This window comes from Rattus norvegicus, chromosome 5 (assembly GCF_036323735.1).
Source record: "Rattus norvegicus strain BN/NHsdMcwi chromosome 5, GRCr8, whole genome shotgun sequence".
NCBI lineage: Eukaryota > Metazoa > Chordata > Mammalia > Rodentia > Muridae > Rattus > Rattus norvegicus.
In genome coordinates, this window is record NC_086023.1 from 151,153,459 (window position 1) to 151,296,781 (window position 143,323).

The window sequence follows — 143,323 nt, forward strand, 5'->3', positions numbered from 1 at the left end:
AACCACATGGTAGCTCACAACCATCTGAAGTGAGATCTGATGCCCTCTTCTGGTGTGTCTGAAGACATTGACAATGTACTCACATACATAAAATAAATAAATCTTAGGGGCTGGGGATTTAGCTCAGTGGTAGAGCGCTTACCTAGGAAGCACAAGGCCCTGGGTTCGGTCCCCAGCTCCGAAAAAAAAGAACCAAAAAATAAATAAATAAATCTTTAAAAAAAAAGATAGAACAAAGAAAGGAAGGAAGATGAAGGGTGGTTCTTTTGTTCATGCCCACTTATCTGAATTTCTTTCCATTGAGGTTACAATTACTTGCTCAATTCTCAGTCAATTAAAAAAAAATGGGGGTTGGGGATTTAGCTCATGGTAGAGCACTTGCCTAGCAAGCACAAGGCCCTGGGTTCGGTCCCCAGATCAAAAAAAAAAAAAAAATGGCGGGCTGGAGAGATGGCTCACTGGTTAAGAGCACTGACTGCTCTTCCAGAGGTCCTGAGTTCAAATCCCAGCAACCACATGGTAGCTCACAACCATCTGTAATGAGATCTGATGCCCTCTTCTGGTGTGTCTGAGGACAGTGACAGTGTGCTCACATACAATAAATAAATGAATCTTCTTTTTAAAAAAAGGCAGGGGTTGGGGATTTAGCTCAGTGGTAGAGCTCTTGCCTAGGAAGTGCAAGGCCCTGGGTTCAGTCCTCAGCTCGGGGGGGGGGGGGGGGGGGGAAGGCTACGGCGGGGGAGGGGGGAGGCACAAGCCTTTAATCCCAGCAATAGGGAGGCAGAGGCAGGAGGATCTCTGAGTTCAAGGCCAGCCTGGTCTACAGAGTGAGTTCCAGGACATCCAATGCTACACAGAGAGACTCTGTCTCAGAAAGCAAAAGACAAGCAAACTAACAAACAAACCATGAACATCCCACGTACAGAACAACAGGAGCAAGGGTATTTATTATGCACGCTCAGTGGTAAAATACAGACTTGACATACGTAAGGCCCTACGTTCAATGCCCAGCACCAAGATAAGAAAACCTAAAATCAAGCAACAACAAAACAAGGAAGGCCCAGCATCCATATCTATAGTGGCTCAGAACCATCTGGAACTCCAGGTCCTGGGGATCAGATACCTTATTTTGGCCTCCACAAGCCTTTAATCCCAGCACTGAGGAGACAGAGGCAGCAGGATCTCTGTGTATTGGAGGACAGCCTGGGCTATATGGTGACACCGTGTCTCGAAAAAAAAAAAAAAAAAAAAAAACAACGAACAACAAAAAGTTAATTTTCAACAAAAATTTGCAACGATATGAAGAGAAAATGACATGCATTATTTATGCGTTCTCAGCTATAGTTACAATTCTCTCACCATTAGTCTAATATTTATAAATTATCATTCCACGCACACACAGTAACAGACGAAGGAAGGACACGTTGCTTTCTCAGTGCTCCTCTCTGTGAGTGGTCGAAAGGCGACAGCTGATATTTATAGCTTTTTCCCCTGCTATTCATCCCGAATTCCCTTTGCTCTCTGCCAGAGCCTCCGCTGTAGAGTCCGTTCCCTGGTAGGGGAATCCAAATCTCTTTTCTGAGGGCTTTGAATCTTCAAGGGGAGCCCGCTGCTGTCTTTCAGTAGCACCTCGGGGTGGAACTGTCATGTGACAGCCGTCCTCTCTCACACGGTGGCAGCGTGTGGTGCAGAGCCATCTGTAACTGGGCTGTAGACAGAAGGAACTCATCAGGGGGCGGCAGTGCAGGGGGAACAGAGGTGAGGAACGATTACCAGCCCATCAGCTTACTCAAGCGCCCACCTTCCACACGTCCTGTTTCTTCCCACTCCATCCCTTAGCATCTGTGTGTACACTTGCTGTAGCACGTGGAGGTCAGAGGACAGCTCATGGGAGTCAGGGCTCTCCTCCCCACGGATGGGTGCCACAGGTGGAGCTCAGATCATCAGTGGTCGTGGCAAGCGCCTTTACGCACTGGGCTACTTCGTGGATCTCAGATCAGGCCACACGGCTACTTCCTAGTCCGTGGCCAGGCTTTCAGTCGCTCCAAAAGTACAGAAGAAGTATGGATGGAGAGAGACATCATCTTCAGAAAGGGCATGGGTGGGCTGGAGAGATGGCTCACTGGTTAAGAGCACTGACTGCTCTCCCAGAGGTCCTGAGTTCAAATTCCAGCAACCACATGGTGGCTCACAACCATCTGTAATGGGATCTGATGCCCTCTTCTGCTGTGTCTGAAGACAGCTACAGTGTACTCATATGTAATAAATAAATCTTAAAAAAAAAAAAAAAGAAAGAAACAAAAAGAAAGGGTAGGGGCTTCCTCCGAAATCTGAGAGTCCTGTGTGGTGATTCACCAGCTAGGGCTTGTAAGCGACTCCATACAGCGTCTCTGTTTGACTTGAATTTTCATCTCTTTTTTTTCTTTTTTTCTTTTTTTTTTTGGGGGGGGGGCTGGGGACGGAACCCAGGGCCTTGCGCTTCCTAGGCAAGCGCTCTACCACTGAGCCAAATCCCCAACCCCTCTGTTTGACTTGAAGATGTTAAATACCATTGAATTTGCTGTCTGCTTAGGTTCAAGAGCAACTTGGGATGCAGCCTGGATTTGGGGCCCCCAGATTCTTCTCTGAAGGAGACTCATCAGATTTTTTTTTTTTTTGGTGGCATTTATTTCTGACACTTTTATTTTGCATCTGAAGTACCCACTTCTTCCATTTTCGTCAGACTCAGCAAAAGGTCACCTGCATAGTGATATGTTAAGGTCTAGATCCAGATTTCTATGGGTTAGGGGTCAGAAGTAAAGCTCAGAGGTAAAGTGCTTGCCCAGCAAGCCCAGGGCCTAAAACAACCCCCCGACCCCCGCACTAAGGAAGACGGGAAAGAGAAGGGACAGGTGCAGCTGCCCAAGCCTATAATCACAGAATATGGGAGTCTGAGGCAGGGGCCCCTGTTCTGAGGCTAGCCTGGTCTACAAGAGTATTTGTCACATTAAGAAAGGAAAGGTGGGGGTTGGGGATTTAGCTCAGTGGTAGAGCGCTTGCCTACCAAGCGCAAGGCCCTGGGTTCGGTCCCCAGCCCCGAAAAATAGAAAAGAAAAAAAAATAAAAAAAAGAAAGGAAAGGTGGGGGCTGGAGAGATGGCTCAGCAGTTAAGAGCACCTACTGTCTTTAACCGGTTGTTTGGTCTGAGAATGAGGCGGCTGTAGGGAGGAAAGGACTGTGAACTACCAAGAATTTAATAAAGCAGTGACTCCAGCTACAGCTGCTGTTCTGGGTGCCGTGACTCCCCTGCTGTCTAAAGTCCAGACACTGACAGGCAAAGGACTGATTTTCTCCGTATAAATTATAAGCATTGGCAGGAGCTATTTGCTTTTTACCTTGAAGACCATGAACAGGACCCAAAGCTCACCTTTGCGCTCAGAGCTCCATCAAGTCCTTGGGTTTCTGTCTTGTTATGAGGCTGGAGAGATGGCTCAGCAGTTAAGAGTTCTTTCTGCTCTTATAGAGAACCGGGGTTTGATTTCCAGCACCCACAGAGTGACTCTGTAGTAATTCCAATCCCAAGGAATCTGGTGCCCTCTTCTGGCCTCCTTAAGCATCAGACACACATGGAGCACAGACATACATGTGGGCAAAACACTCACACACATACAACTAAAAAATAATAATAATCTGAGGGGCTGGAGAGATGGCTCAGTGGTTAAGAGCACTGACTGCTCTTCCAGAGATCCTGAGTTCAATTCCCAGCAACCACATGGTGGCTCACAACTATCTGTAATGAGATCAGATGCCCTCTTCTGGTGTGTTTGAAGACAGCGACAGTGTACTTATATATAATAAATAAATCTTAAAAAAAAAGTTTAAAAAACTGAAATGAGGCCTTCCTCTTTCTGCCATCTTGTCACCTTTGGAGGCCTGCTGGGAACAGGACTTCTAAAAAAAAGCAGGTTTGTCTGGAAGGCTGTGGTGCAAGGCCATTTTTGCTGGCTACAAGCCAGGCCCCCAGAACCAAAGAGAGCACACGGCTCTTCTTAAAATTGAAGGTGTTTATGCCGGAGATGAAACTGAGTTCTACTTAGGCAAGAGGTGTGCTTATGTGTACAAAGCAAAAAACAATGCAGTGACTCCTGGAGGCAAACCAAACAAAACCTGAGTGATCTGGGGAAAAGTAACTCCGGCCCATGGAAACAGTGGCATGGTTTGTGCCAAATTCCGAAGCAACCTTCCTGCAAAGGCCATTGGACACACAATCCCTGTGATGCTGTACCCATCCCGGATTTAAACTAATGGAGAGTAAATAAATAAAAGTAGATTTGTGCTCTTGTATTTTTTTTCCAAAAAAGAAAAAAAAGCTTAAGTGAGATAATTCAATACATGCTATAGTGGTTTGAATATGTTTGGCTCAGGGAGTGGCCCTATTTGGGGGTGTGGTGTTAGAGTAGGTGTGCCAGTGTGGGCACGGGCTTTTTTTTTTTTTCTTTTTTTTTTTTTAGGAGCTGGGGACCGAACCCAGGGCCTTGCACTTGCTAGGCAAGCGCTCTACCACTGAGCTAAATCCCCAGCCCCCTGGGCACGGGCTTTAAGACCCTTTTCCTAGCTGCCTGGAAGCCAGTCTTCTCCTGTTGGACCTTGGAAAAAGAGATGGAACTCTCAGCTCCTCCTGCACCATGCCTGCCTGGACACTGCCATGCTCCCGCCTTGATGATAATGGACTGAACCTCTGACCCTGTAAGCCAGGCCCAGTTAAATGCTGTCCTTATAAGAGTTGCCTTGGGGGTTGGGGATTTAGCTCAGTGGTAAAGCGCTTGCCTAGCAAGTACAAGGCCTTGGGTTTGGTCCCCAGCTCCGAAAAAAAAAAAAAAAAAAAAAAAAAGAGAAAAAGAAGAGTTGCCTTGGTCATGGCATCTGCTCACAGCAGTGAACCCTAAGCTACACTGCATAGCGTAGTGCTCCTAGGCCCCAACCCTCTCCAACTTGTCATTGTACTGTAACACTGCGACCAAATGTAACACAAAACTATTTGTGTATTTAGCATGACTAGATATAAAAAACATGTAGTAAGGGTATAAAGGCTCATGCCTACAATCTTTTATTTTTTATTTTATTTTTTTTTTTTGGTTCTTTTTTTTTCCGGAGCTGGGGACCGAACCCAGGGCCTTGCGCTTCCTAGGTAAGCGCTCTACCACTGAGCTAAATCCCCAGCCCCAATCTTTTATTTTTTAAGGCTTTATTTATTCATATGAGTACACTGTAGCTGCCTTCAGACACACCAGAAGAGGGCATCAGATCTCATTACAGATGGTTGTGAGCCACCATGTGGTTGCTGGGATTTGAACTCAGGACCTCTGGAAGAGGTCAGTGCTCTTAACCGCTGAGCCGTCTCTCCAGCCCCTCATGCCTGCAATCTTAGCAGAGGAACAGGATCTCAAGAGAAGCTTTGGCTACATAGCAGGTTTGGGACCAGTCTGAGTTAACGTGAGTCCATATCTTCTCTCTCTCTCTCTCTCTCTCTCTCTCTCTCTCTCTCTCTCTCTCTGTGTGTGTGTGTGTGTGTGTGTGTGTGTGTGTGTGTGTGTGTGTGTGTGTGGGTGGGTGTTTGAGACCAAGTTTCTCTGAATAGCCCTGGCCATCCTGGAACTCTCTCCGTAGACCAGACTGGTTCAAACTAGCAGAGATCCACTTGTCTCTACTTCTAGTGTGCAAACTAGCAGAGATCCACTTGTCTCTACTTCTAGTGTGCTGGGATCAAAGGCATGTGCCACCACCCAGGGAGACCATATCTTGAGAGGGCAGGAAGGCAGGGGTTGGGGGCAAGAGCAGGCTAGATGTAATAGTGTGTGTGTGCCTATAAACCCAGGACTTAGGCTAAGGCAGGATGGTAAGCCCAAGGCCAGATAGACTGCTGGCACCTACCACAAACAGTGCATGTCATAACAGACCCTATAGGACTGTCTTAGTTAGAGACTTACTGCTGTGAAGAGATGCCATGACCAAGGCAACTCTTTTTTTTTTTTTTTTTGGTTCTTCTTTTCGGAGCTGGGGACCGAACCCAGGGCCTTGTGCTTCCTAGGTAAGCGCTCTACCACTGAGCTAAATCCCCAGCCCCCCAAGGCAACTCTTATAAGGACAACATTTAATCGGGGCTGGCTTACAGGGTCAGAGGTTCAGTCCATTATCATCAAGGCGGGAACATGGCAGCATCCAGGCTGGCATGGTGCAGGCGAAACTGAGAGTTCTACATCTTGGTCAGCAGGCAAACCTTTAGCATAGGAGACCTCAAAGGCAGCCCCCAAACCCCCGACAAGGCCACACCTCCTAATAGTGCCATTCCTTCTGGGCCAAGCATTCAAACACATGACTCTATGGGGCCATACCTATCAAACCACCACGAGGACTGGGAGTCACTCTAGGTGAATGAGAGAATGACTAATGAGAGGTGTCAAGGCCAGGACCCTCCTACATAGCCCTGGAGGCTTCATGAACATTCTAGAGCAGTGGTTCTCAAACTTCCTAATGCTTCCTTTTTTTTTTGTTTGTTTCTTTTTTTTCGGAGCTGGAGACCGAACCCAGGGTGTGCTGCAGCCTTTTAATACGGGTCCTCATGTCGGGTGACCCCAACACAACATTATTTCACTGCTACTTCTTTTTTTTTTTTTTTTTTTTTCTTTTTTTCGGAGCTGGGGACCGAACCCAGGGTCTTGCACTCACTAGGCAAGTGCTCTACCGCTCACTAGGCAGGTGCTCTACCTCTGAGCTAAATCCCCAACCCCCCCCCCTTTTTTTTTTAAAGATTTTTATTTATTTTACATATATGAGTACACTGAAGCTCTCTTCAGACACACCAGAAGAGGGCATCAGATCTCATTACAGATGGCTGTGAGCCACCATGTGGTTGCTGGGAATTGAACTCAGGACCTCTGGAAGAGCAGTCGGAGCTCTCTCTCTTTTTTTTTTTTTTTTTTTTTTTTTTTGGTTCTTTTTTTTCTGGAGCTGGGGACCGAACCCAGGGCCTTGCGCTTCCTAGGCAAGCGCTCTACCACTGAGCTAAATCCCCAACCCCGCAGTCGGAGCTCTTAACCGCTGAGCCATCTCTCCAGCCCCCTCATTGCTACTTCATAGCTATAGTTTTGCTACTGTTATGAGTCATAATATAAATATCTGATATGCAGGATATCTAACATGCAACTCCTATAAAAGGGTCATGTGACCTCCAAAAGGGTCATGATCCAATCACAGGTTGAGAACTGCTGAACTATCCTTATTAACGAATATCAAACTTATTAAAAATGTTTTCCAGGCTGGAGAGATGGCTCATCAGTTAAGAACACGTACTGCTCTTCCAGAGGTCGTGAGTTCAATTCCCAGCAACCACATAGTGGCTCACAACCATCTGTAATGAGATTGGATGCCCTCTTCTGGTGTGTCTGAAGACAGCAACAGTGTACTTATATATAGTAAATGAATAAATCTTTAAAAAAAATATTTTCATCAGGGCCAGAGAGATAGCTTAGCAGGCAAAGGCATTTGAGGCCAAGATTGATGCCCAAGACCCATATGATAGCAGGGCTGCCTTTCACCCACCACATGTACCTTCAATGGCACACACACACACACACACACACACATACATGCACACACACTTGCGCACACACATGCACACACAGAGGCACACACACATACATGCACACACACTTGCGAACACACATGCACACACACTTGCGCACACACATGCACACATACATGCACACACACATACACACATACATACACATTTGTACACATACACACACATATGCACATACACACACATACACACACAAATAAATTACAATTCCTTCCATGCTTCTGTAGACAGTTTTAATATTGACTTTATGTGTGTGAGTGTTTTGTCTACATTTATGTATATGAGTCACATGTAGTCACATGTATCCCTAATGCCCACAGGGGTCAGAAGATCCCCTGGAACTGGAGTTACAAGTAAATTTAAGTCATCTGTGAATGCTGGAAACTGAACCGCAGGGGCTGGGGATTTAGCTCAGTGGTAGAGCGCTTACCTAGGAAGCGCAAGGCCCTGGGTTCGGTCCCCAGCTCCAGAAAAAAAAAAAGAAAAAAAGAAAAGAAAAAAAAAATTAAAAGGAAACTGAACCGCAGTTCTCTGCAAGAGCAACACGTACCCTTAACCATTGAGCCATCCCTCCAGCCCCTGCTGCAAGTCTGAAGCCAGGGAACGGTTGTAAGTTTGGTCTATCTGGCAAATCCCAGGCCTGCAAGAGACAAGAGACATATAGTGAGATCTCATCTTTTTTTTTTTTTCCGGAGCTGGGGACCAAACCCAGGGCCTTACGCTTGCTAGGCAAGCGCTCTACCACTGAGCTAAATCCCCAACCCCGTGAGATCTCATCTTAAAATAAAACAAAGTTGGGCTGGAGAGATGGCTCAGCGGTTAAGAGCACTGACTGCTCTTCCAGAGGTCCTGAGTTCAAATCCCAGCAACCACATGGTGGCTCACAACCATCTGTAATGGGATCTGATGCCCTCTTCTGCTGTGTCTGAAGACAGCGACAGTGTACTCACTCATATAGCTAAAATAAATACATCTTTAAAAATATTAAAAAAATAAAACAAAGTAACCAACCAAACAAACAAAAAAGAAACCCAAAAATCAAAAATAGAGGGAGGGGAGGAGGGAAAAAGATGCACGTGTGCCTCTAGTGGGAACTCTGCTGCTCTCTGACCATGGTTTGCATTGAAGGACCTGAGCTGCTTGTCTGTCTGTCTCTCTTTTTCTGTCTTTTTGAGCTATGCTCTGTGTAGTCCAGGTAGGCTTTGAATGCCAAGCTTACCGACAAGTGTTGTCACTGTTCCTGGCTTTTTTTTTTTTCCTGTAAGGATTCAGACGCCTCAGAGGCCTGTCCTCAGTGCTTACAGTTGTCATCACTGCCAAGGACAACACACAAGCTTCCGTTGGCACCTTGTCACAAATAAGCAGAGCTGACATTTGGTTACTTGTGCGGCAGGAACGGAGAGCACCGAACGCTGCGCTGGAACGGATCTTAGTGTGTTCAGAGTCCAGCCAGGCTGAACCTCATCTGTCTCCCCGAGACCCTTTCTAAAATCCATTTTCACAGCCACTGGGGTCTCAGTAGTTTACAGAGCCAATGTACTATAGCAACTGATTAAGTTCAAAATTGTTAACTATAAGCCAGGTATGGTGGCCCACACCTAAAGTCGCAACACTTTGGGAGGCAGAGGCATGTAGATCTCTGTGACTTTGAGGCCAGCCTGGTCTATACAGTGAGTTCCATGCTAGCCAAGGATACATAGTGAGATCCTGTCTAAAAGAATACTACTACTAATGGTAGTAATAACTGTACCTGAGAACTACAGAGTTGGGTAATGGTGGCGAACTCTTTAGGAGAGCCAAGAACACTGCTCAGTTGGTACAGTGCTTGCCTTGGTTCAGTTGTGATGGCACACACCTGCCGTCCCAGAATTTGGGAGGTGGAGGCCAGAGGGTCAGAATTTCAAGGTCGCTGGAAGGTGATGGCACTCTCCTTTAATGAAACTGGGTAGCCTCTCTTTAATTGTGACTATATCCTGGTGATTCCAAATAACGTTGGTTTTTTAAAAAAAATAGTTCTTTCTTCAACCCGGGCATAGTGACACACACCTTTAATCCCGGCACTGGGAGCCATAAACAGATGGATCTCCGAGTTTGAGTCCAGCTTGTTTTGTGTGTGTGTGTGTGTGTGTGTGTGTGTGTGTGTGTGTGCGCGCGCGCACACACACACACACACAAATAAATCCCCCCACAATTAAAAAGACACGAGCAAGCAGGAAGCATCTATACTGTTTAGACCAGAGAGTAAAGCCAAGAGTTTGGCGTTTAGACCAGAGAGTAAAGCCAAGAGTTTGGCGTTTCTAAACCCGGGACACCTGCCCGGGCTGGACAGAGCCCTTCGGACATTGGAAACATGTGGTGTGCTCTTGCTTCCTGCTTCTTGTCTCTGCACTTGCAGGGGACACAGACTAGCTAGTTGCTGGTATCTCCGGGTGGGATGCTACGGAGCTGCTTCTGCGACTGTCGCTGGGGAATCACACTTCCAAAAGTTCATGCTACAGCAAGGGCGGGAAGGACCTGCAGCTACAGGAGCCGAGTGTTTAGGACGCTGGCCCTCACGGGAACAGGAAGCCGGTTGAAGGAGCAAATTCCTCCCTTCTTCCTCTGGGCTCACTGTCGCCCTCTCGTGGCCTTTGTTGGCAGAGCCTAACACTGAGGCTCCCGGCAGCAGTTACAAGATTTTCTGCGCAGCGCACCACCAGTATCTGTCTCATATCTGGGAAAGAGAAAGAGGATGGGGAAAAGATTTTGGAGCATAGAGCTAAAAAAACAAAAACAAAACAACACAACAACAAAAAACCAGTAATTAGCAGCAGAGATGTATTTATAAGATGCATATGGAGGGGCTGGGGATTTAGCTCAGTGGTAGAGCGCTTACCTAGGAAGCGCAAGGCCCTGGGTTCGGTCCCCAGCTCCGAAAAAAAGAACCAAAAAAAAAAAAAAAAGATGCATATGGAGTTGGACAATTGGCTCTTCATGCGGGCAGAGGTTCAATTCCCAGCACCTACAAGGTGACTTACTACTGCTGTGTATAACTCCAGTCTCAGGGGATCAACGCCCTCGTCTGGCCTCTCTGGGCACTTGCATGCCTATGATGCACTGCAGGCAAAATACTCATATAATTAAAATGTAAAAGAATATATATGTTAATATATATTAATGCATATTAATATATATTTGCAAACAAAGATTACATTTAATGGGGCTGGAGAGATGGCTCAGCGGTTAAGAGCACTGACTGCTCTTCCAGAGGTCCTGAGTTCAATTCCCAGCAACCACATGGTGGCTCACAACCATCTGTAATGGGATCTGAGTCTGATGCCCTCTCTGGTGTGTCTGAAGACAGCGACAGTGTACTCATATGCATGAAATAAGCAATATTTTAAAAATTGTATTTGATTATTTATTGTGTACCTGCATCTGTGTCCTTTCCCATTTGTGCCTATGTGGCAGTTGGAGGACAGTTTACGGGACTTGGGTTTCTCCTTCCATCATGTGGGCTCTGGGGACCAAACTCAAGTCAGCAGGCTTGGCTGCAAGTGGCCACTGAGCCATCTTGCCGGCCCTAAAAAGCAAATTTTTTTTTTCTATTCTTCTTTTTGGAGCTGGGGACTGAACCCAGGGCCTTGCGCTTGCTAGGCAAGCGCTCTACCACTGAGCCAAATCCCCAACCCCAAAAAGCAAATTTTAACCTCGTTCCCCACACAGCCTCCAAGTGACTGAACCTTAAAATTAACAGTTGAGCCTCATATAGGACACCACTGGCAAAAGTTGGGCATTTCCCAAGGAGTCCCTACTCCTCAGTCCCATGTCCAAGGTGCTTATGAGGAGAGTTGTCAAGGAATAACTTCCAGAATCCTGTGTACAAGGAGGGGAGACCAAACAGACAGTGGCCAAGGACTCCTTCCAATAGGAAATCCAGGTCTGATCAATCTGGTCCCAGGAACAGTTTTTGCTCTGCCCTGGCAGTGAGGATTAAGGAGGTTTTGACCAGAAGCCCCACCTTTCCTTGCTTCCCTTTTCTGAATGGAAATCTGACCCAACTTCACCCTTTCTTGCTCCACCCACGGGCACTGGGTGTATTTGTGAAGGGTGGACAATTTGTTTAATGCGTCAATGCCACCAGTAACTGCCTCTGAAGAGGGACTTCGTGCTTAATACTATGTCGACACGGGACTCGGGGTGAATGTATTCTGTAAGGAAAAACAGGTATTTGGCTCAGAAAGACACTGACATACAAGGATCTGAGACTTCTTCCTGAGCGCTGGGCCAAGCTTTACTTCCTCATAGGGACTGCCAGGTTTAGCTAGTAAAAGTGCAGGATTTGAATTTCAGATAAACAACCGAGAATTTCTCAGTGTAAGTTATGTCCTGTGCAATATTTGGAACATGGTTAAAGGAAGAAATTACTTATGATTACCTCTTTCCCCTCCCTTGCTGCAAGTGTGGCCACATGACAGGCCTGCTCAACGGAATGTCCTCTGGGCTGACCTGACCCCTCCTTGTTCCTCAGCAAGTACAGGAGTCTGGGAAGCCAGGCAGGGCTAAGTCACTCAGGAAACAAGGTATGGCCTCCCCAGGTCTTGACAGGATAGGTCCCCGTTCTCAAACCTGCACTGTACCTACAATGGTAACGAGATAGAAACTTCTGGGTTGGAGAGATGGCTCAGTAGGGCAAGAGATCCTTTTTGCCGCTAACCTCATGACACGCTTTTGATCCCTGGGATCTAATGGTATTAGAAGAGAGCCAATTCCTAGAAACTCTCTCTCCCCCCTCTTTCTGTGTGTGTGTGTGTGTGTGTGTGTGTGTGTGTGTGTGTGTGTGTTTGCAGGTAGAGAGAGGAAGGGAGGGGGAGGGGAGAGGGAGAGGAGTGGAGGGGGAGGGGGAGGGGAGAGGGATAGAAGGGGAGGGGAGAGGGGAAGGGGGAGGAGGGGAGAGGGAGAGGGATGGAAGGGGAGGGGAGAGTGGAAGGGGGGAGAGGGGGAGGAGAGAGGGGGGAGGGGAGAGGGGGAGGGGAGAGAGGGGGAGGGGAGAGGGGGGGAGTGTGGTAGTTCAAGTGGCTCACTGCTATGATCCTAGCAGGGAGACAGAATAATCAAGAAGAGCTCTGTGAGTTCTGGGCCAGCCTGGTCTACATACTGAGTTCTAGGCCAGAGAGGGCTACAAAGTAGATCCTGTCTCAAAAAAGGCCTTGTTATAAATGAACCACTGAATTTTGGGAAGTTATATTATGGCGGAAGCTTACCTTCACCTTCATTCCCAACACCTGAGTTCAGTCTCCTTTACTCTCTTTTCTCTCCTTCTTCCTCCCACCCTCCTTTCTTCTTCTTGGGGATTGAACCCAAAACCCTTTTTAAAAAAATTACTGGGGGCTGGGGATTTAGCTCAGTGGTAGAGCGCTTACCTAGGAAGCGCAAGGCCCTGGGTTCGGTCCCCAGCTCCGAAAAAAAGAACAAAAAAAACAAAAAACAAAAAAACAAAAACCACAGTGGGCGGGAGGAGTCCTCATTGTGTAGCCCAGGTTAGCCCGCCACTCATCAGTCCACTTTAGCCTCCTGAGTGCTAGGATTGGAGGACACCAGTCTTGCTGTGAGCATGCGCGATACACACTTTCCTACTTGCGTTGCTCCATGCCTGCCAGCCTCCCCGCAGCTTTTCTTCCCCTTTGTGTCACTTGGGCTGTTCGATCACTTGTGTTTGTGTGTGCAAGCACTGAGCCACACACCTTCATGTGGAGGCCACAGGCCAACCTTATTTTATTTCAGGTGGGAGTGACCAGGCTGGCAAGGCTTCACCAGGCAGAGATGCTAACCACACAGGAGGAACAGAAAAGGATTAACCCACCCGAGGATATGAGGATGCCTTCTCTCCTTCCCTCCCTTTCCCTCTTCCCCAACCTCTTGTTTTTTAAGATAGGGTTTCTCTGTGCAGCCCTGACTATCCCAGAACTCTCTGTAGACCAGGCTGGCCTTGAACTCAGAGATCTGCCTGCCTCTGCTCCCAAGTGCTAAGACTAAAGGTGTGCAGCCTCCACTGCCTGGTTGGTTCTTTCTTTCTTTCTTTCTTTCTTTCTTTCTTTCTTTCTTTCTTTCTCTTTTCTTTTTTTTTTTTTTTTTTCTGGAGCTGGGGACTGAACCCAGGGCCTTGCGCTTGCTGGGCAAGCACTCTATCGCTGAGCTAAATCCCCAACCCCGGTACTTTCTTTCTTAAAGATTTATTTATTTTCATGAGCACATTTTAGCTGTCTTCAGACACACCAGAATAGGGCATCAGATTCCATTACAGATGGTTGTGAGCCACCATGAGTTTGCTGGGAATTGAACTCAGGACCTCTGGAAGAGCAGTCAGTGCTCTTAATCGCTGAGCCATCTCTCCAGCCCCGTGGCAAGTATTTTTATAGAATGAGTTATCTCCCCAGCTCTTCTTTCTTCTCTCCCTCCTTGGGAATGTTATTCCTATCTAGTCATTTTATGACAATGATGTCACTGTGTGCTCTCCACTGCACTCCTCCGCTCTCAGGATTACTCTGTGGAGACCAAGCTGCCACGTCCTCACAGCCTGTTACATTAGCTTTCCCTGGGGAGGTATGAGCATACGTCTGCCTACCTAAGTAACACAGGCACCAGCAGCAAACCAAAGATCCCAGCTTGGTGAACCAATGAGTTTAATTAGGTCAGCCAACAGGAGTGTGGGCAGGTCCCCTCGGCCTCCAGTAACCATTAATGGCTTAGATATCCCCAGGGAGAAAAGGACCTTGCACAGCTCCTCCTGAGAGGGCTTATGAGCACTCCTCCCCTCCCTGAGGGAGTGTGCGGAGCAGCTTTGCCTGGATGACAGAGCTTCACATGCAGATGAGAAGGCAGGTCTAGAGAGGTCCAGCCATTTACTCAGAGTCCCACCCCAGTGCCACTGCAGTAATCACAGTGCAGATGTCCTGGAGTCGTAGTCCGCTGTCCCAGTGCAGGAAGGCCAATGTTACAATACACTCCAGAATACAGGGACTCTTTTGCTGGCATTTTTCTTCTTTTTTCCTTAGATTCATTTTATTTATATGAATACACTGTCACTGTCTTCAGACACACCAGAAGAGGGCATCAGATCCCATTACAGATGGCTGTGAGCCACCACGTGGTTACTGGGATTTGAACTCAGGACCTCTGGAAGAGCAGTCAGTGCTCTTAACCGCTGAGCCATCTCCCCAGCCCATAAGCATCTTTCTAAAGGCTAGCCATGTGTCGGAATGTAATTTTTACCATAATTCTGTGGGACTATGTTATTCCTACCCATGTTCAATGCAGTCTTTCCTCAGTGACCCAGAGAACTGGTCCCAGGGTCTATGAAGGGAACCCCAGGCACAAAAATACAAATGACATAGGTCTTGTAAATAACCTATGTAAGTAACCATCTTATATCTTTCAAATACATTATACTGTGCAGGTGGCATATAAACAGTTGTACTGTGTATTTAGGAATAAATAATAAAAAGTAAATATACTCAGTACTGATCAGTTTTTTTTTAATTTATTTAATGTATATGAGCACACTGTAGCTGTCTTCAGACACACCAGAAGAGGGCATCAGCTCCCATTACAGATGGTTGTGAGCCACCATGTGGTTGCTGGGAATTGAACTCAGGACTCTGGAAGAGCAGCCAGTGCTCTTAACCACTGAGCCATCTCTCCAGCCCTAGCTTCTTTTTCAAAGTTTTGGTTTTTTTGTGGTTTTTGTTTTGAGACAGTCTGTTTAGGCCTGGCTATCCAGATACTTGCTATGTAGACCAGGCTGGCCTCAACTTCCTAGAAATCTGCCTCTATCTCCCAAGTTCTGAGAGTAAAATACCTGCCCCGTTCAGCTATCTCTGCTGTGCATGGTGGTGTACAATCTCAACCCGGGTCAGCCTGGGGATGTGGAGTTTAAGGTCAATCAGGAGATGTCGCAAAAACCCCAAAGTAACATTTACCCTACCACGAGGGGTGACTGAGTTCATGGGTTCCATAGCTAAGGGGACCGGTTATTTATAATGCACAGGTGAGAAAAGTCAGCTGAGTTCCGTGTGTCTCAAGTTCACACAGCTCTGGTACGCAGTGAGCTGGCTCTGAAGCCAGATCTTAGAGTTATTCCTTGGCTCCTGTCAAGCTGAGCGTTCTTCCTTGATTCACTTCCCATCTGCTGTAGTCACTCTCTGGCTGGGGATGTGGCTCACCCGTACAGTGCTTACCTAGCTGGAGTGACAGGTTTGCCCCCAGCACTGCCAACTCTACCAGGGGATGGGGTGGCGGAAATAATATACTCATTCACTGCTGTGAACTCTTTGAAGTTTTTATTCTTATGTGTTCAGGAATTCATGGAGGCTAAGAGAATGTCAGATCCCCTGCAGCTAGAGTTACCAGAGGTCTCGAGCGAGCTGTCCAACAGGGGTGTTAGAAACCCCACGCTGGACCTCTGGAAGAACAGTAAGCACTTTCACCCACTGAGCTATTTCTCTAAGGTTTGTTGGTTTGGTTTTTTTTAAATGTGTTTATGTGCGTTCCTATGTGGGAATGTGCAGAGCAGTATAGGTTGCCAAGGTTTCTGGGTGTTGGATCTGCCAGACTAAAGTTACAGTTTGTTGTACTTGGGGGGGGGGGTCTTCTGCAAAGAGGACTCAGGGATCTTAACCACTGAGACATCATCCCAGTCTCTCTTTTTTTCTTTTTTGAGACATGGTGATGTGTTTATAAAAAGATAAAGGGAGGAGGGGATATGTTTGGTGGAGGTGTGGTAAGGTCTGGGGAAGGGGATGCCTTAGCAGGCCCATGCAGAGGCATTCCTGCCCCTGAGGAACCAGCCACACACGACAGTATAGTATAGAATAGAATTTATTCAGGGCATGGGGAGGGGAGTTGAGTTGAGAGGGTAGTAGAGGCAGAGAAAGACGGGGGGGGGGGAAGAGGAGGAGGAGAAGGAGGAGAAGAAGAAGAGGAGGAGAAGGAAGAGGAGGAGGAGGAGGAGGAGGAGGAGGAGGAGGAGGAGGAGGAGGAAGAAGAAGAAGAAGAAGAAGAAGAAGAAGAAGAAGAAGAAGAAAAGGAGGAGGAAGAGGAGGAAGAGGAGGAGAGGAGGAGGAGGAGAGGAAGAGGAGGAGGAGGAAGAAAAGGAGGAGGAAGAGGAAGAAGAGGAGGAAGAGGAGGAAGAAGAAGAAAAGGAGGAGGAGGAAGAGGAAGAAGAGGAGGAAGAGGAGAGGAGGAGGAGGAGGAGGAGGAAGAAGAAGAAGAAGAAGAAGAAGAAGAAGAAAGAAGAAAGAAGAAGAAGAAAGAAGAAAGAAGAAAGAAGAAGAAGAAGAAGAAAAGGAGGAGGAGGAGAGGAGGAGGAAGAGAGGAGGAGGAAGAGGAGAGGAGGAGGAAGAGAGGAGGAGGAAGAGGAAGAGGAGAGGAGGAGGAGGAGGAGGAAGAGGAGGAGAGAAAAGAAGAGAGAAGTCAGGGGCTGGGGATTTAGCTCAGTGGTAGAGCGCTTACCTAGGAAGCGCAAGGCCCTGGGTTCGGTCCCCAGCTCCGAAAAAAAAAAGAACCAAAAAAAAAAAAAAAAAAAGAAGAGAGAAGTTAAGTCGAGGCCAGCCGTGAGCATGTGGAGAGAGAGTGGGGAGGGGAAGGCAAGAACATACAAAAGCAAGCAGCCCCTTTTATAGTGAGTCAGGCATACCTGGCTGTTGCCAAGTAACTGTGGGGTGGAGCTTAGACAGAATGCTAACACAGGGTCTCACTATGTAGCTCTGCCTGGAATCACTCTGTAGACCAGGATAGCCTCCAACTCATAGAGAGCCACCTACCTCTGCCTCCAAAGTGCTGGGATTGAAGGTGTGCATCGCACAGGCTGGTCTTGATTTCACAATCTTTCCGTCTCATAAGGGCAGGGACTGCACGAGTGCCACACATCATCTTCAAATTAAATCTTTAATTCATCCTTGTTATAAAAAAAATTTAAGTAGAGAGAGATACCAAAAAGTGTCCTTTATGATTCAGAATTTGCTACTTCTGGGCCAGAAAGAGGGTTAGGTGGGTGAAGGTACTTGTCCTCAAGCCTAACATGCCTAGTTTTATTCCCAGGACTCACATAATAAAAGAACTAATGCTCAACAAGAGGACTTCCACGTGTGCTATAGGGTGTTCGTGTTCACACACACACAGTAAACTGTTGCTTTTTAAAGAATTTACCACTTCCCTAATGAATGCTCCTGTGTACTGGGCCAGCAGCTTGATAAAGACACTTGAGGACAGGAGGCGTGGCTCGGCCTTCCTTAGTCCAAAATAGGCATTAATAAACAACTGGTGAAAAGAATCCATTTAAAATCTCTTAAGCCTCCACACTTTACATTTTTAGATCCAGACTTCCGCTCGCCCCACCCCAGTGGGACTACTAGAGACCCGCCAAAGCTTCCTCTTTTCCCACCTTCATTAAAGAACAAAAAGACATCCATTTCTTCGTCCTCACAGTGTCTGGTTTGTATTTTAGCAGGGTCTTAGAAGGAAATGACTTTTCTCTGAAACTGTGGCCGCCCAACCCAGCTGTGGCATTCTTAGACCTCGGGTAAACAGGAAGCTTCCCGCCTTGGGCCCTTCATGTTCCTCCCTCAGACTATTAAAGACTGTTAATAGGCCGGTAAGAGGACAGCTGCTGGCCATAAAGTCAGCCCACTCCTTAGATCCTCGGCGGCTAAGCCTCTCAGGCCAGAGGCCCGGCTCCTCCAGGTGTGCGCACCTAGCAGGGGTCCCCAGGTGTAGGGTATGTAGCGATGAGCTCGGGGGACAAAACCCGGGAGACCGCAGCAGCTCTGTGGGGGGTGAGTCACCCCTCCCAGGAGAGGAACAATCGCTTCTGGTTATCCCCCAAAAGGAGGCAAAGTGCAGTAAAGGGAGACCAAAGGGCTCCGGCTCCTCCCACACCCTTTGCGGGGGAGCGAGGGGGAGTCCTAGGATTTGCAGCTGCTAGTGAAGCAGCAGCAGTGTCTGCCAGCTGGAGGGACACTAGGGGAGAGGTGTTGTCTTTTGCCAAGAAGGGCACTTGGTGTCTTGGCAGAAGGCAGAGGGCTGCCCCAATCTGTGTGTACATTTTCAGTAGCATTTGACTCTGGACCAAATGCTTGGCTGTGCTAGTGCTGTGGTGATGGGTGGGAATGCTCGTTGGCCAGGCGGGCTGGAGGCTCCCACAGAGGGTGCTGGGCCTCGGCCAGGAGCTTCCCTTCAGCTGGCAAGTTGAGCTTTGTGTCACGGTTGGAGGGAGTGTGTCCAAATTCCAACTCTCAGCTTCCCAGAAGCCACTGCTGACTGCCATCTGTTTTGAAGGATGCTGCTTATTGGAATTTTTGGCCCAATGGGGAGTAAGAAGGATGACGACAGAGAGCCAAAATTTTTACCTGGCTCAAGAAATGCACAAACGCTGCACAGCAGGGATGCTTTTTTTTCCCCCCATTTATACAGGGTCATATTCTGTAGCTGCCCTCAAACTCACCTCCGGCCTCAGCATCCTGGAGTGTTGAGATAGGTGGGAGTCACCACATTCCTCAGGGTCAGTGACACTACTATTAGTAACCAAAGGGAGCCAGGAAGCAGCATATGCTACTAGACAACCTTGGGCTGACTTCGCTACAATGTTCCCCCACGAGTGCTGCGGTCTCTAGGCCTCTGACTCACGCCTACCAATCAAGCATCTTTGAGAATGGAAAACCCGCCATCCTGGGTTACCTTTCCCACCAGGTGTCAGGACTCGCCCACAGCTTCTATTCAGAGTGGTTCTCAGGGTTGGTGGGCAGGCTCTTTCCGATTGATCAAAGGAAATGGGTGAGCCTCCGGGTACTTAGACTGTGATCTCTTGTTTAAGGTAGCCTCAAGATTTAAGGCCTAAACCACACCCCAGGGAAGGAGTCTCCTCCTTAATTTCAGAGACGGGAAAGGCTCTGAAGGTAGCTTTAGATCATACAGCTGGAAAATGAGGAACCAGAGCCAGTGCTCTGATCCAGGTGACATTTATTACTGAAATTAGGGCCTCACACACTTTACTGCTGAGTTCTACCCCCTAACCCCTATGGTTTATAGAAACTAGTTCCGTAGAGCCTGTGGAGTACACTTTTACTCCCAGCCCTCAGGAGGCAGAGGCAGGAGAATCTGTGGTCAAGACCAGCCAGATCTACATAGCAAGTTCTAGGACAGCCAGATCTACACAGCAAGTTCCAGGACAGCCAGATCTACACAGCAAGTTCTAGGACAGCCAGAGGTACACAGAGGGACCTTGCCTAAATCCCATGACCACCCCTCCTCCAGAAAAAGGTAGTTCATTGCAAAAAGGAGTTTTTAGATTGTCTTAGTCTGTAACACACACACACACACACACACACACACACACACACACGTATCATAAAGAAAACTTCAGAAACCTCTCTTTTAGAGCAGGCAGTTCCTTTTTCCTTCAGTCATTACATTGCACTATCTCCATCGTCATGAATGGACTAGGCTGTTGCCTGTGATTTGAGCAAACATTTAAATTTACCCACCAGGCCAGGCAGTGGTGGCTCATGGCTTTAATCCTAGCACTCAGGAGGCAGAAGCAGGTGGATCTCTTGAGTTCCAGGTTAGCCTGGTCTGCACAAATCTGGTTTACAGAGTGAGTTCCAAGACGCCAGGGCTACGCAGAGAAACCCTCTATGGAAAAACAAAAAGATGAAGACTTACACATGGATCAGAGGTAGGTTCAAGATTGCCTCATACTTGTTGACCAGGAAGATTTGAGACAGATCTACTGAGCAGCGAAGTTACTCCCCTAAATTCACCCCGCCCAGGATGAGAGGCTCCCATTTTCCCTTCTTAACTGGCCTCCAGAGAGACATGGGGAAATCCCACTGGACAGTGCTCCAGGAGTGTCCAGGCAGTCCTAGTTGGGGTGTCTTACAGCTTTCAGACCCAGGCTTAAATTAGCTTCCAGCTTGCCCTGAGATTCCAGGTCAAGTCCAAGGCAGGAAGTTGCAATGCATAATTAGTCCCAGGAGCCAGTAGGTCAGGAAGTAGACTAGGATGCATTTTGTGACTGGAGAGCAGGTCTTCCAGTTGTATAAGAGTTTCATGACACAGTTTCTGGGGGCCTTTTGTCCTGGTGGGGAATTCTCAAGAAGCTTCTGAGGGGCTGTGTCTACACATCTTAACAGTGGTTCTCGATCCTGAAGCAGGTAAGCTGGAAACCAGTATGTGATGGGAGTGGAAGAGCCCAGAAGTCGCGTGAGAACCTGGAAAAGCCATGTTGGTTGGAGCATCAGTGATGTGGCTGGGTAATCATGGCCTGACAACTAAAAGTCACACTGGGATAGCAATTGCAGCAAAAGCTGCAGATCTGCCTAATGACGTATACATGTCAGCCAGACCAGCCTTGAGTTCCTGACAATCAGTCTAATTACCATGATAACCGCCAACCAATACAAAAAACTCCATGTGCTCTAATTTTACCCAAGGTCTCTACATGTTAGTCTGCGTTGGAGGTGGGAACCTGAAGAGGCTCCTTAACACAAGGGGCGAGAGCAGAGAGTCTCGTTCTTCTTCGTTCAACCTTTCCCATCTCACAGGAGTTCTGATTCAAGTCTCCAAGCGCTCTCACCTCCTTGCAAAGTCTGAGCTTGCCTGGCACTCCCTTCAAAGCTGATCCCTTTGCAGACACAAATTACAATTCTTTTATTTCCCCTAACTAAATGGCTCAAAGAACATCACAAATTGTCAGAACTGGTCAGTGTAGGAACTTCCTTGGAGACAGCCAAGAACTTCAAAATTGGAGATAAAATCAAACCTCTGAACCTGTACTGTCACCACCACCCCTATACCCTGGACAAGACGTCTACTGCCTGTGCTCAAGACACCCTAAAAGGCCAACATGGGCAGTCTGTATACTAGGGAAAGTTCCTCAAGAGAACTGATAGCGTATAAACACCAAAGATGAAATGAGCCAATTTAAGCCACATTAGATCACACTAAAGGCAGGCGTGTGCAGAGAAGGGGAGAAGAGGAAGAGAAACAGACACACACATCCAAAAGAGTCTGGATTATAGAGGGAGGAGCCTCTTGGGCAGGCAGGGTAAGCCAGATAGGGACTGAGGGATGCTGGGAGAACCAGGAAACCTGGTCTGTTTTGGTATGTAAAATATGCACCTCAGTCCCTTGTCCCCGGTGGAAACCAAACAAGAACCTCCTTTATCCCTACAGTCCCCTGAACTAAAGCCTCTCACAGTCTTCACACCTTTGCTCATGCCCCCTCCTTCCCAGCTTTTGTTTTGGAGACAGACTTTTATGTTGTGCAGGCTGACCTCAAATTATGTATATGAGAATGATATTGAACTGATTTTTTTGAGAGTTTTCCACTGAACCTGATTCATTGCTAAACCGGCTGCCCAGCACACCAGTGGTCCTCCTGTCTCCCCAGCACTAGCACAAGTGAGCACCATCACCCCTGACTTTTTATGTGGGTGCTAAGTTGAAGATGCAAAGTCCATGCTGTAAGCGCTTCATCAGTTTAGCCATCCCTCCATTCTACGCGCCTCTTATATGGGAGGTTGTTTTGGTTTTTCACTCTTTAGAATCTATTTTAGATGTAATACCTTCGTCCCTTAGTGAGTTAAGAACTTTTCCACATCCACAATAATTATTACACTGTGTGTGTGTGTGTGTTATTTCAGAGCTAGGGATTGAACTCAGGCTTCGAACATGCTAGGCAAATAATTATGTACCACTAAGGGATACTCTCAGCACAACTGTACCAGTCAATCTGAACTTTTGTTTCTTGAGCAGGATAGCAGTCTGCAGATTTTATTTTTTTATTTTTTTATTTTTTTCGGAGCTGGGGACCGAACCCAGGGCCTTGTACTTGCTAGGCAAGCGCTCTACCACTGAGCTAAACCCCCAACCCCCAGATTTTACTTTTTGAGAGAGGGTTTCACTGTGTAGTCCCAGCTTGCCTCAAACTCAGAGACCCACCCACTGGGATATTTTGTTTTTTGTTTTGTCTTATGAGAGGGGTTTTCTGTGTATCCCTGGCTGTCCTGGAACTCACTCTGTAGACCAAGCTGGGCTCGAACTCAAGAAATCTGGCTGCCTCTGAGTGCTGGGATGAAACCACCCAGATATATATATATCTAACAGCAGTACTATAATTTGAAACAAACAGGGTTTCACAAAGGCCCAGGCTGGCTTCAAACTCACTATGTAGTAAAGACTGAACTTAGTCTTTTCTGTCTTTTTGAGCGAGGCAGGTCTCATTATGTACCCTTGGCTGGCCTGCCTGTAACACAGAGCTCCCCTCCCAGGTACTGGGACTGCAGGCAGTCTCACGCAGTATTGGGAAGGACCTGAGGTCTTCATGCATCCTAGGCCAGCAGTCTACCAACTGAGTTTCCTCCCTAGCTTCTTTTTTTTTTTTTTTTTTTTTTTTTTGGTTCTTTTTTTCGGAGCTGGGGACCGAACCCAGGGCTCCTCCCTAGCTTCTATGTTAACTGTCTATTATGCCTGTCTCTGTGTTCATAGCATGAGGCTCACTAAGGAAATACTTGTGTCTTACTCAGGTTCTCATTTAGATTCTGGAACAAAGAAAGCCTCAGGTTCGTGTTCCTCTGGTTACTCAGCCAATGTGGGTCTGAGGATTGCTTTGTAGCCCAGGCTGACCTTCATTTAAACTCTTCGCCCATCCTCCTCAGTGGGGATTACAGTTGTATCTGATCTCATCTGTCTGCTCTAACACCTGTTGACTAAATGAAGCATGGGTCACTGAGTGAGAAAGTTACCCGTACAGCTTCTACCTGTACCCTCACAGCCACCGCAGGCAGAAACCCAGCTCACCTGGACATGCATGCACAGACCTCCAAAGGCCAGCAGCGCTGCCGCGTGGACCAGGTACACAAACACCTTTGCACTGAGGAAGCCAGGATGGGGCTTCTCCAGGCTCTCCCTGTCCTTGGTCCTTTGCAGCCCAAGGGTAAGGCAGAGCCAAGGGTGGGCGGTCACATACGTCCAGGTTGCCCACACAACCAGTACAGTCACTGGTGTAGCTAGGAGAAAATTCGGCACCTGTCTGAGCTCATAGTATCGCAGAAGACCAACGTTCCAGTAGACATCCTGAATATAGCTGTATATTAGTGGAGGAGCCCGGGAGCACCATGGGGGCTCATAGTCTCCTGCAAGCCGGTAGCCTCTGTCCGAAGCTAGCCGCAGCAAGGGCTCAGGGATGGCATGGGCTGAGCCTGGGAAACAGAACTGGGTGTAGGCATAATACTGAAAGAGGGCAAAAGGAAGGCTGACTGTGAGTACTGACAAGCACAGAGAGGCCATGAGCTTGACCAGCCCTTTCAAGGGGTCCAGCACCACCAGAGAAGAACAAAAGCCTCTGCACTGAGAATGCAGGAGGAAGCCAACGCTGACCAGCCCGTTGGAGCGCACCCCAGCGGCAAGAGCAAAGAGCAGCCCACTAGCCCAGCCTCGGCCCCTCTCCAGCTGCCCCATGGCACTGAATGTCAGGAAGGCAAACAAAGCTTCCGAGTAACCAGCTGCCAAGAAAACATTGGCAGGGCTGAGGCAGAAGAGCAGTGCCGCACAAAAGGCCTGGCGAGGACAGTGCAAAACCAGACAGCCCAAGTCATGAAGTGCAACTGCGGCCAGCACAGAGAACAGGGAGTTGAGAAGTGCTACTGAGACCAGCAGGCAACTGCGCTCGCTCAAGAGGCCCTGCAGGGGCCTCAGCAGTTCAGTTCCCATCAGCAGGGCCAAGGGGAAGCCAGGGAAGAAGGCAAAGTTGTGCTCATAAAGGTAGCCGTGCTCAGCAATAAACAGGAAGTGTTCAGCATCCCATCGAGACAGACCACCCAGAAGAGCTTCCACAAGCTGATCCACAGAGCCCGAGGGGGCGAGGCGGGGAGGAGAAAAGGCATCGGCATGGTGGTCTGGGATGATGATATTGAAGAGTGCCTGTGGGTGAAGAACCAGGATGTTGGTGAGTAACTGCAAGAAAAGAATTACCCTTACTAAATACAAAGAGCAGACTGTTGGCCTGTGCGTGTGCATGTAGGAAGGGGCTCAATGCTAACTTTAACCCTAAGTCTGACACGAGTGCAGAGGTCAACAAACAGGAGATGCCTGAGTCTACCATAGAAGCTGGGTCAGGATCCGTGCCAACTAGAGATGGACGCAGGAATAGTTCTCTCAGGGGTGAGACTGAAGGAGCCTGCCTGGGGAGGAAGTAAGGGCAGAGAAGAGCTCTGAGCATGGCGCCCGTCAGCGATGAAGGTGGAGTTCTCCTGGAAAGGACTGAAGGATCCAGTATGGAGAGGAAGCAGGAAGCCGGCCATGCTAGCATAAGCCTTGACTCTCTGAACTCAGGAGCCAGAGGCAGGCAGATATATCTGTGAGGTCCAGGCACACGAGCAGGAAGGGGGAGTGAGGAGTGAGGTGCAGGAAGCCCCGGGGAGAACAGTGTCTTAGAACCAAGTGAAGGCCATGACTGAGAAACTGTTGAGTGCGGCTCACAGGCCTGGTAAGAGGAAGTGAAGCTGACCACAGACTTCAACAACGTCTCTAAAGGTGACTGGTGACTGATTAAGAGCTATTTCTGCAGAATGGGGGTAAGTGAAGCCACCTAGCCTACAGAAAAGGGGAGATTGAGTTTTGCTGTAAGGATGAAGGGAAAAATGGGGTAGTAGGTCCACTGATGTACAGTAAAAAGGACAGTCTCATGTATGGGGGGAGGGAGTTCAACCTGCATGAGAGCAGAGTGTGACCTTGCCCTGCACACCCAGTGCTGGTTCTGGGTGGGTGTCACCAAGCCCGGCTGGGGTGTGGAGGGGCTCAGAGATACATTTTTGCACATCACTGGAATAAGGCAGTGTGAGCAGGCAGGAGGCAGGGAGGAACACGGGCAGGTGAGCTGAGAGAGGGTCATTCCGCTTCAGCAGTAAAGGCACATGGACACAAGTAGGTCAGGGATTTTCCTGAGTGTTAATTAGTACTTCAAAGTACTGGGAAAAGTTGTTACAGATTTGAAACTGCTTGGCAAGCCTGGAAGGTAAGGGGCCCTGCTTCTATGCAGAGGACCTGGGTTTGGTTCCTAGAACCTACAGGGCAGCTCACAGCCGTCCGGGACTCCAGCTCTAAAGAACCTACTGCCGGGGTTGGGGATTTAGCTCAGCGGAAGAGCGCTTGCCTAGCGAGCGCAAGGCCCTGGGTTCGGTCCCCAGCTCCGAAAAAAAGGAAAAAGAAAAAAAAAGAAAAAAAAAAAAAAAGAACCTGCTGCCCTCCTTTGGCACTGTGTACTGTATGCAACATGCACACAGACAAAATACTCATGCACATAATTAAATATTTTTTTTTAATTGTGGAAAGAGGAAACCATGAAACTTAAATGCTGGCTGTAAAGTCGAGCTGTGTACTAGAACTACCCAGAGTTTACACAACACCTACAGAGTCCAGGTCTCTCTCTTAGTGACTTAAATTAAGATTGGACAGAGCCTGGGCATTTGACTTAAAGAAGAAGTAGACTTTTGTTCATTGTGTGTGGTGTGTCCACATCGCACTGCAGGATGGCTGGTGCGAGTTGGTTTCTTCCTTGTACTACATGGATCACAGACCAAACTCGGATTTGGAGGCATGTGGCTATCTACTGAGCCATCCTGCCAGTACTGGATTTTAGAATTTTAAATTGCATAATACATTTTATATATTTATTTTTTTGTGCTAGAAAATAAAATCCAGAGCCTCATATGTTAAGCACAAATCTACCTTTGGGCTACATCCCCCTCCAGCACTGCATCTATAAAAAGTGCCCCAGGTAACTGATGTGCAAAAACCATTTGAGAGAACAGGAGGGTGAGTGGGATATGGAAATTCATCAGGACTTCCAGGTGGCGCTAAGGACTCGCTTTATCTTGTTTTTTTTTTTTTTCTTTAGAAAGGCGAGTTAATATAGTTGATACACTTGTGTTGTCCTTAGGGGAAGCTGTAGGCACGGAGGAGGCAGACACTCTATTTACCAAGACTAGACTTCTGTCTCATGAGTAAAACAGGAGTAGCGGGACAAGAGAGCTGCATGGATGCCTGGGAATGCTTACCACAACAGAGCAGACTCAGCTCTGTAACAGAGGAAGCTGGAGGCCAAGAAACATGGTGGGTTCCAGATTACAAAGCCAGAGAGAGTGAAAAACTCAGATCTGCAGGAAGAGGAGTGAGCTTCAGAGACAGGAGAATGGTCAAAGAAAGGTGCAGGACACAGATTCTCTGGGAGCAGTGAACCTAAGCTCTCTGAAGGGAGGCAGGACGGTGAGGCGAGGGATCAGGCACAGGGCATATCATCTTCTCACTGTTGATACCACAGACATCAACAGAAGCAGTGCCAGAAAGAAAGGGTGCCGGTGAGCGGGGAGTTAAGGCTTTGAGAGTAACTGTCATGGCTAGGGATGGCAGCAGCAATGGAGGGAGCTCGGGCTACAATGTGACAGCACTGGCTTTATAGCTGGAGGGTGAGAGAGAATGAGACCAATTTATTGTTATGTGTCTTTCTGCCTCATTAGCCTGTCAGCGACTTGAGGGAAAACATGACCTTTCCCTCACAATTTAGCGCAGTTTTGGGAATAAGTACTTACTATAATTTTGGTGGCTGAACTTCAGGGATTTGAGGAAATACAGTGTTTCCAAGCTCACACTGACTGCGAACCCAGCTGCCCTGGCTCCCCTTCCCAGATGCTGACTTGCTGTCCTGCTCCTTGGGTTCTGCCAGGAGCTCAGCTGACACTGATTCAGAGCCATCACTGAATCAGGCTCCCCAGCCAAGCAACCAGAGCACAGCTCACTCAAAGATCTTTCTCTTTTTGTCAGTTTCTTCATCAGGCCACTCCGGTGAAAAGACCAGGGGCCAGGTGACAATCACAGGTAACAGCACCGGCCACCCAGTTGAAGACCTTTTAATACCCAAGTTGGCAGAACCTGAAGTGGTTCATACAACAGGGGAGGAACGATCAGAGCCAGAAGCTCAGAGGGGTTAGAAGAGGGGAGACAGAAAGGGTTTCTACAAAGGAAGCTGCTAGGAGCCCCGGACACGAGATAGAAGCACACGCACGGCATTTCGTCAACTCAGCCAATCTAGGGTGGTGACCTCTGCTCATTCACAATCATAGACAGAGCAGGACGCTAGGCACCAAATCATTCATTTATGTGCGGTTTTATTAAAGTATGTATCAAGGCAGCCTGGGGGAAGGGCTTGGTAAAGGGGCAAACATACTGAGGACTGAGTGGCTGGGACAGCAAGGAGAGGGTGTCAGTACTGTGGATACGCATAGATGGTGTCTCCACTCAAGTCACTAAGAACTCCAACCCCAAGAGAGAGAGCCTGGGCCACACCTTGAGCTGTCACACACACCTTACAAGCATCTCTGTTGGTAAGACCAGCAGATGCCTATGGCTGCTGGGAAACCCTCAACTTTGGGTAGGGAGCTAGGGAGTATGCGGTCTTTAGCCTGGGCCTCTGCTGCTTCATGTGTAAGACAATGACCAATGCACTGTTTAAGGCTCTTGCTCACTTCTCCGCCACGGCCAGGTCTCATCTGCATGGGTTCAACCACACGCTGAGGCACACCGGGAAGCGGAGATGAGGACCACTTACTCTTCAGTCCCAGCTCAGGCATGGCAAGAGCACGCTTAGGGGAGGGCTCCAGACTGACCTGTAGCTCAGGCATGGCAAGAGCACGCTTAGGGGAGGGCTCCAGACTGACCTGTAGCCCAGGCATGGCAAGAGCACGCTTAGGGGAGGGCTCCAGACTGACCTGTAGCCCAGGCATGGCAAGAGCACGCTTAGGGGAGGGCTCCAGACTGACCTGTAGCCCAGGCATGGCAAGAGCACGCTTAGGGGAGGGCTCCAGACTGACTGACCTGTAGCTCAGGCATGGCAAGAGCACGCTTAGGGGAGGGCTCCAGACTGACCTGTAGCCCAGGCATGGCAAGAGCACGCTTAGGGGAGGGCTCCAGACTGACCTGTAGCACTAGAGTCAGGATGCGGCAGCTCACTGCAAATTTCAGCACCTCTTTCTGGGACGGGTCCAGGAGCCCCATCCTCACACCATCAGGACTGAGCTTCCTCTGGCTTCCAAATTCTGACACCCAAGGAAGAAAATGTCACACACAGGCCAAAAGCAAATCAACAGCATTTCCTCCAGAAGAGCCACCCACTTCAGCATCGCTATGGCAAACATAACCACCTGACTTCGGGTGGGAAGACTCTCTTGAAGGCAGATGGAGCACTGGTGTCACTCTGAGGCTGTGGTCTAGTCAGAGAAGTAACACACAGATAAGCACACAGCTGGAAAGCTAAGCCCACGGAACTTAAAAACCTATTCAACTGCTTTTATGTAGGACTCAAAAGACTGGGGTTCAAGGCCCAATTCTGTCATTTGCAGGTTCTCACTCAGTCCCTCTGAGCCTCAGCACCGTATGTGTAAACCCGCGCACTATCTGCAGCCCTCCAATCCCACCAACACGTCATCATGGTAAACTGAACTCAACTCCAAGGCACTGCGCAATCCATGCTGTGGCTTTTATTATTCCTATTATTTGGCTGTGCTGTTCCCTTTTGCCCAGAATAATAAACGAATTCCCAAACCAGAGTCCCCAAAGCGGGGCACTGAGCCGTCCTAGAAGTCTGTAACAACACATGCCAGCTTAGCTCTCTGATGTGTGTTCAGCTGGTCTGTTAAAATTAAGTGGAGAAGGAAAAGAAAAACCACTGCTCAGCAGGACTTCGGCCAGCTCCCACAGCTAAAACAAACTTAGGGGGAAGACAGCGTCTACCACTAGAGAGGGAATAAATAGCGATTTCCCATCTCTGTGGGCGTGGCAGCAAACTCATACAAAAACCCATGCCATTCTGAGCACAGAATGCACACCAAGGCATTTTTTAAAAAACACAATTTAAAAGCAGCCATGGCTCTTACTGTGTATAAGCCAGAGCCCCTCTTTCTTCTCTCACATGGCTAACCCCTCCAAACTTTTAGGCTTCACTGGCCTTCTGGAATCTTCTGATCCCACTAGACAGCCTTATGCTCTCACTGCCTCTTGCCTGCCATCTTTATCTCCGTATCGGTTACTTATGAGGACAGGAGTTTTGCGTCTTAATTGTTTTTCCGGGACCTAGCATGTAAAGGGATATCTGTTCTGGACAGCGTAGAGAATCACCAGTTCTCTGCCTCTAGAACTGAAATCACCGGGCCAAGCACTCCTCCCATCCTGTTTCCTGCAAAAGGCCCATTTGCCGCCACAGTGACCCACAAGGCTGAAGGAGAGAGGACACTCCCACAAAGTTGTTCTCTGTCCTCACTTAGGTGCGCCACGGCCCACCTGTAGCCACACACATATAAACATATGCACGCAAAATAGAATGAAAACAAATGTTAAAAATCACAGAAAGCATGGGAGAAAATAAAAAATTCTCCGCTAAGCGAATGGCTGGTTAACTGCGGCAGTACCCCTTCCTCGGCACAAGGGGGAGCCTGCTGCTTACTTCATCACCAGGGGACGCGGAGAAAAGGAGGCTCCTCTAACCTCCCAACTCCTTGTAGGCTTACTTGTGACAACTCCGTTTAAAGTTAAGCTTCTGCACACCGCCAGGAAACAGTATTTTCTGACTACACACGGGATCTCCAACACTGGACTCACTAAACCTAAATACATCACAGGAACACGCACACGCACACCCAATTCCTCTGCCCTAGGATGCCTTTTTTTTTTTTTATTTTTTAAACTTCCCTGGCCTCCCATCCGCATGTACAAGGGAGGCAGGGAAAGGAAAAGTACTGAATCCGCCTCTACATCTTGATTCTCACTCCCTCCTTCTTTCAAACTCCGGCATCAGTGGCCACAGGAGACGCAACCCACACTCAGTTTACAGTTAAACCAAGTAAAATCAAGACAGTTAATGATCTCTCTAGCTATTTTGCCAACACCCCTTTGAAAGAAGCCCCTTGCCAAATCAGACTCTTAACTGGCCGGATGCTTAGAACCAGCTAGTTTCATTCTTTTAATTTTCCTGTGAGTTAGGCTCCAGAGATCTCATTAGACACCAGTAAGACCGTGTAATTACCATCGCCATTTTATGGATGTGAAAACTGAGGCTCACTGGAACCAAGTGACACTCCCACCACTTAAAAGCGCCTCATGCACTGCTTTCTAAAACCTATGCCCACGGTCATGCGAGCCTTTTGCCATAAACACAAAGGGTCTGCATTCTTTTCCAGCTAGGACATCCAAGGCCTAGCCCTGTACTTTCCCTAACGATAGCGACTGTTGTTACTGGAAGCTTATGGTGATGGGCCCTATCTGGGAAAATCTGTTAACTCTCTGGCCAAGGCTAATATATCCTCAATGGGTGATGCGTTCTGACCCAGAGGCCTCGCGAAGCGAGCGGCCTCCTTCTCCTAAGTTCCGCGGTACTGGGAGCCCCTTCCAGCCTGCTCTTTTCGGACACAATTCCTACCCGGGAAGGGGTAGTGACCCTCACCCCAAGGGAGCCGCGGCCCAGGGCTTCGCCCCTAGGGAACGGCGGGGCCGGGCCAGGCAACAGGGCCGGAAGCAGACGAGGGCCGGAGGCCGCAAAGGAAGAGGCGGCGCCGGTGGCTGCTATGGCGGAGGGGCGGGGCTCCTCGCTTCTTTACAGCCTCCGCCTAATTTCACTCGGCCTCCGTTTGACAGTTTCCCTCCCCGGAGAACTCCAGAGTTCCAGAGCTGGCGCCGGATCCTCCGCGCCCGCGCGTCCAGACCACCCCCGCGGAGCTCCAACCTCAGCGCCTCCATCCGGGTCACGTTCATCCCGCGCCTGCGCGCTGGCCCCGCCGACGGCGGCCCCGCCCCGCTCCTGCCCGGACTCGGAGCACACCGCCCCCCTCCTTGGCGGCCATGTTGACCCCGGCTAGGGCGGGGGCCGAGGCTGAGCGTCGCACCTTCCCGGCGTGGTGACACCTGAGGAGTTTGCCTCTTCGCTCGCCATCAGTTTGTGCGCGGGCGCTGCGCTCCCAGTCGGGGCTCTCGCCCCAGTTCCCCCTTCCGTAAACAGCCTCTGACTTCTCGTTGTGGGCCGAGGCTGGACCGGGTACTGCCCCAGGCCTTTTCACTGCTGCCTGAGCCGCGTGTCCTCTCCTGTCCCGCCACACCAGCTCAGCACAGGACCTGGCACACAATAGACAATATGAATAGGCAAAAGAAAGCCTTCTTGGGGTTTTTGTGGCAAGCAGCGGTACCCAGCGCCTGGGTGAGAAGAAAGTAGGGGAATCCCCCTGACTTTCCCCTCCTCTGGCTATGAAGGACCTCTGCCCTGCTTCATTCAGTTCACAGTCCCACCTCAGGTGACTGTATGGGACGAGGAAGGAAACCTCAGAGAACACCCCCGAGGACTCCTCCCTCAAGCAGTTTCTGTCGCAGGAACTGGCGCCAAAAAAAAAAAAAAAAAAAAGGAAGCTAATTCAACTAAACCGTCTGTTGGGGAGGAGCGGCCAGTTGGTACCCCTCTAACGGAAACTGTTAGAACAACTTTGCACCCTCCTTAAAGGAAACAGATAATAAATCCTTCTCCGTTGGTGGATTTCTTGTTTCACAGGATTCCAAAGCCTTCTGTGGTTTCAGTTATCTGTCCTCTCAACGTAGCTTGGGTCTAGGTTAACCTCTGGCCACAGCCCGGGCTGAGGGAGGGGTTTATCTTCTGCAACAGCCACAAATGTGGGTGGGAACAAAGAGATGGTCGCTATCTCTCCAAGCAAAGAAAAGTAGCCCACATCAATTCGGTGGGGGCCAGTAGCTGTGTCTTTCTATCATTTCAGGCCCTGGGATATCAACTGCCCCTTGGTTGTGTGTAAGGTGGATAAATGTATAAGGCACATTTTAAAGACTGGTAAAGAGAAAATAGGAGTTTACAAAGTCATTCTTCTAGGTTTTGGTTTTTGTTTTTTGGTTTTGTTTTTTTAACGTGGAATCATCGCATTTGCTGCCAGTCTTGTGAGTCAAATGTCAGTGCCTCTCTGGGCACAATTGTGACAAGGGCTCAAGGTTGTGACTTGAGTCTCTTAAAGACAAAACGGAGACATTGCTTTGTGAATTCACAGGGGAAAATGGCATGCATGCTCAAGGTTCTGTCTGTCCGTATTGAATTCCCGCAGAGTCTGCTTGTAAAAAAAAAAAAAAGGCAGGGGTCCTTTTGTGAGAAGTGAGAGTGTTTGCTCAAACACCCTTCCTTAGGAGGTAGAACTTTGTCTAGATCTTCAGTTGCACTTGGCTGCAATTTCTCCTTCCTTCCCTTCCCAGCCACCCAACCCCCTTCTCTTCTGCTCTGTTTCCCGTTTCATTTTCTGGCTTCTGCTCCTACAGAAAAACAAGGAAGCTGAATCTTGTGCTCTCAAAGCCCTGACACTCTGGCTTTTTGGACTGGAAGGTGGCAGGATGGGATGGGAGGAGATTGCAGGGCTCCAACGCTGTGAGTGAGAGGTGAAAGTGACAGAGCACTAAGTAGTTTGCCTTTAGAGTCTACAGTTAAAAATGGAGCCTGCTGAGCCACTAGAACTGGAGAAGGCAAGGGAATCAGCCAGCCATGTCCCCGGGCTCCAGAAAGAGTACATCTCCCACCTGGCATAAAGAAGGAAGTACTCTACACCATAAGGCAACAGTTTCACTACACAGATCCCTAAACAATGTAAAGTTCAAGAGGATGATAGCATCTTAGTCCTTGGAACTTGCGTGCCTCTGCATTTTCTGATTTTCTTGCCTGAAACAGTATCACACCAGACTTACCCTATGGCTTCAGGGACAAACTATCCATCCACACCCACCACCCTGTTCTGTCTTTCCCTTGCCTGTTTTAACACCATCTATTTCTTCCTGTCCAACGTCTCCTACTGGTCTTCCTCTTTTGGGATATTAGCTTCTGTATATAATGGAACACCGGGGCAATCGTTCACCCAAGTGTTATAGAGTGCCTGAGAGCCATCTTGGGCAGGGAGTATGAAACAGAACATTTGTCCTAGACTTTATCCCAAGCACCACAGAAATAACAGCCACAAAACCCACCGTGCCTTGTCAGCTTTGTGTCTGCTGAATAAACCAGCTTAACTTGGTGGCATATTTTACAGACAAGGAAATTAAGGCTCACTAAGGGAAGTCCCCAAGGTCACAAATGTCTTGAAGTCGGGTCTCAGCCTTCCAAGTTGGTTCAATTGATATATTATTGAAGAGTCTTGCTATGTAGCTTAGGCTGGCCTCGAACTCATGATTCTGAGATTATTTACCTGTGTGAGGCACCATTCCCAGGTACTTCATGTTACTGTAATGTTTCCCAAGTTTACACTTTTATCTCTTCCTGACTAAGAGCCTTTAGGGACTATATTTTGTATCATATATAAGGCACAGCAAGTCCTAATAGCACCTACCTTCTTTTTCTTTCAATGGAACCGTACCATGCCACGGACAATGAGGAAATCCCCCTGAGGAAGACATGTTCAATCCTTGCCCTCATGGGATTTATGGTTAGGTAGCATACAGTACTCTTCAAAGACAAGCTGTCCTAACCCCATGTCTACCAGAGAAGTCAAGCTCACCTCAGAAGCAATCTGACAACTTGATTCCACCTTGTAGCTTCCCAACCTTGTTCCTGCCCCCAACCTGAGGTTACCTGGGCTCCAGACTGGGCAGAAACAGCCCAGTGTATGTTATCTGTTCTCTCTAGTCATTTCCCTGGTATTAAGCTTTTTAAAGCCCCCTAACTGTGGGGTTGCAGTGTCTGACTCTCATCTGAGGCAGGGCACTGGATTCAAAACCTTACTGATGAGAAGGACCACAGTTTGTGCTTTCTTTATTGGTTGTTCAAGATGGTTTCTCTGTGTAGCCCTGGCTGTCCTGAAACTTGCTCTGTAGATGAGACTGGCCTTGAACTCACAGAGATCTGCCTGCCTCTGCTTCCTGATTGCTGGGATTGAAGACTCATGCCAGCACTACGAGGCCACCCTCTGATTTCCTTACCATCTACAGTCAGTGGGCTAGTCTAAGGCTCATGATCAGAAGCCATACCTTTCCAGAACTTGATACTTCTTTTCGCTCAACATAAAAAGTCACCGACTAATGGTTTCCAAGGACGAATCAGAGATGACACCAGTTAGGTCTCGAACATTTACTAGAAGTATCCTGTTTGACCTCTGCCATGTTATTTGAAGGCGCTCACCCACCCCAGATGACTAAGACTCTCCCCTGTCTCCAGGTGCAGGGGATGCTTCAAAAACCACGGTCATGTTACTAAATACTTCTGTGAGCATTTGCCTTTCAATAGTAGGAACCTTGACTCTACTGAGGCATGGTGGGAAGGCCTTAGCCCCTTGGGGGTGGCAGTGGCTGCCAAGCGAAAGAGCCAATGAACTTCAGAGTATTGTTTAGGAAGTACTTGGCTGCGGTCCAACTCTGAAAGAAGGTTAAGGTCATTTGGGGGTGGGGGTTGGAGGGGAGGGAGGAGCCTGGGAAAAGAACTACTAGCCACACCCCGGGTTCTCTACTGGCCAGGTTCTATTTACTTCTCAATAGCTAATTACTCCCAGCTCGCTGGTCAGCAGTCCTCTCTGCCAGTGGTTCCAGTCAGGAGCTGGAGACTGGGCTAGGCTGCCCCCGGAATTGCAGGAGAGCCGCTGAAAGGAGCCCAGGAAACAGAACTCCTAGGTAATGCTCCACACACAGCCCAGAAATGCACTTTCTAGACTGGGAAGTGAGAGCTTCAGAGTTCCGTAACAAAAATAGCGACTGGTATTACTAAGTAAAATAAAGATATGAAAAGCCCCTCCCCCAACCCCTTCAAAAGGAGAAACCATCTTGGTTGTCAAAGGTTTCTTCCTCAGTCAGTACTCATTCCTCATTCTGGCCCCCTGACTCAAATATTAACAGCCACATCAAGTTAGACAAGCGTTTGACTAAAATTCTCGAGACACCTTTGCCTCCTGCCAAAGACAATAGAAAGCACCCACCCAGTGCAAGCTGTGGACCGAGCACGAGCACGGGGTGCCACTTGCTGGGAAGAACTTGGGCCTTGGTCAGAGGGCCTTGTTTTGCATATGAAAGGGAGCTCTTACACTTACCTCAGAGACACAGGGTGTTTGTGGGACTATTTGCAATATATTCTGTTCAGCAGAACAGACAGGTGTGCAACAGAAAACCATCTCAGGTCTCACTAAGTATTTACAATGATCTTTTGTTAGCATCTTTGATTGTTCCAGAAAAAAAAAATCTGAACCTTAATTTTCCCCACTTTCCTAAGGGAAGGAATGATAGAGATGAAGAAAAAGGGGATATTATAAGACTGGCCGGGAAGCAACTGCGTCTGCCGCTATGATGCCATTCAGTAGATACAGAATGCTAGGTGTACGTCGGAAAGGGATAGGGCGGTGAGCCTCACAGACTTCGTGGAAGATGGCAAGGAAGTATGAAACTGGGTAGAAAGGGAAGCAAGACGGAGGGAGAGAAGGGGGTAAAGGGAAACGTGTGAGTGTTTCACCTGCACTTGGGTGGCTGGTGCCCGTGGAGGCCAGAAAGGGGCAGAACCACCCCTCGGACTGTAGTAATAAACATTAGTAAGCCGCCTTGTCAGTGCTGGGAACTGAACCTGGCCTTCAGTCAGTGCTCTTTACTGGTTCTCAGCATCTGTGTTGGACAGCTCACAACTGCCCCTAACTCCAGGAAATCCAATAGTCCCTTTTGGATTTTTAACCCTTAGAGCACCTCAGACTGCAATGTAAAATAAAGTGGCTAATACCAGGCTACCTAGCCAGTTTGAGACCTGAGCTACATGAGCCCTTGTCTCAAATACGGCGATTGAGAATACAGGAATATGTATTCCTGTGTGTATTCAGGCACAAGTGCAAGTCAGAGGGGAAAAAATTGAGAAGTAGGGTTAGAGGGTTGTCTCCTAGCACGTGGGTCTTGGGGAACTGGGGTGTGAACTCACGTCATTAGGTCTGTCAGGAAGCACCTTAGGAAGTTGAGCTATTGTGCTAGTCCCCCCCCCCCCCTCTTTTTTGGAGGTCGAGCCCTAACTCAAAAGCCTTGGGCGAGTTAGGCAGCAGGCTCTACCACTGAGCATAGCAGACCTGTGACATATGAACAAAGGCAAGATGATAAAAAGCTATGTATGTATGCGATTCTCGGACGAGTGTTATCTGTGGTAAAGGAGTATAAAGGGCAACTCCAAGGTGGACACTCCTTGACAGTAGAGCACAAGAAGGTGGGAGCCAGGCACGATTGACACAAAAGCTTTAATAGCCACCCCAGCCCCCCTTTGGAGAAACTATGTATATCAAGGCAACTCTAGGCAGGTTGCCTCTGCCTGAGTTCTGGGACTTAATGTATGTCACTGTATCTACGAGTTCAGGAGTTTTTTCTGACTTCTAATGAGTTTCTGTGGTTATTATATGTTTGTACCCAAGCCAAGCACAGGAGGAGGGGAGGGCTATTTTAAGAACTTGAGGAAGATGTGAGTAATGAACTTGAGGTGGCAGTGGCTGGACTGAGAGACAGAGTCAAGGATCCGTTGTGATACTGCATGCCTTTAATCTCAGGAGGCAGAGGCAGGCAGACCCCACAGAACTCTTTAGAGGTTCAGGCCAGCCTATTCTACAGAGTGAGTTCTATAACAAACAGAACTGTAGTGAGACTTTGTCTCAAAAATCACAAAAACAACAATCAAGAAGAAATGAATTGGGTTGGGGATTTAGCTCAGTGGTAGAGCGCTTGCCTAGGAAGCGCAAGGCCCTGGGTTCGGTCCCCAGCTCCGAAAAAAAGAACAAAAAAAAAAAAAAAAAAAAAAAAAAAAAAAAAAAAAAAAAAAAGAAATGAATTAAGGGATTTTTTTCTGGTCAAACATCTAAGGTCGAACTTGCAATTAACTGCAAAACCTTTGAGAAAAAGTAGGCTTCCAGACCAGTTTCTCTCTCTCTGTCTCCATCTCTCTCCCTTCCTCCCTCCCTCTCTCTCTCACACACTCAAGCTTTCAGCAGTGATATACTGAAGTCCGGAGTCAAGAGAAGACCAGATTGCAGCAGCAGAACTACTTCTAGGTAAAGGTTATTTCTCTTTGTCAACCACAACTTAGAGCACATTAGGGGTGTTCAAGAAGACAGGACTCCTCATACCCTACAGAAGGCCAAGACAGAGACTGTGTAGCTGTCCTGGAACTCAACATGTAGACCAGGCTGGCCTCAAACTCCCTCTGCTTCTCAAGTGCTAGGATTAAAGGAGTGTGTTACTCTGCCCAGCTTCTCTTACTTTAAAGATTTATTATATATAGTTACATTGTAGCAGTCTTCAGACACACCAGAAGAGGGCATCAGATCCCATTACAGATGGTTGCAAGCTGCCATGTGGTTGTGAGATTTGAACTCGGGACCTGTGGAAGAGCAGCCAGTGCCTAACTACTGAGCCATCTCTCCAGCTCTTCTATTACTTTTAAAAAGGGGCTAGCCTGGCTAAAGATCTGGTTTAGTTTTATGAACATTCAAACTGTCTTGTGTACATGGGGCCCACAGAGGTCAGATCATGCTACATCTGTGGGTCCTGGACCACCCCTTGACCTAAGGTTGTAAGCTACAAAGCGAGTGCTGAGAATTGAGCCTATGTAAAAGCAAGTGTTCTTAATTACTAAGCCATCTCTTAAATCCTGGTTAAAGATTTATTAGTTTTGTGTGTGTGTGTGTGTGTGTGTGTGTGTGTGTGTGCGCGCGCGCGCTCGCGCGCTCGCACGCATCATTAGAGGGGTCAGATCCCATGGATTTGGACAGGAGGCTGTCATCCACCAAACATGGGTTTTCCTAAAACTGCCAAGCTAGCTATCTTTCCAGCCACAGGTAAAGCTTTTTAAAATAATTTGAAAAAAAAAAAAAAAAAAAAAAGCCTCACAAAAGTCTTACCAAGATTTAATGTACATTTATTCTTAACACGTGGAACATATAGTATAAAGATTTCATACTGAATAAATGATATTCATTAAGCCAAAAAAGGAAAAAAAGGAGGAATTTACATCAAGTTTTTAGCTACATTGTTGAAATACAAATATGCAGATTTTATCACTGAAAAATCTCAATTGTGTTTCTTCATCAGCAACTTCAACTGAACCTAGAACCTTTTCACACCTCGATTAGAAAGGAAACAAAACAAAACAAAAACCCAGAAAAAAAATAAACTGTAAGTTGATTGGCTGCCGAGACAGCAAGGACTTTTTACAGAGACCTGTAGAGCATCGCACCAAGAGGGCGACGTCTGGCAAGAGATTAAATAGCTGTGTCTCGCTTTGTGCAGGTCACCAACTTGTTAACTCGCCATACTATAAAGGGGTAGCTGGGAAGGGAACCAAACTGTGGAGATTCAAGGGTATGTGCAATGTACAACATCATATATATACACACGTGGCAGCGCGGCCGCTGCGGCTAAGGTTAAAACCAGGTCTAAGAGGTGATCTCAGGGTTATTCATACAATCAAGGAGGAGAGAAAGAGGTCAGGGTGTTGTAGGTTCACACATGATACTTTGGGGGAAAAGCCTTTTTTTTTCTCCTCAACATTTAACTAAAAACATTTTTAAAAACTACAGCTTGCTGCTGACCCAGCGTCTTCTCTCGTTTCCGTGTGAGACATTATTATTACAGTATGTTTACAGTATCAGGTGTCCAGTACAGTACATGGAAGGACCTACACTCTACTGCACGGGCCTCGCCAGTGAACAGGGCTGCTCACGACTGCCACCTTCGCGGCTCCTTGCGAGATCGTGAATGGACAGCAACAAAACCACACAGCTCAGCAGTCACCTTTGTCCTTCAGGGTTTTTTTGTATTTTTTTTTCCTTTTTTTTTTTTAACCATTAAAAACAGTTATGAAATGTGGCATCCCGTTGATGCAAGGACCGGGAAAGCCATTTTTTTTTTCCCCAAACTCACTGTAAACAACAGTAACTTTGGTTAAAATAAAAAAGTCTTCTATGTAGGCAGAGCTTTGTCTTTCAACAGGGTGGGTCCTGAGGGAAGCAGGTGAGGGTGAGGAACAGAAAGGTGTGAGGGAGTGAGGGTGGGGAGGAAGAGAAACAGGAGAGGCTTTCCCAAGGGAGAAGCTGGACAGCACAGGGTAAACTGGATTCTGAGGTGGTTTTGCATAAATAAAGGGCAACAGTCAGTTTCTAAGTTCTCCACACACTCACACACACACGGGGAGGGGAGGTGCCCCACGGCTGTCATGACTGGCCAATCAAAAACAGTACATCGCAAATGACTTGTGAAACCAGTGAGTTCATCAGTGGTGACACGGAGATGTCCAACAGCCGTGACTCGTACAGAGTGAACTCTGAGTGGTTCTCGTCCACCTTGGCCAGGGCGAGTAGCGCTCGGGCAGCCCGCCGCATCATGTCCACACTAGTTGGTTCAAAGGGTGGGCTCTGCATATGGAGGAGGCTGGCCTGGCTCTGCTGGAACTGGGTGGCAGCAAGGCTGTCCTCCAGAAAACCCAGGAGGTTGCCGATGCTGCCCTTCTGCACCGCAATGGCCCGGGCTGCCAGGCTGTCCCCCTGTGCCAGATTTGCCAGCAGTACCACGGCCATCTCCCGGCACACTGGGTTCTTTCGGTCACTGAGGAAGCGCACCATGGTACTATACAACTTCTCCAGGCGGCTAAAAGGGGGCGTGGCCAGTATCAGGTCCACATTGTTGTCCTGGATGCTGAGTTTGCTGAGGGTTTCCAAGACCAATCTCTGAGGAGAGAGGACGGCATTGGGGCCTAGGGTTGAGAAGGGGTCCTGGGCTTCAGCTGAAGGGCAAACTGCCCAGTGTAGGAGTCCATCCAGGACAGGCAGGCAGATGCTCTCAGGGTATGGGGATAGGTCCAATTGCCCCGAGATGTTGGCAAGGGTGACCAGAGTGTTTTCCCGGAGCATCTCCAAGCAGTCCCACCACCATTCCACTTTGTCACAGCTCACCCCTTGGTCCTGTTCCTCCTCCTTCTCATAAGTCAGTGGCGCCTGCTTCCGTTCTGGGTGCTTATGGTGCAGGAGGATCAGCTTGCCCAGGATAAGCAGCAGCCCTGGGTGTTTGGACATCTCAAAGTCGTTGCCTGGCACAAATGACAGGCTCCGGATGGCATTAGAGACACAGACACAGCGCTTAGCAAGGGAATCCTGCCAGTCCAGAAGGGTACACAGTGGGGTCTCATCCTTACTATGGGGTTCGTCCTCTAAAATCTTGATGTTCCGGTGGCTCTGTGCTGGGCTAATGCCAAATGGAAACTTGCTGCTTTCCTTGTTGGCCTCTGTACTCTTTGTTCCCTCGTCAGTCAATGTGCTAGACCGGGTGGACAGCATGTCATCCATAGTGGCTGTGATCCTTTTTTCTGGAAGGCCATCAGGCGGGGGACCCTCCTGCTCCGTTGTCCCTGGTGTACCCTCTACTGTTGTGACGTGTTTCCGAGGGGGCACTGGGGAGGGCACACAAGGCCGGGAAGGCAGCAGCTCTATCTTGCTCTCAAAGTGGGTCTGGATGTGCTCAGTGGTATCCCCACCACCAATCCGCCAGTGCAGCAGGCCACTGTCAAACTCCTGCACGCGCCCAAGCTTATCTGAGCAGTCCACCACAAACGGGTCATTCTTCTGCACGATCTTTACCGGGAGCTTGTCAAACTTACTGACTAGCTTCTCCTCACTCTTCTCTGAAGGTGGCTTGTCCTTGCCCAAAAAGGCCATTTCCTCATCATTTTCAACCCCTTCCTCCTCTTCCTCCTCCAGCTTGGGATCTACGTGTTCCTCTTCCTCTTCTTCCTCTGTGGGGGCCGGACTAGACACCTTGGTCAATCTCCCAGGGTCTAGCAGTGTTCTTTGTCCTGGGTCCCCTACCTCATACTCCTTTAAAATGCCAAAGATTTCAATCAGGCATCGACGGAAATATTCAACAAGGAGCTCTAGCAACCCTGGGAGCTGAAAGAGAGAAAAGGAAATAAAGAAAGGGAAGAATTCTTGACATGAGTCCCCAAGACCTTATCCAATTCCTTCCTTCCTTCCCTCCCAGTTTGACATAGTTTTCTCACGCAGGAGGCAATGAAGTTCCTATTCTAAAGGCATCTCCATCAATGAGTCTTAAAAAAAAAAAAAAAAAAAAGACATCTCCAGCACACTGCTTTCACTTCTCTCGAACCATTTCCTTCCCAAAGGAACGAAGTTTTCTTTGACCCAAACAACAGTTACATAAGTCTGCCTCCAGCGAGCGAGAGATGTGAGCTACATAGTCTATACCTCACCGATCAGTAACAACCAATGCTTCTAACACTTCTTCCTGAATGTACCCCCTTTCCCAGCATGACCTAGGAAAGGGAATGCACTGTCAACAGATGTTCATCTATTCTCCACTAGTTTCTAGTCACATTTCCTTTTGCCTGAATTCCATCCATCCACCTGATTATTAGAATTGTAAGGATCTTGTTTTTACTGCTGCCTTTCACAGAAATGACCTATATGAAATGGTGATAAAATCCTAAGCATTATAAAGTTGGTCCCGGCATATGGAAATGAACAATTTACCCCTTACTCTCTCGTGGACAAGACGTTATGGAACAGTAATAGTCCTGCTCTGAGCAGCTATGGTGAATCACAAGTGTAATCTGAGGGTTTTGGAGACCAAGGCAGGTCTGTTTGCCTTGACTTCAAGGCCAGTTCGAGATAATGAGTCCCAGACTAGCCTGAACTATAATGTGGCGCCCTTAATCAAAAAGCAGAAACTAAAGAAAGGTAAGCTTTATAATCAGAAAGATGCTGGTTGCTCTGTGAGTCTGGGCAAACATAAGGCTATGAGTGTGGCCGTGTTAGTGCACACCCTTGCTCCAGCACTTGGGACGAAGAGGCAGGTGGGCTCCTGTTAGGTTCAGGACACATACAAAGTAAGTTCTAAGCCAGCCAGGGATACAGTGAAATTGTTTCAGAAAACCAAAATGAATCCAAGCCCACTTATTTAACTCTCGTGTAAAAATGACAACCGAAACAAAATGGTGAGCAAAGCAAGAGCACACTAATCTAATGATGCGTCCTCCAGTCAGCTCCCCCATCAACAAGTGGGCATAGTCAAGATTCAAATATACAGTGGCACACGCAGTAGTAAGAGCTGGAGAGATGGCTCAGCAGTTAAGAGCACTGGCTGCTATTCCAGAAAACACAAGTTAGATTCTCAGCACCACAGATACACCACACCCATACAAGAAGACTAAATTCAGCAATTTCCTCTCTCAGTGTAGAAATAGAAGAGGGGAGGGAGGAGAGGAAGGGAACTGCTCTAATCACTGGTAATACTACACTATTTCTTCTGGTAGACTGGTATTAATGTCCTTAGTAGTCTATCTTCTTTACTTCTGCCACCACTGTCACCATCACCACTTTTTAATTAAAACATACAAGATCTCGTTAGTTCCAGGTTGGTCTCAAACTATCTAGGATAACCAAAGATGATTCTGAACTTCTGATCTCCTACCTATACCTCCCAAGTGCCGGGATTATGTGTACACCACCACACCTGATTTATGTGGTGCCGAAGTCCATCTCTGGGCCATGACCATGTTAGGGAAGCACTTTACCATGTAACTGACAATCAAAGTCTCCAGTCTTAAATTAAAGAAAAAAGAAGAAAAAGAAAGGAAAGAAGCACAGCAGTCCTGGTGCAGGCCTTTAACCCCAGCACGTGGGAGGCTGACCCAGCCTGGTCTACAGAACTTCCAGGATAGCCAGGGCTAAACACAGAAGCCCTGCCTTGAAAAAAAAATTAATAAATGAAGTAAAGGAAGTATTATGGGAAGAGGGGAGATGACTTCTGAGTCAGGTCTTTCTCTGGGAACTGAACCCAGGCTCCAGTGGCAAGGGCCTTTGCACATTGAGCCATCTTGCTGGATCCTTACCAGTGACAAAAAGTTTCTCCCAGCTATGCACAGTGCCTTTACTCCCAGCACTTAGGAGGCAGAAGCAGGTGGATCTTGGAGTTTTAGGCCAGTCTGATCTATAGAGTAAGTTCCACTATAGCCAAGGCTCCAGATAGATAGATAGATAGATAGATAGATAGATAGATAGATAGATAGATAGATAGATAGATAGATAGACAGACAGACAGACAGACAGACAGACAGACAGACGGATGGATGATACCTTGTCTCATAAAACAAAAGCAAAACTCCCAGCTGAGCATGGAGCGAATGCTAAGACAAGAGCGCTTTAAGTTTTGTGGCTACCTCCATACTGTTAACTTAGTAAGACCCTGTTTCAAAACAAGATTCCCTAAAGAAAAATGAAATCCTTTCTCCCAAATAAATTTCCTTTGGACAGGATAGCCAGAGGTAAGAAGAGAAACCCTGTCTTGAATGCGACCGGGCTCCTTCTGAAAGTCGTCTTACAACTCGTGTAAACTAGCGCTGCGTCTAACGCCTTATCCCCGAGAGGGGCAAGGGACACACACTGTGAGCATGATAGACTTCCAGCAAAGTGACGAGGGCTGACGAGGGCTTCATTCCTGCTGTGACCTAGTGTCATCTACACCAACAGTACCTTCCCCACCTCGACAGAAACCTGTCCTTACCTGGCTGAGGTTGAAGGTCATGATGCTGTTGTCATCATACAGTAGGATGTTAATGGTGTCTAACGCCCACGTGCTCTCTGCCAGGAGCCCGGACTTGAGGGACATCATTACCCGCCATGCCTCCGGGGTTCCTGAAATAAACCTCTGTGTTGTCCATCCACCAAGCCCCAGCTGGCTAGAGGTACCCCCAAGGCTGTCCTGAGTCAGGCTAGTCTGACTTCATTGTTCTAAGCGGTCTAGGACACCAGCATATGGCAGAGCCTTCAAGACAAACCTCAATCAGCTCACATCTTCCATCCTCCACACTCTTTGGCTTTCCTTTAGCAAATACTGTACCAGATTTAACCACATCCCGGACATTGGGATGGAGGAACCACGTGAGAGATGGAAAGGGGTAGATTGAGCCACCCAGTCAGGGAGGTCTCCTTACCAATGTCTTTCATCGTGAGCCGCCTTCTCTGCTTCAGCACAGGCTGTGTGGCCTCCACAGAGCCAGGGGGAAAGGTGATATCCCGCCGGATCATAGGCGGCTGCACAGGGGTAGGCGCTATGTGCGAAGCAGGCACTGGTGGACCTGCCTTTTGCATTTTCATCCCAGAGTGCAGGAATGGAGACTTGCTAGGAGAAGTACGGTTCTCCATGGGCCGGGGCAGGGGAGCGGGACTGGATACCTGAGGAATGTGATTCTGCATGCTTGGTGGGGGCTGGTAGTTAGATGGAGGGGGTCTTGTCATGGGGGGAACAGGGGCTGAAGGACCATAGGGAGGCTGGCGCGTGCCATGGGAAGGCCACGGGCCTTCATGGTTGGCCCTCTGGTCTGTGTGGAGCATCTCATCTGTTCGGTTCACACCATGATAAGCAGGGCCCTGGGGGGCAGAGCCTGTGTTCTGCCTGTTGGCATAATTGTAGGTCATGTCATTTCGCCCCTGCCACATGGTGCCTTGCTGAGCAACCTCAGCGGATGCCTGTATGGGGCCGCCCATCATCTGTGGTGGCATGTTCTGCTGGGCATTGGAACCAGGAGGTGCAGAGACTCGGTCTCGGCCAAACTGGAATGGAAATTGGTTCTGGGGGCCGCCTGCTGGTCGGCGCTCAGTAGCAGCGGTGGCAGTAGCAGGGTAGGCATTGCTGTACTGGTTGTAGACATCCTGCTGAGGGGAAGGCTGGGCAGCTTGTGGCTGGCTGGCAGACTGGGACTGAGCTGCAGGCAGCTGCTGCTGTTGAGGCTGCCCCTGCCCAGTGCTGTACGGCACACTGTACAGCTCCCCTTCATGCCGCTTGGCAGGAGGGCCATACGTGCCATCCATTGGCCTCTTATAGTTCTAAGGCAGAGAAAGCAGAAAAGAAATTAATATTATGTAACGAGTCACATAAAGTCCAAAGAGTCATGGATAGCTTCCACTTAATAGATATTAACTCATTTTTCTTTTTGCCCCATGAAAGACAGGACAAATGTCAAGAAAGCAAACACTTTTGTAAATTACTTTTTGAAGCTGTTTCTGAGAGCAACCACTATTTTCTAGAGTTCTCCTTTCAAATAGAAAAATATGTAAAACATCAAAAAATCAAAACAAACTCTGTTTCTAGTCCTTTCTTTAGAAGAGAGACTTAATAAACAAGGAAGACAAGTGACTCTCTCAGTAGAAGTGCCTAGTTGGCTAAGAGGAATACCAATGTCGTAGCCAAAATGCATATTACGGATGCTATGGATTACACTGGGTGGCTTACAGACGGCTTTCAGGGGCAATGGGTGTGGGTATATCCCCAAACTCGCTTCCTTACCTGCTGCTGCTGCTGCTGATACATTGTGGTCTGCTGGCTGGGGAAGGGACTGCTGGAAGGGGTGCCTTGGGTGGAGAACTGATTGCCATAGGAATCGTGTCTGCAGAAGAAGGAGTGGGTCATGGTGGAGAATCACAAACCTGAGCAGCACAGGCAGAGGAAGCAGGAGTCACTCACCGCTGCTGCTGCTGCTGCTGCTGCTGCTGCTGCTGCTGCTGCTGCTGCTGCTGCTGCGGGGGGTAGCGGCTAGGAGAATACATCCCCGAGTCTGGGGTGGAAGGCATGAGATTTGGCTGAGGGGCTCCAGTGCCCATATTTCCTTCAGGGCCAATTCCAGGCTCCGTCCTAAACAAGATTGGAGAAGAGAATTGAGCAAAGTATAGCTTCAGGGTATCCAGGGTGGGATGGGCAGGGGCTTACCTCACTCTGTCGTAAGGACCTCCATAGGGATAGTGCTGTCGTGGTCCCATAGCCACATTACCCAGCCCAGGGCCAGCAGCACGGCTGTAGGGGTCACCCATCCCGCCGTTGGGACCCTGCCCTGAGGACATGAAGGGATCACTTCCTGGAGCTGAGTACAAAAAGGAAGGCAGTGAATGAGGAAACCAGCAGGTTGGCAGGCTCATCAATGTACACATTCCTGCGACACGGTTCCAGGCTCTCTACAGAACATGGTGTCTTCCTGTTTCTTTCCTGACAGGTTAAATAGAGAATGCCAAGTCTTAAGAGTGGCTAGGTAAGGGCTGGAGAGATGGCTCAGCGGTTAAGAGCACTGACTGCTCTTCCAGAGGTCCTGAGTTCAAATCCCAGCAACCACATGGTGGCTCACAACCATCTGTAAGGGATCTGATGCTCTTTTCTGGTGTGTCTGAAGACAGCTACAGTCTATTTATATATAATAAATAAATCTTTAAAAAAAAAAAAAGAGTGGCTAGGTAAAGCAAGTTGAAAGAGAAAAGGAGGAGGAAAAAATATATAAGAGTTTGGTGGCTAAGTGTGTGGGGCTCAGTGGGATGAAACTTGCCTAAGGTAAATGACTCCCTTGCTTCAGCCTCTAGCATCATCCCAGAAAGGAAAGAGGACAAGGCCGGCAGGGGGAAGGGAAGAGTATGGTGAAGGGTGACACACAGAAGCATTTCAGAGGCTCTCTCAGCACTACCACCAAGCCACTCAAACTCCACAGGCATAAGCCAGCACCACCCAGCAGTCAGTCACCTTTCCTCATGCCGCCATAAGGATCCTTATTTGGCTCATAGGACATGCGCCCCATCATGTCAGAGGTATTCATACTGGGCTGGTACCCAGGGTTTGGAGTCATGGAATTCCGCTTCTGGAATGTGGGCTCACTTCCATCAGGAAAGGCATCCTGGATTCCAACTGAGTTGCTCCTGCTCCAGAGTGAGGAAAACTAATGAAGCCCCCCATACACCAATTCCTCAGATAAGTCAAGAACCATAGAAGCCACGGGTGGGGGAGTGAATAGGCATGAACTGCCCTCCTCAGGTTACCCCAGGTTACCCCCAGACACACCCAAGAGTTCCTGATCATGAGCCTTACCTCATGCCTGGTAAGGGGGGAATTTGACTATGTGGTGTGGATGCTGGAGTTGGTGGCTTCAGGTCTCCTCCTTCTGCCATAGAACTGCTGGTTGACTGAGGCGTTTGTGGCCCCTGCATAGACCCTGATCCTGCTGTGGACAGAGAGGCAGGGTGAGCAGCTAACTATAAAATTACGGATGCTTTAGAGTCTGGGTGTATGCACATATGCATTTGTATGCGTCTGTTTCTCTCTTCTGAGACAGGGTCTCATACTGTGGAGCCCAGGCTGCTTGGAACTAAGGATCCTTTCTTTCAGCTTCCAGAGTGCTGGGACTGACACTGTGTTTGCCTTCCCAGGATCCCTCTGTGAGAGACTTTCAGAGTCAGTGATGTAAAGGGATTGGATCTTATCACTTATGGAAGCATGTCCTGATCAAACACAAAACACTGGCATACAACAGTTCACATACAAGAGCTGCACACCTGAGCTCCAAGAAACATCCCCCCACTTTGATGTTTAAGGGTTGGCTGCAGTCTTGCTTTGGAGAAAGGAGGCGGATGTTATTTTGCACCAGGTCATTTAAGCCTTGGGTAGCTTCCTGATTACCTAGCTTTCTTTCTCCAAAGAACCTGTGTAACCTATTAAACATCCCCCGATGCTGAGCAGTGAATGACTAATTAGAGCCCCCAAAGTACAGGGTGTAGAGCGGAGTCACATGGCCAGAGCCTAGTGTTTCTATCAGGCACCCAGCAAAATGTCACCCTTAGGTTCTTTCTAATATTCCTCTAAAGAGCACAGAACTCCCAGTGATGAGCATTTCCACTAGGTACCGTTCGTTTCTAGCATTAGACAGCACACTTCTGAGGCCTTCCCAAGCTGATGAGTCATCTCAGGCACACATCACACCCTCAGAGGTCAAAGACAGGGCACATATGTTTACACCTACCTTCTAGGGCCCTGGCCTCTTTCCCATGCTAGCCTAGGCCCAGCCTCCTCTGAGAACAGAGGGTAAAGCAGCACTCCTGTCATCAGAGAAGTCCCATTCATATTCCCTCTCTACCCTCTAACCATTCATTACCATCCCAGCTCTCCCGGGAGTTTACAGCTCTCTTCTGAGCTGCATTCTAAGGCACTGACATCAGCAGGCCGAAGCTCCCAGATGGCCCAGCCACACTGCTATTTGTCAGTTTTCCCTCACTCCTCTGGTGTCCCTCCCACTCACTAGTTTACAAACATTTGGCAAAATGCCAGGCGTACAACAGGAAAATGAGAAAGTTAAAACTTAAGGCTGCTGCACGGCACCTCCCAAGGGAGTCGCCACTACCGCTCTTTAGTCTGCCAACCTGCCAAGCCACGTGGATGGGTAAAAACACACACCCCTGGCATCTGCTCTGCTCCCTGGAGGAAGGGAGGGAGGCACCACTACCTAGGGAAGTGTGCCCTCAACCTCAGTGGGGTGCTCAGCCATTCTTACCAGGAGAGGGAGGCTGGATCTTGGGTTGGGACTTCTTGGAATCAGCAGCTGCAAAGATATCAGGGGGAGGGTCTTCTCCCCGCTCAATCTTGCACTCAAAGGCATAGAGACACTGGATATACTGCTTTTTCAAGGAGCTGGCGGCACTGCTCGATGTGCCCACATTGAGGTTGGTTGCAAGTTCCCGCCATTTTTTGTTTTTGTTGACCTGAAAGACCACCAGAAGAGTCATAGTACACTTGACCCAGGCTTCCAGCTTGGCAAGAAGCTTCCAGTTTGAAGTAACTGCAAGCAGCGCTGCTTCTTAAGACAGGACAAGCAGAAGGCTGACGTTGGAACAGAACTCAGTGCCTAGTCTGGATGCTCTAACCCTCACCCTCTAACTTCTTAAAGCTAATGATTTCTACATGATTCTTCACCACCAGTGTGAGGCTGTCAACCTAAGGACAGCCAGTCCACTGTTCTGCCTCCTTGTTTCAGTCCCAGGACATACTGACCAAGACTATTTCCCAAATATTCTTCTAATTAGTACTGTGGCAGACAGACAGGTCTGGATCCATAGTGTATTCTTCAGCACAGGGCCAGCTTATGCCTCTAGTGCAGAGAACACTGGTACAAGCAAACATTTTGGACTATGACACCTTTGAAGTGATAGTTGCAATCTTCAGAGCTTAGAGAAGCTCTAGATAACCTCCACGGAAAGGAGGTGACCACAACACTTTGCAAGGTGGCACTGGGTGGGGAGAGTATCGCTTTGGTTGTTTGTAAAGTTAGCAACAGTCGTGTTTAACTGCACATTATCTCCTACCCTGTAACATCGGACCCGTCTACTGGGATGATCTTTCACTGACCTGTCAGACAAGCTCAGGACTCAGTCTTGCCTTTCTCAGGGCCTTCACTTAGAAAGGAATTCTTACTGTCTTTGGAATATAACTACTTAACAGCAAGTAAGATTTCCTTTTTGAACTGGAGGACAAGCTTTGTTCTGTATCTCATCCTATGCTCAGTGAGTTCAGAGCCCCACCAATCAGAAGGCAAGTTATAAGCAACCAATCCCCCTTTCCCACAAGTAGGAAACAAGGACCAAATGGCAGTGGAAAGCAGATATGCACGCAGGGTCACCTCAGCCGCCCTATGTGGCTCTGCTTCCCACGCCAGTTACATGGCAGCCTGCACGTGCCCTATTCTGTTTTGTTTTCCTTTGTGGGGGAGGGGAAGGAAGCCTGAAGGGAGAAGGGATTCAGAAATGATTAGTAGTTGGCTTCGTTCCAATCACTTTCTTTTCTGCTGGTGACAGCTGTTTTCCTTTTCTGATTTAGAAGGTTTGGAATAAGTTTCTTGCTGTCAGGCTCTCCCACCCTCACTAAGAGTTTCTGGTCTGTACAATAATGAAAAGATCACAGAGGAAAGCCTACAAGGCAGAGTGAGCCTCACTTGTCAGCCTCTCTGGCTAAACAGAAACGGACCGTGAAGTATGGCAGTGGCATTTCCAGTAAGGACTGAACTCTTCTCTGAAGTCACAGTATAAAGGAAGGCTTCCATCATTTAACTTCTTCCTCTGCAACTAACTCTATAAGCAATTTCCCTGGAAGACAGAGTCTGGTTCCCATAGTCTGGACTCTTGCAGAAGCTTTACGTGGATCATTTCTAACATCTGACATGACATCACGTGTTTTAAGTGTCTCAGAACATGACCCTGTGGGATAAACGGTACTCTCAAAAGCCAAATGTCTGGTGCTTACCTGAGTCAGCCCACCAATCTCCTTCACAGACACATAGAGGCGATAGAGGTCCAGAGGCTTCCTCCCAACAGCAGGCAGATTTGTCATGCCCATGGCCTTTTCCTCTGTGAAGGCCAGGTACCGGTCCACCCACATCTTCCTCTCGGGCTCACCACCCAACTCATACAATTTGGTGATCTTCTCATTGGTGGTGGTAGAAGAACTGGACTTCTGGAGAGAGGGTTGAAATAAGCGTCTTAAAGTCTAGGCCTTTGTACATGCTGGCGGCTGCAAGTCCCTTCTGTCCACCCTCTACCTTTGAGAGAGCTGGTCTAGAGCCTGAGCTGCTGTTGAGATTCCCCTGCTTCGGTCTCCCAGGTAGCTCAGAAGTTACTTGTTCTTTTGTAAAAATTGTGCATGATAGTAAAGGTGTGAGCGTCACCGTGAAGCTGCAGATCCAGGACAGTTGTTCTACCGGTACAGAAGCTCACTGAGATATGTAGACTTTGGATTTGGTCAATTTGGCTGTGTCATTATTTTTATTTCAAAGTTGTCTTTTTAATGTTAAAATTTAAAAATTACTTCATGTAAACGACTGTTTTGATTGTAAGTACAAGTGTTCTACATGTGTTAGGTGCTTGCAGGACCAGGAGAGGGCATGTGATCAATGGACCCCACCTGGAGCTGGAGTTAGAGACAGTATCAACACCAGTGGGTGCTGGAAATTGGACCCAGAACCTCTGGAAGAGCAACCAGTGCTCCTAACCACTGAGCCATCTCAATAGACCCCAACTTTGTTTTTTTGAGCCAGGGTTTCTCTGTGCAGCCCTGGCTGTCCTAGCATCACTTTGTATTATACTAGGCTGGCCTCCACAGAGCTCTACCTGCCCAGGCTCACAGCGCTGGGACTGTAGGAGTGCGCTGCCTCCTCCATGACGCTGACTGCAGCTCTGCATTTCATTTTGTTAAATATTCAATTTTTAAAAATACTGATGTGTACTGGGTATAGTGGCACACATCTTTAATACCAGCAATGAAGGAGGCAGAGAGGCAGATGGATTTCTGCGTTGAAGGCCAACCTGGTCTATATAGTGAGTTCTAGGTCACACAGAGCTATACAGTGAGACCCTGCTTCAACCCACTCACTCCCCAACAAAATAAACAGCCAGGGGCTCATCAGGTAAGCATGATAGCTGTTTTCAGAGGCCTGGGTCTGGGTTCCAGTCAGGTGGTTTCCCACGTCGCTGTAACTTCAGCACATCTAGTTTCAGCCTACAGGGAGTTAAGAACCCCATCCCCTCCTGCATCACTGGCCTGCTTGTCAGGTGTAGAACCAACCATTTCTGCTGCTCTGAGTATGTCTAGGAAGAGAAGGGCAGCCATCTGCCTATAGCACATCATTATCAGTTAGTTAGACGCCTAAGAGGCTAAGCTCAGAGAGAGGAAAGTGTACTGCAGAGTCCAGTGGTAGTGATAAACCTAGGCCATGGAAGCCCTTGGCGGTCCCAGCAAAACAAGCTAAAGTCTTGTCATTTTCTTTCATTTTTTTTTCCTCCAGCACCCTGTATTCCCCGTGTAAAACTGGCTGTCCTTGAACTCAGGGATCCACCTGCCCCTGCCCCCTGAGAGCTAGAACTAAGCACTAATTGCCCGGCTCTCATTTTTCCTTCTTACCATTCAGCAAAGGGCTGAAGACAAAAATCATTACCTTAGATTTGGATTCTGTCTTGGGTGTCCCATCTGCCTTGTTGTTCATTTTTGTGGCGGGAGTTAACTTAACATCCCCAAGGCCCATCATCTCTGGGCTGGCTGCCATCCCTGTAAAAAGAAAACAATTCAAGTCCAATAGATTTTGCTACATACAACTTGAAGATCTTTCTTGAAGAAATTCCTGTGATGAGTACTCAAGTTACGCTGACCTGCTGAATTGTTGGCCATGGTTCCACCCATAGGATATGGGGGTCCCTGAGGGTTGATCATGCCAGCCATACTATTAATCCCCTGCCCATAGGGAGGTCCAGTTCCCATGATGCCTCCTTGATTCATATTTGGGTAGCCTGGTGGCCTAAGGAGGAAGATGAAAGTTAAAGAGAAGAAGAGGTTAGAGACACAGTGAGCTTTTACACTTGTGAATGACCAAACACCAAATGGGGCTGTTTAATTGTCTAATTAGAACAGCTTAGTTTGGGGTTGGGGATTTAGCTCATTGGTAGAGCACTTGTGTACCAAGCGCAAGGCCCTGGGTTCGGTTCCCAGCTCCAAAAAAAAAAAAAAAAAAAAAAAACAACCAAAAAAACAGCTTAGTTTGATGGGGAACAACCCTTGAAGAATAAAGTCTTATGCTCTTTATAAATACCACTTCCCATAAGCAACTTCCAAAGCCGCTGTATTTCTATTTAAATGCCCTCTTTAGGGCATAAAGCCAGCCTATAAGGCACGCTCAATCTTCACTCGCCACACTAAAGCACCTCCAGTAGCCTCTCTTCCGATATCCTTCCCTACCCCCAGGCCCCCAAGGAGGTAACCTGTGGACATAAAGCACCACACCTAGCTTAAGTTCGCACACAGGGTGCTTCCTCACAGCAGCTTTACTCTAACATCCATAAGAACCAGCACATTGGTGTGCATGTGTTTAAACTGTGTGTTAAAACATCAGAAGCAGAACATTCTCTCCGCTCCCCAGCCTTACCTGTTTTGGATAGAGTTGGCAGCAACATGCATGGCAACAGCAGATTCTTGAGTTTTCCGGTTCATCCCCCCTGGTGGAGGACACATCCCTGACCCAACCTGAGGTGGCATGTTGGCCATATTAGGGCCATAAGGCCTGTTGCCCATAGACGCATGAGTCATTCTTCCTGGAGGGAGTGTGCCGTAGGGTGGGATTCCAGGCTGCCCGTGCATTTGACCTCCAGCACCCAGCGGGTTCATACTTCCAGCCATGCCTGCACTGGGGTAGTTGGCGTTGGGCAAGGCGTTATAGTTAGGCTGCCTAGGATAGCCTCCTGGGAGGAGAGGGAAAGACAACACGAGCCTGGGTTAGCGAGTCCCAGAAGTACTCACCTCTAAAACTCCAAACAATTAGAATCCATCAATATTTGGATCAGGAAATTAAAGCCAATCTGTCATTAGGGGATAAAAAGGAGCATGTGCAGTAGGCCTCTCTAGCCCCCCTCCCAAGTTGGGGGTAGGGTTGCTGGGGATTGAATCCAGGACTTTGGACATTACTGGGCCACACTCCCTTATGACCGCCCAGCACAGAGAATGAATGGCTGCTACTTTCTACATATTGTTCTTGCCTCCCACCCAAACATTTTAATTTGTGTGTATGTGCACATATGCGGGCATCAATGCACATCCACTCACGACACATTGCCTTTACTTAATAAGCGTTTGTGTTGACCCATCAAAGACTTTTTCAAGGTGACAGCATGAGCTGAAGAAATGATGGATCATAGTTCACTCCACCCTAGGGCCTCGGCTGGGGAGCTGTAAGCAAGATGCCCTACTCTTTGAACCCAGACATTAGCATATCAGCTCTCCCTCCTTCTAACTGGGTATAGCACACTCACCTTGTGGGCCATACTGACTCCCCTGGGGTCCATAGCTCCCCATGGAGTTCTGCTGGTAGGAGCCCATGCCCGAGTGCATCTGTCCTCCAGAAGGCTGACGTGGAGATAAGGCCGAGCCGGGCTGAGGGGAAGTGTACTGGGGCATTTGGGGGTTCCTCTGCATATAACCTATTTGTGGAATGTATCCAAATAATTACCTGCTCAGAATGAAGGGGATAAATGGCTTCCCCACTCTGCTGCAACTTTTTTTTTTTTTTCCGGAGCTGGGGACCGAACCCAGGGCCTTGCGCTTCCTAGGCAATCGCTCTACCACTGAGCTAAATTCCCCAACCCCCTGCTGCAAATTTTTATGGCATGGAATCTGCTACTGTCCCCCACCCGCCTGCTCAGATGTCATGAGAGTGACACGCATGCCATTAACATAGGGTTTACATATCAACGCTCTCTTTGTTGTTTTGAAGACAATGTTCTGCTTGCCCGAGAACTTAGTACACCAGGCTGGTCTTGAACTCAAGAGATCTACCTGCACCTGACTTCCCCAGTGCTGGGATTAAAGGCATGTGCTACCACTGCCCCGAATCAACTTTCACACCAAACAGAAAACTGATAAAAGCATTGGTCAAAAAAAATCCCCAAACAACAAAACCCCAAGAAAACAAAATGAGTAAATCCAGCACGGTGTGAGGAGTAAAGGAGCCAAGGCTGGGTCGGTCAGCATGGAGCCATGTAGACTGACTGTTGGAGGACACACACACAGACAAGCTCACTGAGCCCAAGGTCTGCTGCCTGCATTAGTCTTTCTGCCACACAGTGACTGAACTGGGCACTTGGTGGATGCTTTAGTACCACATTCCCTCCGTTTGCAGCTATGAATTTGGTCTAGCATGTTTGCAGTTGACAACATCATGTTACAATCGTGGTATGTTGGGGTGCCCCTGCTAGCCCTCTGTTGAAGCCCAAGCGCTCACCTCGATCTTGGGCAATGCTTGATTGGTTCATGGAAGGGTGCATGATGCTGTCCGACTGACCACTGGGTGGCCGGGGTGGCATCTGGTTGCCTGCTCCAAACAAACAAAACAAAACAAACCAACATGGCTTAGCACGTTCCAGCTAGAAGGTGAATGTGGAGCTAGAGAAGGCCAAGCCCTTTCTGTGCCACACACAGAGGTGTTCACCCAGGGGGCCCCCCCCTTCTTCAACTGCTAAGGGGAAAAACCACGCAGACATGAATCAAAGCTCCCTTTCATCACAAGACCAGCCCGCCAGCTCTCCCTCTTCCCCAAAACCAGGGTACCTGGCACTGCAGCAGGCGAGAGTGGTCCTGAGCGAGACTGAGCGACACTGGCAGGAGAGCCAACAGGGGACGGGGACGGGCCTCGGATGCCAGGCAGGTGAGGGGAGGTGTGAGGAGAAAAAGGAGACTGAGCTGGATTGCTCTGTTCTCCTTGGCTGCTGGAAATCCCTGATGTGCTCACGCCAGGACTCAGAGCTCCTTCTGTCCCCATGGGGAGATCATCGATTGAACCAGACAGATCCTGAAACATACATTTAAGGAGATAAATTAGAAAAGGAAAACAAAAAAGCATACATATGATTGGTCACAACAGTAGCTGTATACAGCAAACATCATGAAGGCCCACACTGAATACACGTGTGAATTCATGGGCCTTCTGGGCTTTACCAACACTGCTAAGCAGGGTGGTACTGGACACTTGCAAACTAGCACTTAAGAGACCAGGCAAGGGGCTGGGGATTTAGCTCAGTGGTAGAGCGCTTACCTAGGAAGCGCAAGGCCCTGGGTTCGGTCCCCAGCTCCGAAAAAAAGAACCAAAAAGAGACCAGGCAATAGGATTTTGAGTTTAAGGCCAGTCTAGACTATACAATAAGAACCTGTTACAAGACAAACATACACACAAACACACACAGAGTCTAGCTGTGCTGGCACCCAAATATTTGGGAGATAGAATCAACTCATTTATTCTTTATAGTCAAGTCATGAGACCAGGGGCTAGTCTGATCCATGTAAGTGATTTCCAAGACCCTACCTCAAAAACAGAACAAAACCACCTGTAAACCAGTAGGCTACCTGCTACCTAGGTAACCAAACAAATTGAAACCTTTTTCAATTCTGCTACTGTAACAAAAAGTAGGCTCCGAGGTTAAAAATGATCATATATGGAAAAAGCTGCAGACACATGAAGGGGCATCTGGGTTGCAGGTGGCAATCAGGGTCCCATGCTATCCCAACAAGATCCTGTAACAGCTGGGGTTTCATACTGTCTCTCAATTAACAAGGGGAAAGCTAAGTGCTTGCTACTCCAGGAGAAAACTACAAAGTACTGCTAGGAACCCCTCTTCCTCACGTCCCTCCAATTACTATGTTCATGTGCATGTATGTGGATTTTTTTTTAAATAAAATGTTTTATGTGCATTGGTGTTTTTCCTGCATGCATGTCTATGTGAGGTGTCAAATCCCTAGAACGGAGTTGCAGACAGTTGTGAGCTGCCATGTGGGTGCTGAGAATTGAACCAGGGTCTTCTGCAAGAGCAGCCAGTGCTTTTAACCTCTGAGAAATCACATCAGTGCAGCCAGCTTACTAAGGACTCTTTCAAGCCAAACCTTTTCATTATACTTAGAAGGTAAGAAAGAATATGGGACATGGGAAAGAGAATCTCCTTAGTACCAAGGAAGTCTGGCATTAAATTTCTAATTCCTGATCTCTAAGACGGATGGAGAGAAGTTTACCAAATGAACAAACTCAATGTTCTGTTCAAGTACCAGAAGGTCCCCTTGCTTGCTCCTCTGAAAACTGCCAGTTTCTAGGATGACCCATTTGCTCACCGGAAGAAGAAACTAGTCTATTTTACAAGAAAACAAGAATCAAATGCCCATTTTTTTTTTTTTGCCAGCACATCCACCCTCCCCGTCCACCCCCATTTATTGATTGATTGATTGATTGATTGATCCAGGGTCTTTCGTAGCTCAGGCTGACCTTGAATTCACTATATAGCTAATACTCTCCTTGATTCTCACCACCCAAGGTACACCAGCACATCGGCTTCTAAGACCTACTCCTGGTTCTCTGGTGGTGGGGATGCCGCATGTGCATGTGGATCTAGTGGTCAATCTCAGGTGCTGTTTCTCAGGTGTCGTATACCGTGAGGTTTTTTGAAAGACAGATCTTCAAATGGAACTAGAACTGGCTAAGAAGGCCAAGATGGCTAGCCAGTGTGTCTCAGGAATCTGTTTGCCTCTGCCTTCCAGGCAACTAGTATTACAGAAGTGTGTACCCCTACTGTGCCTCACTTTTTGACACAAGTTCTAGGGATCGAGTTTAGGTATGCACTTTTCCAACTGAGCAATCTCTCTCCAGCCAAAAGCACCCCGATCTGGTTCTGTTCAAGTTATTTCGAAAAACCAAGTGTTCTTTTGGACAGTTTACATTAACACAGGTAAAATACAAACAGTGTCTTAGAAACCATATCTGAGATAATGCCTGACATCCTTTTGAATATCTTTTTGCTGCCTCCCATTTGGTTCATGCACCCAGGACACCCATCATTAAACAGTCAGGAAATGGATTCAGCTGCACCACTTGTGTTAATGAGCATAGCTCACCACAGATCTGAGGTTAACTGCTCAGTCTTGGCTGAGGAATTCCAGAAGCAGCCCTTGGGCTGAAGTCACAGGATCTATGGCTGGCAAAGAGGGACTTCCTTCATAAAGGCACTCTGAAGAGTTGTCGGTTTTGATAAAATGTCCTGAGTTCCTTTAAGAAAAAGCACCACTGCCAACACAGCCCCACGCCAGCCAGGGTGCCGGGCACAGACGCGTGGCAGCACTCACCTCATATCTTTTTTTGATTGGTTTGAAACCAACTTAACAAGCTGTTGTATTTTTTTTTAAAGATTTATTAATTTATTATGTATAAGTACACTGTAACTATCTTCAGATACACCAGAAGAGGGCATCAGATCTCTTTACAGATGGTTGTGAGCCACCATGTGGTTGCTGGGAATTGAACTCAGGACCTCTGGAAGAGTAGTCGGGTGCTCTTAACCGCTGAGCCATCTCTCCAGCCCAAGCTGTTGTATTTTTGTCACGTGGTAACAGTGATCATTTAAGAAAGGGATAGGGCAAAGGATCGGCATTACAAGAGCTGCTATCCACGTCTCTGTGCAGGGCACTTTGTATTTCACTCAGCCACCCCCCAACCCCCCAATTAGCCTCACTCTGAAGACTGGTCCTCCTCCTGCCAGTTTACTGAGGCTCACCACCAGGGCTCCATCTCCACAGTCCACCCCAGGTTTCATGTAGTTCAGGTTGGATTCAAACTGGTATTTCTGACCCTCCTGCCTCTGTCTTCCAAGTGCTGGGATTACAGACAATACCACCACACCCAGCTCAGGTTGAGGATTTTCTTTTCTTTTCTTCCTTTCTTTTAAAAGACAGGGTTTCCTTGTGTAGCCTTGGCTGCCCTGGAACTTATCCTGTACACCAGGCTGGAATTTTCTATTTTAATTTCTTACAACTTTTTTTTTTTCCCTTTTCTTTTTTTCGGAGCTGGGGACCGAACCCAGGGCCTTGCGCTTGCTAGGCAAGCGCTCTACCACTGAGCTAAATCCCCAACCCCTACAACTCTTGATTGTATGCATTACTACCACTAGATTTTGAAGACACAAAAAACTGATGTCTGGAGAAAGCCCGAGTTACATGCCCAAGTCACCTGGTGACTAGGTAGTGAACCCTGGGCAAAAGCTCAAGCCCAATCTTGTTTATTATCGTATAAAATCTTCTCCATTATCCTATAAAATAGTATGAACTGAGGAAAACACACACTGTACTGAGTTAGGTACACAAAGCTCAGTTTTAGATGATTATTGTGATTTTGAGCAATCTGGCAAACAAGCGTGGCTTAGGTTTCAATGAGAGGACTGGACAAACATGAGTTTGACACTGTGTGGGGCATACTCAAAAACCCCACTGGCATAGTACACTTGGGGCCAAAGACCAGCTGCACTAGTCTAGAATTAGAAATATATATGCTGGGTGCTGGTAGTGTACACCTTTAATCCCAGCACTTGGGAGGCAGAGACAGGTAGATCTGAGTTCAAGTTCCAGGACAGCCACTGGTACACAGGGAAACCCTGTCTCAAAAAGGGAGGGAGGGACACATACACACACACACACACACACACACAGAGAGAGAGAGAGAGAGAGAGAGAGAGAGAGAGAGAGAGAGAGAGAGAGAGAACATTTGAGTAGCAGTGGCTAATCACATGATAAATGTTTTTATTGGATATAAGGGTTTAAGTCTCCAAAAGCTGCCTCACAACCCACTCCTGTTGTAGGAACAGGTACAACCCCAAACTTCATGACCTTTTATGGCTTGAGACGACACACCTTGGCTTTCTACTCTACAATCATCCAGTTTTTCAGGTGTTCTGTTTCCTACAATTCTGATGTAGTGTTTGAGTCAGACCGTCAGTGTGCCTCACAAGCCTGGTTTCTACAGCACACTCACAAAGATAAGCATTCCATCAACCTAAGTCCACATGCCTTTAAAGCCCCATGTTCTCGAACTTGACTAAAGGACCCATCTAGTCAGCATCTCTTGGGAGAGAAGGGGGTTGCCTGCAAGTGTAGCAGTGTCTCCTCAGTTGACAGTTTTTCCCCTAGGATTGCTCTTCTCCAAGTATAATCCTGCTAGAGATGGGAGTCGAGGATCAGCCTACTCAGTGCCCTTGCCAGTTCCAAGGAAGCAGCGGGGCCAGAAGAATTTCCTCACGTGTTTCCAACGTGTTTCATGAATTTTATTGCTCATCTGCCATGCAGATCAAAAGCGCTGGAGCAGGTCCAACTATTTCACACAGAATCTCACACTCCAGGCTGGCTACAGCTCCGAAAGCCTTCATTCCTTCACTTGAAATACTGCCCAGTGTTATTTTGGGATGTGACCTGATAGAGGAAGCCCACAGGGACACCATGACGATAGCTGTCCCAGCTGTGATTGGTCGACCAGCCCTAGAGTGTGCCAGCATGGGTTTGTCAGGCTCTGCTGACAAACAGAATTCAGCAGCTGATACCTTCTCTTCACACCACAACAAAACCATGCCTGAAATCAACAGTCCATACCCTCATGGTGGAGGTTGGGAACTGGGCTCTCCAAGAAAAGAAAAGTCCACAAGATATACCATGAGCTGGCTGTCTGGTGAAGCCGTTAGATACCAGTACAGGGTTAAAGAGTAGGAAGACAAATGGCCTACCCACAAAACTATGCAAGGAGACCCAGCAGGCAATATTTCTGCATCTACCTAGCCATTAAGAGTCTCTCCTGGTTTTGTATGGTTACTGCCAGGTAAAACACTCATCAATGGAACAATAGCTAAGGTCTGAGGGAGGCCACTGCTCACTTGCATGTGATCTGCTTGGAGGCATTGGGTGTGAAAAGGACAGAGAGGCAGGTAAATCCTACACTGTGGGGCAGGGGTGAGAGGCGCTGAGAATTATACCCACAGCAACATGTCAGTTCCCCTACCCAAGCCTAGTCCCACAGATCCAGGGACATAAGGAAATTGTTCCCATGTTAGAGAACCTGAGTGAATCCTCAAAAACACAGGAGAGATGTGGAAAACCAGGCCAGGGCAGAAGGTAGGATGGGGTAACAGATTCAAATGATTCAGGGAAATGAACCACAATTAATTACTTACAACAAATTTGGGAGGTTTAGACATGGTGATATATGTGTATAACCCTATCACTTGAGGCAGAGGAAGAAAGACTGAGAGTTCGAGGCCCATCTAAGCTACACAGTCACACTCTGGTCTTCAGGAAGGTTGTGTTTTGTTGGCGTCACAGTTCTCAAAAAGCAACAACAACAACAACAACAACAACAACAACAACAACAACAACAACAACTTTCTTAAGCACACACTTACTCATCAAGGGCAGCGGGCCCGACTACTATCATCAAACACTTCTAGAGGAACGGAGCAGTGCTGACACAACACTGGGGATGCGTCAGAGAGCGCAGAACAGGCGCTTGGTCTGGAATCTGCTGGAGATTCACACCAACTGTCTTCTAACCCCGTTACCAATCAAAAGGATATGGCTTAAGATGGAGAAATCAAGATATTCCCGTCTTCTAGAAGGAGCCCCATCTCAGGTGGCTGTAAGTCTTCATACTTCTTCCTTGCTCAGCTCTGGGACCCTTTCAAACCATAGGAAAAGCAGGGCTCGTTTAGGGGCCTCATTCCCCAGGATAAAAGATGGGGCAGTCAGTTCCTTACTGAAGGAAAGTCAAATAGCTTCAACACCCACATCCCCAAACCAGGCCAGAGAAATGCTCCAACAATAGGATAGCAGACTCCTTCAAACACACACCAAGGGGGAGACATGGCTCAGAGGTTAAGAGCCCTGACTGCTCTTCCAGAGGTCCTGAGTTCAATTCCCAGCAACCACATGGTGGCTCACAACTGTCCGTGATGGGATCTAGCTGTTCTAACTCACCTAAGCAAAATCGGGAAGTGGGTCTGATTCAGGGTGGAGGCTGAGGGCTTGCTAAAGTGCAGAGGGAGGAAAGGAGACTGCTGTGCTGCTCACATTCCTGTGGAAGGAGCTCCTGCAACAGCAGCTTAGCTACTGCAGAAGCCATTGATCTCACAGGGGTCAATATCTTGCTCCCACCAATCTTCTTAGCTGGAGGTTTAATCACATTGAATGTTTCTGTTCAACATCTCTACAAGCACTCTCCACCCCCCACCCAAGAGTTAGAAAAGGAGAGGATGTTCTCCTTCACTGTCCTTATCCTAGGAAAGGCCCCAAACCAGCTCAGTGGGTAAATGCAAACTGAAGGAGCGAAGGCCTGAGGCAGTCTACATAGGCAGCAAGGAAAGACCCAGTCTCAGGATGCCTGTAGCTTACTGCCAGGCACTCCTGTAAGGACCAGAGCTCCCACAGGTCAGTAACTGGTTGAATTTACTCTCTGGTCTCTTATGGTCCTGATGTTACTTGGTTACCCCATATACATGGATCCAGTCTCTCTCAAAGGCTTCTCATATGAACTAGAGAGAAACGTCTTATCCAGCTAGTAATACTAACAACCTTGTGGCCAAAGAAATCCACAGTATTTTCTTTAAATCATTAGTTAATCACCAGCTAACAGACTTATCTGACAGGCAGATGGGGAGGGCCTGGGTTGGGCAGTGCACATCTCAGAAATAGGGCCATTATAATCCCAGCAAGAAACCCTAACATTACAAAGCTAGAAAAGGCCAGGAGCAGCAACTGCTTATCTTGCCAAGGTCAAGCCTTGCCTATTATAGGAAGGCCAACTACACAGTGCCTGTTCCATCAAGACCACCAGCTACGATTCCTGGACTTAAGCAAGGACAGTTCTGGGTCTCAGAAATGTACCAGGGGGGAGGATACTGACTTAAGCGTCCACATCATCTGACTCTCCCCTCAGAACCACAGCAGCCAGAAAGCAAGGAGGGTCGTCTGGGGAGGGTGATACGCTGAACGTGAATAGTGACTGGGGACTGAGGGTCTCTGGTTTTGTAAAGTTCTAAAATTATATTAGCCAGAGATCTTCACTACCACAGTCTAGATAAAAGTTTGAATCCTTAGGTAGAACAAGTAGACCTGGTAATGGAGAATAGACAAGATTCTGAAGGAAGAAAAGAAAAGGCAGCCACCAACCTCAGTATCTTTAAACCGGGACAACAATGCAAGGAAGCCTCGGTCAAGTTCTAGAAGACGATGTGGGGAAATCCAAACATTCTTATTATGTCCTCTCAACGTGCTTCCTTTCATCTGAAACCTGGCTTCTCTCCTGCTCCCAAAATGGTGGCAAATTACCTTAACTCATCTCAGTAGACAATATTGAGCATTCCTTCTACATCAAGGCTGGCCTTAAGTGACAACTGTGCTGATTCTCGAGCTCCTGTCTTCAATCTCTAGGTTCCAGCTGCAAAGGCATGGCTTCTCAGCCTCCTCTGGTAAGTGTTAAACGGGGAAGGAGGCTGCTAGCTTAGAGGGTGATCATGGTAATCAAAGATTATGTCACAATACTTGTCAGTTCCATGCTGGTGCGCGGGGGAAGAGGAACGGGCTTAGGACACAGGAGATGATGGATAAGGACTGGCTCCTCAGAACGGCACCAGAACTGCTCGGACTCAACACACCTTCCAGGCAGAGCTCCAAGTGTCTCACTTGATATGGGAAAACAACTCCACAGAAAGCCTCTGGACTAAGTTTGACAGATTCCCAACTTAACTAAAGGGAGTCCCAATGGTTTCTCTACAAAGTATTTCTAGGTAGACTTGGCTTATTTCCAAAGACCCAACCACCTCATCCCACCCCGACAAACAAAAATAACTTGGTGATTATGTATTTTGGGGTTGGTGTTCTGGGTTTGGCTGGTATTTTCTATAGAACATTATAAAAACATCAAATGAGAGGGAAAAAGAAGAAAAATGAATGAATGTAAGCCAAGACAAGGCAACAGAATCATCCCTACACTGTCAGGAATCTCACAAGATTCTTGGTTTGAAGGACTTGCTCCTTCCAGAGTTAATGCCATGATCTGTATCTTCTCATCTTCATTTCTTTCTGGGTGAGCCCCAAGCCCCCCCTCCCTGTGTGTGAGTGCCTGTGTAGATGGGAAATGGGAGAAGCTGCGTCAGCACAGTTAATACTGTGTTAGCACGGTTAATACTGTCTCAGTTCTCCATCCCCCGCAACTGTGAATGTTAAAGAACTAGAAGCTACATCTTCAAGAACTCAGCCACTGCAGACAGTAAGCTCCACGTCCAGTTAAGGCAGTGCAGACCAGAGTTCCATTTCTTCCGCTTGTTTCTGTAGGAGCATTTTGGTTCCAGGCTTGACCTACGTAGTTTTTGGTGGCAGCAACTACTGCTTTATGCTGTTGAGGTTTTGAGACAGGGTTTCTCTGTGCAACCCTGGCTGTCCTGGAACTCACTCTGAAGAACAAACCAATCTCAAATCACCTCTGCCTCTCAAGTACTGGCATTAAAGGTGTGCGCCCTTACCTCTGGCTGAGACTGCTGCTTTTTGATTCCTGGGTCACAGATCTTGGGGGAAGGGGGGAACCTCAGGGCCAGTCAGACAGTGCTTCTGGGTCAAACTGAGGCCAAAGTGACTGTTTCTGACTGAAGTCTGCACAGCACCACATCCTAACGAACTCAAAGTCATCATTACTGAACGTTTTTCTACAACCAACCCATGATACAGCCCTAAACACTCTGCTTCAGTATATAAGGTGACCCATCAGAGAAGCTATGTAGGAAATAAAACAGACTCGATCACAAAGCTTACACTCCCAAACAAATGCTTTTCTTGGGAGGAGGAGGGGAGCCCTTTAAATATATCGGTCCAGAATGGCCTCCTTCCTTTCTTCCGTTTTTTACAACTTCCCTGCACATTCTCTCCCATTCTCAGTTGGAGAGAGAGAGGGGGGGGGAGGGAGAGGGAGGGAGGGAGTGTGTGTGTGTGTGTGTGTGTGTGTGTGTGTGTGTGTGTATGGGAAGGTGCATAAAGACTTGAACTAGTGTAGTAGGCCTTTTAGTCCCCGCACTATTAGGAGTCCCAGGCAAAGGCAGCTGGATGGATCTATTTGAATTTGAAGCCAACCTTTCTACATAGGGAGTTCCAGGTCAGTCAAGGCTATGTATAAAGATAATGTCTCAGAAAGAAAAACAAAACCAAAATCCACCAACAAAAAGACTTGAACTGTTCTCTTAAGCAGGACCCCTTTTCATCCTTATGTTCTCTTCGGCTGTTCAGAAGACAGTGATACCCACCCACCACCCATTCTAGACTCCCTAAGAGATGCTTGCACTAACAGGGTACCGAGTGTCTTCCTCAGAGGTAGGAAACATGTTTCTAAGCACCAGCTGCAAAAGAACAAGGAACAGCAGTCCTAATAACCTAGGACATCTAATGAGTGAGTGGAAGATAGCCCCAATTATTTTTCTTAAGTTTCTGGTCTAATTTCCTTTAGCAGGCTGGGGATGAACTGAAACACAAGTCGCAGTTATGTGGTGAGCTTCATTGGGGAAGGGGGTACTTCCCATCAGCCCTTCTAGGTACGACCACCTCAGGAGCCACCATATTAAAAGGTCAGCTGCTTCTCAGGCTGAAGCTATTCTAAAGAAAACAAGAGGGTCCAGAGAGAAGAATCTGCATGAGACACAGGCAGGAAGTGTAGCTGAGCCACCGAAGACGAGAATAGAAACAGGAAGTGGCCCAGGGACAGCACGCAGTTATGTGTGTGTAGCACAGGCTCCGGAAGGCACCAGCAGGATCTGAGCTAGAGCGGGCTGACTGAAAAAGGATGGCGAGTGAAGGTGTCTATGTGTGTGTGTCTTTGTCTGTGTGTCTTGGGTGGGGGTGGGGATTCCCTTTCAAGGACACAGAGAACGCTCTGGTTCAATTCTAGGTGCTGCCAGGTTTAGATCACCCCTTTGCTTACCAAAATATTCTGTCAGTATCTGTCACCCTTAGGAAATAAAAACAGCATCATTAAAATCCTTCAATTCTCCCCAAAACTTTAACCATTCATGGGATTTGTTGCTCCTCCCCAAAAGATAGCAAAAAAGACGGCTTAAGCTTAACTAGGTAGCAACATGTAGGAGTCCTTTCAGGAAAGCTTACTGAACACATACATAAACTTAGCCGACAGCATAGATCGGAGAATTCGAAGTCTTCGAGCAAACATACCATGCATGGTGTTATGCCAACACCAAAAATGAGAACCAAGTTCCTAAGAAACTGCACTAGAAACCTGCTGGGTCATTAGAGACAAAGCAGAACACAGAGCCACGCCCACAAACTGAGCCCTTAGGAGGGAGCTGGATGTTCCAGGACAGCCTGGGCTACAGAGTTCTGGATCACTGTGAGTTACATAGCAAAGCAATATGGATAGACACAGAGAATGACTGTATCTCAATCAATCAAAAGAAATAACGCAGGATGGGGTTCGCAGGGTGGGTGGGGTGGGTAGGGTGTGTGGGGTGGGTGGAGTACTGGGGTGGGGTGGGACGACACAACAAGACACAGACGACACCTGGGAATTATGAGGGATTTTAAGATTGCAGAGGAATGCTAGGAGCTGCAGCCCTGAGGACATCAAGGTCTCAAAAGCATCCATAAAACAAGTGATGTAATCTCACAACCAGAGACTATTTAAACTTTATTATACTTGGTCAGGAACTTGTACTGTACACTCAAGTTCCCAGCCTGGTATTTCCTCATTTTCTTTGAAAATTCCTAACTCTGGGCTTTTTAAGTCATTAGACCCATGGATAACTTAAGGTGTCTAGAGTAATACCAGTCAAGGACTTAGAGGCAGAAGCAGGGAAGAGGTAACTACCCACCCCATCTCTTGAGTTTCATGTCACCCAAGGCTGCAGAGTGAGACCCTGACTAAACAAACTAAGCAGTCCTAAAGGACCCAGACGTCTATGACACAGCCTTCTTCCTAAGGCAGAAAAGCTGTGAGCACAGAGGAGCAGGGAACTGGCTTGAGATATGTCTCATCAAAATGGCTGCTGAAACGAGACCAGACAAGGACTGCACCACCAGGCATGCTAACTTGGAAGGGGGACCTAAGACAAAGAACCACCAGCAACTAAGGAACAGGAAGAAATACGGACTTCTCCATGGAAAAACACAGCAACTGGTGATCCAATGCTGAATTTCACTCCTGAAAATATACATATAGGACTGGAGAGATGGCTCAGTGATTAAGAGCACTGGCTACTCTTCCAGAGGTCCTGAGTTCAATTCCCAGCACCCACATGGCAGCCTACCACAATCTATAATGGGATTTGATGTCCTTTTTGGCATGCAGGCATACATGTGAACAGAGCACTCATACATAAAATACACAAAAATGCAAAATAAAAATCTAGAAAACATACACAGGCAGGTGATGATGGGACACACCTTTAACCTCAGTAGTCTAGGAAGCAGAGACAGAAAATCTGTGAGTTCTCTGCCTGTCAGAGCTACAGAGTGAGTTCCAGGTGTACAGAGAAACCCTGTCTCAAACAAAACAAGCAAAGCCATACAACCAACATTACATAGACTGAGTAGGTTGAATTTATAAACAAACAAACAAATAAATCCATCCATCTATACATACATACAAGGGTCAACTGGCCGAGGTGCCTGTTACTTAACATATCAAAGTGGACCTGGCAGCCAGGTTCACCCTACCAGCTACAAGGTCCTCCTGGCCAGCATACCCTGTCCTTTATCCTGATTTCTCCAACCCAATAGGCTGAGCTGCTCTTCACTGTATAATCTATAATGATTTTAGTTACTAGCTCTTTGTAATTTTGTTAACTTTAGACCTCCTGGTTGCTGCTTCTGGTTCCCTGGTTTCCCCTCTCCCCAGCTCAAACGGTCATGTCCACCCTGGACTCTCTCCGAGGTGCCTGGCTTTGGCTGTGGTCTCCCACACATCTATAATAAACTTTCTCCTCTACCCCAGCATGACCGGTCACGTTCCTTTCCCCTTTCATTTTCTTCAGTATAGATACAGACAGACACACATCTAACAGCAAGTAATCAGAAAGAAGATGCGCATCTGAAATACATCAAAGGAGGGTGATATGAGGGAAGGTTCGGAGGGAAGAAGGGGAAATGATGTAATTACATTATAGTCTCAAAAAAGGAAAAAGAAGAAAGGCCAACAGATCAGGGATAGGGCAGGTAGAACTGTCTGCATCCTCCGGCAATTCCACAGATGATATTCTGAGTAGTAAAGAGCGGGTTTAATTTAGCATTAACCAGGGGGCTTTGTTCCAGACCAGAAGTTCTCTAAGACAGGGAGGGCTCACTGCTATCCAAAACCCAGGCGGTGAGGACCCAAACCCTAGCCAGGCCTATTCTCCGAAGTTCTCTAGATGACTCCTCATTCCAATGGCTTACCCTGGGAGACAGCTGCCCAGTGGCCCATTTACATCTCCTCACCTGTGACTTACAAACAAAAGTGAAAGGGAGGCCAGAAAGATGGCTCAGCCTGAGGGGTCTGAATTAGATCTCTGGTCCACTTAGTGGAAATCCCAAAAATTGTTCTGACCCCGACAAAGCAATGTGGTATTTGGGAATCCATGGGCACAGACTTAACAAACAAATCCAATTTCTAAAAAGCGAAATCCATTTACTGTCCTTCCCACCCAAGGACAGGCCTACTGATACTTTATACTGCAGAGCATGACTGTAGATGGTGTGGTGGCTCATCCCTGTAATGCCAACACTGATGTAGAGGAAGGAAGATCTGAGTGAAGGTTGAGGTAAGACCAGGAGCAGCTCAAAACTTAGGAACATTGGCTGTTCTCTGGCAGGACATGGTACCTCACAACCATTTGTAATTCCAGTCCAAGGGGAACCTGTGCACATCCTCCTGGCTTCTGCAGGTAGCTGGCATACACAGCACTCATGTGGTACACAGATGCACATACAAAACCACCCCTACACATAAAGTAATACATTCCAAGACAGTGGCTGGAGAGACGGCTCAGTGGTTAAGAGTACCAGCTGTCCTTTCAGAGGACTAGGGTTCAATTCCCAGCACCCACATGGCAGGTCACAAGTTTGTAACTCCAATTCCAGGGGATCCAACATCCTTACACAGAAATACATGCAAAACGCAGATATATGTAGAATAAAAATAAACAATCATTAAGAAAATGCAAAACACTGAAACATAGAGGGGTCTCTTCTCAACAAACAGCAAATGACTAGATCATCTATGGCAGTATTATATGGGTGGCATGATAAAGGAAATGTTTCATTTGAAATGAGAGTTAGAGCCAAGTTCTGACTCTGAACATTGTATTTTTCACATGACACAGGAATGGGTACAGTTCAATATACTGTAGCTGTCTGCAGGTGGCTAGAGCCACCTTCCCAGACCCACTCAGTGCTATCTAAAGATGGTTAAAACTCCAAGGGGGGGGCTGGAGAGATGGCTCAGCGGTTAAGAGCACCCGACTGCTCTTCCAGAGGTCATGAGTTCAATTCCCAGCAACCACATGGTGGCTCACAACCATCTGTAAAGAGATCCGATGCCCTCTTCTGGTGTATCTGAAGACAGCTACAGTGTACTTATATATAATAAATAAATAAATCTTAAAAAAAAAAAAAAAAAAAAAAAAAAACTCCAAGGGGTAAAAGAACCAGGTATGGGGGTGCGTGCCTTCAATCCCAGCCCTTTGGAGGCAGAGGCGGGCTGATCTCTCTGAGCTTCAGACCACCCTGGTCTACGAAGCAAGTCCAGGACAATCAGGACTATACACAAAACAAAACAAAAAAGGAATTAACATAAACAAACAAACAAACAAACAAAGCAAGCCTCTGGTCCTGTCAGACTTGACTTTAATAAATAGACCCATGCCCGCCAAGTAGGGACCCAAGATTCAGATCTTCAACAGCAGCCTCTTAACCCAAGTTCTCAGACAGAGAAGAATGACCTCCATAATCTAAGCCGGTTTTCTTTTTCTCCCCTATTCCAGCACCATTACCCTTTCCTCTTCCACTGTGGGGCAGGGGACTTGGGCTGACCCCGCCAGCTCTCCTGCTCAGTACCTATTAACAGTTCTCCTCATTGCATGTGTAGTGCCCAGCGTACTGTAGTACCCAGGAGGCAGCTGCAGGATGATCGGTAGGTTTCAAGCCCGCCAGGGCTGTCTGAGATAGAGGAAGAGTCGAAGGGACAGACAAGGCTGTCCTGCCATTCCTCCCTGTGTTCATTTCCATTGCCTATGTAGAAAAGATCCCAATAAAAATGCTTCATGACAAACCACCTGTCTGTTTTCCTTGATATAAGCTTGATACAGACTGTTTTCTCTTCTCCTTTGGCTCCCGAAATATCCAATCCTGGTCCTATGCCGATCTCTCCATCTCTGCTGGCTGCCTCCACCTGTGACTACAGGCATTGTTCAGGGCTCCATCTGGCTCTGTTCTCTATACTCTAATCATAGCCGCTAAGGTCTACTTCATTTCATGGTTTAACTATTAACTATCAAGCAAGACAGCTCTCCAGCACTACCTGAGTAATCTTGTCAGAGCTTTAGTCTTTCATCTCTGACTAGTAATTAGCCATGTCTCCGGACATCTTACTAAAGCTAATTATTCTAAACCAGAAAATGACACTTAACTTGGACTCAACAATAAGTTTCCCCTGTTAGACTTAGGTGATGAGATCATTTCCCTCTCTTCTCTCTCCCTTAGAAAGATCTTATCAATCAATCAATGTCTTTACATTTTGCACCAAGTACGATACATCTATTTTCAAACTTGGGAAATTCTTTCCTGAACAAGACCATGCAATTTGATAGAGGGGGCAGACCCTTGTACCTCTCACCAGAATTAAATATAACAGTTTAACTTTTACTCCCGTGATCTCAGACCCTGGCCTTTCCAAGCCATAGAGAACAGCAACAATTTAAAGGAAACCCCAAGCTCAACGCTTATGGTCTAATGTTCATCCTCTACAGTACAACTCACTCTAGGAACCTGTCGGAGCCTGAATGTCTTCAGTGCACTCTTAGTGACCTCTGGCCTTGCTAGACTTTTTCTTACCTCAGGTTCATCTACCTCCAGTGCATACTCGACTTGTAGAACTCACTATAGAGATCTCCTCCTCCTGAGTGCTGGGATTAAAGACATTATCTCTCTATCCGACCATCATTTTTTTTGAGACAGGGTTTCTCTGTGTAACAGTCCCAGTCATCCTGGAACTTTCTAAGTAGACCAGGCTGGCCTTGAACTCAGAGATCTGACTGCCTCTGCATCCCAAGTACTGGGAGTAATGGTGTACACCACCATGCCCAGCTGGCTTTTTTGAGATAGGGTCTCACTGAGTTATCTGGGCGCTTCTTGAACTTGGAAGCCCTTTGCCTTGGTCTGCCAAATAGTTGAGATGACATAAAGAGCGCATGCCACCAAGGCTCACCTACGCAGACACACACGAATCACTGACTCAGCAAGCAGGGGCAGCGTCATCAAGTGCTCCAGGCTTCTCTCCAGAGACAGGGAACTAACTTACCTGGGAAAAATACACCCCATAGAGGACAAGGGGGCCGGCGCCCACCAGGGAGAGAGCACTTGCTGCTCTTGCAAGGTCTCATTCACCTGCCAGCTCCCACAACTCCACAGGGACAACCTCCTCTGGCCATGGCAGGCACCAGGGACCCATGTGCTGCACATATATACATGTATGTAGACAAACACTCATACACATTTTTTTTAAAAATAAACAACCCTTTCTCAACCCTGGGCATGTGTGTCTGCAGACCCAGTCATGGAGAGGCTGAGGAGATGGGGAACTCAAGACCAGCCTGTGCTATGGAGTGAGACTTTGTGTCTAACACACTAGACATGTCCACATGTCCACCCTCTATCCTTCAGAACATGAAGGACCTTATATGTCACAACACTAAACCTATAGACAACAGACAGTCAGTCAAGAGGTTTAAAGAAGCAGGCAGTACATGACCAGGTCCCTTTCCGCACCCCTCTGGTAAACTATTAAAGATAAACTTGAAGGGAAAGGGGAAAAAACAAAAACTAAGCAAGACACCAGTGAGAGGTTAACAGAGACCTGGAAGAGGAAGAAGGGAAATGGAGAAAACAGAAGAGACAAAGGCTTGTCTCTTGCGCCACAGCACAACTGTGAAGAGCAGAGGACAGTTCTGTAGAAATCCCCTTGTGCTTCAGCCAATTTCTGGGGACTGAATTCAGGTCACGGCTGTGCAATACTCTGCTATGACACCTGTCTGCCTCTCGAAATCTCTTAGGTAGATTGTAATTTAGGGGCCCATTGGGCAGAAGAGCTCCTGGGTGGCTATGCAGTGAGGGCTACCCTAAGCGAGGAATCAGCTGCTCCAAGGTCGCAGCTTCAGGGCAGTCTGTCTAAGCTGGGGTGTCATGAAGGGGAGCAGAGAACCCAGAGAACAGCCTGGGTTGACCTTCAGCAGGTGCTGTTCACCTTGGTTAGAGATAAGGTCTCTCCCTGGCTAGAACTGGCTGGATGAGGAAGTCCACATCCTTTTGATGGCACCTCCCAGCATTAGTTTTGTAAGCACTGTCCACTATTCCTGGCTCAGTTTCATGGCCACCAGAGCTCAGACTCAGGCCTGTGCTTATTGTACGGTAAGCCGTTTACATTACCTGAGACTCCCCAGCCACTTTCACTGTTCTCCATGCCCTTCTTCCTCCCTTTTCTTTAACTCCTCTCTTTCACTTTCTTGGCTATTGGAGGCAGAATCTCTCTGTGTAACCTTGCCTGTACTGGAACTCACTCTGTAGACCAGGCTACCCTCCGACAGAGATTCTCCTGCCTCTGCCCCCAAGTGCTGGGAGTAAAGATGTGTGCCACCACCACCCAGCTGCCTTCTCTATTTTCAACTCACCATCCACCCTCCAAATCCCAAGACAAGCAATCAGCAGTCTAAGTCCCCATCTCTCTCAAAGCTGCTACAGTGGCCACCTAGACTAGTTTTAAAGGTCAGTGTCTCATGTAAACTAGAACCATCAATACCAACTAAAAAAAAATTGCAAACTTTGCATACATACCCAATGAATCGATCTTTCAAGTAGGGCTCAGTAATATTTATTTTCATTAATTGACAGATAATTTTTAATGCAGGCTAAAAATGACAAAGTTAATTATCTTCCCTCACTCAATGGGGCTTGTATTCTTGTACCCATTTTCCATGTCTCATCACCAGCACAGTTTCAAGTCTAAACAGAAGTTCATGAAAGTGTCCCTGTTTAAAATAAAGTATACGGGTTGGGGATTTAGCTCAGTAGTAGAACACTTGCCTAGCAAGCACAAGGCCCTGGGTTCCGTCCTCAGCTCCGGGGGGTGGGGGTGGGGAATACATTATTCTGGGAAACCACCACACTTGTCTAAATAGCTCTTAAAACAATCAAATACCCCCATCAATGAAAAGGTAAGGCCTCTTTAGATATCCTCCATGCACAGACCTATTCAACCACCCCAGACCTGAGGCTACAAGTATATACCAAGTACCATGTTTAGCTGAAGAGAACAGAAACTCAGACACAGACACAGAGACAGAGAGAGAGTCGCATGCCCAAAAGAATGTGCGTGCATCATGAGCGTGTATATGCAGGGAGTGTATATGCAGGGAGAAGCGAGGTCAGAAGAGGGCCGAACTCCCTGGAGCTGCAGGCACAGGCTCTTGTGAGTGCTTGATAGGTATGCAGGACTGCCCAAATAGAATCTTTTACAACCCAGCCAGTGATGTCACATGACCTTAATTCCAGAACACACAAGGCAGAAGCAGGTGAATCTCTGTGAGTTCCAGGTCATCTAAGGCTATACACATAGTGAGACCCTGTCTTAAGCACCCATCCTCTTCCTTCAAAAATCAAACAGCACCACAGCTCCAAGTTAATCACAAGTCGGACTTCAGTTTTTAGGACACTCTCTTACAATTCTGCCCCCAGGAGGAAATTAAAGGCCTCACCTGCCCCTTACAAGCACTGTCTTGACATAAACTAGCAGCTAATTCACAGGATGGATACCACATCGTAGCCTCACTTCCTAAAAAAATACTCTGGAAACCAGGAGTCCGGGCCTGTCCCGTCTGCCGTGATCTAGCATTGAAAACAACCTAGTAATAGGACCAAGTCATCCCATACAGTATACACAGCAATGTTGTTGGTATTTGCTTACTTTAGGGAATTAAAATTTAATCACAACATTACTCCCTTTTTCCCTCCCTCCAGCATCCCATATCCCACCCGGCTTCATTTTCAGGGCCCCCTTTTTCACTAATTATTTATTATGGGCAGTTTCCAGGCTCACTTTCTCAGTAAGTTGAGAGCCAATAACACATGCTAGGTACCATGACAGTGATAATCAAGGCATCAAGTCAGCCTGAAGTAAACACGTGCTAAATACATTAACTTAAGCCAGGCACAATGGCTTGTGGATATAATCCAAGCATTTGGGAACTTGGGCTACACAGTGAGTTCCAGGCTGGTCTAGGCTACAGAGATCTTTCTAAATACAAAGAAAATTATAAAAATAACCTTGGGCCAGGCAGTAGCAGCCTATGCCTTTAATCCCAGCACTTGAGAAGCAGAGCCAGGTGGATTTGAGTTTGGGGCCTGTTTGAAACCCCATCTAGAGGTTGTAAGCACTGGCTGCTCTTCCAGAGGACACAGGTTCAATTCCCAGCCCCCACATGGCAGTTTACAACTGTCTGTAACTCCTGTTCCAGGGATCTGACACCCCCATTCACTCCAACGTACATGAAATAAAATTAAAAAGAGAAAACCAGAAAGATAAGATAGGAAGAACATGTCCTTTTTTTTGTTTTTTGTTTTTTTTTTTTGTTGTTGTTTTCGGGTTTTTTTTTTTTGTTGTTGTTGTTGTTTTTTTCCGGAGCTGGGGACCGAACCCAGGGACTTGGGCTTGCTAGCCAAGTGCTCTACCGCTGAGCTAAATCCCCAACCCCTTGTTTTTTTTTTTTCTGGAGCTGGGGACGGAACCCAGGGCCTTGCGCTTCCTAGGCAAGCGCTCTACCACTGAGCTAAATCCCCAACCCCAACATGTCCGTTTTTTACCTGCTACTCTAACATGTAGCAGGTAAAAACCACTGGTCTTAGATCATATGAATACAAGGCATGGGGCCACTGACAAGCTGCCTACTCCCCAGAAGCTGCTGTTTGAACAAATGGACTATACTTTTCTAGGTTAGGATGGATAAGTGAGCCCAGAAAGCTATGCATACATGACTTTGCACCCTGGTCTCCAGACACTGAATTATTTGCTATGCTTGCTTACATCTACATATTACAGGGATTTTCTCCAGTCAACAAAAAACTGCACTTGCTTGTGAAGCCATCATAGCAGTTACTTATGATACCTTTGCACTTGAGGAAATGACCTTTAAAGGTATGGACCAGAGTAGAAGAGAAAGAGTAGAGAAGCGGTTGAGAAATGGGTGTGCTATGTACAAGGGTGAAAACATGAGGGTCTAAGTGCTGTCCATGCTCACACAAGGAGCTTGACAAACATGCCTTACTTTACACTTACAATTAGAAAGTGTTGTTAAGGGGACAAGAATCACTGTTTCTGTTGCCTGGGTAATGGCATACTAGGTTTTAGATTTTATATTAAAATCAGTGAAAAGTTAACTCACCAGTTGCAGAGCTGGCTCGGCAACTAGCTAAGAACACTGACTGCTCTTCCAGAGGACCCAAGTTCAATTCCCAGCACCTACATGAATGCTCACAATTGCCTGTAACTTCAGTCCCAGGGGACATAATGACCTTTTTTAAAATATCTCCAGGCACTGTGTGCACGTGATGAAAGACATACATGTAGGCAAAACACACACACACACACACACACACACACACACACACACAGAGAAAAAAATCAACTCATTAAATTCATTAAATGCCAGGTAATTGCTTCTAGATGATTTTGATATTATTATCTGAGAAAAAATTCCTCAAATGAATGAACAAAGATCGCAAATGGAGAGGAACTATCCGGTCAGTCAGCCCAGCTCTGTCCCCTTTTAGGGAAGGGGTGCCACAGTGGCTCGGTTAGTGTTTTGTCAACCTGACATAAGCGCCATCTGGGGAGAGGCGCCTCAGGTGAGGAAATGTCTTTGTTAAACAGCTGCTGGGGAGCTCGCAGACTTGACCCGTGTGAGGGGTGCAGTCCACTGTGGGTGCTGCCACCCCATGTGTCCTCCATGCCTCCCCTGCTGAGCTCCTTCTCTGAACTTCTCATCAGGATGGGCTATAAACGATACTCTGAACTGAATCCTTTCCCCTCCAAATTGCTTCTGGTTGTGGTGTTTCTCATAGGAACAGACACTGGACTAAGATAACTAGCAGACTTACACCTCCTTTTTATAAGCGGCTAAGGAAAGAAAGAGTCTTGTAGAAACTCTGACTTCTTTCTTCTTCAGATGTGACTGTCTCCTACCCTCACTAGGTAAATCTTTCCACAAACAAACAAACAAAAAAAAGAATAACCACTTTTGCCATTTTAGAACCAGCTGAGGCCTACGCCAGCACCTGTTTACCTGTTTGCTTTGTTTTTGTTTTTTTTTTAATTAAAAAAAAAAAAAAAAAAAAGGCGAACAAGCCACAGGTGTCTGACCAGCTCACCTATATGGAGTCTTCCGCCACAGAGCTACTCAGCCGCTTTGCCAGGTTCCATAATAGAAACCTAAACCTGGAAACAGTACTCTTCCTTCGGATCTCAGAAACACAACTCTTCCTGACTCCTGGAAGGTTAACTTCAGTCTGTATAAAACAGATTAACATGCCTGCCTATACCCTTTCAGAAAAATATAAAATATTTTTCAATCAAAAGGTTATCAGATCAAGGCTAACCTGGATAACAAAGAGAAACCCCATAACTACAGTCACCAGAATCAAGAAACCTTTTGAAGGTCAGCAATTCATAACGCTGACAGAAATCCATCAATCTGAGCTCCTGACACTATACTATAACAGGGCACTGAAATTAACTGCGCACAACAGATAAGGCAGGAGAACAACAGCCACACGGAAACTCTGCTTCAAAAAAATAACTGACAACAAAAAATAAGACCATATGCCATGCTCCACAAAGCAAACTGCACAACCCAAGTAGACTCAACCGTCTGAGACAGACTTACTGGAACCAAGGATGGCCTTCAACTCAGCGAGTCTCTTCCCTAAGGTTCGCCAGTGCTAGGATTATAGGCTTATATAAGCCACCATAAAACTCCTCAAGATTTTAAAAGACTTACCTAGGCATATGTGATTGAACTCCCAACTTCTAACAGAAACAGAATTTACAATGGCAAATTTTCTACCTACCAACTTATGATTATGAGATCTGAAAGAAACCTATTTAATTTCTGGCCATGAAATTTACTTTCAGAGGATTAGACTCTGCATAACTGTTGTAGGGCCATGAGCAAACATTCCCACAATAGGTATCAAGCAGTTCCTGTACCCAAGATGACTACAGGACAGTATGTCACCATACATCAAATGTTCTTCTCTCTTAACCAGCAATATTAATCACCACCATCTAAAGCAGCGTAGGGTCATCTCAGATATGAAAATGAAGGCCCAGAAAAGTGATGTGACTTTGCTACAATATATAAAAAGGTAGTAGAATTAGGATGCAGACACATATTTTTCAAACATACATTCTCGAGTGCTGTTGTCATACCGGTGTTACAGCACACATGTAAGGTTAGAGAAAATCAGTTCATCAAGCTCAGTAAGTAGTAAGGGAACCATCCTGACAGGCCGCCTCTAGAGAGAACAATGCCTTTCTCAGAGTCTGGTCAGTAGATCCCACAAGCAGGCATTTGATTCCCTAACCAAGTATTTAGGTATCAAACACTCTAGTAGATAAAAGCACACATTCAAACAAAACCATCACCAGAAAAAACACTTCTGCTCAACTCACACTCAGTGAGACTCAACTCACAATGCAAGCTTCAATACACTCAGGTCCTAGCTCTTGAACTAATGCTAAGAGAGCTGGTTCAGCAGTAAAGAGCTCTGGATGCTCTTGCAGAAGACCTGGGCTTGACTGCCGACACCCAAAGCGACTAACAACCATTTGAAACTCTAGTCCCACGGGATCTAACAACATTTTGTTCTGGTCTCCGAGGGCACCGAGCATGCATGTGGTACACAGGAATGTATTGAGCCTAAAACCCATGAAAGTAAAACTGAAAATAAGGTTAATTTTTTGCAATTATTTTTGCACTGTGATAGACAACAGCCCTTTGAACATCTACATTTGCTCTGACCCTTATATTATAATTACTTTATGAATAAGAGGCCCAAAACTTTTAGAAAACAAAACAAATGCAGTGAGTGAAGGCAGAGGGAGGGGGGTGTGAGGCCAGGCAGGGTTACACAGTAAGCCCCTGACAAACAAAAGAACAGAGCAAACACTGGGTTTGGCAGTCCACATACGGGCCTAAGTTCCTAAGTGCTCTGGAAGGAGCAGAGGGTCAGGAATTGAGGGCAGCTTTAGGCACATGTAGAGTGAAAATTAAACCAGGAAACTGGAGACTGTCTCAAAAACAAATAACCCTACACACAAATCACAAACCTATCCCTGGATAAACAGACAAAACATGTTCTACAAAGTCAAGTCTATGAATTCCCACTCAGAATTTTGAACATCTCAGATCAATGCCACCGAGACACGTGAAACCTGGTTTAGGATTAGTTCCTCTCTATTCCACCCCCCTTACAGGTCTTGGAAATACTCACAGGCAAGCTGGAGGGTCTTGACTGAAGACTCAGGTTCATATCTTCTTGCCCTCCCTTGCTGGAGGTCATCGAGGGGGCTGAGGATGCCTGAGACCCAAATGAATCTTGAGAAAGCTCCTGTAAGGAAACACAAAAGAGCTGTGAGGGCTGCTCCGAATGGCAGTGCACACCTTTAAACTCAGCACATGGGAGACAGAGGCAGGCTGGTCTCTATTCAACAGCAGCCAAGGTTACACAGAAACCCTGCCCCAAAACAAGAAAAGAGACCGACCAACTAACCGGGCTGCAACTGCAGAGACAAAGAAGCCTGTTTTCCTTGTAGATCCAGGTTCAGTTCCCAGGATCCACATAAAGGCTCACAACTCACAGCTATCTGAACTTTTTTTTCCTTTTCTTTTTTTCGGAGCTGGGGACTGAACCCAGGGCCTTGCGCTTGCTAGACAAGCGCTCTACCACTGAGCTAAATAAATCCCCAACCCCCTGAACGTTTGTTATAGAGGCTCTAGCATAGTTTCCTGGCTTCTACGGGCATCGAGTACACACAAAGTAAACAAGCACACATACAGGCAAAACACCCATTCAAATGAGAATAAGAGACCAGGCAAGTGCACTTGAGGGGGAGAAGCACAACTGCTTGTATTATTTGCAGAGACAAAAACGTAAGCAATGGTTCTTCAGGATGTTAAGAGTGAGCCTGGGGTTGGGGATTTAGCTCAGTGGTAGAGCCTAGGAATCGCAAGGCCCTGGGTTCGGTCCCCAGCTCCGGAAAAAAAAAAAAAAAAAAGAGTGAGCCTGATACGGTATCGAACGCCTGTGATCCCATCACTAGCCAGGCCAATGCAAGAGGATGGTAAATTCAGTATGGCCTGCATTTGAGGCATTATCTCAAAACAAAAAACAAACAAAACTTCCAAACAAATCCATCTCAACAGTGGAATTTGATGGAATTGTTTTCTATTTACTATTACCCCAGAGGAGCCATTTCTTAGAGTTAAAGGCAGAAATCTAACTGAAAGTTTAGTATCTTATCAATGAATGGATCCGATTAATTTTAAAGATTTATTTATTTTATTTATATAAGCACACTGTAGCTGTCCTCAGACACACCAGAAGAGGGCATCAGATCCCATTACAGATGGTTGTGAGCCACCATGTGGTTGCTGGGATTCGAACTCAGGACCTCTGGAAGAGCAGCCAGTGCTCTTAACCACTGAGCCATCTCTCCAGCCCCCTCCCCAATTAATTTTAAAAATAACCAAAACCTGCTAGCACATTTACCTAGAGTTTAATTGATTTTTGCATATGGTAAAGCTCTCAAAACACCAAGCTGTAAGGCTTCGGGCTGAGTCCATGCAGAGCAAGAGTTGGAGCGTCTTACCTGTGGTGGAGGGAAGCGCTGCTGGGAATAGGCAGTTTGCTGGGACTGCTGAGGCTGGGGCTGAGGGTACGCGGCCTGCTGGGAGAGCGTCGAGGATGCGGGCTGCTGAGGTTGCTGCTGCTGGTAGGGAGCCTGTGCCTGTGGCTGTGAGTAGGGGGGCTGGCTCTGGGGGTGCTGTTGTGTGGTGGACTGCTGGGAGGGATATGGAGTTTGGGACTGCTGATGTGGAGGCTGGGAAGGCTGCTGGGAATATGGAGGCTGAGAGGACTGAAGTTGTGGTTGCTGAGTCTGCGGCTGCTGCTGATATGAAGGCTGGGCATGAGGGGTCTGAGACGGTGGCTGCTGGGAGTAAGGTGGCTGCTGCTGCTGCTGGGGATGAGGACTTTGCTGGTTATAGTACGGAGTCTGGCCCTGCTGACCATAGGCACTGGGGCCTTGCTGTCCGTAAGGTGGAATCTGTAGGAAAGAAAACAACCTTTTAGAGTGAGTCACCTCCATGAAGTTGGGTGTGGAGAGCAGTCAAGCCACATCTCAGGGTCCATCCTTCGACCACCCTCTAGGAGCTAAGCCATAAAGAATGGCCAGACTCTTCAAACGTAAGGCTGGATTCACTCATGAACTGATGCTAGTTAATACTCACACAACTCATATGCGCTCAACAACAGTGATTCCCCAGTGAGCCTGCTCTTTTCATCCTGGCCTAGATTGGTTTTGTTAAGAATTTTTTCCTAACTACCATAAAGAGACACTAGGCACTTGGTTCATACAATTGAAGACCCAGTGTTTAGTAGTCTGGATAATATACAAATCACTAAGCTACCCTGCTGCTCGTTCATTTAGTCTTCATTTTAAAATTATTCAGGAGCGGGCTGGAGAGATGGCTCAGTGGTTAAGAGCACCGGCTGCTCTTCCAGAGGTCCTGAGTTCAAATCCCAGCAACCACATGAGGGCTCACAACCATCTGCAATGGGAGCTGATGCCCTCTTCTGCTGTGTCTGAGGACAGCTACAGTGTGAGAAAGGAGAAGGGCCTCCTCACCACAAGGCAAGCGGCACAGATGGTACCGCAGGAGCAGAAGCAGGTGCTCAGCTGTGGCCTTTGTACCATTTCATCTCCCAAGGGGAGACCGGCAAGGTCAAGGACGACAGGCGCTGAAGTATACTGGGTTAAATGCAAGCTATGCTGAGAACTAAGATAGACATGGAACATACGCAGAATGGTTTGGAGAACCTTGTCCTTATTAGCAGTTAAGCCAGCAAGTCCATGTGCATAGCAAGATGCCTGGAAACCATTCTCATCCTATACCTCAAACATAAATTGTGGACAGCAAAAAAGTGTCAAGGGAATCAATCAAATACCTGCTGTGCATAAGAGAGGCTACCCATGGCACTCTGAGCCCGGCCCTGCATGGTCATCGGGTACCGCTGTGGAGTCTGGGACCCATATGGCTGCCCTGGGTACCCATGTCCTTGTTGCGGTCCTGAAGGAGGTCCCTGTTGTTGTGAGTATGGGTTAGTCCCACCATACGGCTGAGGTCTCATCTTTCCCATCTGATCCATTGGACTCGATGACTATAAAATAAAAAACATTTTCATCACCCTCAGGCTTCAACTGTCTCTTGCCAACAGGAATATACAGATGTCAATTCTAAGTCCACATGCTACAAGAGAAACCAGTTATTATAAAAAGTAATGGGACAGTTCCTGTAACCCTACAGTAGTCACTTAAAAGACTTTCATAACTAAAATGGCAGTGATACACGAAAGCATTTGGAAGCTAAAAGTTACTTTCTAAGGAAGGTACTGTTAGTGTTCAGGGAAAGGCCAGGTACAGAGTCACTAACATGCGCATAGCCCAGCACAGAAGTCAGGACAGTTAGAAAGGACAGTATTACCCACATACATTAATTACTATAACCTTGTTCACCATCAAAACTGATTGTTCCAATGCATCAAAAACTGAGATACACACGCACCCTTGAAAGCTGAAAGAGGCGTGGGGGGCTGACTCCACAGTCCACCAATGGAAACTTTCCTACGCGTGCCTACTGTGCCATTGTACAGAGTAGTTCCATTTACACTTTCTTCAAGTGAGCAACAGGCTTTGCAATAGTTGCTGAAAGAACAGTAATGAATTTGGAGCCTAGTCTATTTTGAGTAAAAAATCCTTTTCGTTTAAAACTGAAAATTTTAGCGGTTGGGGATTTAGCTCAGTGGTAGAGCGCTTGCCTAGGAAGCGCAAGGCCCCAGCTCCGAAAAAAAGAACCAAAAAAAAAAAAAAAAAGAAAAGAAAAAAAACTGAAAATTTTAGCCAGGCAGTGGTGGCAGCACATGCCTTTAATCCCAACGCTCAGAAGGCACAAGCAGGCAGAGAAGTCTAATAAGGCCTGCTAGGACTAGACAGAGAAGCCCTGTCTCAAAAACAAATAAACAAAAGTGAAGCTGAAAATAATACAAGGACAGAACTTTGTCTCTTCAAAGAACAAGATACAGGGCTGGAGAAATGCTCAACAGGTAGGTAAGGGCATTTCCTGCTCTTCAGGAGTTTGGTTCCCAACACTGGACTGCTCATTCTAGCTCCAGGGGATCCAATGATCTCCTCTTCTGGTCTCAGCAAACGCATGTGTGTGCACCAGAGAAACACAAATAAAAGGAAATCTTTAAATAAACAAGTAACAAGATGAAGGCTGGGTGGGACACACAGGTCTGTAAGAAGCACTCAGGACCTGGAGGCAGGATGCTGAGGGAGATCAAGGTCATCTTAAACTATAAAGTGAGTCTGAGACCAGTCTGGGTTAAATGGGACCTGGCTCAAAAAAGCCAAAAAGAACCAAGTATAACACCAACCATGTAAGCTCAAGATGTGGAAGCACGGGCATCAGTCTACAAAGGCAGCTTTCCAGGGGCCTGGTGGCCAGACACAATCCTGGCACTGAGAGACCAAGGACTGCTGTGCATCGGAGGTAACGACCAGCTCTGAGGAGTTTCAGGAGTCTCCAAAGAAATGCTTAGAAATCCACATGACTTTCCAGCCCTCGGTCTATGACACATTCAATCAGTTCATGCACTTTCTGACAGTTTCGACCTGATGAAGCTATACGACAGTCCCAGTACACTTCCTCTACCAGAGACACCTATCTGTATAGAGTAAGAATGTGAAAAGGAAGAAGTTTTCTAAATAGCTCTGAAACACACGAAGGTAGAGAATAGGCACAGGGCCTAATACAAAACAACTTCAAGCAGGACCTTCGATCCGAGTAGGGGATAGAGAAGTATTAAAGGGATCAATATCATTAGCCATCAATCAGAGGAGTTCAGTAATCGGCAGCATACGGCAACATCTCCTGGGGAGTTTGGCCTCCATCTGTGATTCAGTAAGTTCTGACTAGGCCCGGGCCATGCATATTCATAACAAGTTTCCTGATGATCAATCACTGCACCCCAGGTCTGGGTCCGCAGCTGAGTCTAAAGAGTTCCAGGACAACCAGGGCTATTACAGAGAAACGGAAAACCACTGCAGCAGGCCTTGGGCACAGCCCAGGTGAGTGTCGGACACTACCTATCCTAGCAAGTAGCAGGCCCAAGGTCCAGGTCTCACTTTTTGGAGGGACAGAAGCTAAAAGTGGGTGTCTGGAGACATACACAACCACTTCTCACTTCTTCCTGCCATCCCTCTCCCCTCTTTAAGCATTTTATTATACTGGAGGAAGTAAAGCTACTACGCAGGAATATCCACCACAGAGTACAAACACAAGCGGGGACAGAGTACAGCCGTGCACCTGAAACCCCAGCTACTCAAGAGGCTGCGACAACCTCATCTACATTTAGCAAGTCTTAGACCAGCCACAACTATGTATTCTTTGTGTTTTGTTTACCCTGAGAGAAACAAAATGAAGCAGAAGCAGTTCTCTCGGCCTATGGGTAAATTTCAACTAAAAAGTAACTATGGTAAGACCACTTTCTTCACAAACTGTAGAAATCCCCAGAACTGTGTCCCAAATAACTGCCCCTCAGGGTTCTTCTAAACTATTCCCAATCTGAAGACCCAATCAATAATCAGAATAATCAGAATTTTAGCACCAACATGCATTATTTTGGGAATAGTTTAACAAAAATTAGGCTAGTGAGAAATATCACAATTTCCAACAATACTGCTGGCAACGGAGCCAGGACCGACCAGGGGAGGACCAGGGGAGAACCGGTGAGGGTGTCTTTGAATTCCACACATCACATCTCACTTCACCCCAGGCTACAGGGGCTGTCTGAGGCCCCCAAGTGAAGATAACAGGGACCAGCATGCACTGGCTATCTGTCAGTCTATCTGTGCTCCAACCCAGCTTTAGTCATGACCATGGCGTCGCCGTGGAGTTTCTACACAGTGGCTACTTAGCGAAGGCTGTCCACCCGGAATTTCCATGAAGCTTCACAAATGCCCAGGCCTCCAGGTTCCAATTTTATTGGTGTGGAAGGGCTTGAGCCCCTCCCACTTCCAGATCTATGAATAAGTGTGATGTATATGATTAGCTGGGAACCAGTGTGATCCAGTAAAGGATTATTCAGGAAGTTGTACTGATGTAATGTGTTACTATTACACACTTAAACTATGAAATGTAACCAGAGAACTGAATTACTTGCCTTTCTTTCCCCTTAGATTTTGCTACATGTAGGCCGGTCTAACCTCAATTTGACAACCTTAGCTTCCAAAGTGTTAGGATTAAAGGTGTGGGCCACTATATTTAGTCCTTTTATTTTTATTATTGTTCTTGTCTTTTTTATCCAGACTGGGTTTCTTTTTGTAGGCTGGCTGTCCTGGAACTCTGTAGACCAAGCGGCCATGGAGCTCCTAAAATGCGCCTGCCTCTGTCTCCTGAGTGCTGGGATTAAGGGTGTGTGCACCAAGCTATTGTTATTTGAATACTTGGTTATTTTTGCAGTCCTGGGGATTGAACACAAGGCTTCACATATGCTACATCAGTACTCTGAAACCTCACTTTACTTTTTACTGAGATAGCCTTGGCAACTTAGTAAGACCTTAACTTTGAACTTTAAAACAGATGTGTATGTTTATGTGTCTGAGAGTGTTTTACTCAAATATATTTGCCTGTGTACGATGCGCAGGCCTGAGACCTAAGGAGCTCAGAAGGTGCTGGATCCCCTTTAACTGGAATTATGGACAGTTGTGAGCTGCCACGTGGGTGCTGGGAATCAAACTCTGTAAAAACAAGTGCTCTTACCATTACTTCACCTCTAACCATGAAATGGTGACACTCCTGCCTAAGCTCTGAGTAAGATTACAGGCCGTGCTCCTAAGATTGGCATTTCACTCACATTTGTTAATTTATTACTTATTGAGTGTTTACTTTAAGTCAGGGTCTCAAGTAGCCTCGATGGCCGTCTCAAACAAGCTACACAGCAAAATAGGACTGTGAACTGATGTTCCTGCCTCCATCCAGTGACCCTATGGGCTGGGAATAAAGGTTACATGCCCCCATATCTCGGTTACATGGTGTGTGGGATCAAATCCAGAGCAAAATGTATGTTAGACAAGTACTCTACCAACTACTCTATATTCCCAGTCCACTTAATTTAATTAATTTAAATCCACACAATCACATATGGCTGGTGGGTATCATACTATAATGTAATTTGGGAGCAATGTTTCCATATAATTTATCACTTCCTGCTACATATGGCTCCAAACCTATTAAATTCTACACAGTATTAACATATAGACAGAATAAAGAGTGTAGTAATCTGACAGACTTGGAATTTAAATCCTGACTCGCTATCTGGCCCAGAACACTTCAGTTCATTACCTAAAATGTATACAATGCACAGCCTCCCACTTGGGAAGCTGAAGCAGGAGGATCACCATGAGTTTCACACAAACCAAGAATACAAAATAATCTCTCCTTATATATATTAAAATAATAATCATCATCATCGTCATCGTCATCGTCGTCGTCGTCATCGTCATCATCATCATCATCATCATCATCATCATCATCATCATCATCATCTCTAGGTCAGCCTGGGCTACAGAATGAGACAAAAAATAAGCTTCCTCCGGTGCGTGTATAGAAATGTCTTTCCAATATCATGTTACCCAAGCTATGCATGCTGGTTCCTGTTTCTGCTCTCTTGCCCACAATGGCTTCCTCTCACTCCAGTGTTGGCAACTACACTTAAAGCCTCGTTTGTGCTTTCCCAATCACTCCCAGACCTAAACTGCCTTCTAGTAGCATAACTCAACTTGTCAACATGCAGCATGATGTGACTTTTAGCACACTTCAAACCTCTCCCATTTCTACATGGCCTACTGTAAATTTACAGAGCACTACAAGACTTAACTACCAACTACTCCAATAAACTACCTGTGTTTCTGAGTCCAAGGTAGTTTTGCTTTGTTTTAAAATAGTACGGAATCTCACGATGTTGCCCATTCCTCAAATACCCCAAACACAAGGCTGGATAGCTCCAACTATGAGGGCTGCTGCAGGAAGGAACAGGTAAGGAAGGTGCACTCCAAGGAGGAACCCTCCTTCCAGTTACCCAGCCAGAGGCAGCAGATACCCTCAGCCCCAGTATCAAGTATGACTCTGGGAGCAGAGGGACAGAAACTGACTGGACTGAATTAGAAGAGGGGGCATTAAAACAGTCCTGAAGAAACAATGACATTGAGATAACCCAACCTGTATCAGCAAGGGTTCTAATAACGCATACCCAGCCCCAAACACATGGCCAAAACTCCAAAGCTCACAGTGGCATGGTAGCACACACCTCCCCTGCACTCGGAAGGTTTAGTCTTACTCTACTCTGGCCTCACAACAGGATCCTTAAAGGGGCAGTCAAACAATAGCTTCTCAAAATGAAACCGACATTTTTTGGTCAAACTCACTATCAACAGACCATTGCAGCTCTTTCACCAAACAAAAACATCTTCAGCTCAAACAACCAGACCATTCTGGTCTCATGCCAAAGGCCCAGTATATGAAGAGAACCTAACTCACTTCTGAGATTTAAAAATATTGTGAAAGATATGTGGTGTGCAGTTACAGGGGGAAAAGGCAAATCCCCCACCCCCAAATCTCTTAAAGTAAAGAACATCAAGTCTTCATCAGTGTTATTGAAACAGAAAATTTCCTACTTCATGTAAAATAGAAAGGCCAGTGTCTGTAGTCAGTAGCCACAAAGAAGGAGAAACCAAATCGTAGCTGCAAAAGAGCCAGAGATTCCACTCTGGGAAAGAGAGAGGAAATCCTTTCAGCGGGAAACCACAGGAGTAGATTACTGTGATTACGCTTCAAAAGCAAAGGCTTTGCCTCAGAGACACATAATTGAGAGGAAAATGCTGGCCCTTGATCAGGGAAGTCAGGCCCCCTGCTATATACTCTCCTGCATTCATAAAAAAATAAAAATAAGGGGAGGAAGAGACATAAGAAAATGCGTATCCGTCCACCACTTAGTCCCTTGCAGATCACTGGCCAAGCTATAAAGTGCCTGACAAATGAAATGAATGCGGTTTCGGGCATCAAAGGCATGGGTGCTTAGCAGGCCTATCCTGAGCATATTCAGTACAAACAGCTCCCACACTAACCACTTGCAGAGTTCCCTGCTCCCAGCAAATGGCGTTACAGGCACCTCTGGACCAGGTGGCAGCTACTGGAATCCCTCAGAAGTTCTTATGGAAAAGGAAAAGCCACAGTGGTCCTTTGAATTGCTGACTGTAACAAACTGAGGTTTAAGGTTCATCAGGGTTAAGTGTCAGATGATCAAAAGTAACCAGTTTCAGGATACTCAAAATATTAAACATAGTTGCAAATCCTCTATCTGACCATAAGTCACTCAGAGAGGAGACAAGACCAGACAAGCACTAACACTTCCAAGCACCAGGAGATAGCTAGCACTCCCTACCCCACCAGGTAGTGGCACCAGGAAAAACAAACTCTGATTTTAAAAAAAAAAAAATCTGAGATTGGACAGTCCGAAGCCAAAGATATGGAGAGGAAGTGACCAGAAGTGGAGGTAAGGGCCAACTTTAATGCCTAGCAGTGCCAAAGACTCGAAGGATTAACATGAAAGGTTGGGCCTGGGACTGCCAAGAGTCTCCATCGTTGGAAAGGAGAAGTCCTGACCAGCACACACTTGTGCTTTCGCTCTAGATGCCAACTAGTCGGTGCCAGGATAAACCTAGAGCCATACCCTTGGATTCTGGACCTCCAAATATTATTTTTGTACTTCTTGTGCTTTCAATTTATTCCTGGCCAGATTTGTTTATGAGTTTTAATAATAACAATAAAAATGCATCCCTGGCTCTTTAACCGAAAGAAGCCCCTAATTGATTCCCACAGTAATTAACCTGCATTTTACCTCAGAGAGCGGTAGTTAAGGAAGTCGGCACTGCTATTTATAACTCATCTCAAATTGAGGGCAGACTGCCTAAAATCTAACACATCCCAGCTGTACTCCTGTTTGAACTGGGGCCAAGGGAATTTTTTAAAGCAATCTTGGCACCGAATGAATGACACCAACAGTATGAGAGCGCGAGTGGTTGTGTTGTGGTGACGTAGCATTGGAGGTGGAGGGGGGGCAGTGTACTGTGATCCCTCTCGTGCATGCCTGCTGCTTGAGTCCCAGTACAGTAAGCTGGGAGCCGCCCACTGAGAGCCAAACACAGGAAAAGGCTTTTCCTGTGGACCGCCTTGAAGTGAGAAACACATGGCTAATCTGCATAAACTCGAAGCCACACCGCCCCTGCCAGGAAGGTTAGTGCTCGTAATCTCTGGCCATGAAGCTGGCTGCCTGGGAAGACTTGGACTGGCGCCTGATAACCCAGAAAGAGCCGAGAGAACAGATGGGTAAGGACCCCAGCAGAATACAGCCTCGGGTCACGTGACTCGCCACATGGCCCCGCCAGCACAAACTATTGTCTGGCTGCAGAGCTTCTATACAAAGGCACCAGGCTTCCACTTCCTGTGATTCTAGGGGCTGGCAGCAGCTGTTGATCAGTTCCCCGGAGGGGACCCTCCTCTGCTAAGGCAGAGCTAAGTACAAAAGTTAAGGCCTCTCCCAACCAACAGGCTTTACTTTCCCTTCCAAGTTCCACCGAACTCACTTAGATCTTAGAACTAGAGATTTCTGCAAGAACAGCCTTGTTCCCTGGTACATAAATCGAGCAGCATAAATCATTCCATTGTCCCTTCCTCTATAGCTACAGGCCATCTCTGCCTACCTCCACTTCCATCCACACATCCTGGTGCTGAGGACTGGTCAGATTCTTACCAATCCAAGAAGGGTGGAGTATACAATGAACTCAGCTGGGCTCAGTCCTGTCCTGGACTGAGACCACAATGAGGATACTGGGGCTATGGGATGGAGTGCTATCTGGTGCTTTCGATAGTGCTTTGCTATCGTGTCCAGGCTGATCTCTAACTCTTTGGCTCAAATGATCACCAGGAGTGCTGAGACTAAGAGGCAGTTACAGCACAGCAGCCATGTGCTGTACTTTTAAGCAGGGGAAACATGAGTACACGCCAGGACCATAACCTACCCCTTACCCTCCTATTTAGCCTTACCAGAGCCATCTCATCCATGGAGAAATGGAAATACACTAACATTTTATCCAGAGTCAAACCCACCTACCCTGGGAGAGTCTCATTATTTATAACCTGGAGACCACATGCCAATTTACTTGTTTATAGAAGATAAAAACACTTCATTCAAATTCTGGACAAACTAGTCATCTGCCTGTGTGGTTGCTAATTTGCAACCACCACCCCAAAAGGCTGTTTTGTTAATTAAACTCTTTCAAACTTCCCTGTGTTTAAAAGCTGAATAAGAGCGTTCTTCCAATGTATCACAACCAGACCTGAGAGCCTTCCGGTCCTTCCAAACGCACACCACCTCATAATGATACTGAGCAAGCTGGGCACAGCTGGCACGTGCATAGCTACAATCCCAGCACTCAGGACACACAGTATTCAAAAGATGGGCTGGGTTACAGAGCCAGACAGACACCACCACCCTCCCAAAGCTAGACTCCAACTCGAGATAAGAAAAAATTGACTATGGATCCTATTCAGACCAGAGGAGCATGGAAAACTTATTAGCGCTGAGAAAAGACCAAAGAAGAAGTCACTAAACCAGCTAATAAAACTTGCAGAATAGAGCCAATTGTAATAGCCACTCACGGCTGCCCACCCAAAACAGCCATGCCAGAAAAACCACAACCAGGTGCCTGCTATTTCTTCACTGCATCAGAAAGAGTACTTGGAGTAAAGCAGCTAGAAAAACTAGTGAATTCCCCACAAATGAGAACGTTCACCCTCCATCCACAGCACTTTCAGCAGCAGCCTTTGACAGAGGAAGGCTCTACGAGGAAGACTGCTTGTGATGATGACACTTCCAACTACAGTTATCTCCAAGGAAAGCAAGCAACTTTTCACAAAAATATTCCTCTTGCTGGGTGCTGTAGTCAATGTCTTTAACCCCAGCAGAGGCAGGCTGATCTTTCATAGTTCGAGGCCAGTCTGATCTACAAAGTAAATTCCAGGACAGCCAGAGCTAAGAGAGAAATCTTGTCTCAAAAACAACAACAAAAAAGTCCACAGACCTAAAAAAAAAAAGGAGCACAGTGCCATAAAAACAGGGTAAGGCCCCAAGAGAACAAGTAGAAACTGAAAGGTTATCTGATAAATCTGGAGCTCCCTAGTTTACAATTCTCCAGGATAAGACAACCATACACGTTCCTGTGGGCTGGTGGACTGCCATCCCAGTTCTCACAGCAGCTCCACCGGGAAAGGCAGACAAGAAAGGGAATCAATTTTAAGTCAAGTTTGGTCCCAATCTTACCATCCAGATTTCTGAATTAGTGGCTAGAGAACAGGGTCAGGGGTCTTAATTTGAGTTTATTTACTTAATTACTTACTGTTTTGTACCCTTAACAAGCATAAACTCTGGGAAGCTAGAATTGTTTGCAAGATTTCCTACTTTAAGGAAAAGGTCTTCAGATAGTTCCCAAAATACAGAACTGACTGTAAAACTAAACAGGCCGGCGGAGGTGGTGCATACCTTTAACCCCAGCACTTGGGAGGCAAAGGCAGGCAGAGTTTGGTGAGTTTGAGGACAGTCTGGCCTACAAAGACAGCCAGGGTTCTGCTACAGAGAGAAACAAAAGACATGCTCTGAGGGTCGGTCTGTATGGCCTTGCTGAACAAAGGGCTTGAGAACTTTGCCTATGGTATTTCTAACTCATTGGCCCTCAGTTTCTTCATCAAAATAGAAAGGTAACTGAGTATAGAGGGAGAAGCAGACAGTTCAATTGGAGTTTTCCACTGCACTGGAGGCCAGCTAGGTCTACACAGTGAGAGCCTATCTCAGAACATACATGCACATACAGAGAGGAAGAAGAGGGAGAGAGGATAGAAAGGGAGAAGCCAGGCATGTGGTCTGGCATTCACCATAGTCACTCCATTACTCAAGAGGCCAATGGAGGAGCTGGGGATTTAGCTCAGTGGTAGAGTGCTTGCTTAGCAAGCTCCAGGCCCTGGGTTCGGTCCTCAGCTGGGGGGGGGGGGGGGGGGGTGGCGGCCAACAGAGAATTGCAGCTTGATGACAACTTTAAGAAACAAGGTGAGAAACTATCTGGATGGAGAGATGGATGATAGACAGACAGACAGACAGACATGATTAAGGAGCATGCCCAGTGGGTGAAGAACTTGCTGTACTAGCACAAAGACTAAGTCCCTACCCCAGTCCCCACGTGGACACCAAACAGAGGAGCAGTGTCTGTGGCTGACCCAGCATGGCCATACTATCTCAAGAAATAAGACAGCAGGTGACAAAGGAAGGCACCTACCACAGGCCTGCATAAGCAGGAAAGAGTGAGCTAAGATTTGTAGCTCAGTGTTTGTCTAATGAGGACCTCAATTTGATTCCCAGCACTGGAAAAACAAAGAAAAAACCAAAAACAAACAAAAAACCGCATGTAATTCTTGGCTATATGAGCCAGCCTGAAATAACTGAGATAGAAAATAAAATGATCAATCGTACGACAGTCCCTCTCTATCTGAAACTGCACACACTACACTTGCTACACATGCTCACACACTCACTTCAATGCATACATGGCTACGAAATTTAATTTATAGATTATACATTGCAAGAGGTTAACAGTAATAAAATATTTGCAACAACAAATGTCGATTTCCAAAGATGTGGAGTTTCCATAGAGTATTTTCAGATAGGAGTTGAGTGTTAGTACCTAAAGCCTCAGAAAGCAGAAGCATAGATGAGAAGGAAGACGGCACCATTGCAACAGTATGCAGGCGGGTAAGAAGGAAGACTATCGTCCAGCCAATAGCATCTGAGGGGTCTGAGGGAGTAAGTGAACCGGTGAAAAGTGTGCTCAATTCAACTAGACATGCTCCATCTTGAAGACTATTCACTGATTCCCGAAACGTCCATTTCTTCTACACAGGGACCAATCTTTTACATCACACAACTCTCCAAGCCTGAACAAAAAACACTGGGCTCACTTTCTAGCAAGGCACAGAGTGACAGGGGATGGGGAGACTGAGGGAGACAGATGACCATGCCTGAAATCCCAGGACTCAGGTGAAAGCAGGAGGGGGAGGACCTGAAGTTCCAGTCGTACTCAGTTACAGAGCTGAGGCCACAGTGGCTCACATAAGACCCCATTCTCAACACACACAAACGCACGCGACTCCTGAACAGACAGGCTTCAGTCTGGCCTTTCCTGTGAACCATTAGAAAAGCAGACCCTGAACCTTTGTACAGTCTCTTAATTTTTTCTCCCACCATAGCATTACCACACAGGATGGTAGACGCTAACAACTGCTTAGTGTGTGAGCCTAGACAGCACGCAGGTCCCAGGAGAAAGCTATGGGCATGTGTGATTAATCCTGGGTCTATCACCTAGCACCCTTAGCCATCTTCTTCCTGCTTGAGTCCCAAATTTCCAGCAGCAAACAAAGCTTAGAAACCAGAGCAATTAACACTTACCCCGAACACTCAAAAACAAGTTTCCCATGAACAACTAGAGGCTAACTGGTGATCAAATTAAGGTTGTAATTAAGAAAACAAAAACAAAAGGCTAGGGTTTAGCCCCACTTCAGCAAGGGCTAGTAGAACCTCCCTCTGTACAACAAGGATTAAACCCCGTGTTTAGCTGTGTAGGATGCTCCATCCCTTCTGATTCCAGCTTCCAAGAAGACTGAGGCAGGAGACGGGAACAGCAAGGCCAGCCTGGGCAACACAGCCTAACACTATCTCAAACAAAAACTCTGGGCAGACAAAAGGCTATAGGAGAAGGCACTGGTGGCCAAACCTGGTGACTGGTGACCGGAGTCCCATGCTCAGGAGTTGAATGGTAAGAAGGAGCCAACTTCTGTTGTCCCCTGATCTCCACGCCAATAGCATGCCATGAACACCCTGTCCCCCGCAAGTAAAAATTTTAAATTTTCATGCTTAACAAAGATATTTGACAGCTCAAATGTTAAGTACAAAGCTGAAATACTTAAGAGTGCCAGTATGCACAGTAGCCACAACCTCTTCCCCTTACAGCATCAAAAGCAAAAAAGGTAGTTTTGATAGAACTTTTAAAACATCAACACACAAATTAGATGCCCAGCCCAAAGCACCTATTTTCAGTCTGTTTTCCCAGAGAAGTTGCTCAATAGCTCCTTCCAAGGAAGGATTCTGACAACACAGCCATGAGCGTCAACAGGGGCCATACACTCCAAGTATCTGCAATTAAATGGATGAAAAGCTTTTCTTCCTTTCTTCCTTCTTTTCTTTTTTTTTGGGGGGGGGAGGGTCTGGGGGTGTTGTAACAGAATCTTTTACTACTGACATTTATTACCTAGGGAGCAAAGTGCACTGCAACTCCACACAGAGAAAGAGACATGGGCAGTCCTCACCCGCCACAGCTGAGTAAATACAACTCTAACTTACCAGAACTTAATCTCTGGAGCTTGAACCAAGGGAAAGGAAGTCAGAGCTGCCCAGTACTAAGTTAGACAGCACAAAGACACCTGCTAGCCAAGGAGAACATAGCAGTTTACTTTAAATTATAGCTGGAGTCAGGCCTGCCTGTGGCTCATGTGTAAGGCAAAGACTACTGTGAGTTTGATGCCAGCCTAGACTACTTACTGAGTTCTAGGCTATCCTGGTTGTTAAGTGTAAGAAAGATCCAATCCCAAGCACACACTTACACACACGCATCCCACTGTTAGAAGATAAACTACCAAAACTTATCTTGACCTCATGTGCGTGTCATAAGTCATACTATTGTCTGTTATTAGTCACTTGCAAGTTAGTCCTCACTACAAAGCATCCACAGAGGCAGAGACTGTGTCCTGTGTCACAGCACACTGACAGGAGGGCAGCTAAGTCTGCTGACTGATGAAAGCAGACTAGCCCGTGGTAGATCCTTGTGAGTTATTATGCTGGCAAAATCCCAATTATTGTATGCTTAACTTAGGTGATATTTCAGCAAGCATAACTGGCAATTATATGAGGAATTTAAAAGTACAGTCTTTGTTACTCATAAAAGTAACATGACTTAGTACCAATGAGGGGTTGGGGATTTAGCTCAGTGGTAGAGCGCTTGCCTAGAGAGCGCAAGGCCCTGGGTTCGGTCCCCAGCTCCAGGAAAAAAAAGGAAAAAGGAAAAAAACAAAAGTAACATGACTTAGTACCAAAACAAGGCACACTCGCAGGACGTGACGTCGGAGGAAAGGTACTTCCCTCCTGCAGCCATTCTCTGGTGCTTCTACTAGGGAAAGGAAGCTGGTACACAGTTCTCTTTGCACCTTCTGCCGTCCTCAGGTGCCACACTCATTACTGTGTGACATGGCACAAGAGGATAAAGAGGAAAGATCATGGGACTTGCACACAGGCTCACCTGGGAGAGCACAAAACACCATCCAGCCATTCGGATTAGGTTAGTTGCTCCTCCAGTTTAAGTATCTGGTTTGCAGATTCATCAAAACGAAGAGGCAAAAACTACCCCTTTCTCTTTTAAAAACACGCATGGAGGGCGTATAAACACAAATAAATAAATAAATGTAATAAAGATACCAACTCTATTAAGCATACAGTTTTATCTGTTGCCAAGGTTTCCTCCTGTGATAAAAAAAAAGGCATCTGCAGCCCTTCCCGAAGCAGAACTTAATTTACATACAGACATGTACATCAGCATACTTTGAGACCAATGGCACTCTGTGTTGGCCTCACTAATTCCTAGAAGCACCTTGAGTTCCTAAGGTACTTCTGCCCTAAAATACCAAGATTTCAATGAGGACTCGCCCCACATCTACTGACAATACAAGAGGCACAATTACAGAGTTTAGTTACAGAATGGCTCAATCTTAGTAAGTCAGCTCTACTCCAGATGTGTCCACATCCTAGGATTAAGGTCAGCAATTTGCACATTGGTATATAGTCTAGCAAATTCTTTACCTTTCAAAGCTCCCGAAGTATACTGTAAAAAAATTCTTTTAGGCGCTGTCCAAAGCAACATGTTCATAGAGCTCTGCCTCAAGATTTTCAATTTAATCTCAACTCTTAAAGAGACAGAGGCAGGTAGATCTTTGAATTCTAGGCCAGCCTAGTCTACAAAGCAAGTTCCAGAACAGCCAGGGCTACACAGAGAAACAGTCTCAAAAAAAAATTATTTCCACCAGAAAGACATGAGACTAAAGTTCCCAGCTGTCGTGTAAGAGGCACATGGTCTCCTAGCTCTTTGGCCAGTTGGTCATGCTGGAACAGATACTTGGCATACTGAACAACCATAAAAATTTAACCCTCTCCCATTTCTCCTCTGCTTTGCCTTGTGAGCCCTGGTTCACACATTCTTCAGAGATTATCTAATTTCAAGGCACAAAAAAATGTCTCTTTAGTGTATGTGACTGGGAGATGAAGCCAACTACTTCAATCATCTTTTATTTTAAACCCAAATGCCATCATGAAACCACTATCGGTCACGTGAGGTTTCCTGAAGGGAGTTTTAGGGAAGTCAGTTCCAAGCTGAACTAGAGAGCAAGGACTGGAATCACAAACAGGAGTGTCACAGTGTCCTGTACCAACTGACCCCCAAAGAAGGCTGAGATGGTACTCGAGACCATTTAGGAGCTTCTGTTTATTAGTGCCTCCTTCACAGGCCTTCATAGCAGAGGTGAGACACCAGGATACGAGGCACCTGCGCAGTGCTGTCCTGAAGAGCAGCATCACCGAGCCCTGCATGGTAAAGTTACTGGAGTGCCCATGTGTTTTATATTCTAGTAAGAATGAAGAAATGTGGGCTGGGGATTTAGCTCAGTGGTAGAGCACTTGCCTAGCAAGCGCAAGGCCCTGGGTTCGGTCCCCAGCTCGGGGGGCGGGGGGGGGGGTGAATATAAAAAAGAATGAAGAAATGAAAGGGGGAAGGGTGTAAAGAAATAAAGTCAAAAGCAGGAGAATGATAAAATGAGTTTGAAACGCCTATGTAAAACCAGAACTCCCTCTTAAAAAGGAGCACACACACAAACATCAATATGCAGGTCAAACTGTCGCAGGTCAACCACTGACCTGTCCTGGTTGGGTTTTAAAGTTATCTTTCTCAGGCAGCAGAAAAAGGAGGTCTGGTAGTAGTACACTTGTTTCTTAAGGAAAGGACCAAAAGCACACTGGTTCTCCACATGGTTTAACTAACCATTTCCGAAGCTCTCATTACACTGCCAAGCACCATCTCGAGCAGTGAGAACCCACACAACTGGAGACAGGTCTTAACGCAGGTGCACACTCCCAGACAGGACTTCAGCGATGAGGTAACCTGCCAGGATTCTACTCTGCTATGACTTCGAAAGGGCACAAGGGAAAACAACTTAGGCCAGTCACTGAAAAGTTTAGGCATGGAGAGGGAAAGATAAAAGATTATCACAATGCTCAGAAAATCCTCAGATAAGGCGGCAGGATCTGAGATCAGAAGGCAGAAGAAACATTCAGCATTACAATACTGGGGTCTTTTCTGAGACAGTCTTACGAGCTGAGGCTGAATTTGAACTCTTAACCCTCCATCTCCCAAGCACTAGGATGAGGTGTGCACTCCGATGATCCTATCTGGAGAATCTCCGACATATCCCAGGACAGACAGACCACTATCATGTCACCCCACTGCACAACTTGAAAGGAAAACAGCAAGAGGCCATTCTCAATGACAGAGTGTGGGGTCGCCCCACTAGAGCTTACCCTCACTGCACAGTAGATAACCCATCTGTTGTGTACATAGGCAAAATGTTTGGAAAACCCTGACATTCCCATGCTGAAAGCCTAGCCCCTAAAGGAATGATTTTAGAAAGTGGGGTCCTAGGCAATGTTGAGTTTAGTCTAGATCACAGCACAAGGCCTCCATACCAGGATTAGTACTCTTTAATGGCATGTAAGGCACTAGTGAGAAGATGTTAAAACCAGAAGCAACCGATGTCACCTAGAATCTAATCTGGTGACATCTTAACCTTCTACTTCCACAGTCCAGAACTATGACAAATAAATGATCTGCTGCTTAAGCCACACAATCTCCGAGGTTCTGTTATGTAGCTGCCTATGGGAGCTAGCACAAGTTCAAGCACTTTTACAACCTTTTCTCTATCCAGTAATGCTTTCACGGAAGAAGACAGAGATCAGAAACACCCATCTACAGTATAATTAGAAGCACCTCAGGCAATGTGGAGCTGCCCAGCAGCCCAGTTGTGTGACAATGCAGAGTTCAGTACTTCTCAATCTGAGTGTCCCTCAGGACACTCTGAAGGTGGACCACTGAGTTCTGGGCTCGGGGTTTCAACTTCTAAACAAGGCCACCCATAGTCTCTCAAACTAGGCCAAAATTCAGGTTTTTCAGGCAGATTTGGTGACATGGCCCTCAAGGCTGACACAGGGCCACTACAAATTCAAGGGCAGCCAGGGCTACATAAGGAGATTCTGGCTCAAGAAAAGAAGACTGGGGCTGGAGAGATGGCTCAGCGGTTAAGAGCACTGACTGCTCTTCCTGAGGTCCTGAGTTCAATTCCCAGCAACCACATGGTGGCTCATAACCATCTGTAATGGGATCAGATGCACTCTTCTGGTGTGTCTGAAGACAGCTACAGTGTACTCATATACTTTAAATAAATAAATCTTAAAAAAAAAAAAAAGAAAGAAAAGAAAAGAAAGCTGCCTGCCAGGAAGATGGTTCAGCAAGTGAACTGCTGGCCATGCAGGCCCACCAACAGTTTGACCCCTGGTCCAGTACAGAGGAACAGGTCCACAAGGATGGCCTCTGTGCTCTCTGACCTCCACATGCAGCATCACACTTCTGCACCCATACACACACGGTAAAAGAAAAATGTCCACAGCCGTTAGTACTTTTTGTAGTATGTATTATAACGCTCAAAACAGGGGTTTCCCTATCACATAGTCTAGAATACAAGGTAAGAAAAATAGCTGATGTAAGGTCCACAGCCTAAAGGAAATGTAAAACTACTTTAGAGCTGACGCTCCTGTCAAACTCTTTCTGTGACACTTAACTTTATCCAGGCAGCAAAGTAATATAGTAATACCCTGCTCTCCAACTGAGTTTCTGAAAAGTAATTACTCTGTAAATATTTTCATAATGCAAGTTGCTCAGACACAGGTTATTCTATCTTGGTAAGAACCTGCACCCACCCATAGTCTCAAAGGTCTCCTGACTAACGGGGCTCGAAGGACCAAGTTCTGCCAGGTCTCTTCCCAGGAATTACAAGACAGCAGTGAATCGTGAGCCATTCATGAGAAACTTAGAATGATAGAACCTTAAATGGAAGAAATGGCCAGGGTCACCAGCCAGGCACAGGTGTCACCGTAGTTCACAGCAGGGCTGGAGAGACACTGCTCAGCGAGTATGAGTAGCCCTGATGTTCTGGGAAGCACCATGTTCCTTTGGTTCCCAGGACCCATACCAGGCAGCTCACAAGTCTGACTCCGTTCCAGAGAATCCCAAACCACTTTTGGCCTCGACAGGTGCCGCACACGGCGGACACTCAACACACAGACAAGTAAAAATAACATTTAAGTTCTAGGTAATTGGGGGATGGGGATTTAGCTCAGTGGTAGAGCGCTTGCCTAGCTAGCGAAAGGCCCTGGGTTCGGTCCCCAGCTCCGAAAAAAAGAAAAAAAAAAAAGTTCTAGGTAATTACAAAAATAATGTACTAAATCATCCTGGTTCTTATGTGATCTATTTTCGAGACTCAAAATCAGTTTTTTAGCAAGGAATGGATCAGTTCTTGCCTGGCATCAAGAGAGCCTAGATTTAATTCCTTATACCTTAAATGAATAAGAAACCTATGGCTCTGACAAACTTCCAACCTAACCATATACTAACAACTACCGTAAAGGATGGTTTACAATTCTATACTAGTAACTGGAAGCCAAGAAGAACAGAATCCTCCTCTCTCGGGATTCTGAAGAGTGAATGAGGAAATTCATGTAAGATTCACATATAATGCTTGCATAGCACAAACTAGGCCACAGTGAAGGTAGGTAGCTATCACGAACACACTTTCAGCAGGATGCTACTTCAAAGTCAAGGTCTTAGTACAGACGCCTGCCCCTGAGCAATGTTTGGAGAAATTGTTCCCTAAGTCCATTATGATATAGGTTTTTTTTGTTTTGTTTGACAGCCTAGATTCCTAAACAGATATTGAACTTGGAAAACAAAAACATCATTTATCTGAACTGGATGATAAAGAGTCTGAGGCTCTGGACTAAAGTGGGACCAGCCTGTGAATTCCACCACCTCAGGGTCAGAGCAGAAGTCTGCCCAAAGATAAAAGGACAAAGCCACCTGTGTTTGTCAGCAAAGACACAATAAACACAGCAAGTAACCACAGCATTTCTGCCTAGGTGACCTGTTTTCTAAGGACAGAAGCAAGCTATGGGGTCCACTCCACTTCCAGGGAAATCACTCCGTAGAACCTCTAAAAGGATGTACCCCAAACATTACAGTCTTTAGTCCTCTACCACATAGCCGAATTCATACTGTTCTTAAAGTCAAAGTGCACTACTTTTGAGTCAGCTGAGATTAAACAGGCAGGTTCAAATGCACCCTTGAGGGCTCAGCACGCAGGCAGTAAGCAAGAAAAAGCGGAGACAAAACAAACCAAGGCATCCAACAGATGTTTTTTTAAAATAACCATTTAAATAAATACCACACCGACCCTCACACTTCCCCCCCACTCCCCTCCTTCTCACTACCCCCACACATTCCCCACACCACACTGGTGCTGTGTCTTGGGAGTGGTCAAGGGGGGTCCTTTTAACTGAGATAAACAAGCAAGCTGAAAGCTAACAAGTTTAAGAGTGAAAAAGCATATAAAAATCTTGGCTGCTGGTGATAAGCAGAAAAATCATGACTGTGCCAATGCCAAGGGAAAAGGAAATCTAAGATCGAACACTGCAGACTTGGGATCTAGAAGCAACAAAGCCGTAAGACAGGTAGGTAGGTAGCAGGCAGCACATGGCCCATTTCCCATCATGGGGGTGATGATTCAAGCAAGGCTCTCTGGGTCTGTGGAGTACATATAGTCCTATAGTCAGGTCCCAAAGCCCATTAGTATTCAGTAGCAACATAACTTCCTGGAGGATGACAAAAATCTGCCCCGGATTACTGGGTGATTTCTTACATGCACCATAACCAACACTTAGGTCAACATTTAGGGAAGGAATTCCCACTGCAGCTGGCTGCAACACCGCATTCTTGGCATCGGGCTTCTTCCCATTGCAGTCCACTCTTACAACCCGCAGAAGTCACTGGGAAATACTCAAACCTGTCCCAAAGACACTCTTCTGATAGGTACAGGTGACAGACAAAACCTCCCTCAGGGGCTGGCGAGATGGCTCAGCGGATAAGAGCACTGACTGCTCTTCCAGAGGTCCTGAGTTCAATTCCCAGCAACCACATGGTGGCTCACAACCATCTGTAATAGGATCTGATGCCCTCTTCTGGTGTGTCTGAAGAGAGCTACAGTGTACTCATATACATAAAATAATAAATAAATCTTAAAAAAAAAAAAAACTCCCTCAGATCTATCTCCTCCTTCAATGCAATATAACAAACACACACCTTCCCTCCATTTAACTACCCACTGAATAGTTAAAACTATTGACTCAGTGTGTCTACCCTAATTTGACTCCTCTAAACTGTGGGACTAAGGCTCAGTGACATGAGTGGGTCTGGAGGTGAGTCCTCAAAACCCTCACAGTAGTTCACGACTACCTGCAACTGCAGTACAGGAGAGCCGAGGGCCCTCTTCTGAACTCAGCGGCCTGTGCATGCATGTGGCCCATGTGCACACTCAGACACATACATAGCTGATACCGTGTAGGATTAAGGAGTTCAACTCCAGGTCCTGCACGCCTACTACCCAGGACAGATACACTATGACACGTTCACTTTACCAAAATGCAAACAATCCAAGGCAAGAAAGTTTGAGGAGATCTGAGTTGGGAGACTTCTTTGGTTGGTTGGTTTTGGGACAGGGTTTCTCTGTGTAGCCCTGGATGTCCTGGAACTCACTCTGAAAACCAGGCTGGCCTCAAACTCAGAAATCCACCTGCCGCTGCCTCCCAAGTACTGGGATTAAAAGTATGCACCACCACTGCCCCAAGAAAGAGATATTTTATTTCTACACTAGAATCTGTAATCAAGATTCCAAACTTGCATGGCTGACAAGATGGCTCAGTGGGTAAAACTGTTAATAACAAGTCTGACCTGCATTCACTACCTCCCAACTCTCCATGCACTCTAAGAAGGTAGGCGGAAAGAGGTACTACATACGCACGCCCGCACAGACAGAGAGACAGAGAGGCAGAGAATCCAAACTTCCATACTGGTGCAATATAACCCCTACCCACTTCCAGGAGGAAGCATTTTTCTGTCAGAAGTGGCTTGACCGTTGGCCACACAATTCACACTTGGGTATTAAGCACCCACGGATGGCCCTTCACAAGTGCCAGGTTTAAACTCAAAGACCAGAAGGTGAGAAAAATCACAACCACTGCATCTCAGAGGCTCCATAAGGAGTAAGTGTATCTGTAGCCTTGAGCTTCTTGGCCATGGTCAATCTAATAAACTGTATTAAAGCCACATCTCTAAAGCAAATGACTAAGCAAACTGCATATATGCAGTCTTAGCCGAGCCAAGCAGTCTAGGGTCTACAGCAACTCAGCTTGAGCACAACTGCAGCCCTTCAGAAATAAATAACAGCAGGATAACCACTGTTATTGGGCAGATACCAGAGAAATGGCTCAGTGGTTTAGAGAGCTTCCTGTTCTTCCAGAGGACCTGAGTTCCGTTCCCAGCACCCACACTGGCTGGATTACAACCATCTTTAATTCTTAACTCCAAGGGATCATATTTCCTCTCTGGCACCTGAACACGTGTGACATTCACTCACACCAATGATTTGCAAAGAAAATTCAGCTAACTCTAACAATACTGTCCAGATTTACCAATCAAAACTGAACTACAACCACCACAGGGCTATCCTGAATATACAACTCCAAAGGTGACAAGCCCTTCCAAATGCAGAAATTAGTATTATCCACAAACTGGTCTGAAACTTAGCAGATTCCAACACAGCCAGAAAAACTAGCAAGCCTATCCAGCCATTCTTTTTCAGGAATTTTATGGGTAGTATACGATCTGTAACACTAAAGTAAAGCAGAAGTCCAGAAATGACAATACCATTTGGATTCAGCCAAGCCATGAAATTAGCAATCATCATGATCAAAGGGCAAGTTAATATTTTAACCTTTCTCTCTTTTAAAGTATTTAGCTTGTTGGATGCTCCCCATCTAAACAGCTCTCCCTCTCTCAGTCCTGACCATCCCTCCCTCCCTCCCTACGTCTGCTCGGTTCTGACCACCCCCACTCCTGCCTGTGTACTTTTCCCCTAAGAAAGGGTTTCTCTGGCAGCCTTGCCATCCTAGAACTAGCTCTGCAGAGCAAGCTGGCCTCTCAAGCTCACACAGCTCCACCTGCTTCTGCCTCCAGTGCTAGGACTAAGGGTGTGTGCCAGCCCCTGGCTCTAGCCACCTGACTGACCTGGTATACACCCACAGCAAAGTACTGTGCCAAGTATTCTGGATGCATACACACAGCCCAAGAGAACTCAATCCCTTTACAGCAGATGCTGCCTCATCTTTTCTAGGGAGTGAGTGGACGTGAAACGGTCTTCTCTGTACGGCAGGCTGGTTTGAACTTGAAGCAGTTCTCCTGCCTCAAGCCGTCTAAATAGCAAACCCCAAGTGCTGAGACTACAGGCACATGCCTTCATACCTGGCTGTCTCTCTCTCTCTATCTTCTAAATCCCTTCCTAGTACCTCATCAGCATGAAGTATTTAGGCCCATCCTCACCCCCACTGCGGTCTCCAGATCTTCTGATGTGGAGATTATGCTCTCAGCAACAGGACTGCAGCTCTCACAGCCTTAGCAATACTGGACGGTCAAAGTCAAAGTCAGTGCCGTCCCAAGTCCCTTTCTTCTTACTTTTGCTTTAAAAGCTGATGGCCTCTCTAAGAGCTGAACCTACCAAAAATTAGTCATGGCCATAATTACATTCATAATCCCTGCATTATGTAAACTAAATCAAATAGACCCTCTCAGAACACTATCTTTAAAACAAAACTAAACGAAAAAACAACAGAAACGCCTTTTTGTGATGTAACTGATGACAGTCTGGATTTAGTTCCTAATTTTGGGGGTGGGGCAGTGGGGGAGTAGTGGTAAGATAGGGTCTTGGCTGACCTTAAAGGCAGAGATCCACCTGCCTCTGCCTTCCAGATCTGGAATTATAGGTGTGGGACACCATACCCAGCTCCCTGGGTTTAGTCTTAAAAGACAATGACAAGATTTTCTACCGAATCAGATTCTTCTCCATAAAAAGAAAGTTATCACTGAAGGATCAGATCCAGAAATATTAATATAAAATGGAAAAAATTTCTAAACTCTACCCAGGTAACCTTGAAATAGGATCTTGTCAGCTGAGTGACCCAGAACTGGGCAGATGAGAAGACTTTTAGCATGTGCATTACTGAGCAGCCCTGTAAAAACTGTCTACGCAGGCCTGGCGCTTGAGAGAGGAGGTTTATCATACACAAATGAACAAGAGAAGAAGGGAACAGAGAACCTTCGGTGTCTTCCTCCTTTCTGGTATTCCAGAGATGAAAATCCACTCCAAGACCTCATGCCAAAACTACAGATCCTTCTGCAAAGTACAAGGCTGTAACTCGGTCTCCCAAGCCACCCTTCTGAACACTGAGCTTAACCTCACTAGGAAACTCAAGGCTCTTTCCAAACTTCTCTAGGCTTCTCTATGGAACTGCAACTGACTTTTAACAAAGTTTCACGGCTTCCTTGGTAGTTTTTTTCGGATGCTCTCCAAAGCTCTCTGACCTGCACGCCCTACACACATGCTGCACTCACTACCTTGTTCTCTCTCCCCTTTAAGGGTTACTTCACTGTACCTTGTGAGGTGCTGGCATTATGGAAAAATGTTTATTAAGTTGCCCGTCAAACAGTCTACAGAACCGTTTCCATCTTAGAGCAGAAACGTCCTGGGTACACCCTGACAGCTCAGCAAGTATTTACACAAAGCTCTGAAACATTCGGTTCCTTCCGAGGAAGAAGCTGCTGTGTCAAGCAGAGAATTATCAAACAGTTTCTTCTACCTTTATTCCTCCTCTGCAGAGGCAAGCTTCCCTCCAGCACAGCTCCAATATGCAGAAATTACACTTCTAAACTACTAAAAGAAGAAAAACATGAAAAATTCAGGTGTGCTGGGGTAGGGTGGGGTGGGGGAGACACCCACTCCCAACACTACAGCAAGCCATACTATGTCCTTCTTTAAAGCATGGTAGGAGGAAGACTACCTAAAGAACTTCCTGTCTAACACTTGGTCTTTCCTGTTCCAGGCTCAGAACTTTTGTTTCTCTCAGCAAACTTACAGGGCAAGTCCAGGCATTCAGATTACAACCAACCGCCCAAACCAGACCTAGACCTGCCCAAACACCGGAGTCTCAGAGCTAAATGCTACCTCTCTCTCCACCTCTCTAACCACCCGCTCCTGCCTCAAAGCAGTATGCCGATGTTAAATTGTATCAATACCTACTTCCTGTCCCTCCTCAGTAGCAAGCCTTCTGGGGATCCCACAGCAACTCTTTCCAAGTCTGACTGAATGAAGAAGCCTAGTACCTTCACCGTCTGGGACCTCCAACCAGATGAACTAACTAACCAACAGATTTGACGGGTTTTTGAGACTATTTTTTATATGCCATATTCAACTTCTCCAAGCTTGTCCCTGCAAATGCCAGGAAACAACTTTGGGTTCCTTAGGCCTAGGGGAAGAAAGATAGCTTTAAAACACCTCTGAAATTCCTACCCAAACCCAGTAAGATTAAGAGTTCGAAAACCAATCTGAGCAACACAGAGTAGGACTACATCTCAAACATACACACACACACACACACACACACACAGAGGCAAGGCAGGTGGGTGAGTGGGGGCTACTTAAAACATTATTTGGTCCATCCACTTCATTTAACCGAAAATGTAAATGACTTGCCCTGGGTCAGGTTCATATGGAACCCAAGCCTGCCTGCCTCCCTCCTGAGTGCAAGCTCGAGACCCTTCAGCACTAGGCAACATGAAACTCAGTGTGCAACTGAAGACCAATCGAAAATTTAAAAATAAAATAAATAAAAGAAGGGATTCAGGATCTCTTCCAAAGCCCAAGGAAGCACAGTTTACTGGAAGCACTGGAGGATACTATGCAGTTATCAATTTATTCTGTATACTTCACTGGTTTGTTTTGATACAGGGTCTCGCTTTGTAGCTCTGGGTCTCTCAAAAATCAGGACATCTTCATGCTTCTTCGGCCTCCCGAACTGGGATTACAAGTATGTGCCACCATACTTTTTCCCCTTTGATACAGGGTTTCTCTAGGTAGTCCGGGCTGGCCTGGGATTCACTATGTAACGTAGGTTAGCCTTAGATATATGGTCTTCCTGCCTCAGCCTGGTGAATACAGGAGTCCAGGTGTCAATCCTCATCCCTTGCTTAAATACCACACTGTAAACATCTGCGCACTGCTCTGCTTCCAAAATGTAAAGGATTTTAAGCAAATCAATACAATCAACAGGAAAAGGTCCGGCCTATTACCTCTGCTAGCCTACTCTCACACTTAAAAAAGTTCAGCAACTGCTCTGTGAAAGCCTACTGTAGCGGACAGCACACTGGTGCAACTGATCCAACATATGAAGGCTATAGCAGGCTCTGCTCATCAGTTTATAACATGGAGGGTTATGAACTGCAACTAAAAAAGTCCTTCTAGAGATAAGTCAGTCCTGAAGAAGTCAACCTTGTGGCTCCCTCCCTTCTCGCACCACCATGGACAGTAGTCACATAGATAAAGTCTCCACAGCGGCACTGTCAGTGTGGCTTTTTCCTAGCCCTTCTAGGTTGAGGGAACTTCACCTGTTCTGTAGTCCAGTCAGCCCAGAGTCCCTGCCAGCAGGCAGGCAGGCAGGCATCCTGACAACAGACGTCCTGCATCTGTTTCCCAGGGCTCTGGGGTCTCAGCTGGTGTGCACAGTACAAACAATCCAGAACGCCTCACTGCAGCTTCGCCTTGGTTTTGTAAAGGGGTCTCTGTGGCTCAAGCTGGCCTCAAACTTCTGTTCCTTCGCCCTCCACCTCGCACACATACACACACTCTCACTAGGCTGTATTATGCATTTTCACTATGATAAACTAGTATTACTCTCAAGGTGCTCCTGTTAAAGGTGACCCACGGGAAGCTTCCCCGTAATCCATGCATACGGGTGTCCTAAAACCGGGTCATCGCCCCACCCAAGCCCTTGAACCATGCTACTGGGGATGAAGGGATGAAGGAGCACTCCACTGTCAATGTCCTAGTTCCTACGAAACACACTGATCTTCTATTTCATAAAAACAAAGTCAAATATCATCATCCTACCCAATCATCCACTGGAAGAAAAACATTCCTTTTGTTGTTTTGTTTTGAGACTGGGTCTCACTATGCAGCTCTGGCCTGCCTAGAACTTACTCTGTACTCTGTAGACCAGGTTGGCCTAGAATTCAAGAGTTCTACCTGCCTCTGCCTCCCAAGAGTTACCACACCCAGCCCTAAAAAGAAAAGAAAAAAACAAACAAACAAACAAAAGGACTCTTCCATCTCTGCCTGGGTTGAGGAAAGAGGAAACCTTGCTTATTACCTGAGAACTAGGGCTATAGCTCCACTGGCGAGTGCTTACCCAGCATCTGTGAAACTCCAGGTTCAACTCCCCAGGATTACATAAAATCCCTGGCCTAGGGCTGGACAGACTCCACGGAGTACCGGTGAGAGCACTTACTGCTCTTGCAGAGGACCTGGGTTCCTTCAGTTCCCAGCACCCACATCAGGTGGCTCACAAGAGCCAGTAACTGTTTCAGGGAATCAGACACCTTCTGGCCACTTCTGTCACCTGCACACATATGGTGCACACAAACTCACGTAGGTGCAAACACATTCACATCAATTTTAAAAACCTACAAAACCAAACAGGCCTGGTAAAGCATACATACACAGATTCCAAAACTTCAGGGGTGGATGCAGAAGGAACAAGAGTTCAAAGTTATCCTTGAGTTCAAAACCAGCCTCACACTTCAAAAGGTGTGACAGGTGTATCCTTAAGTAGCAAGAGAATCCCAGAGCAAAGCCTATTTCCCTACATCCCTAGGGGCTACAGACTACTGACACCTGGACTGCTATAGGTACCTGAATCTTACAAAACTAAAGTTGTACTATCTCCTCCACAAGTTACTACTCTCCAGCTCATTCCCTACACCTCAGAACTGAGGTGAAATGGAATAGGATTCTATTTTGTGAGTGCTGGAGCTTGGTGACACCCTACATACACATGCACAAAGTCATACAATAGCAGCACAATGAGGGTTCTAAACAAGCACTCAACCCACATTCTCATGTTCCCTAGACAAAACACATGGCCAGTACCTAGACACGTAGTGGATGGACAATTATTTAAAGACCAAGACCAAAAATTACTGTATCCCAAAAGTTAATTAAGAAATAAACAAAACATGGCTCTTGCCTGTAATCCTAGCATTCGGGAGGCAGAGACAGCTACATATACACTCTAAGTCCCAGAACGTCCTAGGGTAGGAGACCCTGACTCAAAACAAACAAACACTCCCAATTATTTCCTCTAATAAATAGTTCAAGAAAGAAAAATTTCTTAGTCAAAACCAAACAAAAGCAAGAGAAGGCAGATCTGCACAACAGGATGGCTAGGGGTGTGCACTCACTGTCTCTAAGCCAGAGCCTATCCCCCAGGTATTATCCGCCCTGTCTCCCACAGGTTCTCACACAGGTGAGGAACATCAGGGGAAGACGAAGCCTCACAGCAGAGCTTGCCTTACATGACTATTCTCAAAGTTCCCAGCTCTACACAAGAATACAAAAGTAGGTGGAGGAGGACAGGGAAGGGACACAGGACACAGCAAAGGTACCACTCTTGGGGATGGAAACCTGAGGGGGCTTCTCCCCTCCTTGAACAGATGACTCCAGAGGGAGCCAGATATTCCCGGGGAAAGCACCCAGGGAAAGCAAAGGAAAACAAAACAAAATGTATAAAAAGGACCGAAAAGAGGCAGCCATGTGTCACTACTGTGGGTCACCTTTACACCTTAGAAGACAGAAGGGAGAAAGTTATACAACTTAAAATATAAAGAAAAATGTTGGCACGTCTCTATTTTAAAGCTCTAAAGTAACTGACGACAAAACAAATATTCCAGAAACAAGTCAGAAATATCCTAAACCCAGCCCTTAGGAGAAAATCTCTCCCTAGACCACAAGGCCATCAGCATCTCCTTCAATTGAGCTGTTCTCCCAAAGTTCAATTAACAAAAGGAAACGTTCACAAGATTCAACATGTAAACAAAGAGACAAGCCTTGCAGGACTCTTGAACCCACTATGAAATTGTCAGAAGGCTCCCAGCTCTCAGCAAAATATTAACAAAACCATCTTCTCCCCCTACAGATCTCACATTTGCCTTTTAATTTAAAAAAAAAAAAGCCAGTAAAATAATTTCAGTTCTGTAGCTGAACACAGTGTCAAAAACTACTCGAGACAAATGTATCTTCAGAGCTATCAAAGAACTCATTTATACCATCAGGAAAGTCACAAAACGAAAACAAACAGCAAACCCATTGTAGAGGAAAAACTCAGCTACTGTTCCAGCAACACAGAATCTATTTCAGACTGCATAAAACATAACAAGCAAAATAAATCCAAGGTGCAAGCAAAATGCCATCGCCTCCTCTTTTGTTTCAGGCACAATGTAACAAGGGCAGCCTGTCTGGGACTCTGCTCCTGCTGATACAGTATTGCTGCTTAAACCTCCCTCCTCAAGGTCACAGCCAATTTCAGCTCTGGAATAAAAGGCGGATAGTGGTGGCATCGATGGTTTGGGTTATCACTGGCAGAAAAGCAGAGTGTAAAAGTTTATGAGCTCATCAGGATTGTTGTACCATTACATCAGAGGCAATTATAAATGGCCAAGAGCAGAAGATGGGGAGCCAATCAGATCACAGATAGGATGTCAACCTAAGACCAACTGTCTCCTGGCTTTGACAGAAGGATTTTACCTCCATAATTCAAATCCCAAACCAAAGCAATCTGCACTTACTACTCCAATCACTCAGCTGTTTACCAGCACTTCCAGAGAGAAGCCCAGGCCACTGGGCCGGCGGAGACTAAGGAAAGAGGTGGCCCGGGCGGCCCAGAGCGAACCACAGTCGGCCTCAAGCTGCCCCCAAGCAGGCCCCAGCTCTCCCCCGAGGTCCCCCGAGCCCTAGGGGCCACTCTTTAAAAGCATATATTGGGGAACTGCCTAGAGGAAGGCAAGGGGGACAGAGGAACGGCAGGTGAGCAAGAAAATGTTGCTTCTTTCTCCCGGGTTCCTGACACTGCCTACACCCCTAACCTGAACCCCCAGCACCCCCTCACTCGGGCCTGGCCCTTCCAGGCACACTTTGCTCTGCACCCCCCTGGAGACCCCCAGAGTTCGAAAGGACCAGCGGAGGAGGAGAAACCGGACAGACACCTCTGGAAAAGCCCCACACAAAGGCTGATCGAGGGAAGGAGAGGAAGGCAGACAGGCAGCCATTTTAAGAGAGAAGAGCCAGACAATGGCAGCTCCCCGGCAGTGGGGGCCCAAGCCTGAGGGGAGCCCACGGCCGGGGCCTGCTCCCCACAGCCGCCACCCACCCCCCTGCCCCGCTCGCCCCAGCCCCCTCCCCACTCAGCTGTGTACCTGAGGGGTCCGGGCGAGCGGCTGCCCCCCGCCGCCGCTGCTCCCGGGGCTCATGGGCGCGTGGTGGCTCCTTTGTTGGGCCCCTCCCGAGGCGGCCGCTGCCGCCGCCGCCGCAGCAGCAGCCCCCCAGCACTGCGAGGCCATGTCCGCCGGGCCCTTGCCCGCGCCCCCGTCCTGGGGCCCGCCGCCGTAGTCGCCCCCGGGGTAGCCCTGGTAGCCCCGGGCCGAGCTGGGCGACGTGAGCAGTTGGTTGAGGGTGGGGGTGGCGGTGGGCTGGGGAGTTCCCCCGCCGGCCGCTGAGGGGCCGCCTCCCCCCATGGCCCCGAAGCGCTGCGGAGCGAAGGACGAAGACGACGAGGAGGCAGAGGCGCTGGAGGAGGGAGGCGGCTTGGAGCCCGCGGCCGCCGCGCCGGAGCCCGGAGTGCCACCTCTCGGGGAGCTCAGCGCGTAGGCCTGGGGAGGCGGGGGGTAGGCGCTGCGGTTGGGGTAGTAGGAGTTGTACTGGTGGTTGGGGAAGCCGTGGTCGTGCGAGTTCTGCTGGGGCCCGGCGTAGGGCTCCAGGCCCCCGCCACCGCCGCTCTGCAGCGCTGCCAGGCCAGGGCTTTGTTGTCCGCCATGTTGTTGGTGGAAGACGGCGGCCGCCGCGGCGGCGACGGCAGACGGGCTCCGGCCGTAGGGTTGCCCGAAGCCGTAGGCTGGGGGCGGCAGGGCGGCCGCGGCTGAGTGAGGAGGCGCCCCCACCCCGTCGCTGCTGCCGCCGCCGCCGCCGGGCGGCTCCGTGAGGTTATTGTTCAGGGCGGGCCTAGGGCCCGCGTTCCCGTTCGAGTTCTTCAGGTCCGGCTCCGCGCCGGGCCCGCCGCCGCTGCCGGCTCCGCCGCCGCCGCCACCCCCATTGCTCTCGGCCCCGTCCTGCAGCTCCTTTCCCAGCGGCTGCGGCGGCCCCACAGCGGGGCCCTCGCTTTCCTGCCCGGCGGCTGCCTTCATTTCCCCGCGCTCGGCCGCTGCCGCCGCCGCCTCGCCCCCCGCCTCCTCCCGCTGTTGCTGCTCGGCTTTCTTCAGCTCCGAGGGCGGCGGCGGCGGGTTGCCCAGGCTGCTGGCGGCGGCGGGGGCGACCTGCGCGGCCATGATCCCCGCTGTCTCGTCCGCGGAGAGACCCGGCCCTGTCTTCGTCTTCTCCCCCCTCCCACCCCGCCCCGGGGCCGAGTCCCCCGGGCTGCCCTCCCCACCCGCCCGGGCGGGCCTCGCGGGGCTCCGCTGCTGCGCTGCGCTCGCTCCTCTCCCCCCCGCCCCGCCGGCTCAGGCTCCGGGCTGGCGGCGGAGGAGGAGGAGGAGGCGGCGGCGGCAGCCGAGGCGCCGGCGGCTCAGCTGCTCCCGGCTCTGTCGGCTCGGGACCCGGCTCTCCCGGCTCATTCCCCCCAAGCCCTTGCCTGGGAATGAGGGGGGCGGTGGAGGCTCCGCTCCCCAGGGCCTGGCCCCGCTGTGACTCTCCGCTTTCTGCTGCCGGAGAAAGGAGGAGGGAGGGAGGGAGGGAGGCGAGGGGGAGGGGGCGGGAAAGGAGGGAGGGAGCGGGGGGGAGGGGGGACCCGGGACGGGCGGGCTGGAGGGCGCGCGGCGGCGGACGGGGCGCCGGGAGGCAGAGTAGGAGCGCTGCTCCGGCGGGCGCCCTGCCTCGCCTCCCCGGCCGCGGCTCGGGCCGAGGCTGCTGCGCGGCGGCGGCAGGCGAGCGAACGAGCGGGCGGGCGGGCGGGCGGGCGGGCGGCGGGACTGAGCAGCTAGAGCGCCCCACTCTCCTCCGAGTCCCCCTCACTCCGACACGAGGCTCAGCACTGCCATTTTACCCAGCGCCGTCGCGGCCGCCTGAAAAACCCGGAGTGGAGCGCGGAGCGGGCGCAGGCCGTGGAATGGACTCGCTCCCTTCCCCTCACAAAGGAGGAGGGGAGAGAACGAGCCGCGGCGGCGGCAAGCCCTCAGCCTCTTTCGCTCGGCAGCGCCGCCGCCGAAGGCTTCGGGGAAAACCCGGCCCGGAGCCCGCGCCTCCGGAGCCTGCGCCGCCTCTCTCGCGGCGTTCCCATCCTGGCCTGTCCCCTCCTGGCCGATCTGAAGGGAGCGGGCCGCGTGAACTTTACCCGCGCCTGCAAAATTGGCCTGAGCCCGAAACCGCGGCCGCAGCGGCCGGGACCTGACCCCCTGGCACAGGGCCTGGTCTCTTGGCTGCGACTTAGCACCTCCGCAGCACTTTTCTTCTTCAAAGCCTTTTGCAGACCTGCTCTTGAGACCCAGCTGAGTGAGCCCTGCTTTTTGCCCCCTTTGGCTAGCCCCAAAGGAGGACTGACCATTGTTCAAACTATCGGTTCTCCATGCCCTGCCCTCATTAGCCCTCCCTGACAAGGCCTTGGGGGCATGAGGTCTGGATTATCCCCCATTTTACCAACAGACAGAAGAGAGAGAGGACTGCCCAGGTCACTTAAAGTCAGAGGGCAGAAGAGTGTAGCTATAAAAAGTGGAGTCGCCAAAGCTGCATCTTGTCTACTTAGCCTGAGAAAAGGAGGAAAGGAGAAAAGAGAGGCACTTACGTTGTGAACAAATCCAACAACAGGATCAGTGTCAGGAGGTTTGAAATCGAACGTGGTCATCCCACCACTTCTCTTAAAATGGTGGCTACTGATGCTTTGGGGGCTTAAGACAGTCCTCCAGGCAAACCAAGCTCCATTAGCACTTCCTAAGGGAACCTAGCTCACAATGGCCAGTAGCCCCAATCTCCAAAAGTACCTTGAAGATGTAAACAAGCCCACAGAAAAGGCTCCAGGGACTGGAAGAACCTCAGTGTTCAAAAACCACTGCAAAAGAGGGATGCAGAAAATGGAAACCATTTCCTCTTTAAAGAGAGAAAAAGCAGAGCCTAATAGGTCACACAAAACGGATGCCCCTCAGATCTGCTGTCTCTCCTAAGGTGTAAGACTCCTTGAAGTTTACCAGAGACCCTAAGGCCAGGTTTATCTGAGAAGATCAAGGCATTCACGGAAAAGCTCAGTTACCCAGATCTACAGGCCTTGCCAAACCCCACAGCAGCCTTTTCTTCTGTCAGGCTTGGAATGCTTTCACAGGGCAAGCTAGGAAAAACCAGAGGGAATTCCAGCTTCTCACCAGGACCAAGACTGCCTTGGAAAAGCATCAATGACAAAGGCCTCTTTTCCTCCCAGATTTTATAAATGGAGATTTCGGGCCACAGATCATTATTTTAGAACTTGTGGGTTCTGCAGGCCCCTGGAGTTCTGACCATGTCATGGGTCAACATAAATAATTCTGAAAGGCTAAGTCATTTCTACTACCCCCAAGACATCCCATACTACAAACCCTCGTAGTAAACTGCGAATGGAGAGATGGCCAGAGCCTCTCTGCTCTCCCATCCCCCAACCAAGAACCAAACCAACCTGCCAAGACGATGGAACTAGCTGGTATGGACCAGTGCCCTCTTTTCATTCACGGTCCTCAGAAACACAACTCTAGTGGTGCATTAGGTCCTAGAAACCAAATTATAGGCTGCCTCATAAACGGAGCTTTGCTATTTAATCAACTGCCTCAGAGCTGCCAAACAGTCCTGAGTCCCGCACACAAATGAGGAATTTTTTACATGCAATTACCCTGCCATTTTCTTCGGAACTGGGGTGTAATGGGAAACCTGGAGCCCAGTGAAAATCTGGAAGCGAGAATGGATTTGTCTTCAAGGAAAGTCCACATGGCCTTCTTCCATGGCCGTGAATATGAAAAGCGCCAAAATCTCTTTCCCTACACGTGGTCACGCTGTTTTGAAAACAGTCACCATTTTAATCTAGCAATGAGGCAAAGTGCATTAAAAAATATATCCACCTAGGTCAGGAGAGGTAGTGTGTTCTTCCCTACTTTTTTTTTTTTTTTTTTTTTTTTTTTAAGATCTCAAATCCTAGTCTCTTCCACTCGGAAGATCTACATTAACCTAAGACTGCTGGGCTGAGGAACTTTCTTAGAAACTGGTCCATCCGCTTTCCCCAGGGGCACTGGGAATGAGAAAGGGGGAGGGGAGGAGCGGGCACGTGGCTGGCCCGAGCAGCGAGACCCCGACTCCGGGCCGTGGGTCCTCCCCTCGGTGGGTATTTTTCCCCCCAACAGCCCCTGCCTTTTCACCCCACACCCAGGCAGCTCAGGAATCCCGGCGCAGATTATAGGGCTAGGACAGCGCTCTTCTCTCGAAAGCGCCTCTGCCACAGGCAGCCTGATGGCAAATATGGACTGAATCGTTGACATGGAAACCGGACTAAAGTCTCGTTCGCTCGCTCTCACAGGAGAGTTCTTATCACCAAGCTCGGCAGGACGGCAGTCGGCAAAAGCGGACTGGATCCGGGGCCACGCGGACCGGGTGTCGTTTCTGGGCGCCGGAACTCCGGCGGCAGCCACAGCCAAGGAAAGGGGGCTGGGCTGCCGGCAACAACCGGCTGAAAATGGCAGAGGATGTGCTCTCATTCTCTCTGGCTGCACAGCGTGCATGGATTGGGCCCGAGAATGAGGGATGAACCTATGAAGATCCCACACAGTCAACTGCAAAATGTGGAAGCTGGGGCTGGAGGCTTTGCTAGAAGAAAGAAACGCTTGCAGGGAGAACAAGCCCTTCCTCCCTCGCAGTTTGCTCACTCTAAATGTCTGAAACACGAAACTCCTCAAACAAACAAAAGGTCGGCCTCGCCTGCCCCGCAGACCTCTTTCCCATACTGGACTCAGGGCAGAACGCTTGCTAGCAAGGGCAGAGGGAGGGTTCTGCTTGCTCCGGGCTGGGGCGTGCGGAGCCGGGCTGTGGCCCCCGCAGATTCCCGCCGCGACGCCGCAGCAGACACCCAGCCGAGCGCTCTCAAGTGCGAACTGGAGCTGCGAGTTTGAGCAAAAGGGCAACTGTGTCAGTTGACGGAAGCCAGAAGCAGAGTTCAAAGCCTGGCGTGGATTTCCGTCTGGAGCTGTGTTTCTTAAAGTTTGTAACTCCGTGTGAAGAAACAGCCCCAGCGGAGGCTTTGGGATCAGTGTGAAAGTCTAGCACAACCATCTGACAGTGAGCCGCAAAACTTTGGGCTGCATATTAAGCGAGGAAAGTGGATTGAAGCTAGAGTCAAGGCAATTCATTATGCTCCCGGCTCGCAGGCAGGAGCGCTAAAACACGAACTGGATTGTCGCCGGGGAACATGGAACGGAGTCCGAATGGCGCGCCACAGCTCTTCGCGGTAAAATCCTGCCCAAGATGCCCAAAGAGCGAACCGGGAGGCTTCCAGCTTTAAGAACTCTCACACTGCTTTTCCGGATCACTTTTGCATTCACCTCAAAAATCTTAAAACAATTTGGGAGATTCTACATTTTACAAAAATAATAAAAGGCCCATTTTAAGTAATGTTCATTTCTCAATGACACTTTTTTTTCCCCCCTGAACTAAGACAAAACAGCCTTGGGCATCATAAATCCACTGGCTGCTTGCGCTAACATAAGAATTACTCTCACTATCAGCTCACCACCAAAATGAAATTAAAATAAATGCAGTTCTGTGGTAGGACTCTCATTTTGCGTGGATAAGACTCTGGGGTTTGATTCCCAGTAGTAGTTTGATTCCCTGTAGTGGTATAGGTTAATAATAATAATAATAATAATAATAATAATAATAATAATAATATACAGGTTCATGCTGATTCTGGAATATTTGGAATATTCTGTGGAATATTTCAAATAAAACATAACTCCCAAGGTCCACTTACAGAAAGAAAACTACTCCAAGTGTTTCACTCTCTAATACTATAGATAAACCCAGCTCAGTGGCTGTCTCACTGCCGAGTCACTAACTTTTTTTTGAAAAGATAAAACTACCGTATATATGGTTTCATTTGTTTGTTTGCTTGAAATAGGAGTGGAGCCCAGCATGCATGGTGGCACAAGCCTTCAGTCACCGGTTGATCTCTGAGTTGGAGGCCAGCCTGATCTGCAGAGCAAGTTCTAACACAGCCATTGCTTCATAGAGAGACCCTGCCTCAAAAAAAGGAAAAGAAAATGGAACTATAGAATTTTGTAATTACAGGGCAGATCAGGAGGTAAGCTAGTTTCTTCAGATACAGGCTCTCCCACAGCCAGGCTAGCCATGAACCTGCCTCAGCCCCCTGGGCTGCAAGGATTTTAAGAGTTCAGGGGATTTAGCTCAGTGGTAGAGCACTTGCCTAGTAAGCGCAAGGCCCTGGGTTCGGTCCCCAGCTCCAGAAAAAAAAAAAAAAAAAAAAAAAAAAAAAAAAGAGTTCACCCGACCCACTCCCATCAGGATCTAGGAATTCTTATTTCTCTTGAGTCTCACGAAGATTTCTGTTCACTGTAACAAAAATAGTGTGGGAAATCTGTCTCCAAAAACACTTGGTGGCTGCAGCGGCGGTCAGCAAAGGAGAGAACCGTCCTGTACATGTCACCAACTGCTGCTAGGTACTGACAGCTCAGCACCGCAAGATCACCCAGAAAGGTAGAGTCACAAATCCAGAACCTACTTCCTAGGACAGATGTCCCATATTAAACCGATGTAAACTGATTTGCTTTGTTTAGTAAAGCCTAGTTAGGAAAAACTTCACTGCCTATAACATAATCAGAGGAGAGAAATCAATAAGGCTTAGGGTGGGGAAGGAAACCAGAATGAAGGGGAAACTCAAGCATTCCCGAGGGTCCTCTCTCAGCCCCATGCTGACAGAGCTTCCTCATGCTGCCATTTTATAGAGGTGGGACAGTGAGAAAGTTCCTCACAGCAAATCTGGAATGGGTCTGAAAGGAGTCACATTCTGTAGAAAGGACTTTAGAAAGAAGCAAAACACAGCCATAGACAAATGGAGGAGGAGGGCACGTACTCTGAACCAGGAGCAGCGGCCGGACACACAGATGCTCTCCTTGTTCTACAACACAACCACTTCAAGGGATGCCCCCACGTGATGCTTGCAGGCCTTTTAATGGTAGAATCAAAGATAATCCAAAGGGATCTATTAAGCATAAGACAGGAAATGAATGGCCCTAGGGGAGAGCATTCTGACAAGCTTTCACTGGGTTTGAACCCATCTATATAGCTACTAAAAAAATGTCTTTGAATGATGGAGTGGAACCAGCCACAAAGGTATCACGAGTCTGAACTCAGTGGTGGTGGCAGTGGGAGTGGCACCCCACTCCATGGAAGGAGGGACTAAACAAGCATACCACCTAACCATGCCAGGACACAGCTGCAGGCTTTGGTACCTCCCCACATTATCCCTTGTCTCCCTAAAATTCCCAGAAGCCACCAGAGGGGTTGAGGTGTGAAAGCAGCTACTTTGTCACAGCCATGTCACCAATGAGACACCTCTGTAGGCCTCTGAAGAAGTATACTGTTGCTCTTACAACCCTGCAAGAGGAGGGAAGGAGGGAAAGACTTTCAGCTACCCTATTCAATAGAACCTTTAGGAACTGTGTTTGCACACCCACACAAACTCACACTCATACACAGTGACATTCATACACACACATTTAGACACTCAGACACACTTAACTCAAATACTCAGATGCTTGTGCCCATACACACATACATACACACCTGTACATAGCGACATTCATACATGCACACACTCATATATATGGTTACTTATACACACTAGCATGCACTCAAACACACACAGAGGCACTCATGCACATACACTCACAGACACTCACATACACACACTAATACACACTTATACTCACACAATCAGACACCCACACACTAATACATTGTGTTTTCATGAATAGAACCCATCTACAAGAATATGCAGTGCTAACATTAGACACTATGTTTATGTCCCAAACACACAAGAATCTAGAGTACATGTGATGGAAGGAGGTTGGCCTGATGGCTTAGCAACATGCTAGGCGAGCTCTCCACCACTGAGCTGCTATATTGTACACTTTTTTTTTTTTTTGGTTCTTTTTTTTTTTTTTTTTTTTCGGAGCTGGGGACCGAACCCAGGACCTTGCGCTTGCTAGGTAAGCGCTCTAACCACTGAGCTAAATCCCCAGCCTATTGTACACGTTTTACAATTCTAAAATATATCTTAAGGTATATTTTTCCACTTTTAAAAGATATATCCAGCATGTTAGTAAACTTAGACACTGTGCTGTAGCCTCAGCTCAAGATAACATTTTTAAAAAATCCCAGCACTCTACACAGTGAGTGAGTTCTAGGACAGAAAGCCAGAGTTACAAGGTGAGACACTGTTTCAAAAAACAAAACTAAAAAGTAATTTTATTGATTGTTAGTGGCCTCAGCAGCTGAGGTGGTGGTGATGGTGGTGTAGGTGAAGTGTGGTATATGAATGGGACATGTGGAGGTTAAAGACAACTCTATGGAGTTGTGGGAGTGTGTATGAATGTGTGTGAGTGTGTGTGTGTGTGTGAATGTGTGTGTGTAAATGTGTGTGAATGTGTGTGTAAGTGTGTGTGTGTGTGTGTGTGTGTGTGTGTGTGTGTGTGTGTAGTCCATCTATTGTATGACTGGGTTCCAGGGACTGAACTCAGGATTGGCAGAATGCTTTCGCAACTCACTGAGTAATACTGTAATACTGCAGTAATACTGTGATGCTGTTGTAATACTGTGATACTATAGTAATACTATAATGCTGCAGTAATACTGTGGTACTGTAGTAATACTGTGGTACTGTTGTAATTGTGTAATACTGTAGTAATACTGTAATACTGTAGTAATACTGTGGTGCTGTAGTAATCCTGTGGTACTGTAGTAATACTGTGATGCTGTAGTAATACTGTGATGCTGTAGTAATACTGTGGTACTGTAGTAATACTGTAATGCTGTAGTAATACTGTGGTACTGTAGTAATACTGTAATACTGTAGTAATACTGTGATGCTGTAGTAATCCTGTGGTACTGTAGTAATACTGTGATGCTGTAGTAATACTGTGGTACTTTAGTTATACTGTGGCACTGTAGTAATGCTGTGGTACTGTAGTAATACTGTGGTACTGTACTAATGCTGTAATGCTGTAGTAATACTGTGGTACTGTAGTAACACTGTAATGCTGTAGTAATACTGTGCTACTGTAGTAATACTGTAATGCTGTAGTAATACTGTGGTGCTGTAGTAATACTGTGGTACTGTAGTAATACTGTAATGCTGTAGTAATACTGTGGTACTGTAGTAATACTGTAATGCTGTAGTAATACTGTGGTACTGTTGTAATACTGTAATGCTGTAGTAATACTGTGGTACTGTAGTAATACTGTGGCACTGTATTAATACTGTAATGCTGTAGTAATGCTGTGGTACTGTAGTAATACTGTAATGCTGTAGTAATGCTGTGGTACTGTAGTAATACTGTAATGCTGTAGTAATACTGTGGTACTGTAGTAATACTATAATGCTGTAGTAATACTACAGCGCCTAACATACACTCTGCACCCTGAAAATGCTCATCCACAGGACACAGCTTTAGCCCAGGCATCTGCTCACCTTCAGCTCCTGAGTCGCATGTATTTTCCCAACCACTATCCACCCTCAGTCTCTTACTGAGGTCAGAAATTCTGTGGTGTTATTTCAAATAGACACGAATATGTATACAGTACTTGCTGATAGTAAGATAATCCCAAGGCTGTACCTGGAAACTTCACTCACTGTCCTGTTTTGGCTTGGCTTTAACTGTCTCCTAGACAACTGATAAATGCTCTAGAAATTGCATTTATTGCTATTTCTTGCTTGTGGAAATTTCCCAAATTCTACAGTGAAATTGACCAGAGAGGCGCTTGAGAGATGAGTTAAGAACAAAATTGAGCTCAGATCACTTTGGGGGGAAGGGGCAGGGAATGACTCAGAACCACCCAGCTCTGCTTGTCCCTCTTTCTGGCATGCATGTGCACATGCACACAAAGACAAGCACACAAACATAAACCTCGAAAAGGAAAGAAAGAAATTCCCTGGACATCCGTGTACTACACCAGTGGAGAAAAATGCAGCAGACAGACAGACAGACAGGCTGACCCACAGGATTCGTGGGTATCTTATCTGATGGCCTGTGAGTTCCAATCTCAAGGATCTTCTAAGTGACCCTTTAGCATTCCCGGCAGGAGGCTCTCTGACAGTTTCTCCCTGTCCATCACCTCTGCCACACACACATGCACCACATAAACTTCTGATACAATATTTTAATGCTTGATGGCCAAAGACAAACATTTAACAGGAGAAAGATCACCCCATCCTAACCTTGTACCTCTGTATTGGGAATCCATACATGTCTTCTTGCTTACACAGCAAGCACTTTACCCATTGAGACATCACTCCAGCCCTAAACTCTAGGGAAAAAAAGTATATTTATTTTATGTATATGAGCATTTTGCTTCCACATTGGTACCTGCATGCCTGGTAACCTCAGAAACCAAAGGATACTGGCTCCCCTGGAGCTATGGACAGTTGTGAACTTCCGTGTGGGGGCTGGGAACTAAACCTAGGTCCTATGCAAGAATCCAGCCCTGAGCCCCAGCCTTCCATTCAAAGATTTCCAAATGGTTACGCCCATTTATAAGCCGTGGTGTCCAACAGATTCACGAAGGAAGGAAAGAAGGAAAGAAGGAAAGAAGGAAAGAAAGAAAGAAAGAAAGAAAGAAAGAAAGAAAGAAAGAAAGAAGGAAAGAAAGAAAGAGAAAGAAGAGAGATTCATTTTTTTTTTTTTTTTTTTTTTTTCGGAGCTGGGGACCGAACCCAGGGCCTTGCGCTTGCTAGGCAAGTGCTCTACCACTGAGCTAAATCCCCAGCCCCCATTGTTTTATTTTTTAATTTGTCTGTGTGTGAATCTATGTGAGTATGTGTCTATGTGAGTGTGTGTGTCTATGTATGTGTGAATGTGTGTGTGTATGTGCATGTGTGTGTGTGAGTGTGTGTGTGTAGGTGCAGTCAAAGGCAAGAGAGGAGGATATCAGATCCCCTGGAGCTAAAATTAGACGTAGTTGTGAGCCCCCTGATATGAGAGCTGGAAACAGCAAACAAAACAGAAAGCAGCAAGTTCCCTTAACCACTGAGCCGCCTCTCCCATCTCTCCTTTCTGAGGTCTAAAGCTCATGTAATTCATGCCTTGAACTTTGGTAGGCAGCCAAGGATGGCTTTGAACACCTGATCTTCCTGCCTCAACCTTCCAAGTGCTGGGAATTCAGGCATATGCTATCATTGCTGGCTGAATGGCTTTTTCTTCACCGAAACTAGTCGGGGATTTTTCTACTTTTTGATGTGAGATATCAATCCTCTCATTCAGTTCACTATAAATGGAGGTTAAAAAAAAAAAAACCTCCAAATTAGAATAGGCCTTTTGAATGCAAAATGTATTTATAGATTGCTGCAGATCAGCAGGAGATCACTGAGCATGCTCGAGGTCCTGAGTTCAATCCCCAGGATGGATGGATGAAAGAGAGAGAGAATGTTATCTAGGACTTGGGTGTGTAACTCAGTTGGCACAATGCAGCCCACCACACACAAGAGCCTGGATTCTATGTTCAATCCCCAGCACCATATAAAACAGGCATGGTACCGTATGTCCACATGTGAGGTGGAGGTAGGAGAGTCAGAAGTTCAAAGTTACCTTCAACTACATAATAGGAGATATGCGAGACCCTGTCTCAAAAAACAAACCAAACGACAAAGCCGAATTCTTTGTAAGTTCCCGGTGGTGCTCTGATCCAGAAGTCTCACTTTCTAAGAAAACAGACGAACAAACAAGGAGGAGCAAGGAGGCAGTAAAGCTACAGAGCTCCTCTTTCTGGGTGGCCGCTAAGAGGATGCCCAGGCAACAAGCCCTGACTGTCCTAGACTGGTTTTATAGACCAGGCTGGGCCTTGAACTCGAAGAGATCCACCTGCTTCTGCCTCTCCAGTGCTGGGATTAAAGGAGTGTGCCACCACGCCTGGCCTGGGTCTTTGGCCTTTGTAACTGACAACAGAAACTACTGTCTGCCAAAATGGAGGGCAAACATGCACCAAATGAAATAATGCCCTTAATTGGACAGATGAGCCGGGATCAGAAGCCAGCTGCCACGGAGTTCCATTGACTGCCGGAGAGAGGGCCTCGTGTTTGATGGAGAAACAGAAGAGTCTCCCAAGCTTTCAAGCCTGCCTACTGAAAGATCAGAATTTAGGGGTGTGTTTCAAAATTAGTGACCTGGGAAGTCCCAGATCAACAGGCAGCTCTTCCTCACTCTGTGACCACAGAGCTGCCCCTCGCTCGCTGCTGGCTCCTGGAGTCAGCCTTTTCTGAGCACCTCCCCTAGCATCTCCACAAAGCAGAACAGTTAATCAAAGAAATCCTCTTTGAGGTTCTGATAAAAAGATGATGGAGACAGATGTATAAAATCCTTTGTCGGGGTTGGGGATTTAGCTCAGTGGTAGAGCACTTGCCTAGCAAGCGCAAGGCCCTGGGTTCGGTCCTCAGCTCCGAAAAAAAGAAAAAAGAAAAAAAAAATCCTTTGTCTTCTTCTTCGAGTTGCAAATACATGTTTAACAGAAGTTGTTTCTTAAGTTTTTTTTTTTTCTTCCTTAAAAACAATGTCAGGAAAGCCAGTTGTTTAAGGCAGGATTTGTACAGATTGGAATGGTGTTTACCTAAATGCCAAGAACTGGCCAGTCGGTCCCATTACACTCGTCTAAGGTTTAAGAGGAATGCAAATAGATCCATGTCTATCACCCTGCACAAAACTCAAGTCCAAGTGGATCCATGATCTCAACATAAAACCAGGCACGCTAAATCAAATAGAACAGAAAGTGGGGTTAGCCTTGAACCCGTTGGTACAGGAGACAACTTCCTGAACAGGACGCCAGTGGCTCAGGCTCTAAGATCAACAACTGATACATGGGACCCCGTGAAACTAAAAAGCTTGTGTTAGGCAAAGGACAGTGCCATGAGGACAAAATGGCAGCCTACAGATTGGGAAAGGATTCTTCACCAACCCTACATCTGACGGGTCTGATATCCAAGATTTATAAAGAACTCAAGAAGTTAGACACCAATAACCCCAATATCCCAATTAAAACATTACAGAGCTAAACGGGGAATCCACAACAGAGGAATCTCAAATGGCTGAGAAACACTTTTAAACTGTTCAACGTCCTTAATCTAGTCATCAGGGAAATGCAAGTCAAAACGGCCCTGAGATTCTATCTTACGCCTGTCAGAATGGGTGAGACCAGGGGTTGGGGATTTAGCTCAGTGGTAGAGCGCTTGCCTAGGAAGCGCAAGGCCCTGGGTTCGGTCCCCAGCTCCGGAAAAAAAAAAAAAAAAAAAAAAAACAGAATGGGTGAGATCAGAAACTCAAGTGACAGCACATGCTGGCGAGGATGTGGGGTAAGGGAACACTCCTCCATCGCTGGTGGGAGTGCAAATTTGTACAACAACTTTGGAAATCAATTCGGTGGTTTCTCAGAAAACTGGGAGTAGTTCTATGTACCTCAAGACCCAGCTATACCCCTCCTGGGCATACACCCAAAAGATGCCCCACTAGACCACTTGCTCAACTATATTCATAGCAGCTTTATTCATAATGGGCGGAAACTGGACGCAACCTGGATGCCCCTTAACTGATGGATAAGGACAATGTGGTACAGCTGCATAGTAGAACACTATTCAGCTATTAGACACAAAGACTCACGGATTTTGCAGGCATGGAACTTGAGAATAGCATCCCAAGTAAGGTAACCCTAAAGGACATGCATGGTGTATACTCACTGATAAGTGGATATTAGCCATAAAGAAGTGGATACTCACACTACATGCCACAGACCCAATGAAGCTAAATAAGAAGGAAGGCCCAAGCGAGGATGCTTGACTCTCACTTAGAAGGGGAAATAAAATAGTCATAGGAGGCAGAGGGAGGGGGAACTGGGCTGGAAAGGGATGGGGAGGGGAATAGGGAGAGTTCGGGGATCAGATGTGGAGAGAGACCGGGGAAATGATCAGATGGCCATGAAAATGAGTGGCAGTGGTAGGGGATATGAGGCATCTCTGGGATGCGCCAGAGACCTGGGCTAGGGGAATCTCCCAAGAATCAATAGGGATGACCTCAGGTGAGACTCACAGCAGTGGGGATATGAAACCTGAAGAAGACACCCTCTGTAGTCAGGCAGGAACCCCCGTGGAGTGATAGGGACACACAATCCACCCACAAAACTTCTGACCCAAAATTTAGTCTACAGGAAATGCAAGCACAGGAGATGGAGCAGAGACTGAGGGAATGGTCAAGCAGCAACTGGTTCAACTAGAGACCCATCCCATGGGCAAGCACCAACTCCTGTCACTATTAATAATACTCTGTTATGCTTGCAGACAGGAACCTAGCATGGCTGTTCTCTGAGAGGTTCCTTCCACCCAGCAGTTGACTCAAACAGATGCAGAGATCCACAGCCAAACATTGCATGAAACTTGAGAACCCAATGAAGTCAACTAACCTGGAACCTTGGGGCTCTCAGAGACTGAACCAGCAACCAAAGAGCATACATGGACTGGACCTAGGCCCCACCCACATATGTAGCAGATGTGCAAGTCGGTTTCCACATGGGTCCAAACAACTGGAGCGGGGCTGTCCCTAAAGCTGTTGCCTGTGTATGGAACCCATTTCCCCTAACTCAACTGTCTTCTCTGGCCTTGGTGGAGAAGTAAGTACCTAGCCCTTTGGAGATTTGCTGTGCCACTGTAGGGGGATGCCTAGAGAAGGCCTCCAGAGCATCCCAGCATTCATGAGTTCAAGGCCAGCCTGAGCTACATAGTGTTCAAGGACACCCAGGACTACATAGAGAGCTCCTGTCTCAGAAGGGAGGCAGGAAGGGGGAGGGGGAGAAAAAGAGACAGAAACAGAGACAGAGACAGAGACAGAGAGACAGAGACAGAGAAAAATTTTAGGCAAGTTTTGGTAGCACACAGCTACAATTTTAGCACCTGGAAAGCAGAGGAAGAAGGCCAGCAGGGCTATACAGCAAGACCCTGCCTCAAACCTAATTTTCTGTCAGCATTCACTAGGTTCGGGCAAGAAGATTGCTGGGAGTTTGACACCAGCCTGGGCTACATAGTAAGTTTTCAAGTTATCCTTAGCTACAATGTAAGACAGTGTTTCAAACAAAACAAAACTAAACAAAACCGGGAAAGAACTAGGGAGATTTTTGGATGGGCGAAACACCTGCCATGCAGGAGTCAGAACCTGAGGTCAGAGTCTCAGAACGTGAACACCGAAGCTCGTTCTTGAAGAGAGATGGGAGGTAGAGTCAGGACAATCTCCAGAAGCTCATGGGCCTGCTAGCCTGGTATATCTACAACAGCAAACTAGAGATCCTTCTTTTTTTTTTTTTTTTTTTTTTTTGGTTCTTTTTTTCGCAGCTGGGGACCAAACCCAGGGCCTTGAGCTTCCTAGGCAAGCGCTCTACCACTGAGCTAAATCCCCAACCCCTAGAGATCCTTCTTAAACAAGGGGAAGGTTTAAGACCTATCCGGACATTTCTTCTGACGTCCACACATGGACCCCCACGTCAAAAACCCTCCCACAGGAATATGCAAATAAACAAAAGGATTCAAACAACAAGAAAAATATTCTTTATGGATCTTCCTGGAGCTCTACATAGCAATGCCTTCTTCAAATGGATGAAGAGGGGGAGTGGTTTTTTTGTTTTGTTTTGTTTTTTTCTAGTGACTAAACCCAGGGCCTCATGACTACTAGGTAAACACTCTACTGTGAGGTTACATGCTTAACCCTCCCCTCAAAGAAACTTCCATACCACTGAACTATTTCTTCTTTTTTTTTTTTTTTTTTTTTTTTTCTGGAGCTGGGGACCGAACCCAGGGCCTTGCGCTTCCTAGGCAAGCGCTCTACCACTGAGCTAAATCCCCAACCCCACCACTGAACTATTAAGAGAAGATCTGGGGTTGGGGATTTAGCTCAGTGGTAGAGTGCTTGCCTAGGAAGCACAAGGCCCTGGGTTCCATCCCCAGCTCCAAAAAAAAGAACCAAAACAAACAAACAAACAAACAAACAAACAAAACCAGTAAGAGGAGAAGATCTAGAAAACAAATGCTCATGACTTTAGGTTCAAATCTTAATATCAAAAAAATAAAACAAAATAAAAGATAACTATGGAATAAGGTAGTTATGAAAGGAAATAGTGTAGAGTATCCATCTCCCACAAATTAGATAATAACAGCAGCCATTACGTGTGAGCCACATTGTCACTACTGCTTACGAAGTCATTTGATTGACACAAATATCACTGTTCTACAAGCAAAACCTGAAGGCTGACATAGACTAAGTATTCAAAAATAGCAATAGTAAGAAATAAGCCAGACTCCTCTCTCTTTCTCTCTCTCTCTCTCTCTCTCTTTCTCTCTCTCTCTCTCTCAATGTCTGCCCATCTGTCTGTCTCCTTTTATGTTTTGATGCAGACTCTCTACAGCTGGGCTTAAGCTGTCCTGTTTAAGCCTCTTTTTTTTTTTTTTTCCCGGAGCTGGGGATCGAACCCAGGGCCTTGCGCCTGCTAGGCAAGCGCTCTACCACTGAGCTAAATCCCCAACCCCCTGTTTAAGCCTCTTTAAGTACTTGGATTGTAAACGTCCACCACCACGCCCAGCTAAAACTCGACTTTCTTAAAAATTCTAAGTCCTGGCTTGTTTTGGGTTTTTTTATTTACACACATTAAAAAAATAGAGAGTAAATTTATAATGTTATCAGTGTACTTTTCCATTTGTTGCTATGTTGCTAGTATTATCATGTGTGTGTGTATACGTGAGCTACTGCACGCATGTCGAGGTCGAGGGACTCTTGGGAGACCGACCGTGACAAGGGATGGTCTTTCTTCTGTTGCACTGCTACTCCGGGCTGGCTCGCCCATGAGTTTCCAGGAGGTTGCTCACCTCTCGGCAGCTGTACTGAGATTAGACCGTGCAGGGTATTTTCTGTGTAGGTTCAGAGATGGAGCACAAGTCGTCAAACTTACAGACACGTGCTCGCCCATGAGTTTCCAGGAGGTTGCTCACCTCTCGGCAGCTGTACTGAGATTAGACCATGCAGGGTATTTTCTGTGTAGGTTCAGAGATGGAGCACAAGTTGTCAAACTTACAGACACGTGATTTTATCCACAGAGCCATCTCCTCAGCCCAGGTCTAACACCTTTATTCAAAAAAAGATTTATTTCTTATTATTTTTATCTGTGTCTGTGTGTTGAGAGAATATCGCGTGTGTATGGGTGCCTGAGGAGAGCAGAACACCAGGTCCCCAGGAGTTGGAGTCATGAGCAGACTGATACAGGTGTTGAGAACCGAACTCTGGTCCTCTGAAAGAATGGGAAGTGCTCGTAACTGTGGCGCCATCTCTGCGGGATGACGTCACAGGTGAGGCAGGCACAAGATAGAAGGAGGCCTGTCATTGGACGACAACGAAGGATGGGCGGGAGAAAAGTTTGAAGAGGAAGAGACTGGAACGAAAGGAAGAAGAGATGGGAGAGAGAGGGAGAGAATCCCTGGCTGGACAATATGGCGGGTGATGTTAAGATTCCACGCTGCACCTTCACAGGTTGTTACAAATGTTTTTAAGGGATGGATGTGTATTGGGGTTTGTATGTTTAGGTGGGCGATTATATCTTATCAATTGGGCCAAAGGTTATTGTGTTGTGTGGTCTTTCATGTAGCGATTCAAGTGTAAGAAAGTGTGCGGCGGCTGGTCTGGGCCGCCACAGAGTTGGGATGTGTGTTTCTGGCATGGAAACCTGCCTTGGGAACTAGATAGGTAGAGAGATTGCTGCCAGGCTCAGAGAGAGGCCTTTGGCAGTGTGATATGGGATGGAGCAGAGCGGGTGAGATGCTTTGCTGACTGAGAATTAAGATATCCAGTAGAGGGGTTGGGGATTTAGCTCAGTGGTAGAGTGCTTGCCTAGCAACCGCAAGGCCCTGGGTTCGGTCCCCAGCTCCGAAAAAAAAGAAAAAAAAAAAAAAGATATCCAGCAGATATCTTGGAGCACCTCAGTGCTGGACCTAGTGGATAAAAGACCACCATACTTTTTTTATTTTTTATATTTTTACAACAACACATCTCTCCAGCCCAAGCCTGAAACCCATGATCCTCGGACTTTCACCTCCAAAACACTCGATAAGGCACTGCTATGGCTGCCTTATCCTTCTCTTTTTTTTTTTTTTTTTTTTGGTTCTTTTTTTCGGAGCTGGGGACCGAACCCAGGGCCTTGCGCTTCTTAGGCAAGCGCTCTACCACTGAGCTAAATCCCCAACCCCATCCTTCTCTTATTTATCACACTTATTTATTTATTTTATTGTGCGTGCAGACATACAAGTGTCCAGGTGCAGGTATTGGGGTCACCAGACAAACTGTAGGACTCAGTTCTCTCCTTTTACCATCTCTGTCCCAGGGATTAAACTCATCAGCACGTGGCTTACCTACTGAGCCATCTTTCTGGCCATGATTATTATTATTATTATTATTATTATTATTATTATTATTATTATTAACAGCATTGAGATATCATTTCCATCATGGGCTGGAGAGATGGCTCAGCAGTTAAGAGCATGCCCTGTTCTAGAGGACCTGAGTTCAGTTCCCAGCACCCACAGTAGGTGGTTCAAACCACCTGTAACTCCAGCTTCAGGAGATGCCACACCCCTTGGCCTCCAGGGTCATCTGCACATGTATACACCCATATATAGAGACACAGAATTAAAAAATAATGAAAATAAATTATTTTTTAAAAGAAAACACAAAACAATATAGTCCTATCCAGAATTTCAGAACATTTCATCGCCCTGCAAAGAAATCCCATATTTTCAGCATTTTTACATGGCTCAAGGCCCTAGGTACAGTCCTACTTCCTGTGTATAGTGTTGCCTCTCACAGACATGTCATACAAATGGGAACACACTATGTGTGTTGGAGAGTCTCCCCCTTCCATTTCTACACAGGCTAACGATGCAGCCTTCTGTTGCACTTCCTCTCCCTTCTTCTCCCTGGGACTCAAGCTGGCTGGCACTTGGCCAAGCTTCCTCCAGGCACTGCTGGTGCTGCCACCTTATGCCCGTTTCTTGAAACAGTGGACGGTGGGTCAAGCTCCCTCTGTATCCAAGACCCCTGCTCTTCCACCACTCTCTGGCAATCAGGGCTGTGACACGGGACAGAGTGTCTCCAGGAGAGGTCAAGGGTGTGCTGCCTTAGGACGATGTCTGTCCCAGGTGCCTGCAAAGGACTAAGAGGGAGAGAAAGAGGCATGTGCGTGTGTGCAGATGCACGCGGGGCTCAGGGGAACTCCGTAGCCGTACGCTCTCTTCCTGATTCTCTTGGCTCCCAGATCTCGTTTCCCCATGTCGCTCTTCAGGGACCGGGGGAGCTTACCCTCTCTCCATGCTTTTTTCCACCTGGGCTGATGCTGTTGCCACTTCCAGGGGTCACTACAATGGTATTTGGACATCGGCATGCATAGGTTACGTCTATTGCTAAAATAGGGCAAAGGCGCTCTAAAGAGACAGCCCATGCAGAGCAAAGCAAATTAGTTTTTCTGTTCCCCTAAGTGGAGATGTTCTTTTTCTCATAGAGGAAGCTCCCCAATGCCGAGTTCTTGTCATGAAGTATATCTGAACTGAATATCATCCCAAAGACAGCAAGAGTGACACGTCCCCAGATGCTGGAGCCTGCATCTGCCACCCTCTGTGAGGTGACAGGGGAGCATGTTAACAAACGACCTTTTAGGTTATTATTCACCATTCTTCCGCAGTGACCCATGTCTCTCTCTACTCCGCATTCTCGCTCCTGGGGAGGACAGTTCAAACTCAAGCTCAAGTGTGCTCTGCCATTCTTTTATATTTGTTTGAAAAACGTAAGACAGCTCTGCAGGGACAGCTGCCAAGCATGAGGACACGAGTTCAATACCTGGGACCCACATAGTAGAAGGAGAGAGTTGACTCCTGCAAGTTGTCCTCTGACCTCACACACTAAATAAGTTGTTGTTTTGTTTTTTGAGACAGGGTCTTTCTACAAGCCTTCGACTGTCCCGAAACTCACTATGTAGACCAGGCTAGTCTCAAGCTCAGAGATCTGCCTGCCTCTGTCTCCCAAGTGCTGAAATTAAAGATGTGCACCACTACTGGCTGACTTAGAGGACAACTTTTCTCCTTCCAGTGGGTTCCAGGAATCAAACTCTGGTTATCCAGCTTCGGCAGCAAGCTTTTTCACAGGCTGAGCCAACGTGCTGACCTATGAAAGCTATTTCTTTCTCTGTTTTTGTTTATTTTTTCGAGACAGGGTTTCTCTGTGTATAGCCCTGGCTGTCCTGGAACTCACTCTGTAGACCAGGCTGGCCTCAAACTCAGAGACTCACCTGCCTCTGCCTCCTCAGTGTTGGGATTAAAAGTATGCATCACCACTGCCCGGCCATGAAAGTTATCTCTAAAAATATTTACTGTATATAGAAAGAGCAGCTTAATAACTCAGCTGGAATTGGGTCTGGTTGCACACACCTTTAATCCCAGCATTCTGGAGGCAGAGGCCGGTGTATCTCTGTGAGTTCAAGGTCAGCCAGTACAAAACAAGTCCAGGACAGCCAGAGCTGGTTAAAACCCTGTCTTGAAAAACAAAAACAGGGGCTGGAGAGATGGCTCAGTGGTTGGGAGCAATGGCTGTTCTTCCAGAGGTCCTGAGTTCAATTCCCAGCAACCACATGGTGGTTCACAACCATCTGTAATGGGATCCAATGCCCTCTTCTGGTGTGTCTGAAGACAGCTACAGTGTACTCATCATATACATAAAATAAATAAAATATTAAAAAAAAACAAAAACAAAAACAAACAAACAAACAAAAACAATAAAAAAACAAAAACAAAACAAAACAACAACAAAGCAAAACAAAAACAAAAAACCTGAAACTTACCTGGAGCTGAGTGTGCAGACCTTTAATCTCCGTGCCCTGGGGGTCTGGAGGCAGAGGCAGGTGGATCTCTGTGAGTTTAAGGCCAGGGCAATGTAGAGAGAGTCCCAAACAAACAAATAACAAGAGAATAGGAATGGAAGCTCTGGAGATTCACATTAAATTGCAATTTTACATGTTCAATGTCAAATATATGTTATGGTTGGCCTTCTACTCAGAGATCGGTCTGTGGAGTTTTCTCTAACAACTAATGTATATGCATTTAAAAAAAATTTTAGTCACAACATTTTTGTTAGCAAGGCACGATAAGTACATAGCTGTAATTCCAGCACACAGAGGCATGAGAGGCAAGAGTTGAAGATTCCCCTCAATACATAGTGAGTTAGAGGCTACATGTGATCCTGTCTCTAAACAAAACAGCAAAATTCCAAAAGGAAAAAAAAAAAACAAAACCCTATTTGAGAAGCAGCAAAAGTGTGATCAAAAGTTCAAGATTATTCTCAGCAACTTAGCAGGTTTGAGGCTGGGATAGATGACGCCCTGGCCCAAAAGTAGAGAACAGTAGTGTTTGGAGGGGAGGTGTAACTACACAATACATCTCGGGATTAGCATGCTATCCTTAGCATAATGAGTCATGGGTGGATGGGTAGATTGTAGGTATTTAGACAGACAGACAGACAGACAGACAGATGAGGACCGATTGTCCATTATGCCAAACTAACATAGCTCCTTGACAATAAACAAGCACAATGAAGTATATAATACTCCACTTTAGATTTGTAGAAAATTCAGGCAAATGAACATAAAACAACTTTCCCAAACTTGTAGTAGTATTAAACAGAATAACTAAGACTCAAAATCAAATTTTTTTCTTTTTTTTCTCTCTTTTTTTTTTTTTTTTTTTTTTTTTGGAGCTGGGGACCGAACCCAGGGCCTTGCGTTTCCTAGGCAAGCGCTCTACCACTGAGCTAAATCCCCAACCCCTCAAAATCAAATTTTGAAATAAAAAAATCTTGATTTTACTAATGTATTTTTACTACAAAAGAGCCATTCAGGTTTCATAAGGTCGGGAAGGCGACAGCCCTGTGCAGCGGGCAACTGGTCGTCCTGGTGAATAGGACTCTGGGCTCCTTCCGTGGGGCCGTTTGCCCCTTTCCTAGGCTTTGTGCCTTGGGTGCAAGATCAGAGTTTAGTGTCAGGGTTTCTGAGGCGTCCTCTGGAGTTGCTGCTGCAGACAGGAGTGGGAAAGGCAACCAGACAGCCTAGGAATTGAAGGGGACGGAGGACACTTGGCTGCCCTCAGGATGGGAGGACTTGGAGTGGCCATTCTTCCAACTCTACACACTTCACCCAATTCTGTCTTTATTTCATTTTCTCTCTTTATTTCATTTTCTCTCTTTCTTTCTTTCTTTCTTTCTTTCTTTCTTTCTCTCTTCCTTCCTTCCTTCTTTCCCTTTTTATCTTTCTTTTATTTTTTACTTTTATTTAGTTTGATTTTGTTTTTTGAGAGGGTTTCTCTGCATTTCCCTGCCTGTCCAGGAACCTGATCTGTAGACCTGGCTAGCTTCAAACTCACATAGATCTGCCTGCCTCTGCCTCCTTTAATCCCAGTACTCCCACTCTGTGCTGGGATTAAAGGAATGCACCACCACTACCCAGTCCTACCTCTTTCTAGGTCAGACCTAGACATGTAGTCTCAAAGCCTGTATTTCTGCCATCAACTGGGGCTGCCTTCTTTATACCCTTACTTATCAATCTCAGAGACGAGTGTACAGTGGTGGCCAACTTGACTGTGGATCCACTGGTAAGAAATGTCAACTAGTGCCGGGCGGTGATGGTGTGCACACCTTTAATCCCAGCACTAGAGAGAGTAGGCAAGTGGATCTCTGAGTTCAAGGCCAGCCAGCCTAGTCTACAGAGTGAGTTCCAGGACAGCCAGGGCTACACAAAAAAACCCTGCCTCAAAAAAAAAAAAAAAAATTATTTGTAGACCAGAGAGGTGGCTTAGAGAATCAAAGGCCCTTGTCCCAGGCCTGATGACATTAATTTCTAAGTTCAGTCCTAGGAAGGGGTGGGTGGATGGGTGAGGGAACACCCTCATAGAAGAAGGGGGAGGGGGAGGGGATAGGTGGTTTATGGACAGGAGACCGGGAAAGGGAATAACATTTGAAATGTAAATAAATAAAAAAAAATATCCAATTTTAAAAAAAGTTCAGGGGTTGGGGATTTGGCTCAGTGGCAGAGCACTTGCCTAGGAAGCGCAAGGCCTTGGGTTCGGTCCCCAGCTCCGGAAAAAAAAGAACCAAAAAAAAAAAAAAAAAAAAGTTCAATCCCTAGGACCCACATGACGGGAAGAGAGAGCCAACTTCCACAAGTTGTCCTCTGACCTCCAAATACCAACTTAGATGCACATACATATGTGTGCACACGCAGTAAATTTTGTTTTAATTAAAAAGTTGTTATTGTGTACGGTATGTGTATTGGGGTGCATATGAAACTGTGTGGAGAGGGGGCCAGAGGATACCTTTTAGAATCAGTTCTAGCCACTGAACTCAGGTCATCAGGCTTGGGTGGCAAGAACGAAGTTGCAGGTATTTTCTGAGATAGAATCAGATGGTCCCCACTGCAGACTATGCTGAGACGGGCACAGGAGGTCCAGTTGCAAAGCCCATGTCCTACTGTCATCCTGACCATAGCACAAACATCTGGGTGTGGCTGGAGAACAGCAGAGCCCAATTACAAAGGCAGAGCCTGGGGGTTGGGGATTTAGCTCAGTGGTAGAGCACTTGCCTAGCAAGCGCAAGGCCCTGGGTTCGGTCCTCAGCTCCGGGAAAAAAAAAAAAAGAAAAAAAAAAAAAAAGGCAGAGCCTGGATAAACTGATAGCCATGGCTTGCTAGGGTCATATCCCAGGCTGACCTTGAACTTACTATATTGCTGAGGATGACCTTGAACCCCTGATCCCAGGGTTTCCTGCCGATGAGGAAAACACCACACCAACTTGAATTGCAGCTCAGTGCTAGAGGTGTCCCCTGAAGGGGCTATGGTCAGTCTTTTGCTTCTCTCTCTCCTCTCTCTCTCTCTCTCTCTCTCTCTCTCTCTCTCTCTCTCTCTCTCTCTCTCTCTCTGCCTCCTGGAGGCCATCAGTACTTTTACTCCTCGCTGTGATACTCTCTGCCTTGGGAGCACCAGAAGCAAAGGAGTCGATGACCACAGACGTACATCTCTGAAGCCGTGAGCCAAAATCCAGTGTTCTGCTTCTCAAGCTGTTGTCTTTGGTGTTTGTCACACTGACAGACGGCTTACAACCCTCATGAAGAAGTTGGAGCCACAGTACCCCCAACCTCTGACTCAGAAACTATGGGAGGTATGTTTTAAGTTGCTAAATTTGGGAGACTTGTTGTGGTTAGTTTTCTTTCTTTTTTCTCTTTTTCTTCCTTTCTTTCTTTTTCTTTTTTCTTTTTTAGAAACAGGGTTTCTCTGTGCAGCCCTGGCCATCCTAGAGCTCTATAGATTAGGCTGGGCCTCGAACTCACAGAAATCTACCTACCTCCATTTCCCAAACTCTGGGATTAAAGATGTGCTCCACCAATGGCTCCTTGAACATTCCAAAGCTCCTCTGCACCTCCTGAGTACTGGCGTACAGGCCTTCACTACTTCACCAGGTTTCTTGTGACTCTGGGATACACATAACTCTGAGGATCTCTGAGTTTGAGGCCATCTTGGTCCATATACTGAGTTCCGGGACAGCCGGAGCTAGGTAGAGAGACCCTGTCTCGAAAAACTAAAACCAACCCAGCAAGCATAAATCCTGAAAGTTCTCAGGAATAAAAGCAGTACGTGAGGCTGTAGGTAGGCTCTTGTGGAGAGGATTTTTGTTCCCGTTTGGTGACAAAGTCTTGTTTCATAGTCTAGGCTGGCCTTGAATTCCCAATCCTCTTTTCTCAGCATCTCAAGCACTGAGACGAGAGGCGGATGCTACCACACGGTCCTTAATTCTATATTGTTTCAGTCATCTCCCGACTCCTTAGTTTTTGTCAACTTGATATAAGCTAGAGTCATCTAGAAAGAGGGAAGCTCGTTGAGAAAATGTTTCCATTCGCTTGGCCCATTGGTAAGTCTACAAGTGCACTTTCTTGATTAATAGTTGCTGGGAATAGGCCCAGCCCATTGTGAAAGCTGCCACCCCAGAAAGGTGATCCTCAATTGTACAAGACAGATTGCCGAACAAGCTAGGAGGAGGAAGCCAGCAAACTTCAGCTCCTGCGTAAAATTCCTGCTCTGACTTTCCTTCTTGATATACCCTAAGCTATAAGAGATAAAATAGGGCCTGGGGATTTAGCTCAGTGGTAGAGCGCTTGCCTAGGAAGCGCAAGGCCCTGGGTTCGGTCCCCAGCTCCGAAAAAAAAAAAAAAAAGAAAAAAAAAAAAAGAAAAAAAAAGAGAGGAAATAAACCCTTTCTTCCCCAAGCATTTTATCATAGCAATAGAAAACAAACTAAGTCTCCATCACTGGGGCAGAAACTACATTTAATTTCATTAAGCAAAACTGCCACATTCAGTAGTGCACTAAACGAACCAATCAGTTTGTGGATGGGCTACAAGGTGATTTTCTGTAGAACTCTTCAAGATTTAAATGCTGCCCCATCCCCTCAGTTTGTAAGGCCATGCATGGCGGTATAAATCTTTTTTTTTTTTAAGATTTTATTTATTCATTTTATATATGATGAGTACATTGTCACTGTCTTCAGACACACCAGAAGAGGGCATCAGATCTTGTTACAGACGATTGTGAGCCACCATGTGGTTGCTGGGATTTGAACTCATGACCTCTGGAAGAGCAGTCAGTGCTCTTAACCGCTGAGCCATCTCTCCCGCCCGGCGGTATAAATCTTTAATCCCAGCACTCCGGAGGCAGATCTCTTGTGAGTTCCAGGCTAGCCAAGGCTACACAGTATAGTTGAGATAATGTATTTGAGGATGGAGTAGACACTGAGACCTGGGTTCAAGTCCCAACCATGAAGGACAACAAAAACAAACTGGGCTAAGGAGACAGTTCAGCTGGGAAAGTACTTGCTAGGTACGATGAAAACCCAAGTCAGTCCATAGCCCTCATGTAAAACAGCCAGGCATGGCGGCATGCATCTGTCACCCCACAGCTGGGAGGTAAAGACCATCTGTAGGGAATGCATGCTGTGGACATAGGCATGGCCGGTCAAGGACAGCCGTGCCTCAGCCTCATGGGAGGGCTGTATCCCTTCCTGGGTAAACTTTGCTATTCCTCTGGTCTGAGAGTGAATGCTGACAGTATGTGCTTTCTCCCTCTTGATCTTTACCGCCTGAAGACTGCTCTGCCATGGGGAGAGCTCTCACCGAGATAACGAAGGCTGCCACTGAGCTGTATGCACTAACGCTCTGGTTCAACTGCATAATAAGAGTGCAGAGTTACCAGGACTCTCCATTAGAGAGTCCAAGCTGCCTGAGTCCAGCTCTTCTGTTCATAGGTCTGTGTGTCTGTCCTTTCTTCATGCCCTAGACACCCATTAAGTCAGTCTCTTGAGCTGTGCAAGAACAAGGCATAGGTAGATCACTAGGTCTTGCTGGCCTGGCGGCCTAGCAGAATCAGAGAGTTCTAGGCCTGGTTTTTTGTTTAAAAAAAAAAAAAAAAAGTGTAGAAAGATTAACTTGTGTGTTATGTGGATGCATCATCAGCTGACAACTAAAAAGCCTACGGCCTATGGCTCAGACGGGAAATAGAGGTGGGATATCCAGGAGGGAGAAAAGATTCTGGGAGGGAACCAGGGGGGATATTCACCGGGAAGATGTAACGAGACATGGTACCTGGGCACACTCTGTGGCAAAATGTAGGCTAGAATTCATGGGATATTTAAAGTTGTGTCTAGTCAGAGAAAAGCCTAGCTGTATGGCCGAGGTTTTGTAAATATATTTTCAGTCTGAGTGTTACTTGTGGGTGCCTGGGGCTGGGAGGAAAACCAAGGACTAACTTCTACAAAATGGCACCCAACTTGGGACTTGAGGGGTGTGTGTGTGTGTGTGTGTGTGTGTGTGTGTGTGTGTGTGTGTGAATAGTTAGTTTTGAAAAAGCTAGTTGTAGCATTTATTGGATAAATAGATCTACAAACAAAGAACAAATGTGAATGGCTCCTAAGGAACAATACCTAAAGCTGACTACTTCTGGTATGAAACACACACACAGTCACACACACACACACACACACACACACTCACACACACACACACTGTTGTTGTGATGGCATGTGTTGGTAAAGACAGACCTGGGAGGTAGAGACAGGAGTATCAGGAGTTTAAAGTCATCGTTTATAGCAGGAACAGCAGGGCCACCTCTATGTAAATGCTGCACTCTCTTCCACAGGCAACTGTAAAAAAAAGTCTCTCCTGCAGGAGGACCAAATTGAGGACTGCCTAAGAGACCAAAGATTGCTGGTGTAGACAATACCACCCTTCAGGAACTGCTGTTTAAAAGAGATGCTTTCTTGGGACCCATGGAGCGCGGGTGGAGGACATTAAAGGAGCTTGCGGCAGTGTCTCTCACCTGCTCCCAGAGTCTGTGTCACTGACTCTGCACCACCTCACCTCAAAGTGAGCAGTTCAAGGCACAGGCAACAATGTTTGATGGCATAGCAAGTTCAAGGCTATGAGAAACACTGCCTTTCAAAAAAATAAATAAATAAAACAATCATAAAAACAAAACAAAACAAAACGGGGCTGGGGATTTAGCTCAGTGGTAGAGCGCTTACCTAGGAAGCGCAAGGCCCTGGGTTCGGTCCCCAGCTCCGAAAAAAAGAACCAAAAAAAAAAAAAAAAAAACACAAACAAACAGAGAAGGCTGAAGGCTGGGTGCTAATTCAGAGAGCTGCTGACTGGGCATAGGAATTTGAGTTCAAACTCCAGAATCCACATAGAAAAGCCCAGCATGGTGGGAATGCATGCTTATAATCTCACGACAGGGGAGGCAGAGACAAATAGATCCTGGGAGCTCACTGGCCGCTCAGTTTGGCCTCAGGTGTAAAAGCTGAGCATGTATGTGGTAGCCTTTAAACCCAGCACTCGGAAGGCCGAGGCAGGCAGATCTCGGTGACTTTGAGACCAGCCTGGTCTACAGAGTGAGTTTGAGGACAGCTAGAGCCACACAAAAACCATCTCAAAACAGAAGAACAGCAGGCAGATGGCTCCTGAGGGACGACTCCTGAAGCCGATGCTGACCTCCACATACGTCCTCATACAATGCATAACCACCATCAGCCATCAAAGGGACTGGGACTCGCACACGCTTCCTTTCACAAGCTATGGCGGTTTGAGGGGTTCTGTCTCACATTAACCTGTTAAGCTGAATTCAAGCTTTTAGTAAAATCACCTTATCCTCAACCAGCTTTTTAGTAAATGAGACTCAGACCGAGGTTTATTTTACTTGGGCCTTGACAATTACCAGGGGTCACCCCTAATCTACTAACTGCAGGCCTGGCCACCTCCCCAGCGGTGTATCCCAGATTCTTGCTATTTCTCCTGGCTACATGTTCATGGTCCCTCATGGCGGCTTCCTCCTCCCCCTCCTTTTTCCTTTACCCCTATCAGGTCACTCCAAACCCACCCGCCTCCAATCCCTCCAGAAACTGGCTGTAGCCAATTTTACTTAACCAATAGTTTTTGTTTGTTTGTTTGTTTGTTTGTTTGTTTTGAGCTGAGGACTGAACCCAGGGCCTTTCGATTACTAGGCAAGCGCTCTACCACTGAGCTAAATCCCCAACCAACCAATAGTTTTAAATCAAAGAACAAGGTTTGTACAACGGAAGTTTGTAACTGTGAGAAGTCACTCATAGGCCTGGAGTAATTCTTTGGGTATAGAATTTAGCATTACGGGGTTGGGGATTTAGCTCAGTGGTAGAGCACTTGCCTAGCAAGCCCAAGGCCCTGAGTTCGGTCCCCAGCTCCAAAAAAAAGAAAAAAAAATTTAGCATTACAATACATAGCAACAGACCAAACCTCAACAATGCCCCTTTTTCATCTAAATTAAAAGGCTCTTTCTCTTATAGTAATAAACAACATACCCCAGGAACAATTATGAAGTTATGAAAATTATTAACAAAAGTTACATACAAATAATTCAGTCTTCTTGCATTTGGCTGCTCAGGAGAAAATAGTTTATTATCTAACTTATCCTGGTGAATTCAGAGTTCTGTTTCTAAATCAATTTCTATCCTAACTTGTATTCTACTCCTAAAATTACCTTCTTAGACCCAGAGTGTCCTTCTAGATCCTAAACAACTTTATCTCATAGTAGGATTACAACTATTTAGTCTTCAACCCCATCAGAGATATGAGAAGGAATAAATATCACTTGAGTTTGCAGGAAGCATAGGGAGGCAGCCTCCAAAAACCATAGAGATGACAGAGATAGAAACAACAAGGGAGAAAGAGAGAGAGGAAGAAGCCACCAGAAAAGGAGAAGGCGAATGGAGGAGAAGCCCTCACGGGTTAGATGTGTCGTGAAAACATGGCCAATTGGAGTTGGCAGCCCAGATGCAGTAAAGTAAGTAATAACTCAGGGGTGTTGATAGGAAATTAGATTCTAATAGCATAGGGGGTAGATAGCTGCACAGCTCTTTGGTTGTTTAAGGCTTATTGTAAACAGTAAGAGTTGTGTGTCTTTTTTCCCGGAACCGAGTGATCGAGGGGTTAGAAAATGGCTCATCTGGGTTGGCACTCACTACAGTGCTACCCCAGGGAGTAGAGACAAGAGGGTTGCAAGTTTGAAACAGACTTGGAGAACAGAGCAAGACCCTGTCTCAAAAATAAATGTCGTGCGTGGTAGTATATGCCCAAAATCTCACCACTTGAGAGGCTAAGGCAGGGGGATTGCTATGAGTTTGAGGTAAGAATTAGCTACAATAGCATAACCTTGTTAAAAAAAATTACTTTAAAAAAAACCTTTTAGGGGTTGGGGATTTAGCTCAGTGGTAGAGCGCTTGCCTAGCAAGTGCAAGGCCCTGGGTTCGGTCCCCAGCTCCAAAAAAAAGAAAAAACAACAAAAAAAAAAACCTTTTAATAATGTTTCTTTATTAAACCATTTGTTTTTAATCCTTTTTTGTTGTTTGTTTTGTTTTTATTGTTTGGGGGCGTTTTGGTTGTTTTATTTTGTTTTTGAGACAGGGGTTCTCTGTGTAGCCCTGGCTATCCTGAAACTCTTTCTGTAGATCAAGCTGGCCTCGGGGATTTGGCGGTCTGTTCACCTCTGCCTCCCATGTGCTGCGATTAAGGTGCGTTCCCCCACTGCCCAGTTAAACCATTTGTTTGAGAGGCGGAGGTTCACTCTGTGCTCAGGCTAGCCTGAAATGTATGGACCCCATGAAAGCCTCAAACAATCATCTTGCTTTGGCCTTCTGGCCCCTGGGATTAAAAGGAGGGCAACAGGAGATCAGAGAAAGGAAAAGAGTTCCTCTTGGGTTTGCTGCACTTCTAGTTTGCAGCTGGAGGGCACAGGACATGAAAACGTGCATAGGACATTTGTAGATGTTGCAACTGCATTTGCTGAACTAACAAATCCAAAGCCACTAGGTCCAGGTTCTTCAGGTTAGCAGGAGTTGCCTGGAGTGAGGATCCCACTCAACACATACAGAAGACTCAAATGCTAACAGATAATGAGCTTGATTCATGAGAGTACAGTGAAATGGGGATCGCAACGCCTCGGGATCGCGCACTGCAGCACACGCAGAAAGGGCTATGCTGTAAGAATGGGTACTGTGGTATCAACAAGCCAACACACCAGCAGATTTATTTTATTTTATTTTATTTTATTTGAAAGAGGCATGCACACAGCACGGGTGAGCCTCAAACTAACCATGAAGCCAAGACCTTGATCCTCCCACTTTACCTCCGAGTGCTGAGACTGTAGGTTCTACTGTCATACCAGGCTCATACAGTGCTAACACAGAGCTCTGGCTTCATGAGCGCTGGGCAGGCACTCTCTCCATTGAACTGCATAGGTCAGCCAATGGGAAAGGGGGATTACATTATGTCAGTATTCGAATTGACAAGATTAGAACCCAGCAAAGTGGTCCATTCTGAATCAACCAGGGCTGCTTTATTCAAGCTGCATAAGTATGCACACCAATCAAAAGGGCCAGAGCATCAGTTGACTTAGCCATGGCTGAAAGTAGAATTCATCCATTTTCTCCTTAATCTCTACTACCTACTGCAGTGGCTTCAGATTAATGCACACCCTCCTGTCCATACCAAGTCCCATCATTGAAAGAATGAGACCCGATCCTCCACAGGCAGCCTTTTGATCGGGTGGTGAACTTTTAAGGTCATATAGAAAGAAGTGCCATGAACCGGAAGCAATACGGAATCTATCTTAGATTGACAAAATATATCAACAACATGGAATATACATCCTGGTCAAAAAAGAGAATGCAGGGGTTGGGGATTTAGCTCAGTGGTAGAGCGCTTGCCTAGCAAGCGGAAGGCCCTGGGTTCGGTCCCCAGCTCCGGAAAAAAAAAAAAAAAAAAAAAGTAAAAAAAAAAAAAAAAAAGAGAATGCAGGGCTGACAAGATAGGTAAGGGTGCTTACTGCCAAGCACAGCACGCCAACCTCAGTTCAAACCTTGGGGCCCACATGATGAGAGGAGCCCAGCAAACTCATTCTTGAAGGGCTTTTTGTGTTAGAACTTTTATTTGTTTCTTTTTGAGGCAGGGTCATTCTATGTAGCCCAGGCTAGCCTCAGATTTGTAGGGATCCTGCAACCTTAGGCTCCGGAGTGCTGGGATTACAGGTGCACCACCACAGCAGCTAACATTTTTACATCAAGTGTAGCCAAAACCGGAAAGCCAAAGGTGCCCCCCATGGACCATGCTGTCTTGAAGAGGAGCCTTTAAGAACGCCAGAGGAGCCAGCACTGTACCCGTGATGTATGACCATAACATTCTTGTTCCGACTTGGTACTATGATGTTATCTCAGGTCCAGCCTGACTTGCTAACCCGGAGGGTTTCACTAGTTAGTCCTCAGAGAAGAGTAACTGATAGAAAGAAACTGTTGCTTGGGGTATGGTGGTTGGCCTTAAATCCCAGGCCTCAGCAAGCAGAAGCAGGCAGATATCTAACTTGGAGACCAGCCTGGTCTATAGAGCTAATTCCAGGACAGCTAGGAAACCCTGTCATGAAAAACTGAAAAAAAAAAAAAAAAAAAGAAGAAGAAGAAAAGAAAAAGAAAGTACAGAAAGCTCAGGAGAGCTCGGAAGCTTTCCCAGAAATAGTCACTTGTTATACCCAAATTAACATATTCAATATCATTATACAGTCTCAGCCTATGACAACAATCATTCATTCAACATATGTGATGTGTGACTTTCCTGGCATTATTCTAGATGTCAGAGATGCAATGCCAGGAGACAAAAGTCTCCACCATTAAGAGATTTAAATTTAGTGGCTGGAGGTTATCTAGATCTATTCTGTATATCACATATGTATCATGTAAAATACATATCGTGTCATGAGCTTGTGCATTGGAAATGTGTGTGTGTGTATGTGTGTGTATGTGAGTATGTGTGTGTATGTGAGTATGTGTGTTTGTATGTGAGTGTACGTGTATATGTGTGTGTATGTGAGTGTGCGTGTGTATGTGTGTATACTGACATAAGTTCTCATGAATTCCAAGCTAGCTTCAAACTCTCTCTGTAGCTAAAGGTGACCAGGAGCTCCTGATCTTCCTGCTTTGATCATGCAAGTGCTCTGTCAAATAAGAACGAAGGCTAAGTCTTGACAATTGGATTAACACCATGAAGGTGCCTGGTGATTTGACCAGGGAAATTTTAGTTCAGTGGTAAGAACAAAACATAGTTAGGTCTCTAACTATGTCAAGAGATTGCCAGGAGAAAAACTCCAAACACAGAGTAGACAAACAAGAAAGGAAAGACGAATATAAGTTACCTGCATCAT

At 47.0% G+C, this 143,323-nt stretch overlaps 2 protein-coding genes across 18 annotated transcripts; both read right to left on the bottom strand.

Annotated features, from left to right (window-relative positions):
- Positions 1 to 20,027: 20,027 nt before the first annotated feature.
- On the bottom strand, positions 20,028 to 32,290 carry Pigv (phosphatidylinositol glycan anchor biosynthesis, class V). Of its 13 annotated transcripts, none has more exons than XM_017593545.3 (5): positions 31,585 to 32,287; positions 28,852 to 28,917; positions 28,628 to 28,746; positions 23,456 to 24,577; positions 20,332 to 20,865 (listed from the first exon to the last, which is right to left on the bottom strand). In XM_017593545.3, exons 3-5 carry the CDS (start codon positions 28,703 to 28,705, stop codon positions 20,587 to 20,589), a joined length of 1,479 nt encoding a protein of 492 aa, XP_017449034.1. In that variant the 5' UTR covers positions 28,706 to 28,746; positions 28,852 to 28,917; positions 31,585 to 32,287; the 3' UTR covers positions 20,332 to 20,586. The 13 variants fall into 13 exon arrangements, with proteins under 13 accessions (NP_001010966.1, XP_017449034.1, XP_038966410.1 ...); XM_039110482.2 differs by lacking the exons at positions 28,852 to 28,917; positions 31,585 to 32,287 and adding an exon at positions 31,146 to 31,578 and having other exon boundaries at positions 23,456 to 23,856; positions 24,472 to 24,577; XM_017593544.3 differs by lacking the exon at positions 31,585 to 32,287 and adding an exon at positions 31,146 to 31,578.
- A 6,265-nt stretch (positions 32,291 to 38,555) lies between these two features.
- Arid1a (AT-rich interaction domain 1A) lies at positions 38,556 to 115,833 on the bottom strand. Of its 5 annotated transcripts, none has more exons than NM_001401279.1 (20): positions 110,430 to 111,928; positions 81,380 to 81,592; positions 80,022 to 80,477; positions 78,644 to 78,760; positions 55,616 to 55,856; positions 55,290 to 55,379; positions 54,322 to 54,489; positions 53,442 to 53,754; positions 52,672 to 52,817; positions 52,461 to 52,570; positions 50,774 to 50,983; positions 49,032 to 49,239; positions 47,576 to 47,708; positions 47,234 to 47,406; positions 46,439 to 46,589; positions 46,196 to 46,363; positions 46,019 to 46,118; positions 44,667 to 45,558; positions 44,237 to 44,367; positions 38,556 to 41,604 (listed from the first exon to the last, which is right to left on the bottom strand). In NM_001401279.1, exons 1-20 carry the CDS (start codon positions 111,552 to 111,554, stop codon positions 39,877 to 39,879), a joined length of 6,873 nt encoding a protein of 2,290 aa, NP_001388208.1. In that variant the 5' UTR covers positions 111,555 to 111,928; the 3' UTR covers positions 38,556 to 39,876. The 5 variants fall into 5 exon arrangements, with proteins under 5 accessions (NP_001388208.1, NP_001388207.1, XP_063143355.1 ...); NM_001401278.1 differs by having other exon boundaries at positions 47,234 to 47,409; XM_063287285.1 differs by lacking the exon at positions 54,322 to 54,489 and having other exon boundaries at positions 38,562 to 41,604; positions 110,430 to 115,833.
- Between the last annotated feature and the right edge of the window lie 27,490 nt (positions 115,834 to 143,323).

What these genes read in the sequence shown, in the direction of transcription:
- Pigv (NM_001010966.1), bottom strand. Translation starts at nt 28,705, where the DNA reads ATGGGGCTCCTGGACCCGTCCCAGAAAGAGGTGCTGAAATTTGCAGTG. An exon ending in TCCTGACTCTAGTGCTACAG is followed by an intron (nt 24,578 to 28,627) that starts GTCAGTCTGGAG and finishes CTTCACCCACAG; the next exon opens with GCACTCTTCAATATCATCAT. An exon ending in GTCTGTGCATGCATGTCCAG is followed by an intron (nt 20,866 to 23,455) that starts GTGAGCTGGGTT and finishes TGGCTTTTCCAG; the next exon opens with GTTCTCACGCGACTTCTGGG.
- Arid1a (NM_001401278.1), bottom strand. Translation starts at nt 111,554, where the DNA reads ATGGCCGCGCAGGTCGCCCCCGCCGCCGCCAGCAGCCTGGGCAACCCG. An exon ending in GAGTCAGTATGGCCCACAAG is followed by an intron (nt 53,755 to 54,321) that starts GTGAGTGTGCTA and finishes CTCTCCTCCCAG; the next exon opens with GAGGCTATCCTAGGCAGCCT. An exon ending in GCTCACGATGAAAGACATTG is followed by an intron (nt 44,368 to 44,666) that starts GTAAGGAGACCT and finishes GGTTTATTTCAG; the next exon opens with GAACCCCGGAGGCATGGCGG.